Consider the following 142429-nt stretch of genomic DNA (forward strand, 5'->3'; position numbering starts at 1 on the left):
ACACAGTGAGGGCTCGGATGTTTATGAGTGGAGTGGCTGTGTTGAGGGTTATTTGGTCTCTAGTATCAGTGCCCGTTTACTGTTTTTCACTGGAACCTGTGCAGGTGGAATGCAGAGTGTTACCCTTCTTTCTCTGACCTTGTGTTTATCATGGGAATAACTTAAAATGCTCCCTCAAATGTTGGGTTTTAGTCATGAATATGTACTGAAGGGGGTTATTTTCTCATCCCTTTTGCTATTGAATTACTGTGTTTCTTCTGTTTAACCATCATCAATGACCCAGTTCATCCTCAGTACAAATGGAATCTCTGGGATGAAAGGAAAGTCTCAGGCAACTGACAAATCCTGTACTTGATACTATATGAAATCTTTGTCAATAAAGAGTTCTAAATATACAACACAGCTTAAGGATTCTTCCTGAGGAATAATACTTTTATTGCTATTCCAAAAGAAATAATACTTTATCTCTATTCACCTTTTTTTAAAACAAACACAAACACATACCCCAACTTTACTGAGATATCATATCTCACACAATTTTCTCTGTTCACTCTTGCAGGACGATGGCATCTCGTGCTAAAGTGATGGCTGATTGGGTGTCAGAGGGTGGGGTGCTGCTGATGGGGTACGAAATGTACAGACTCCTCACTCTGAAGAAATCCTTTGCCACAGGTAGACCGAAGAAAACCAAGAAACGCTCTCACCCGGTCATCATTGATCTGGATGAGGAAGATCGACAGCAGGAGTTTCGTAGAGGTGGGCAGCCTGTCCCAGAAATACTTGTGGGGGTGTTTCAAGAAAAAAGAAATAATGTCTGCTAGTCAGGTATGAAGTGTATTATTGATGTGAATTATCATGAACCAGAAATCCTGTTCCCCAGGATAGGTTAGACAACCTCCAGTGACTCTCAGAATGTGCTACTTTTCATGCAGGCCACACCTTGTGTTAGAGAGACTCCCTTGTCCATCTGTCCTTGTTTCTCTCACAGAACAGTTGAGAGAGTAATTACTCCCTTTACCACTTCCTAGAAATGTTCTGAGAAAATATTAAGAAAATTTTTATTTTCATTTTTTCATACTGGGTATCGAAACCAGGGTCTTGTGCATTAGTGTTCTACCTCCCCAACTCTTTGAGAGGCTCTTGTTACATTGATGAGGCTGGCCTCAAACTTGAGGTTCTCGTACTTCAGCCTCCCAAGTAGCTAGAATTTCAGGCATGTACCACTGCACCAGGTTTATAAAGTATTTAAATCATTGATAAAAAGATAGAAGAGTAGTACTATTATGTATGAATTTATGAAAAGGAATTTATCCTAGTTGCTTTCAGTGGAAATCCTTCCACTCGTAGTTCTATTTCTTTCTCTAAGGAACTTTTGCCCATTTGGGGAAGAAAGTTGTTTTTTCTTTTTCCTTTTTTACTGGGAATTGAACCCAAGGGTGCTTTATCACTGAGTTATATTCCCCAACCCTTTTTATTTCTCATTTTGAGATGGGGGTCTTACTAAGATGCTGAGGCTGGCCTTGAACTTGTGATTTTCCTTCCTCAGCCTCCTAGGTTGCTGAGATTACAGGTGTGTGCCACTGTACCTAGTAGGAAGAAAGTTTTTAAAGTGCTCAGAGGTCATTCATTTTATAGGTCTCTTCATCTGTGAGACTGTTTGGTCTATGTTTTCTTCTGTGGCAGAGTTGAAATGAATTTGCCTTTTAACAATGACTGGTGAATAACTAAAGGACTTTGTCCTTTAGTTAGCTCCTAACAGCCAGTCCTCAGAAGGAGCCAAGATGCCAGTAATGGTGAGAGCCCAGTGAAGGGTCTGGAATATTCCTACCAGATGTATTTTTAATCATGAGCTGGCACTCTGAGTTCCTGCTCTCTGCTGCCCAGTTGGTTGGTATAAGTCCTAGGATTGCAGATCAGTTTTACTGTTAGCCTAAAAAGAAATACAGTAAGGAAAAGAATAAGGGAGAGGGGATACCTGTTGCAAGAGTCAATGACCAGGTTAGCATCACACCAGACATGCAGGAAATTGGATGGCTGGCTCCCTTTCACCAATGGGGGCTGACTCTTGCTTTCCTGCTTCCTTCATTTCTTCTGTCTCCTCCAGGGTGCTCCCCTACTTCTCATATTACTGACTAAGAGCAGGCCCTCTCACCCTCTGACTCCGGATCCTCTTCCCTCCCTAGAGTTTGAGAAGGCCTTATGCCGCCCTGGTCCTGATGTGGTGATCTGTGATGAGGGACACCGCATCAAAAACTGCCAGGCCAGCACCTCACAGGCTCTGAAGAACATACGCTCTCGCCGCAGGGTGGTGCTGACTGGGTACCCCCTGCAGAACAACCTCATCGAGTACTGGTGCATGGTGGACTTTGTACGCCCAGACTTCCTTGGCACTCGGCAGGAGTTCAGCAACATGTTTGAACGCCCTATCCTGAATGGGCAGTGTATCGACAGCACGCCTCAGGACGTACGCCTCATGCGATACCGGAGCCATGTCCTGCACAGCCTCCTGGAGGGTTTTGTGCAGAGGTGAGCCAGGATCAGTGCCCTGTTTTCTGCATCCTCAGAGGGCAGTGAGCTTTCTAAGGCTATTATGAAGCAGAGATGTTACAATAGGAGGTCTCTTCCTAGTAATAAACTTTGCTATGTGTAAAAAACTAGTAGATGATGGATATTTACCATTTCAGTCTTATGAAAATTTGACCTAGAAGTGCTTCACTCAAAAGTTATCTTTAAAATTACTAGAGACACCTGCTTTACTTGCTGAAAGAAGCAAGAGAGAGCTAACATCTGCAAGTTGGGTGAAAGAATAGAAGTGGTGGTTCTAGGACTATGATCTTACCAGTCTCAGCATCTTAGTTGATGTAGTTCTAGCTCAGGTTCGTCTAAAGTAGTTCCTATGAAACTTTTTTAAGATAGCATATATAGAGAAAGGAGAAAGCTGTGAATTGGGGTTCCTCTGGTTTTGGTCACTCAGTCAATAATAACCTAGGACAGGCCACTCTGCCTCCTTGGTTTGGTTAATCCTTAAGACAGGTTTCTTCTTCATGGTGACAAACCACTCTGCATTATTGAAAGGTTGCATATTGAGATCCTCGAGAGAGAGGTGTGTCAGGAGCACAAGGCTATGTTTTCTTCCTGCACTGTTCCCTTCTAGCCACACTTCCTGGCCACTTCTGATTTCTGCCTCTCTAGGAGAGGCCATACTGTGCTGAAGATTCATCTCCCTGCCAAGGAAGAGAATGTGATCCTGGTGCGGCTCTCTAAGATTCAACGAGATTTGTATACACAGTTCATGGACCGTTTCCGGGACTGTGGTAGCAGTGGCTGGCTGGGGCTGAACCCTCTCAAGGCTTTCTGTGTGTGCTGCAAGGTGCGTTGGGGCCTCAGGGAAGATCGTGTTGGATACTAAGCATGAACACAGTCTGTGAGTTACTTGTGTTGGGAGTCCTTGATAAAGGAAGAAAAAAGTGAGATAGGATACCTCAGTTCACTGCACTGGAGTGCTCCTTAAGAGCTCCAAGAAGAGATGTGCTGATCGTGCACCTCAAAGTTCTTAGGGGTTCCACTTGTAGAGTATAGTGTAACTGGTGCCTCTTGTAGCTCAGTTGCACAACTTTTTATGTCAAACTTGAGAATGTGCTTTCTCACTGTCCTTTTCACTAGGAAAAGGGAGTTGGGTGATGGAGGAATATTTTGGGGTGGAGTTTTTGACTGTTAGTCAGTCTTCTAGAAGTGTATAGCGTAGACAAGTTATTTGGTTACTTTATGTCTGATTTGTTTTTTTAATCAATTGAGATCTCTTTCATCCTGTCACTGAGGGAACTATTTCTTTGATTCTGTATCCTGGGCTGTACTCTGAGCAGGCCTGTTAGGTATTATTCCTGATTGCTCGCTACTTCAGTAAGTCAGCTGAGTATGTCCGGGGACAAGTGGGGTTTAAAGTATTTCTTTTGTAGCCACAGTTCTAGACTAGAGCCAGGAAACAAAAACAAAAGTGGTCTATGATAGTGCTTCTGGATTAGTATACCTTCCTCCTTCCTGCCCCTCTCCCAGAAATTCTCATCTATTGCTAGGAATTGTCCCTGAAAGGACATATGATTGGTCATATATAAGTCAGATACATCTTCTCCATAGGGAGAAATTAGTCTTGTTTCATACAGTAGCTGACTGTAGCCACTTAGTGAAACAAAAACATTCTTATTTGAATAAGAATGCAAGGTTTGTGACACAGCCTTTTTGATTAGATACCAAACATACTGTTATGCCCCTGGTATGAACTTTCCCAGTCATGTGTCATGGTCATCAGAGTTGGTAGTAAAAGCAAATGTGTAGGCTTTTTGAAGGTTGTTAGAGGTACATTAATTTTTGATGTGACAATATGTACTATGAGAGGTGTAAGTTTCCATACTCTCTGGGACACCCTTGGAGTGTTCTCTGTCCAATGCCCCCATTTCTTTTTACCTCAGATCTGGAATCACCCTGATGTGCTTTATGAAGCCCTTCAGAAGGAGAACCTGGCCAATGAGCAGGACCTAGACGTGGAAGAGCTTGGCTCAGCAGGGACCAGTGCCCGCTGTCCACCACAGGGAGCAAAAGCCAAGGGAGAGGATAGCACCTTGGCTTCCTCAATGGGAGAGGCAACCAATAGCAAGTTCCTACAGGGGGTTGGCTTCAACCCGTTCCAGGAGCGAGGCAACAACATCGTCACATATGAATGGGTGAGTCAAGCACATCCTACAATAACCATAAAATAATGCTGAGAAGGGATGGTGCATGGCCCACTTGGTACGAGAGTTGGGTGCACAATGTAGTATACTGCCAAGTCTGTGTAGGGAACTCTGAAGATGGCCAGTGGGCTATGGTCTTGGAGAGAATTTTATTTCTAATATCTGGCCTTGGACCTGCTCCAAGCTGCCTCATTTCTCTCTTGCAGGCCAAGGACCTTCTGACTAATTATCAGACCGGAGTCTTAGAAAATTCTCCCAAGATGGTACTGCTTTTCCACCTGATTGAGGAAAGTGTGAAGCTTGGGGACAAGATCCTCGTGTTTAGGTAGGAAGAGAAATTCCCAGTTGAGATTGTCCTTTCTCTGGTAAGGATTCACACAGTTCCTGGAGAGTGAGACCAACTAGGCTCACATTAGCTCTCTTTTCTCTTGCAGTGCCTTTTCAACCAAACACTTATTGTGTGAACCTTCTTGCATTTTCTGTCTCTCTCTCAAAGTTTCTGTCTTTACCCAATGTGGTTTCTCCACAGAGAACAATTTAGAACCCTAAGCTAACATTGGAGATCATTGTCTCATCCTTCAAACTATGGTCTTGACTGGATACAGCCTGTGGCTGGTTTTTTGCTCCCACTGAACTACAGTCCCAGCCCTTTTTATTTTTTATTTTGAGACAGGGTCTTGCTAAATTGCCCAGGCTGGACTTGAACTGCAATCCTCCTGCCTCAGCCTTCTGAGTTGCTGAGATTACAGGCATGTGCGCTGCAAATACTTTGTTCAGTTTGAGAGCTAAAAATAGTTCTTAAAAATTTTAGGGAAGGGGAAAAAATAACAGAATGAATCAAACAACATTACTGTATGTGGATTTATGATTACGCAAATGGTATGCCTTTGCGCCATGTACAAACAGAGAGGCAACATGTATCCCATTTGTTTACAATAAAAAAAAAAAAAATTTAAAGAGTTGTAAAACAACAACAAAATATTCAGCAGAGTATATGTGAGCTTAAAATGTTTGTTATTTTACCCTTTACAGAAAACCTTTGCTGATCTTTCTTCTAATCTGCTTTTATCCCTCCCCTTTAAAAGTTTTGTATATAAGGCCCAGTAATTGATATAATTTGTTTCAGTCACATTGTCAGTCTAGCTGGGGCTTTGAGTCTCATCAAGACCTGACTTCCCAGGAAAACAGACATGAAGTAGATTTCTTCTCCTTCTTTGTTCTGACTAGATTATGCCCCAGGGAAAGCTACGTAGCAGGAACTTTCCTTGGGAGCCTCTGATAAGGGCTTTTACTTGTGACACACTTTGAATTTTCTTTAAAATTTTTTTTTTTATTATTTAAATTTTTCTTGTAGTTGTAGATGGACAGAATGCCTTTGTTTATTTTTCTGTGGTGCTAAGGATTGAACCCAGTGCCTCACACATGCTTGGCAAGCATTCTGCCACTGAGCTATAGCCCCAGCCTCCGTTTTTATTATTTTTGTTATTTCATTGTTGGTATAATCATATGTGCACATAACATAATTTGCTCCATTTCATTCCATGTTATTTCCCTTTTCTCCTGCCTCTTTCCTCTCCCTAGTCCCCTTTCTCTGCTATACTGATCTCCCTTCTATTTACTTATTTTAAAAATTGATACATTGTACTTATGAATAAAAGTAGGATTCATTGTGACATATTCATACATGCATATATGTGACACATTTTGAGAGGGCAGCAATGATCTAACTTGGGAGAACCTAGTGACCCTTGATTTTAAGGATCACTTCAGGGGAGACTGACCATCTACATTGTTTTGGAAAAAGCCAAGTTATTCTGTTTCCCTAGCAAGATCCTTAAGATTGCCTGTGGCCTATAATCAGATTTAATGTATATTCACATGGTATTGGTTTGTAGTGCTGAATGCTATTTGAATGTTGACCTAAACCCCAAAATTTTTCAGTGGAGGAAATAAGGATGGAGAAACTTATTTTTTTCAGTGGAGCGGTAGTAATAAAAAATGTAGATGGTTTTGCTTCCATTAGGCAGAATATCTTTGGTTGTTCTTGATGGGGTTGCTGCTTATGGGTAATAGGTTATGGGGGCTTCCATTGTCAGAAGGTGGCACATCAGTATAGGCCTATTGAAAACAAGGTTCTTGGATCTGGGAGCCATCTGAACTATATTTTCCCTTTTAGCCAGAGTCTTTCCACCTTGGCTCTCATTGAAGAATTCCTGGGAAAGCGAGAAGTACCCTGTCTGCCTGGTACTGAGGGGCAAGGAGCACCAAAGTGGGTTCGAAATGTCAGCTACTTCCGTGAGTTCATTGCTGCTGTTCTTGGAGCCTTGGAAAGATCTGTCTGCCTTCTCTCTTCTTTCTTCTTCTTCTGCTCCTCTCACCATCAAGCGCATAGAAATAATCTGTGATTAGCCTAGGAGCACCCTAAAACCATCAAGCGCATAGAAATAATCTGTGATTAGCCTAGGAGCACCCTAAGAGCAAACTGTTGTGAATGAATCACGGTATTAGGAACTGGGGAGCTTGGGAAAGATAGGAGGCATGTAGAGAAGTAGAAGGTATTGTCTTCATTTGAGATGTAATAGCTCTAGTACAAATGTCGCACTGTTTGCCCATTCTGGGCTTCTAAGGAGGACAGATAAGTCTGGTGAGACTGGCTGGAAAAGTGATTTAGAAAAGATGGGGGAGAATTCGTATATACAGAATGAAAGTGGCCTGAAAAACATTCCAAGGCAGAAGAGTAGAGGAGTACAAGTCCAATCCTGCTTTCCCTCTGGGGAAGATAATACCCCTAAGGGGATGAAAATTGTGTGTGTGTGTGTGTGTGTGTGTGTGTGTGTGTGTGTGTGTGTATGAAAAAATGCTTAACCTTTTTTTAATGTATAAGTCACAGGTATACATATAATGTATAAACAGACCTATAGTATATCTGTGTATTGAAATTTCATGGAAGACATGATATGATGGGGAAAAAATGTCTAAAAAGGATCCTTAGGGGAAAGGTAATGGAAAATAAGTTGAGCAATAGTGACCTCAGCTCTGTTGACATTTGGGCCAAACTGTGGTTATAGGGAGCTCTCCTATATATTGTGGATGTTTAGTAGCATCCCTGGTCTCTACTCACTAGAGACAATTTGACAATCAAAAATATCTCCAGATATTGCCACATATCCCCTGGGAAGTGCAAGAGTAGAGAAATCATGCTCCATAAGAACCACTGGCCTAAGGAAGGATTTAGAGGAATGGAGGTTCAGAGGGTGGCAAGGAGACCCCAGCACAGGGTGTGGTTCAGAGCTTGTATTTACTGTAGGCTTGCCCAGTAAGTTAGTGGTGAGCTGCGCTTTGAAATTGTGAGAACTCAAGTTGGAAAGATAGGCTGGGTCCTGATTGAGAACCACAATACCAAGCAATTATACTATTGCTTCCTATAGCAGTAGTAATTCAGTTCTCCATCTGGTATTTCATACCTTTGCCCTTTATCCAATGTGACAAATGTTGCTCCTTTTTTATTTATGCTGCTTCTTAACTGAAGGTGATATATTTTTTCCTTCCCTTTTTGAGCTCCTCTCTTTTCATTCATGTGTTGCAGTTAGCTGCTCCAGCTCTATTTCTTTTATGTCTTCTTAAAGCAAGTTTTTAGTCTAAGAAGCTTGTTAAAAATGCAAATATCTGGTGGAAGAACATTACCCATATCAAAACACAAAATCCTTAGTCTCCCTGAACTCACCCCAGGACTCCCTGGGCTGAGGCAGAGAGGTCACCTTGAACCATTGTTTTCTAAGCTCCTTAGGTGAGTAGTATGCACTCTTAAGTCTGAAAACCTTGGGTTTAGAATTCACCTAAGATACAAAAGGGCAGAAAAATTGTTTATGGTCCTTGTTGCATGTGAAAATCACCTGAGGGTACTTTCACTGTTGTGGAAGCCTGAACTTCATTGTAGAGTCATTGGGGGGGGGAGGGGAAGAGGGTTCTGAGCACCTTAATGCTTCTGTTCGTTTGTTTTATTTTGTTTGTAAAACACATTTCCCGGTGATTTTTGCTGAGTATCACTGCTCTCATCTATATATTTCTTGTGATTTTTCCTTTCCTTCCTAGGGCTAGATGGTAGTACCCCTGCCTTTGAGAGGGAGCGACTCATTAATCAGTTCAATGATCCCAGCAACCTCACCACCTGGCTGTTCCTTCTCTCCACAAGGTGAGTGAAACCTGAAAGAGAAAAGGTCAAAGGGGTATATTCAAGCAATTGATCACCTAAGCAAATACCTCAAAGGCTCATTCAAGTTTGCTCAGGTGTGTAACTTGTTTTTGATATCAGAGAGGGCATCCCCAAAAGAAGTCGTGGTAGAGGAGCAGTTGTCATAGTGTCATAAAGTTCTTTGACACTTTCACTAATATTCATAATTAGTTTTTGTCTGAGGATTGTTCTGAGTCTTAAACATGTGATAAATGTCAAAGTGCTTCAAAAAGTGAAAAGTAGAATGTAATCACAAAAGACTGGTGCATTCTTTATCTCATGCCAACTACCTCAAGAGCTGTGCTGCCTTCTGCCATCAGAATGTCCCATAACAGGGTTATGAGTCCATCATTCCGCTCAGTGATTAGAGTAAAAACACTGGGAACATCTGTGTGTAGAAGTCTTCCCTGACCAGGGGGCATCAATCTGGGTCCAGGATGTGGGGCCGTACTTGTTACAGAGGAGTAGAGAGCTGTAGGCACTGCCATGTTGGATTTTAGGGTATACTTTTCAGTGCTTGAGGAATGTAACTAGTTTTCAGTGGGACAGCAAAATTCTTGAGTATACTGTGCTTAGAATGAAGAGAGTGATGTTGGGGTAGGAGTCACAGAGGGTAAAGCTGATGAAAAAGCTTCTTTAAGACTAAAGACTTTTGCCTTGTGTTTTAAAGGGCTGGATGCTTGGGTGTGAATCTGATTGGTGCCAATCGAGTGGTGGTATTTGATGCTTCCTGGAACCCTTGCCATGATGCCCAAGCAGTATGTCGGGTATACCGTTATGGCCAGAAAAAGCCCTGTCATATCTATCGTTTGGTGGCTGATTATACACTTGAAAAGAAGATCTATGACCGTCAGATTTCCAAGCAGGGCATGTCAGGTGGGCCATCTTGAAAGCATTCCAGAGGCACATCTATACTGTCCTTACAGTATCACTGTCCTTACAGTATCAAAGAGGGGAGGGGAAGAACAGGATATGGGGACTAGGCGGGCTGTGAATCTTAGAAAGCCAGTAGTTCCTTCCATCTCATTCTCATTCAAATCATTAAAAGGGGATTGACCTAACTATTTTGAAGATGAGTTTAATGACAAGAGCCAAGCTAGTTATACAGTTTTCTCTTCTGATATTTCCATTTACCCCGGCCTTATACCTGGTTCTAGGAACCCCCACCCCCAACCCATATCAGGAATTTAACCCAGGGATGCTCTACCACTAAGCTATACCTCCAGCCCTTTGTAGCCCTTAGGGTCTTTCAAAGTTGCCCAGCCTCCTCCTGCCTTAGCCTCCCAACTGGTGGGAATTATAGACATTCACAGTCACCCCCAGTCTTGACCTTTGACTTTCAAATGTGGGATGACTTTTCATTAGTAGTGACAGTTATGCCATACACAACCTCCTTTCTCCCTGCCAGCCTTCATAATTGTGTTTTTAGACTTCTTTGCTATGTGCTGACTTTATTTCTTCTCCCTTCTAGATCGGGTGGTGGATGATCTAAATCCGATGCTGAACTTCACCCGGAAGGAGGTGGAAAACCTACTGCACTTTGTTGAGAAGGAGCCAGCTCCGCAAGCATCCTTGAATGTAAAAGGGATCAAGGAATCAGTTCTACAACTTGCTTGTTTGAAGTACCCTCACCTCATCACCAAGGTAAGAACCTGGTAGGCATGAAGTCATCAGGCATGGCAGACTATCCAAGGAGGCTGGTCTGGCAAGCTTGCTTCCTTCATTTGAAGTGGTATTTCATTCAGACCTCTGGGATGCAACTTTTCCTTGACCCACTTAGTCCCCCTCCTATCCCAACCACCTGCCTCCAGGTTGTTCTTGGAGCGCTGAGCTCAGTCATGTGGAATAATTTGGCCATTGTGAGTTTACGTAGCAGAAAGAGGGGGAAGGTTCTGAAAATGTACTTTGTTAATTTTCTGATACGGAATGCAGGCTTAGGTGTCTGGATCTGGTGCTAGGTTAGAGTTATGATTCAAAGACAGTAAACCTGCTTGTGTGCCTGTGAGCGGGCTCTTCACTAGTGCTGGACAGCCAGCCTCTTCTTGGTTTCAAAGTAAGGCTCATTGTCCATCAGTATGTTGGCAGGACAGTCAGTCATACTGGCACGAAGACTTATAATTAAATCAACATCCCCCTGCGTCCCTAGGAGCCTTTTGAGCATGAGTCATTGCTCCTCAACCGAAAGGATCACAAGCTGACCAAGGCTGAGAAAAAAGCAGCAAAGAAAAGTTATGAGGAAGACAAACGCACATCAGTTCCCTACACCCGCCCATCGTATGCACAGTATTACCCTGCCAGTGACCAGAGCCTGACCAGCATCCCTGCCTTCAGTCAGAGGAACTGGTGAGTTACTGAAAGGTGGGGGTGGGGGAAGTGGGGTGTGCTGCTAGGCCAGGCCCAAATATTTTTCAATTTCTTTTTTTAACGAAAGAGAAAGCCTACAAACTACTCATTTGCTGTCATGAACTCTGATAGGTTTTCCTCTAGGGTCAGGGTCAAAATAGTTCAGCAACTATGGTTTTTAAAGTGACTGTGGTTTTGACTGCTCTGGCTGGAAAACTGAGCTGCTGGTTTTCTCACTCAGAAGAGCTCTTATGAAATCCTGGGGAACGAAGCAGAGCGGAATTGAGCACAGCTTCCCAAAACACAAAGTTCAGCCCTTCCACAGTTTCATCCTATCCCGGCACCTTGTCTCTAGAAGTCACATAGCAGCGAAGTTCAAGGGTGATGGCCATGTTCTTTCTGGGTCCCAGATTACAATCTGGGAATACTGTTGTTCCTAGTGGGATTTCATTCTGTGGGTGTGCCATGATCCTGAGCAAGAAAATTTGAGTAGTTGAAAATGTGAACTGGGTGGAAGCCAGTTGCTAAGTAGAGAGGGAAACTTTTTGTTAGATATTACAGAAGAAGTATCTATGTGTCCGTTTATTCTTTTAATTTCAAGACAAAGTGCCTTACAGCCCTCACCTTCCCACTTAATAACCAGATCAACTGTCCGATTGAGTGGTTTGCATGTTTTAATTGTCTACTTTTTTTAAATGAAAGCAAATTATTTTATTTGAAGGGGAATCGGTTTATAAGAGTTATATGTAAAAAAATAACCTTGCCAGGGGCTGGGGCTGTAGCTCAGTGGCAGAGACTTTGCCTAGCATATATGAGGCACTGAGTTCAATCCTAAGCATCACATAAAAATAAACATATAAAATAAAGGCATGCTGTCCCATCTACAACTATAAATAAATAAATAAATAAATAAATAAATAAATAAAATAAACTCGCCAAATGAGGACTTGAAAAAAATAAGATTTTATGTATAAAACACTGATTAGTTTTTTTCTTCGCATGTGGATAAATTTGCCTTTTTTTTTTTTTTTTGTTTTGTTTTTCTTTTTCAGTGCTGGAAATAGAACCCATATCCTTTTGCATGATAAGCAAGTGTTCTATTATCTTGCCCAAATTTGCTATTTTTTATATAGCAAATTGAATATACTTTTAAGTAGAAAGTCACTCTCATAGCCCTCAGGCTTCTTATTTCTGTATCATTTTTCAAGATAGTGTTGTCTGGGAATGTTCTCTTCTCTTGTTCTTCACCCCTGTTTTTTCTGGACTTTTCTTTGTAACATCAGGAGTAGACTAAGTCTGAACCCAATGGGAGAAAATGTGACAAATGGTCCAGGCTAGGCTGTGAGGAGATAGCTCTATTTCTAGCCCACCTTGGCCCTGTAGAGATACCAGCTTCTTAACACATTTGTTGGGGCATACAATGATTCTGCTGATTCTTCACCTCATCTGGGTACATGTGAGGAGGGCTTCCTGTCCAAATTCCCAGACTTAGCTCCTGCAAGAGTATGAAACTTAGGCTGGTATCCCATCACCCATCTGACTTTTGATCCTGGGAGGAATCCAGTTAACATCTGCCAAACCTATCTGGGACATTTAGGTAATAGGCCCTAGAGCTCGATATCTAGCCTGTATGAGAACTTTGAAGTCTACAGTGGCCAGGGAGCTTCCCCAATGCACCTGTAGCAATCTAAGAGCAGTGTGATTGAGGAATCATGCAGATCAAGTCCAAAAGCAGAGTGGTGTTAAAAGTGTTCTCATGAGCCAGTCTTCAGTCAGATGAAGATGAACATACCAGTCCAAGGTAATCTCTATCCCAGGCCCAAAGACTGAAGACATTAGAGATAGGGACTTTAAAAAATAAAAATCTTGAATCAGGAGTAACTTTCTCAAAGTACCAACATCCATTTGAAAGGAAGGTGATCAGTGAAGAATGAGCTATTGACCATAGATTAACATTTTGATATTAAGCCAGTTCTCAGATTGGCTGTGGCACTGGGTCATTTAGAAGTCTGGCTTTTGTGCATAGTACTTTGGCTGCTGTTGCTGCTTTTGTATGGTGGTCATGACTAGAGGGGCAGTTTAGACTAGCTTAGGAGTTAGGAGGAGCTTGGTGAAAAGTAATACAGAGAAAGGTATTTGTATTATTTAGATTTGAGGTTTCAGAGAGTAAAAATGGTTTAAGTTTGGGACAGACAATTTCTCAAGATCACCTAAACACCTGCTACCACATGGATAAATGAGGAAAATTCTACTCCTTGGTCTTTAACATAATATATACCCTGTGATCTGAAGGACTTTTCCTCCCTCTGTGCATCTTTGTATCATTCTAACTTCCTTTTAGGGACCAACTCTTGATGTAGATAATCCAAATTCAGAGGAGCACATGGCTTCACACATCTCCAGAAAGGTGGTATTCCACTGACATCTAATCTGCTTTCCTTGGAGAGGTGTTATCCCTCTGCCTTTTTTTGGCTACTCTGCCTTCTCACAGTATTAGAAATTGAACTTGGGGACACTCTACCATTGAGTTATACCCTCAGCCCTATTTATTTATTTATTTAGAGACAAAAATCTCACTAAGCTGCCCAGGCTGGCCTTGAACTTGTGATCCTCCTGCCTGAGCCTCCCAGGTAGCTGAAATTACAGGCATGTGCCCCTCTACCTGGCTTTAGTCTTCTTTTGAATTGACCAGATCCTGAAGGTTCTTCTGATGCTTCTCTTTAGCAGTAACTGAGAATGTAGTATAGGACAGTCTGGAGAGGCCCCACAGCCTTTGGAGAGAGGCAGGAGCTGTTCTTCTCAACTCTCTAAGTGTGTTTGTCTTTTTCTTATAGGCAGCCAACACTGAAGGGTGATGAAAAGCCTGTGGCCAGTGTTCGTCCTGTACAGTCCACCCCCATCCCTATGATGCCGCGGCATGTCCCACTGGGAGGCACTGTAAGCTCTGCTTCCAGCACAAATCCATCCATGAACTTCCCAATCAACTACTTGCAGCGGGCAGGAGTCCTCGTGCAGAAGGTGGTCACCACAACAGGTCAGAGAACTCTTCAGTTCTGTTCAGGATTATCATCCCTTTTAAAATGACTTTGTTCATTGGAAAGTATTTGTCAAATACCTTTTGTATTCTAGACCTTACTACATTTGGTACTGTAGGTAAAAATAGAGAAGATAGCAGTCCCTAATCTTGAAGAATTTGCAATCTGGTGAAATAATCTCATAACAGAACTGGGTTTTCTTGAGTGTGGTGGATAGAATCCTCCTAGTACACAGGGATTATGAAAGTGTCATTAGATCACAGGGTAGGTCTCAGAAGCTGTCACACAGATGTGAATGTGCTGAGCCTTGCTAGCTAACATAGGGTCAGTTAGGTATAAAACACAGCTACCAACTTCCCTATGTAATTAGAAAACATGAATTGTCTCTTTCTTTGTGAGTTTGATGTAGCTGGAGCATTTTGGGCCAGTGAGCAAATTAGTCTGAAGGGGGCAGACGAGTCACCCTTCAGTTAGTCAGCAAACTACTGTGATTCAAAGTGATTAGGAAGGAAAACATTTTATGATCCTATTTTCCATCCTACTATTTAGAATGTTCATGGCATATACATTTTAACATCTTAATTGATTTTTATGAGAATAAAAACAATACATGTCCATTGTAAAAAAAAAAAAAATGTGAAATGAGTAAAAAAACAACAACAATAAATAAAGAGAGTTCTTTGCAGTCTCACTTCACTGCTGATTCTTAAAAACACTATCCTCCAGGTGTGGAGTAATGCCAACATGGAAGAGGATGAGGCCACTTTTGGAGCCTGAAGTGATGTGGAACTGATACATGCAAATAGTTTAGAGGGTGGGAAAAAATCCTATTTGAATTAAAACTTTTTTTAAACCAAAACTCTATAATAAATTTTTGATAAAAGCAAGGAAAATTGGAAAGATGAACAGATTTCTTGGTTTCATAGTATTCTTTGTTGAGATAGTTCCAAAGGATTCTGCCTGCTTCACCTTTCTTGGTTCTAAACTTCTGCTCCACAGAGAAGCTTGTGGGAAACCATTGAGAACCTGGGATAGATGTGGGTCTTTGCATTTTCTTTCCTTTCTTTAGTCAGACCCTATGCAATCTAAATTTGAGATCTATTTTTCACTAGATATTGTTATTCCTGGACTCAACAGTTCTACAGATGTTCAGGCTAGAATTAATGCTGGTGAGAGCATCCACATCATCCGTGGGACAAAAGGTGAGAGCTTGACAAGGAACCTGTCCCTTACCTTTCTTAGGCTGAGAAGCAGGATAAAAACAAATGACTTGAGCTAACGGGGCATAGAAGTCATCTCATAAAATTGTCATGATTGGGGGACATATGAGAAAATGGCATTTCTAGGAGCTTGGTGGAGTTGGGGTAAGCCCAGTGGATATTGGTAAGTGACTTAAAAGGAGGGAATCAGGGTCCCTGTTTCTGTATTTTGCCACTGTTTTTATGGAGAATCTTATTATGGGGATGTTTTGGTAACAAAGAGACCAAAATGACAGGAAAGCATTATGAAATAGATTATATGCCAACATATGTGGTAATGTGTCATTTGTACCTTTTTGTTTGGAAAGAGTGACTCAGACTGGGAAATGTATTATGTGGATGAATTAGTACATGTGGGTTGTATGAATATATATATATATATATATATATATATATATATAATATTTATTTATTTTAATACAGGGGATTGGATTCAGAGGCGCTCTATCACTGAGCTACATCCCTGTGTATCCCCAGTTATTTTTATCTTCTATTTTGAGACAGGGTCTTCTTAAGATGCCTAAGGCCTTATTAAGTTGCTGAGGCTGGCTTTAAACTTGGGATCCTCCTGCCTCAGCCTCGCAAGTTGCTGGGATCACAGGTGTGTGCCACTGTACCTGGCACATGATAAAATTTTTGAGTGTGGTAATATGAAAAGTCCATACATGTTTCTGGGTTCCTTACAGAGGGACCTGAGATTGCTGGAAAGAAAAAGCTGGCCTAAACGATGTCAAGACAAAATCTAAACCTGTTTTTCATATTAGCCTTTAACTAAACCCATCAACACAAGAGGTTGTTTTGGGGTTTTGTGTGCATTACTGAGATTTAGCCCTAGAGTTAGAGTACCTTTAAGCTCAGGAAAAGATTACCCTGAAGTACACAAATGCACAAAGACAACGCAAACCCTCTTATTATGCTCTTCCTAACCTAGAGCAGGGGTCAGCAAACTACAACCCATGGGCCAAGTCCAGTCTTCTCCCTGTTACTGTATCTGCATGTTAAGAATAGGTTTTGCATTTTCATTTGGTTAAAAAAAAGGGGGGGGGTAATGTTTGTGACATGTGAAAATTATAAGAAATTCACATTTTAAGCTGGGCGCCATGGTGCGTGCCTGTAATCCCAGTGGCTTGGGAGGCTGAGGCAGGAGGATTGTGAATTAAAAGCTAGCCTTAGAAACTTAGCAAGGCTCTAAGCAACCTAGCAAGACCCTATCTCAAAATAAAATATAAAAAAGGACTGGGGATGTCATTCAGTGATTAAGCGCACCTGGCTTCAATACCTGGCACAAAAATAAATAAATAAATAAATAAATAAATAAATAAATAAATAAATAAATAAATAAATAAAATGAACATTATAGTGTCCATAAGTATTGATTGTTATGCAACTGTGCCTAGCCATTTTCATGTTACAGCAGAAGAATTAACTAGCTACCAGCAGAGACCTTATAACTTAAAATGCCACAAATACTCTCTGGATGTTTATGAAAATGTTTGCCAACTCCTGGCCTACAAAAGCTTGGAGGTGGCCCTGACATCCCAGGATATTGATTTAATGACATACCCAAGAATGAAGATAAGGTAGATTAGTGCCTTGAGGGAATAGAATGTGCAGGTCTTGAATTCTTCTACAAAGGAAGAGAGGATATTGAGGTAATAGGATCCTTCCTCTCAGATTAAGAGGAGGACCGGAACCAGAGTACTATGGAGCATAAGATGACAGCTTGTTCTCTTTCATAGCACTTTATTTCCTCCATTGCATTGACTACTTCTTATACTTTCTGGTATAATTATCTGTCTTCTCTTCTAGAGATTAAGCTCCTTGAGACAGGGCCTTTTCTATCTTGTGTAATCATAGTACTAGAACTGTGCCTAATACTTGGTAGGCTAACTATTAATGCTTCTGGAATAGAATAATAATTATGAGTCCATAGCTGTTATCCACTCCTCATTTCAGGGTTTTTGATAGAGAGAGTGAGACTTTTGTAGCTATTTCCCAGCCCATGGTGCCTACGCCTGGCATTTCCCAGGGTTGGCTGGAATCAGTACATATCTGTTTCTAAAAGTCATCTTCATTCCTCTTATTAGGGACGTACATTCGCACCAGTGATGGACGGATCTTTGCTGTCCGGGCAACTGGCAAACCAAAGGCCCCTGAAGATGGTCGGATGGCTGCCTCAGGTATAGTAACTTCTACTTTCCATCAACCTGCACAACACTTGTTTGGTTTGTAATTGGCTTATTTTTTTAATAGATAAGGTATGCATAGTTCATAATTCAAATCATACAAAAAGGAGTTAAGTGAAAAATAAGTTTTTCTCTTTCTATTCTTCCAGCTAGTCTGAAGCCCTGGAAGCACTTCTCTTGTTTGTTTTTCAGAGATATTCTATCTGTGGTACAGGACTGTGTGAGTGTGTACACACACTGTGTGCATAAAATATGTAAATAAATTTCCTCTCTCTTTTTTTGGTACTGGGGATTGAACCCAGTGGCGCTTAACCACTGAGCCACTCCCCAGCCCTTTTTTAAATTTTATTTAGAGGCATGGTCTTGCTATGTTGTTTAGGGTCTCTCTCAATTACTGAGGGCCTTGCTGAATTGCTGAACCTGGCTTTGAACTTGTGATCCTCCTACCTTAGCCCCCAAGTTGCTGGGATTACAGGCATGTACTACCACGCCTGGCTTCTCTTTGTATTTTTAAAACAAACAATGCTAATATACTATAATACACTATTTATTCCTGTTTTCACTCACCAGTAATAACTCATTCCTTATCATTTCTTCTAGATATGCCTCATCGAAGGTTTACACAGGGTGGGATATAACATGATGCATTACCTAGTTCCTTATTGATGTACAGTCAGATTATTCTACTCTACTGCCCTGACATGTGGGTGTGTCTGTAGGATATATTCTTAGAAGTGGGGTTGCCAGAGGGTATATATCAACACATTAACAGTGGGATGCTTGCCAGGTTTTCCTCAATGGGAGTGTTTTTTATTTATCCTCCCCACCACTGAGATATGAGAGCTATACTGCTTTTGTTCTTAACTTTGTATTATGGAAATTTTCATATAGACAGAAAGGTTGGGAGAACAGTATTGTGAGTGCCCATATACCCTTGCACCTAGATCCAATATTGGATTGTTAGTTTTCATAAACCTCTGTCTCTCCCTGCCTATTATTTGAGTCATTTGTAAGTTGAAGATATCGTGTCATTTTATTAGAGATACTTCAACATGTTTCTTAAGATTCAAGACATTTTCCTAGCAACACAACACCATTATCACACTAAAAGAAAACTTAACAATAATTCCATAATATTACCTACTATCCAGGTCATATACAGATTTCCTGGTTGTCCCAGTTCTTTCATAGCTGTGGATTTTTTTTTTTTTAAACAGGATGAACTGCTTTTTAACTTCATTTCCCTCTTTTCTCCCCTGATCTCTCTCTCTTGCCCCTATAAAAAGGTCTGATTAGTTTTAAGAATGATAGGTAGGCTGGGGTTGTGGCTCAGTGGTAGAGTACCTGCCTAGCGTGTGTGAGGCACTGGGTTCCATTCTCAGCACTGCACATAAATAAATATAAATAAAGATCCACTGACACCTAAAAAAATATTTAAAAAAAAAAAAAGAATGATACGGTGTTTCATAGCCATTTTCTCATAGGATTCATGTTAGTAGAGTTTTATAGATTAAGAAATCTGGAGTGCAGAAAAGTTACATGCCTTTTTATGGCTAGACTTATTTCTGGGATCAGATGATTTCTTACTTTGACAGTGGGAAGAGTTGACTGAGTAATGTTTTTAGACATCAAATAATTAGAATTTTGGGGACCACAAGACAATATTTTTTTAAAAAAGGATTTACCCCTTTATCTTTCTTTTCTTTCTTGATATTCTAGTTCTCAGTTGTCTGTATTTTGTCCCCAGGTTCCCAGGGACCTTCTCGTGAGTCCACAAGCAACGGCAGACACAGTGCCTCATCACCCAAAGTCCCTGATCCTGAGGGGCTGGCCAGGCCTGTCTCTCCCGACAGTCCGGAGATCATCAGTGAGCTCCAGCAGTATGCAGATGTGGCTGCTGCTCGAGAATCCCGTCAGAGCTCCCCAAGCACCAATGCCGCCCTGCCTGGCCCCCCGGCCCAACTCCTGGACAGCAGTACTGTTCCTGGGACAGCTCTTGGAACTGAGCCACGGCTTGGGGGTCATTGCCTCAATAGTTCCCTCTTGGTGACTGGCCAACCTTGTGGTGGCAGGCATCCAGTGCTAGACTTAAGGGGCCACAAGCGAAAGTTGGCCACTCCACCTGCCGCCCAGGAGTCAGCCCGCCGGCGGTCCAGGAAGGGCCATCTGCCAGCCCCCGTGCAGCCGTATGAACACGGGTATCCAGTCTCTGGCGGGTTTGCCATGCCACCCGTCTCCTTAAATCATAACCTCACCCCCCCTTTCACCTCCCAGGCTGGGGACAACTCCCTGTTTATGGGCAGTACCCCCTCCTACTACCAGCTGTCCAATTTGCTGGCAGATGCCCGCCTGGTATTCCCAGTGACTACTGACCCTCTGGTGCCGGCAGGCCCCGTCAGTTCCTCTTCCACGGCTACCTCAGTCACTGCCAGCAACCCCTCCTTCATGCTCAACCCCTCTGTGCCAGGGATATTACCCAGCTATTCACTCCCATTCTCACAGCCACTCCTGTCCGAGCCAAGGATGTTTGCGCCTTTTCCTTCCCCTGTATTGCCCAGCGACCTTTCACGGGGCATGTCTGTTTACCCAGGCTACATGTCCCCACATACAGGCTACCCAGCTAGTGGCCTCCTTCGGTCCCAGGTGCCTCCATTTGATTCACATGAGATTGCTGAGGTGGGGTTCAGCTCCAATGATGATGAGGATAAGGATGATGATGTAATAGAGGTCACTGGGAAATAGCCGGGGAGGCTCTCCCCACCTCATTTGGGGCCCCCAGCAGGTTGCTCACAAAACTGAAAGGCAGTGATCTGGGCTTTTTGAGAATAGGGTACTTGGCAGGAGGGTAAAGGAAAAAGACAAAGAAGAGTGGCTAGCCATAGTTGCAGGGCTCTGTTGCTATTTAACAAAAGAGGAAAAAACAAAACAAAACAAAACAAAGACCCCAACAGAGCAGCAATAGTGGGAAATCAGGGACCCAAAACAAGGATGGAGGGGCAAGGCAGCCTGTCTCCCTTCCTTCCTGCCTTGCTTATGCTGTCTGCTTGCTTGCTTGCCCATCTGAGTGTAGATGCTCACATCCCATTTCTGTCTTTGGGAACATTCTCTCCCAAGAGAGCTGCCTTATTGGGTGACTTAGCTTGGCCTGGGGAGGGGAGGGTAGGGAGGGGAGGGTGAGTGAGAGAGAAAAGAAGGGTGGGCAGGGGGAGCAGACTGAGATCCCATGTGGAATGGGGTCTCTTTAGGGGGTGGGAAGTAAGCAGACCAGGTATATTTGTGTGTGTGAGCGTGTGTGTGTGTTTGGGTGTGTATGTACATGTATGTAACAGCAGGGGTGAAGATGGGAGGGGAGGGAGGGAGGGAGGAACTAAGGGGGAAACTAAAAAATGAATTTATCTTTTTTTAAATGGAAATCAGAGAGTGATGATTCATGGCACTATTAGTTGAACATCAGAGTGAGCGCCCAGGAGAAGAGCCATGGAAATCACAAGTTTCCTTCTAGTTGGGTGAAGAGAAGGCCCAGGTAACTCAAGTTCCTGGTTTTCAGAGCCACATTTGTATTAGAAATTTGGGGGAAAATCATGAGAGAAAATGGGCATTACCAATCTCTGTCTCTTTCCTCAGTGGTTGTCTCTGAGCATATCTCCCTTTCCAGAGTGGGAGGGAAAAACACTGCAGTGTGAGTTAGGGAGTGTGGCTGGAAAAGACATTTTTCACCAGGTTGGAACTATGCTTCAGCTGCCTATCCTGGTGGCCTTTCCTCTTCCTTCCCCACCCTGTTAGAAAGCTCCATGTTAATTTATTTCTTATGGTTATGGGCAATTATTTATTATTTAGACTTTTCATGAGTCTGGTTGTTTTTTTTTTTTTTTTGTGGCAGGGGAAGTTAAGGTTAAGGAAGGTAGGAGATAGGGACATTTTAAGATGTACTAGACCCCATAGCTGCTGGTGAAAAAAAATCCTGAGTGGATGGTGAATTAACCAGGGAAAGAGAGTTAGGTTTGACCTAAAAAATGAATTTATCTTTTTTTAAATGGAAATCAGAGAGTGGTGATTCATGGCACTATTAGTTGAACATCAGGGTGAGCCCAGGAGAAGAGCCATGGAAATCACAAGTTTCCTTCTAGTTGGGTGAAGAGAAGGCCCAAGGGTTAGATTAAACAACTATATTTTGGAGAGTTGTGGCCTCTCAGGAAGATCAGGGAATTCTGAGACTGGATAGTCAGTGGTAGTGAGACACATTCTACAGAGATTGAAACTTGGGATCATGGAGTTTACTATTGAGAAGTAAGTGACCCCCAAATTTGGAGCTATATCCTGCTGGAATGATCTTAGAAGTCAGCTGTATGCTGAATAGTGAAGCTGTGGATAGGCAGCTGCTGGGTTGAGGTAATGGACCATTGATTTCCTGTTAGGAAATGTTTCAGCTTCCCCAGCTTATCAGGTGATCATTGTAGGCCTGGTGTCTGCTGCCTCCATCTTCTTTGAAGGATCCTGGAGGAATCCTTCCTCTTTAGGAGCCTTAAGTGTGGCTTCTGTCTTAAGAGAACATGATTACATTAGTCATTCTGGCCTACCCTTCCTAGTTGCCAGTGCAGGGAAGGAGCATCTAGTCAAACATAAACACTGGCTGTCTGCTATTGTCATATCTTGTGTCCTCTTGTCCCCATCTCCTGCCTCCCCTCAAGACTTTTTCAGGCAGTTCTTTATGATGAACAAACTTTGCTTGTCTTTAGAGCTTTACCACTTGCTTGTTGCTCCCCATTGGCTGGGCAGCTGCTGCACCTGCCTCTTCCTAGCCCAGGAGGTAGCTTAACCTCCAGCAGCTCTACTGACAAGCCCATTCCATTATTGGAGGGCTTAGCAGACATTGGGATTTGTTCCCAGAGGAGAGATGGGGAGATGACTGATGGTGTGTATGTGTGTGTGTATGTGTGTGTGTGTGTGTTTGTGTGTATGCGCATGCATGCACGTGCGTGCGCCTGTGTGTGTGCGCACGTGCATGTTTGTGTGCTATCCAATAACACCAAAAGTGGAACTTGAGGCGCTTTCTTTCTGTTTTCATAAACACCCTGTCAGACATTTAACTCTTCTATTCATAGAAGCCTTAGATCTACGATTTAGCTATGCAAATTATTTTTAATATTTTTAAAATAGCAGTTCCAACCAGTGCTTTCTCTCTCTGATGCATCCCAAGAATGGATGGTAAAGGGATTCACTTGGAGTGGGCTCTCAGGTTGATGCTGGTGCAGTAAGAGTGAGCTAGTCAGAACACACTCAAAACTTGGGTTACACTAATGTCTCTCAGTCCTGGAGCACTGGGATCCTAGAGACTGTGTATGCGTGTGTGTATGTATGTATGTGTGTGTATGTATTCAGGGGAAAGAAGAATATTTCTGTGTTCCCTTACAGGAAGTCACTGCAGCTGTCTCTGAGAATCCAGAAACCATTTCAGCAGGAAACAGAAACCATTTACTAGAGGAACAGGCGTTTGAAGTTGCCAGGATGCAAATGGGTGTCTGAGAGGCAACACATGTCTGTTCCCTACCCACTGGTTCCAGGGCTGAGGTCTTGCTTCAGCTCTGCAAAGGCCATAATTCTGGGAAGCTGACCTGGCTAGGGAAGGCTCTTAATCTGATAATGTATGTTTCTATTATGTAGAGGGTGGCAGTGAGATCATGAGAAACTGAATTGCAACTAATTCCATAGATTTTGTTGCTTCTTGTTTTTAATGAACCTGAAAACTCATCTCTGATTTTTCTTGTCTCTTTATGTGGGTTGTTGGGCAAATGTTCATGCACACCAAACATGAGCATGTGTATAAGGGAAGCAGGAAATGTCTTAGAGCTAAAGAACCATATTTTACAGTTTCTTTGATCAGAAACATTTAGTGATGGCTTCCACCCACCATCTAGGCTTAAATCAGGAAGGCTGGTGATCTAGAGGGAAGGTAGAAGATCAAGCTTAGGCATCTTCCCTCACGATTGTCTTCCAAAGTTTTCAAGGGTTTCTCAAGTCTCATCCATCTTGTGTAGCCTAACTACTTTTCCTGGGGAAAACAGTACTAAATGATTCAAGACTGCCATTTGTACTGATGCTTGATTTCCTTTCTTAATATCTTTGTGGACAAAGACTGCTAGCAGGGATAGAGTAGCTATTTAAGAAAGGAAGTAAGTGAACCATGTTGGGTCAGACCTTTTTTTTTAGTTTGGATCTGTGAAGTCCTCACCCCTTTGAGTTGTGCTGCTTAGGTCTCTATATTATCATCTCCTAATTTAAGGATAATTCTGGTCCTTGGAACTTTCTTCCATAGGAATTAATGTGTAGATTCTTTATATACTTGTGGTCCACAACTAAATATGAAATTTCCCACTCCAGGAGCATGAAGCAAAGAGCCAGGGTAAGTTTTGCTGATTGGTTGAAACACAACCAACTTTCACAAGCAAGCTGTCTGAAGAGCAAGGCCTTCTGCATCAGTATGTTTAAGCCTGGCATTCCTTGCTCTGGAACTGAGTCCTCATCATTTGGGGAAGGTCTTCTATGGACTTTGCATACCTTGTTTCCAGTGTTCCTGGATATGACTGCCTACTTCCCACTTCCCTTTCTCAGATGACCAGTCTCTCCCTTTGAGCTGTGGCTTTCTGTGCACTCAGCCAAGTGGTTCTTCCTCCATGAAAAAACTCCTTTGAGAAGTCATCCTTTCTTCAAAGGACCTCCCAGAAGACTTTCTGGCCCTTTGCTGACTAGTCCCAGGAAATCAGCACCTCAAGGCCTATCTGAGAATGCTGCGCTCTCCGTTGCTCCCCTTTAGAATCAGTTCCCCTTCTTTCTGCCTTTTTCTCTTCTGCCCTTTGTATTCTGCTGTGGCCCCTCAATGTCTGTTCTATGTCACTAGCTTGGCCCTAGGCCTTTTATGAATACCCGAGTCTTACAACGATGAACTTCCTGAGCAGGCAGTGTCCACCTTCTTTACTTTTCAGGTACCTGAGTCTGTTCCTTTCCCCTCTCACGAGTCTGTTTGTTGTAGTCATCTAGGGCAGTGAGAAGAGGTAGCCAGGCAGGCTGCAGAATCTGCAATGCAGAGGGCTAGGGAAGGTTTGGGTTCTCTGCTACTACTGGGATGATATTCATATGAGAGGGGACCTCATACTGTGACCTGACCCAGGACCCTCCCTGGAAGAAAGCTTAGCCCAGCTATGTTTGAGTGAGTGAGTGTGATAGTGTGTGTGCACATGTGTGCTCATGTGCACCTGGGTGTAAAATGACTGTTATCTGGTTGTGTTACTCAGGGTGGGCTGGGGACTCACCAGAAGAATTCCCCAGGCCTGCCCAAGACAGGTTTTTTTTTCCTTGTACCCTCTTCAGAGGGATCATGGGAAAAGGGTCCAGTCCAGGTGGGTTGAGGGGGTCACAATGGATAACCACTAAGGCCACACTGCTGCCAGGGGGAAAGGGTGGGGTGGGGTGGGGTCGATGAGGTGGCCCCAGGGCCCTGGCACCTGGCTTTGGTTTTCCGTCTTCTTTCCTCAGGACGCCCCTGAGGCCTGGGACCTGCACCTGGCTTAGAGAAGCATCTGTGGCTGGGTGATCCAGCTGCTGGTGTGATCATGGGCTTCCCTCCTCTCTCAGCAGGGCAGGCGCTTCTGCCCCAGAGACTGGGCAACTGGCTGTTTCTATGACGTATTTATTTTTACTTGTGTTTCATGTCACTTTTTTAAAAAAAAAAACAAAAAACAGAACAATTGTAAGTCAGTATAACTGCCTATCAGTTTTCTTTATTTCTCTTTTTGTAAAATAAAATTTAAACTCAAGAAGGCAGTGTTGTCTGATTAAGGAATTGTCTGGACAGCTGAGTGGTGGAGAAAAAAATATAATTCAGCATAGTGACACTGGGACAGCACTTGGGGATGAGATAGGTGGGGCAGAGGGCAGACTGCTAGCAGGCTCTTTGTTGGCAGTGAGGTTCACCAAGTGTTTTCAGCCTTTGTTCACCTGAGGAGGTTTGGGTACTCTCTGTTACCCTGCATTTCCAGGCTGTTGGGGAAACAGCAAAGCTGACTTAAGAGTCGTTGAGGCTAGTTGTTCTTCAGCCATGGCAAGTCCTGCAGGGCAGCCCTGTCCAGGCTGAGTGGCTGGGGATTGAGCCAACATCAGTGGGAGGGTGGGAGATGGTGTGTCTGTGAGTGACTGGTGGCATTGTCAGAAAGCATTCTTACACTGCATGTGTGTTCTCTGTCATCTGAGTTGGGAATCTAGCCACTGCCCACAGAAAGCTAATCAGGGCTTTGGAGTGGGAGGAGGTGGGGAAAGAGGGGACAGTCTACTCTTGCTCCCCAAGTTTAGTTTCAGTATGGGAAGGAGCCCTGGGGAAACATTGTATGGAAATTAGGAAGAATAAAAGAGCCTCTGGGAATTCCTTGGACAGAAGGCAAAAGGAAACCAAAGCCAAGTCTGGGCTTATGACAGGGTAATGTGTGTTATTGGAGCCAGGACTGGGAGTGGAGAGTGTGCAGGATAAAGACTGGGTGAGCAGGTTTCAGACCTATTGAAATTGGGTGAAGAAAGTACCTTGCAAAGCAGGCTACTGACTCCTAGTGGCCAGCCTTTTAGGGATCTCGCCAAGGGTGGTGTTTACACCCTTGGAAGCAGTGGGATGTGAAGCCCTGCAGGCTGATTGATGGCTGCAGCCCTAGTAGCAGGCCAGCTCTCCTTCCACAACAGAGTGCTGAAGATCCTAAGCACACCCTGAACTCTGATTCCTCACCCCAGCTAAAGGAATTGAGCAGAGAGGACTAGGTGAGAAAAGGGCAGCTTCAGACTGGTTTCCTGGAAGAAGCTCATCAACTTCTGAGAAGAACTGATGGGCAAATCTTGTAGGCAGAAGCTGTCTGTCTCTGAGCCAGTGCCATAACTCCTCTTTGTGTCACAGGAAATGCTTCCAAATGTATACCTGGTCACCATGTGCTTGATGTTCATCAGTAGAAGAGCTGTACAACCTGCTGGCCTGGCCCTGAGTTAGGGACCAGCTACCCATTCTGCCAGTCTTCCCAGAGTGTTGGGACAGACTTGGCCATGTAGAGAAGGTTTAGACCTGCCTGCCTGTACAAGGAAGAAATGTGAAACAGACAGAGGGGAAAAAAAGCCAGGATTATGACTAACTACCTCTGTGGGTCCAGCCTGCCCTTTGCTGCTCTTGTAGTGGGATCCACAAGATGTTCTACACACATGGCTTCTGACTTTCTACAGCCACTTTCATTGCGTCCCCTTTAGAGTGATCCCTCTCCCAAACAGCAGTCCTCATTAGAAGGACCAAGATTGTCCTTGGTCCAGCCCGTCTTGTTTATAAGCAGGCTTATGAGGTTAGTTGTCTCCTTCCCCACCTGTAAATCTAGGTTTCTCAGAAGGCCAGGGCTTTATCTTTGGGCCCCTAGCATAGTGTCTCGTGGTTATAAGAGATAGAAGCTGAAAATTGAACCTGTCCTTAAGGAACTCACAGGTTAGGCTGAACCAGGTCAGAGTAACTTCCCCCAGCCACATCCAGGGTACTGAAAGAGCCAGTAAAAGAGGCATTCCCCTAGAACTAGCTCCAGGAGGGTGGGGCTATTGGTTTCACTCAATATCCCCAGCCCCTAGAACTGTCTGGTAGGGAGTGGTACTTGATAAATGTTTATGAATGAATGATTATTCCTGTGCCCATTGAAGGAGAGTTGGTGAGTAGAAGCAGGAAGCAGTTATCTGTGATGTTTAGAGGTTGGATCCACCAGTTTCTCCCAAGCCCAGAATGGGATTGAACTTCCATAGCTATAAAATAGCAAGCAGCCCTGTCTTGCTTGGTCCAAGTATGTTATGAAGCCTCAGTGAGAAAAAGTGGCGGGAGTTAAGGATGGTACCAATGCTAGAAGCTCACATTGCCCTGTCGCGCCTCCCTAACCTGTACAAACGGTCCTCTACAGTTCGGGTTTCCTGAACCCCAGCCTGACTCTTTACTATGGGCCACCGGGCTGACTTCCCCCGCGTCTGGAGCTGGGCTGTCGCTGTAGAGCTCCCGCCAGCCCAGATCCCCTGGGGTGTCTGTCATTCAGTCACCTTCCGCGGCCTGGTTGTTTGCTGGAGGTGGGAAGGTACACTGTGGGCTCTACCCCAGCCAGATCCCGGGAATTGGCGCGCGCGTGTTGCCAAGGAGACGAGGCGGGGCCGCCCCCTGGGTCCGGAGCGCACGCGCCCACGGCCACGGCCACGTCCCGCCGCGCGAGGGGGCGGAGCGAGCGTGAGCGGCGGGCGCGCGCAGGCTCCGCGACCGATCCCGGAGCCGCTAGTGTAGGGCGGCGTCCGTGGGGCGGCTGCTGAGGTGAGGGCCGAAGGGGTGTCCCCGCTGGGTGTGGGCCTGGAGCCACGGTCCTCCCAGGCGCGACCTCAGGGCTCCCCGTGTCCCTTCCGTGGCGCAGGCCGACCTTTGCATATTGTACAGTCCACAGCTGGCCCCGGCCGGGTCCGAGGGCCTGAATGCGACCTTGGGCCAGCCCTTCCCACCCCAGGTCGCCCACTGCCTCAGCCGCGGGTGCGGGGCTTGTCTAGAGGCAGTGGAGCAAGAGGAGAAACTGAGGCATGAGTCACCTTTTAGGTCCACCTAATTCATGAGGCCGCGCCTCTCCGCCGGGGCTGCAAACTTTAGCGTCCCTTAAGTGACAGAGGTGCGTGGAACTACACGAGCCGTGAGCGAAGAGAAAGGAACTGGACAAATAGACGAGGCTTCGGGCCAGCAGGGGAAGCCCAGGGCGGGAGGCGGCACCCTCTTCCGCGCTGGAGCCCCTAGGTGCTGCGGTCTTGCCTCTTCCTTCGTTCTAGCACCGAAGTTTTGCCAGCGCGGGGCTCTTTAAGGGCCGACGGTCCAAGGGCCGGCCCTCCGCCTTAGGCGCACGTGAGCGGCCTCTGGAAGCCCGCGCCGGTCGCCAGCCCCCATGCTCGCTCACAGGGGTAGTGAGGCGTCTGAATCTGGGGCCTCTGATCCGAGGGTAAACTGAGGCCGGAGAGAGGGCACAGCCTTCCCTAGATTAGCGGTAGGGCTGTTTCGGCACCAAGTGTGGTAGCTAGAACCCACCAGGAAGAGGGGTATGAGGAAAGCTCCAATGAAGATCCTAGACATTTTGAGGGTGGGTTTGACTTCTGATTTCCCCGAGGATCTGAGTGATGGTGCTTGTAGAGGTCCTGGTGGGCTTCCCTTGGGTAGGGGTTAGTCAGGGAGTGGAGCCCTGCCCAGTGGTTATTTCCTGGGCTGGTGTGACTGTTCCTTTCTGCCCCTAGCACTGGAGCACTTGGCCCCTGCTGCGCTGGATGCCATGAGTTGCTAAAAGTGAGCCTGGCTTTTCAGGTGAGCGTCCCCAACCCTTCTTCCCTTTGTCTTTTGCAGGAGGTGGTAATTTACATTTCCCCTCTTACATTTTGTGTGCATCAAAGCTCTGCTCCTACGCTCCGCAGGAACATTTACCCCCCTTTCTAAGCGGTTTGGGAGAGGCAAAAGAAAGGTGGGAACTAAACTCCTTTGAAACAGGAAGTGTGCAGCTGAGAGAGTAGCACAGAGTAGTGGCTCCCAGAGCAAGTGGTGGCCTTTATGCTGAGAGCTTCAAGTCTTGGGTTCAGAGATGTCCAACCTGGATTAAATGCTTGGGCCTTTCTGGAAGCCAGTCACCAGGGAGAAGAGAAAAATGGAAATGGAGACTGGAGTCATGCTGCTTGGGTTCCCATTGCTTACATTTTGGTTCAGGTGACTCTCTTTAATACCTGTGTGATCTTGGACAAGTATCTTAATGTTACTGGAGTCCTCGTGTGAAACCCCAGGCTCCGATAGATCAAGCAGAATAGGCTGGGCCACCTATCCCAAGATGAGGTGAAAGGCAGGAAAGAAACTTTAATCAGCGTGGCCACTCAGGGAAGGACAGATATGAGAGTGCTGTGACCAAAAATTTTCCAAATTTCAAGGTTTTGTAGAAAAGAGGAAAAGGCAAGGGTTGGGGCTTGCATCGTTGGGGGTTTTACTGCTAGTGAAGCAGGTCATCCTGGTCAGGCCATTGTTGATTATCATCTGAGGACTGGTTCTATGAAGTTCCTGGAAAGGTCATCATCGGAAGGTCATCACTTGAATGGGCAATTTGGTTCCCATTGTGGGATGACTGCTCCTACTTAGGGGGGCAACCTTGGTTTTCTCATGGAATAATTGTTCCCACTAAGGGAAGCAATTTCATCACGGGATGATGGCTTGACTTTGCTTGGAGATAGTGTCAGTTCTTTGTCATAAATATACTTATCAATTGAGCCTGTTCCTGGATCCAAGGTAATTGCAGAGGGAAGTAGCTCAGAGGGGAGGGAAAAAAAATAGTTAAAAGAGGGAAATGGAGTTGAGAGGGACAAAATGAAGCTGGTTGGCTAGGTTAGTAACTGGACCCTCATTCAGTTATTTCCAACTACTTGTTCCCTGATTTTTACTTACCTTGTTGGATCATTCTGAGGATTAATGAAGTAGCAGTGTTTCAGCCATGTGTGCTTGTGTGTGTGCACACACACATACATATATATATATATATATATATACACACAGACACAGTAAGTACCTAGTGGAAGTTGTATTATCATCATCAAAACAGGAATGAAATTAATGAAATCAACTGGAGATAGGATGAGTGGGACAGGGAATGCATGCAAAAAAAAAAAAAAAAGATAATGAATCTGATGGTCAGGAGCACTTCATTATGATCCCAGAGGGTTAGAAGTGTACTTGGCCTCTTTTAGAGGCAAATGCTCTTTGGCTTGAAATGATTTTTTAGCATATTATTTTTACACTCACAGCCTACAGGGACTAAACAGTTCCTCAGACTTAAGTTTCCATAGGGCTAAAGCATTGCCTTTCAGCTTTCAGCTCTAAAACCTTTTAAATTTTAAATATTAATTACATAATACTAATTTTAAATAATTGGAGTGGGAGTGTTCCCCCAGTAGGTCCCATGCTCCCTTTCAGTAGTTTTCTGGGTGCTGTAATCCCTCTCTTCAAGTTACTCTGGGTAACCTGCTTTATAAAGAGCATTAGGTCTCTGGCTCTAAGTTGTTGGGGGGCCTAGACAGTCTGCCTGGCCTCTGTGGATCCTGAGCCTATTCCTTTATAGCTTCTCTGACTCTTATGAGTAACTGTTACTCCCCTGTCTTTGTGTTTTCTACTTCTACCAGCCTTTTCCTCTTACTTCTTACTGTTTCCATTCTGTGGGCTGGGAAAGTGGAGTGAAGCTGTTAGTATTGGAGGTTCACATATGGAAAGTGTAGCTCAGGCTGTTTTGCTCTGACCTGTCCTCTGATTCTGGATAGGTGAGTTTGCTGGATAGCAAGGTCCCTGCAGGACAGATGTACTTAGCAAAGGAGAGTTTCCTGTGAAAAGTCTCTTCTTGTGACACATTTCCTCCCTGGAGTTGTTCCTCATGGTTTTTCTATTAATAAGTGTTTGGATCCTAATGCCTGTCTATCCTCTGTCCTCTGGCAGTAGGGCCTGAGGCTTGGAGAGTCTGGGCCAGCAGTTGAGCTCAGCTGTGGGAAGGAAGAGGCACTGTGAGGAAAGACTGGATTGTGGTGTCTGGCCTATCTTAGGAGAGGCTGGTCAGGACCAGGAGTCTATCCCTTGCTGATTCATTCTTCTGTCCCTCTATGACACAATTTTCCCAGGTGTGACCAGGGCTGTCAGCTGCCAGGCAGAACTTCTCTGAGAGCTTCAATGACTGTGATTAAGAAATAAAGAAGCTTGTGGCTTCAGTCATCCTTTGTAGCTCCCTTCTAGGTCACTCTATGTGTAAACACCTCTGGCCCCTCCCCCTTCTGGGTCAGAGCACCCAAGACAAGGCTGAGGTTGAGCCAGAACAGCTGGTGGGCAGGTGGGCACAATCAAAGCAGGCTATCAGCCTCCTTTCTCTTCTGTCTCCTTTGCAGTTGCCTTGGGGTGCAGTGTGGGAGGCCCAGAGCCATGTCGGACCTGCTACTCCTGGGCCTGATTGGGGGCCTGACTCTGCTGCTGCTGCTGACGCTGCTGGCCTTTGCTGGGTATTCAGGGTTGCTGACGGGGGTGGCAGTGAGTGCTGGCTCGCCCCTCATTCGCAACATAACTGTGGCCTACAAGTTCCACAGGGGGCCCTATGGCAACACTGGGCGGCTTTTCACGGAGAGCTGCAGTATTTCCCCTGAGCTCCGCTCCATCGCTGTCTACTATGACAACCCCAACATGGTAAGGAGTCTCTATGAGGTTCTATCCCATGGATAGACCTGGGTCTGGGCTTAGTGGGGCAGGGGAGTTTGGGTTTCTGGGGAAGGCTTGGGAAGTCTTTGAGTTGGCCTTGCAGACCACCTCCTCTCTGAGCTTGAAGCCTCTTTTTAAAACTGGACTATTGCTTCAGGCATCCATTAGCTGACTTTTTACTTGCCCAGGTCTGGTTCCCCTTGTTCATGGCTACTCATGGATTTTTTAGTGTAGTAGACTTTATTACTGTGAGTCCCAAAGCTTCTACTTCTACTTGGATCTTGGTCCTCTGCCTCCTCCTCTTGCTGTCCCTTCCTCTTCCATCTCCATTTGGGGCTAGTGCTTTAAGGCCAGACAATTCAGATTCTGCCCACTCTCTGGGGTCACATCTTATTTCTGTCCTTTTTCCTCCTTCAGTTCTCCTGCTGTAGTGAAAGGGCATCCCTATGGGGCATGGGGCTTGGAATCCTAACTCTCCAGCCATAATGGTGTTTCCTGATCTACGGATGGTGTATTTCCTTAGACCTCAAGCTCCTGGTTGAGAGACAAGTGGAGCCAGATGAGCTACTCAGATCATCCAGAATGCTGGGTCAGAGACGAATCCAGCATCACTGGCACCCTGTGGGCGTCTGGCTGTACTATAGCCTATAGTGAGTCAGGGCTTGCCAATGTAGCCTCCTGCCATGCTATGGGGTGGTATTACCCACACCTGGGTGACCTGACAGCTCTGCTAATGGCTGTTCAGCCTTCATTTCTGAGTATTTATGAATCCCTAGCTCTATTTTCCTTGTCTGGAGAGCACAGTTGAACAAACACTATAGCCTACCTACTCTTGGCTGACCAGGTGTCACTGTAGCACTGGTTGAAACAGGGTATGCTGATTCCCTCTCTCTTCCAGGTCCTTCTCTGTACCTATACTCTACAGATAAATCAGACCTGGTCCTGACTTCAGGAAATTGTGTGGTTGGCAAGTCAGCCTCATACAAATGATTCTTTAACAAAGCCCTGGGCTCAGTGTCCACAGAAGTTTGAGGTATGAGTTTAGAGAGGGCCTCACATTTGCTGGGGAGACATAAAGAAGAGGTGTATTTCAGTTGGGCTTTCCCATATGAGTAGAATTTGGCTCTGCCACAAAGGACCACATGACTAAGAAAACTGTAGGAACAAAAGCTTAGAGACATGAGATTGGAGGGGAAGTGGGGCCAGTAGGTATGTGGTAGACAGAAAGTGGTGGAAAGAATCCCTGATCCAAGTGGTGGGGAAGTACAGCAGGTTGGGAGAAAGGGTATGGCACCCATTTGTCACCTTCATTTTAGGAAGCTAATTGGAGGACAGGTGGAGGATGGAAAGAGATGAGGCAGGGAGACCATTGAAAAGATTGAACTGGACCCAGGTAAGAGGTGACATAGGCTCCTAAATCTGATGCCTTATCTTCAATTCTGCTTAGGGTCTGTTGTGTAAGTCCCTGCCGCTCCTGCCACATCTGGCCTAGGTAGAACCCCTCTGCAAGGACAGAGGAAGGAGAAGAATCCCTGTAGCTTCCTCTTTTCTCATCAGCCTATCTGTATGTTTTTAAAGTAGCACATTGCCTCTTTGGTAGGAGATGCTAATTCCGGGTTGGGAAGGGCCAAGGCATCAGATATTCTGGGGCCAGTGCTGGAGGCTGGGCCAGGGAAGAATGAGATAGAAGAACCCTGATGAGGGGGACTTTCCCTATGACCCCCTGGCCTGGCCACTGCTTCTAGATGGCATACCATGCAGCTCTCCCAGAGATGTGGACCCCATAGAGTGGGCCCTCCTTGTCCAGGATTGACTAGAAATAGTCTGACTTAGATGCTGGTCTGGGGGGCCCAGGCCTGAGAGCAGACATTGAGAGTGGCAGTTCTAGATTCTGATTTTATCCCATTGCTGTCATGCTGTGCGATCTTGGGCATATCCATAACCTTTCTAAGCTTCTGTTGCCTCATCTGCAGGATAGTGGTAAAATACCTGTTTCATAGGTAGGCTGGCACGGACTTAGTTAAGTGATACAGGTGAGGCATTCACTTCAGTGCCTGTTCTTCAATGGATGTTTAACAACAACAAAGAAAAAAGTGGGAAAAACATATCTGAGCTGGGCCTAGACCCTTGACCTGTATGGACATCTGCCTGCCTGTGGACTCATCACATAGGATAAATGAGCTAGTGAAGGTGGCCTCTCTGATTCTGCCTCTTCTTAGTCCTAGGTCACTCCAGAAGATACTTATGTTCCTATTTAGAGCTGACTTACACCCTGGCACTTAGGATGACTTAGGGACACTTGGGTTTTCACCTGCTTTAGGAACTGGGTAGTGCATTCTCTGCTTGATGAAGATTATGAAAGGTCCAGGACCCATGCCATCACAGACCTTCTGGTCTGGAGGGCTCTGAGACCTCCTGTAACACACTTTGATGCCATGGAAGGGGAGATTCAAGTGCAGATAGCACTTTCTTGTTTTCATTCAATAAATATTGAAGTACTACATCTGTGCCAGGCTCTGTGCTGGGCACTGGTATGCCATGGGGACCAGGGATCCCGTCCTTTATGACCTCTCAATGTGGGGGTGTCAGGGAACCTGGAGGGAGGCCCCATTCCCATCCTGGTAAAGGCTGAGAAACGACGTTTGCTACTTTCTAGGCTGCCTTTGCTAGCGTGGTCCAGCAGGGGGCCCTGTATATTCTTATTCTCTGAGAAAGACAAGATAAAGACTGACCGGTTGCATATCTCTCCTCTGCTTCTCCCTCCCCAGCGCAGCCCAAATGGAATCAGAATGTGGTTCTCTGTTGTGAGTGTGGGGAGGAAGCAAGGCTGTTTTACACTCTGAGGGTGGAGTAGTAACCAGGTAGAGATGCCACCTGGCTTTGGATGCCGCCCCTACAAGTTGTAGACTTAGAGCTCTGCTCCCTAGCTACAACCCTTCCTGGCCTAAGTTGGTCAGCCAGGAGATTGGTCCCTGAGAAAGGTCTGGTAAAGCCCCACTAAGGCTAAGTCCAGGAAATGACACAAGAAAGGGGACCACTAAGATAGGACAGTGGTGGTTTCTTTGGGCTCCTTAGTATCAGATGCTGCTTGAACTCTCAGCTCTGTGTCCTGGAGCCCTGTATAGAAGGAGGCTGTGAGACCTGAGAAGATGGTTTCTGTGAGGCAGAAGGACGTTATTCCCTTTCTTATCCCTGAAGGCTTTGGGTTGGCTGAAGGTTGGGGAGGGAGGAAGAAGGGAGTATGTGTTGGGAAGTGAACAGGCTCTGGCAGTGACTCACAAGTGTTGCTGTCCCATCAAGGGCCCAGCATTTATGAACTGTAGGCCATTTCCTTTTCAAGGTACCTGAGGGCTTGGGGTTGGTTTTAGAGACCGGAGTCAGGTGTAGATGGATATCAGTCACAGACCTGCCATATCCCTCATACACACTAGTCCACACTGTCCTTGCATAGTTAGGAAGTGTCCTGGTTAGAAAAATTGCTCTGTCCTTGTCTCTGCTTTCAAAGTAGGTGCTGGGAGTTTGGAAATTGACTTCAGCCTCTTCTTCTGGACCTTGTCATCTGGGAATCTTCAATGTTAGAGGGAAAGGAATTTGCTTGGAGGACCTTCTATACTTCCCTTGATCCTGTCCATCTCTGACCTGTGGACAGGCCCTAGTGTCTGGTATGCTCTCTGCATGCCTGTGGTTTGTCCTGTTGCCAACCTGTCTCTCCACCTTCTTTCCCACCCTCCACTACCCTCCTCTACTGTTGTATTTGGGGGTTAAGCAACCTGCCTGGCTGAGGCAAGAGGGTGGGACAGCCAGTTGCATTTACCTGACCCAGGCAGGCTGGATCTGCTGTTCATATCCACCACCTGCAAGGGATATTTTCCCCAGAAACAGAGTAGATGGGGGAACTGGTGACACTTTGGATTCTACCTTTAGGAAGCTAGACTGTCATTGAATCTCCCTTTTCCTTTAAACCACTGACAATCAAGACCTGGGGCCACCAAGCCTGCAAGGCCTGACACTGATGAGAATTCTGAACTCTGTATGTGTGGGAGGCAGTTAGGTCAGATGAAGTCTGAGAAGGGGATTTCCTAGGATTGACCTTCTCAACAAGGACAATGAGAATATGGGCTAGGCTCATGCTTCCTGAAGGTCCAGACTGTCCCCTATTCCAATTACCCTGTAGTTATTTTCTGCCAGGTAGAGCCCAGATCTTTGCTCTGCAGCAAGTTTACTGTGGGACTGGTCTGAAAAGGCAGATCCCTCTCTGACCACTTGAGCTGCCCATGGAATGTGGTATGGTGAGGTAAAGTGCAAGAAGAGAGGGCTTTGAATTCACCCTTCTGTGATACCAGTGTAAGACACTAGATGTGTCACTCAGCCTCTCTGAGTCTGTCTCCTTAGCTATCAAGGGAGATGAAAAAATCCCTACCTCAGGGTTTCCTTTTTTGTTGTTCATTTGTATGCTTTGGTGCTGGAGACTGAATACAAGGCCTCTTGCACGTGCTTTACTATGGAGCTATACCCCTATTCCAGGGTTTTTGTTTTTGTGGGGACTAAGTGATGAAGATAAGTCCCAATATTTGGCCCCTAATAGGTGCATAGACCCTTTGACATCTGTCCTTGCCTCTGAGAACTTTGTAGGCAGGGCCTTCATACCTTTAAGAACCCTGCCTACTTCCTGCAGGTTGCCTGAGCTGTGCGAGGAGACACAGTGCAGGGAAAGGCCATTGTGCAGCCTTTTCTTAGCTGGGTGCCTAATTCTCAGACTTCCAAGTGGGAGTGGGTTGTATGGTGCAACTCTGGGGCTGGTCTGCCTAGATTTGAATTTTGACACTAACACTTTTGCTGTATGACCTTTGGTTTCCTGGGCCTCAGGGACAAGGTTGATAATAGCATGTACCACACATGACTGGATTTAATGACTTTACATGTTGAAGGCAGCAGCTGGAGCAAGTGGTGAGGCATTGTTAGGTATTGGCTGTTGTTAGAAGTGTCTTAGAGGAACTGTTTCTTAAAGAATTCTAGGTGGGAACTCAAGAAGCCCCAGATCCCCTCTTTGAGGATTGACATCTTGCTGACTCCTCCCTTCCATTCCAAACCTGAAATATGGGGGTCCTGACGTCTGGCCTGGCTAACTGCCTTGGCCCATGTGCTGAATGGTGCCTGAGTCAGTGTGCCTGGGCATCAGCTGCTCAGAGAAGTTGGACACACAAGTCTTGATGTGTTGACTTGCAGCATCCAGGACAGTAAAAGAGGCCTACTGTCCGACATCTGTAATGGGCAGGTCCTGCTTCCCTATTATCCTGTGAGTACTAGTGCAAGTGAAGGGCACTGCCTCTACTTTTTCCCTTACCCTGGGTGGATAGCTCTGAGTTTGGTGGGCTGGCATGGGAGGGATCAGGGAAGCCCTCTGGATCTGGCACGGGCAGATGCTACAGCCATCCCTGTTGGTTGTGCAAGTTGTTGACCTAATCTGGCCATTTCTACTGAACCCAACACCTAGGTTTATTCTGGGCCGGCTAACACCATTTCTCTTTTCTAGATCCTGGAAGAAGTCAAACTTATCCTGTTCTTACACTCAGTCAGAATTCTGAGGTGACACTTTATTCACTGGCCTGACAACATGGGATTATAGGGGCCTGTGAGACCTCTAGATTGGGCAGTAGTGCCAGCCTTAGGACCAACTCAGACCTTGAAGCTTGAGGTTTCAGAAAGACTGCCCTGTTCTCACATTTTTGGGGCTAAGGAGACTGTGCAGCCCAAAGGAGATGCCCCGGGGCCTAACATACCCCTGTCTCTTTCCTGGTGTTCTTACTCTGAGGGCATATCCTAGGTTGACTTTCCTCTTCCCAAAGTGGCAGTGGGTCTGGCCACTGCGCGCTCTCCCTGGTGTGGTTCCTGACTGGTACAGTTCTGGTCCAGCTGTTCTTGGTACAGGTACCCAAGTAAATGACTGATAAGGGGAAGAAAGGGAGCAGACAGGTGAGAGGCCCAGGCCTTCATCCTAGGGTTAGTTCCAATAAGGATGTTGTCATTGAACCAAGGTGGATGAGATCTCTTGTCATCAGGAAACTTCACCTTCTAGGCCCTTGGCAACCTTAGTAGGCCATTCTCCTGGAGGTGCACCTGGGCTTTCCTGGGGGCCTGAGAAGCTTTTCTCTGTTACTGGACTATCCTTCCCACTTCCTGGATTATTTTAGGATCTGCCCTATCTCTTTCTTGCTCTTTCCCAACTCCAGCTTGTGATGGGGCTGCTTAGCAGATGGTGGGCTTGCAGAGGGATTGCCTGGGCTGCAACCAGCCACCGACTGGGGCCTGTGAGAGGGTAAGAAATGTCCTAACTTATGGAACTGAAGGATTGCTCAAGCAGAGAGGCCCTGTGCTCCACAAACCTTCAGGATCCTGGGAGCTCTGTCTCTGTTGTCTACCTCTCTTTGTAATGGCAGGAGCTCTTCATTTTCTTCAGGTAGAAGAAGAGGCTTGATTATAGTGCATGGCTTATGTGCAGCTGTGTGCATGTATGTACCATCACTGAGCATACTCAAGGACTTTCAGTGTATGTAGGATACTGGACCTTTCTGCTTTGAGACTTGGAGCGTGGTGGTGGGGAGAGATGGGGAGGCCTCATTATAGTGCAGCTCAAGACCTGCTTCCTTGGTAGGTATTTGGGATCACAGGAGGGGTAGCTTGGTGGGGAGCAACAAAAGGCTTCAGCGGGGAGGGTTGAGTCTTGCAGAATGGATGGGAGTTTCCCAGGTAGAAGGGACTCTGGAGTAGGGTGAGAAGGAATATCTTGGGCAGAGGAAGTAGCTTATATAAAGGCATGGGAGGACATGGCATGTTTGATTGCAAATAGTTCCTTGTGGATGTGTGCAGGGTTGTGGCAGGAGAGGAGGATGGCAAGGTGGGCTAGTCAGAGCCTGGATCTGTCTCTCCCTCTACATGTAGATACTCAGTGGGTGCCTGCCCTTCTAGGCTCTGGCCCTTACTGGGGTCTGGGGCAGCAGAAGGAATGTGAGATGAGTGTGTGGACAAGTCCAGGCAGTGTTGAATGGCCACTCTAAAAGACCACCTTACACGCTGGACTTGAGGGTTTGGTTTCATTTTAGAGGTAAACCAGGAGCCATTCAGAGACTCAGTCAGGGTTATCATGTACATGTGTTCTTGTGCCTTTGGGATACTGAAGAAGGTGTTGAGCTGGGCACTCTATGAAGGGTACTAAAGTGATCCCAGGAAAGACCTAAATCCAATTAAAGAGGAGCAAGTGGGCTGGGGGGATAGCTCAGTTGGTAGAGTGCTTGCCTGTCAAGCACGAGGCCCTGAGTTGGATCCCCAGCAACGCAAAAAAAAAAAAGAGGAGCAAGCAAGTGACCTTCTACTCATTTCTCCCTTTAAATTATATTGGATGTTTCTTTTGTATGGCATAGGATGCTAAAAACATGCAAGTACGCTTTGTGGCAGGCACAGTCCCTTAGCTTGTTAGCGGAGGTCTGTCAGCAGAGGCCCATAGAGGATGCCTGTAGGAACCTCCTGCCCATTGGCCATTTGCAAGTCTGGGTGTGAGTGGGGCAAGTGCACCATCTAGAGACAAGAAATGGTACTGTAGCAATCTGTGCCTCTTGCCTGGGTAGAATGAGAGAGGCTCCAGACCAAGAGAAGTGACTGTGCTGTAAATAGATTTAATATGGGTAATAAAGAGTTTACAGTAAATTATTGAGGGAATGCTATTTGGAAGAGGAAACAGTGCCACCAAGCTACCCTAAAGGGATCCCTAAAAAGGTGAGCCTTTGAACCTGAAGGGTGGGCTGGGAGGAGCTGTATATTCAGAAGTTAGGGTTGGATGAGCATTCTAGGCCAAGGCACAGTTGTTGGGATGGTGTTATAGCTGTGAATAACCAACCATTGTTATGGAGCTCTTGGTGAATGCTGGGCCTGGGCTAAGGCCTTATGAAGTATTTCCTTTAATATGACAGGTCTATATGTAGATATCAAGGAACAGGGTTTCTCAGAGATTTGGCCAAGAAACATAACTCTGGATTCACACTCTGGCCATCCTCTCACCTCTGTGGTTCTGACCACTGCACCATATTGCCTGTCACCAATGCTCTGAGCCAAGCTTGATACTATAGGATTCAAGGGATCAGCAAGGGAACTAGAGTCACATAGCTGGGTGATGTCCCAGAGGTGATATCTTGGAATAGGTGTCCAAGTCCCAGACAGAGTGTGATTCTAAGATTCTAAGACAGGGCTGGGTTGACGAGAGTAGAGGAGATAGAGAAGGGATAGAGAAGGGAGAAAACTCTAGGGGATTGCTGACAGGGCTGGGAAAGGGCTCTAATGGAAGGGTAGAGGCAGACAGGTAATGACTTTTCACTATCTCTCCTAAGATTCCACTCTGACCTGTAACCTGTATGAGTACCTGTACACACACACACACACACACACACACTTGCTTTCCTAGGGCATGGATATAAAAGCAAGCTGTGGTCCCTTTTCCTTATCCCCACTCAGTTCTGCTTCCTTGCCTGCCATAATTTCTCTGCCAATCAAACTTGCTTCTCTAGGCAGTGGGAGGGAAACAAGCTAATTGGGCTATGCTGGATCCAGACCTCAGGATCACTGGTCTGTAGTCCTACCAGAGCCCTAGGTACTAGGGGCTGATAGAGGGTCACATAAAAAGATGGGCGAGCCCTCTCAGTGTTGCTGTTGATGGGCCATGTTGGGGATGGTTCTCTGTCCTTCCCTCTCCAGGGCTCTTGGGGTACAAAAACCAAGTCTGAACCCTCACCATGACCCTTGGGTCTCCAGTATGGGGCATAGCATATTTGTTGAAGGAGGAAATGAAGGGTGGAAGAGAGTCTTGTAGGAGGATGCATAGGTGGGCTATGGTTGAATTTTGGCAGGAAAATGTTCAGCTTTGTCCTGGTACCAGGGAGTGTGTGACCTTTGGAAGCAGTTAGTTCTCCCAGGCCTGAGCTGGCATGGACTCAGGCGACAGGAGGTCTGACAGCCTCCTTCATTTGCTCAACTCTGACCCCCTGGTCTGCCTCTACAGGTGCCCCCTGAGAAGTGTCGCTGTGCAGTAGGCAGCATCCTGAGTGAAGGCGAGGCGTCTCCCTCCCCAGAGCTCATCCAGCTTTACCAGAAATTTGGCTTCAAGGTATTCTCCTTTCCAGCACCTAGCCATGTGGTGATGGCCACTTTCCCTTACACCACCTCTCTGTCCATTTGGCTGGCTACCCGCCGTGTCCATCCTGCCTTGGACGCCTACATCAAGGTGAGACACACACAGCTGGTGTGTTTGGGATGGGGGCATCAGCCAAATCCCTTGGGTGGGAATGGGGAGGACTGCCCAGGATGGGAGGAAGAGATGGTTTGGGAAGAACAACACCCTTGGCTCTGTGAGAGCAGGTGCCTATGGTGCTAGGAAGATGGGCAGAGGCTGTCGTCATCTTGTTCAGACGCCCAAGAACTTATGGGGGCCCGAACATTTCCCAGGAGATAGTTTGGCTCTGGTTTGACAAGAGGTCTCTAGTGCTCATCCTGCACTCCAGGCTCAGATGGATGGACAGGTCAACTCTATCCCTATTCCGCTGGAGACCAACTGAGCAAGGCCCTGAGATCTCCAGTGGCTGAGCAGGCCCCAGGTTCTCATGTTTTGCCCTGGCCTTTCCTCTTGATGACCTTATACACCTGCTCTTTAAGGTCAGGACTGGGGAAGCAATAGCAAACCCTGTCTCCTTCACTTCCTGATCTGGAAGGAAGTAATGGTAGTAGCCCAGCCTCTGTAGAAAAAGGAGGAAAGCCAACCACAAAGAAATCTGACAGAACTCTCTAAGTCTACAGAGGTCTTAAAAACTTGCCCTTTGTCCATTCTTGATCCTATAAATGTTCTATAACATTTACTTGGGTGCTAGTAATATGATCCCAGTTTGGGCTTAGAAAAGATTAAGCATTCATTTGACTTGTTTATTGAGTATCTGTATATTCAATGCTGTGCAGGCTACTTTATGAAAAGTTAGTATATGAACTAGGCATTTATGGTAAGGTGATTATGTTAGGTAATTAATGTTAGACAAAAACAGTATACATACTAGAACACAACAGGTTGGGAAGGTCAGGGGACCCTCTTGGATGGAGTGCTCAGGTACAGCCTCACTGTGAAGGTCATTTCAAGGCAGAGTCATAGAAGAGCCTTTGGAGAGGAGGTAAGAACATTCTGGGCAGAGCAGGGTAAGGAGCACAGGTTTGATCTAAATGTATTGAGGAGTCACTGCAGTGTTCATTTGGGGCCACATTTGTACAAGATGGGCTCTCCCATCCCTGGGCAGGTTGGGACTGGATCATGAATCAGAGGATGGGTGAACACGCTTAGAAGGCTGTCATAAATCCCAATGTGAATGATAGCTACTTGGACTGGGCCAGTGACTATAGAGATGTGGACCAACATGATGTTTCCTAATCTATTTTGTGATAGAACTGATGGACTTGGGATGGATTGGCTGTTGGGAGAAGTGTCAGTGTCACAGAGGGCACTGCTTCCCTTTGGCATAGTCAGGTGGGTGAGTGTATAGTGGTGTTTTCCATTGAGATGTGGGGACCTGGTCTTGGGGAAAATCAGCTCTGTGGGTGTGTCAATGGAGCTGTCTAAGAGACATCTTGGTGGGGGTGTGGAGATTGCTGAGTGGCAGTGATGTATGTACAGTTAGGAGTTCAGAGACGCCTGGACTAGAGAATATGGGAACATTAACCTATTGATGGTATTTGATCTGGAAGGCTACTATGTGTCTCTTCTCTTCTCTAGGGCCAGAAGGGCAGTGGATAGCCTGTGGAAACAAGGGCTGTGTAGAGGGCGTGGCCACTGTGGCTAGGATCAGGGAATAGGATAAGAGAGTCAGCAGGAGTGAGAGCTTAGCAGATTTGGGGGAACTTTGTGATTTTGTTCTCCAGAACAGCTTAAGACAGGAATAGGACATTAGTGATGGAAATGGGAGCTCAGATAGAGCCTGGGTGAGGAGGTACAAAAGTCTGGTGTCAGGACTGGGTAACAAATAAACAAGGCTGTGGTCTTGGTGGTCAAGGACAGACTGAAGAACAAGCACTGGTGGGCAGACTTGTAAACAGGTGGTCTGTTTCGGTGTCCCTGGTATCATGGTGGGATTGTGGTGGAAAGGTGGAGGCATGGAGAGGATAGAGGCAAATTTCTTTTGTGAGCTTGAGGGTGGTGGCCCAAAGGGTACTGGGAAGGATGTGATTTTGGGGGCTGAAGTTGGATTAGAAGTGCAGAAATGGGGTGATGGTGAGGGTAGGAAGGGAAATACCAATCAGTGCCTTAGGCCTGTTCACATGACACCTGAGGGTGTCTTTCTTTTTTCATTTGGGGAGAGCTGGTGCATGGTGTCTCTGGTCCTGTCTGTGCCATCCTCAACCTCAGTGCTAATCTTGATGGGCATCCCTGGGAAGAGACTTACTGGGTTCCAGATCTCAGAACAGGGAGTGTGGCATGTGGTGTGGTGGCAAGCAACTCAGTTACCAAAGCCTTTTCCCCAGCATCAGGGATTTATTTTTAGACACCTTTGTCCAAATTTCCCGGCCTCTGACAGCTTCACAAGTTGCCTGGTTTTGACGTCACCTCTTTGATGAAAGCCCTTCCTCCTTCCTCCCCCTCTTGTGGGAGCCTGTCAGCTGTGCTCCGTGCTCCATTCTCCTGTGGTGGGGGCTGGGACAAGTAAGCAGGGGTATTAGGGCGAGCAAGGGGCTTCTAGAGATGTTTGATAGGCTTGCTTATGTGGGCATGGCCAGTGAGACAGTGAGAGAGAGAGAGGGAAGGCTGCCCACTGAGGAGGCGCAGCCCAAGGTCTCATTTTGTATTGGTGCCCATGTGTTTAGTCTGACCTTGTGGCCTGGGGAACTAAGCTGGGGAGGGATGAAGAAGGAGCCGCCTCTGTTTGCTGGTCACAGCCTGTAGTCAGTGGGGGCTGGCCCTGTATCTCTTTTAGCCCAGGAGACAGCAGTAACAGTGTAATGCTGCCTCCCACCCCTGCCTTCTCCACTGCCCTGTGGTTAGAGAAAGAAGGCTACCAATGATACTCTGGGTGCTTCTGACTCTCCCAGTGTTGACAGCTGGTTGCCTCTATCTGTTTGTGCCTGCACACACACTCCTTTCTCTCTGACTCTGGGACTGCTGTGAAGGTTCTTCAGATGGAATGAAAGCAGCCATTAGCATTCTGTTTGAGGATGGGGAGGGAGGCCTGGAGCCCTGCTGCTAGGAGGAGGGGAAGGAGGGTTTGGCAAGCTCACCTGCCTCCCAGAGGTGAATGGATCTTAAAAAGCTTTGGGTCTGCGAGGTGGAGAACAGCTACAGTCCTGGCAGTTGCAGATGTGCTTGAGCCTTGGAACAAGATTGGTCTCATGAGTTAGCAAGGGACCTGAGGGTCACTGTGAGGAGCCCAAAGAGAAGCATTTGTCAGGCCCTTCTGGGGATTCTGGAAGGGATGGCTAGATCCCAGCTTTATGATCTGAGAGACAACTTTTGGCTCTGGCCATCCTTGCTCAGTTCAGCAGCTTGGCAGACTGAACTATAGGAGCTGGAACTTTGCCTTTTTCTACATAAGCTATTGGAGGCCCTCAAGCTGAGCACTCTGGAACAGTGTGTGTGAAGGGTCCATAGGTACTCTGTGACCATCACTGTATGTGGAAGATGCCCCAGCTTGGTCAGGCTGCTCCACTGGTCCAAGGGCAGGAAACCACTCCCTGAGTCCCAGGAAGATGGCATCTTCTGGAAGCTGTAGGACGGAACTAGGTTTCATCGAAAGAGCAAGCCTGCTGAAGAGCTGGGGGCCTACACGTGAGCCCAGAGCAGTGGGTAAATGCCCCCAAATTCACTGTTTTTTTAAAACAATTTTCTATAGCATTTTATTTTATTTTATTTTTCAATTTTAGAACTAGTCTTAATGATTATCCAGGGAAGGGTTTGGATACGTGGAACAGACCAGGACTGAATGATGGAACTGGGGATCCCACATGTGGGTGTGTGTGAAAGACCCCTAGTGTGGGACTTGGCTCATGGCTGTCTGTAGCAACTGGTAGGAGGACATTGAGAGTGTCCTGCTGAGTCCCCAATACCTGACTTCCCTCCCAGCAAGGTCCAGAATCTTTTCTATAAATCCCCTTCTCCAAGGTCTCTGATTTCTGAAAGTTTTCAGGGGAGAGTGCTTGTAAAATGACTTGAGAAACTTTGAAGTTTAGGGAGACAGGGCATTCATTTGATGGTTGATTAACTGGGGGCAGGCAGGCCCTGAAGTCAGACCTTGCTCTTTCTCCATAGAATTGTGGAGGTTTGCTGGAGGAGTTGCCAAAGGGATGTGATTTGCTCGTGGAGGGAACATTGGTGGCTGAGTTCTGGGCAGCTGGTTTGACTGGGGTTGTCCTACTAGGGATTTTAAGGAGGAGGGGACCCCAGACCTTAGTTCTAGGATTGTTCTGAGGTGGGAGCCTAGAGATTTTGCTGAAGTGCTCTGTGGTGAGCAAGCTAGGACCCTTCTCTGCTTCAACTGTAGTAACTCTACCTTAGGTCCTACAATCCAGATGATGCTTTAGGGTTTTGTTTGGAAGAGGGCTTCTGAGTCTCAGCTGGTTTAAAGATGTCTGTTCTGAGAGTTGTACTACCAGGCAGATGCCCTCCACCTGTGCTAGTTGCATACCTGTTCTGGATCTGGAGGATGCACAGTAGCTATAGTGTGAAGGGAACTGGGAGGCACTAGGCCCATCCTTGCACAGGTTGGGCTCCCAGAAGAAACAGTTCTTTCTCGGGGAGCCTCACTCTTTTTAAAAGCTGGAACTCAAGGGAAGCCCTGGGTAGCTACAAGTTGGGAAGCTCTGGGGTGGAGGTGACTGAACTAGTGGTGGGTGATAGCATGACAATGCCTTGAGGCAACCAGGAGCAGGTGCCCCAGCAAGGTACCTGCAGAAATGAATAAGGCAGATGAGCTATCTAAGAGGAAGTTTGCAGCAAACTGGTCAGGACCTGGGTTTTGCCCACTAGGCTCAGAACCCTGTGCTTGTTTCCTCTTAGCCTACCTCCGTGACTCTGAGGGAGTCAATGGGTAGGTCCAAGTCCGTGCCAGAACCAGACCACCAGTGTAGAACAACAGGGTGCTTGCAGTGGGAATCTAGGTGAGGGAGCCCCATGGGAAATTTGAAAGCTGTGGTCAACTCTCTGCCTACCACCTTTGCCTATTTAATGTCGAAGAGTACTATGCTTTATTTTAATAAGCGAAGCTGGGTTGAGAATATAGCTAAGCACAACTTATCAAACCCATACAAACAAGACCAGTTTATTTCTCAGCACCCCTTTGCCCCCCAAAAGAGGAATGCCCTCTTGGCACCTTAGCTCAGTCTCTTTAGTCTTCCTTTGTATGGCATTGTTCTGGGCATAGGATCCAGCAAGAGAGTCCTAATCAAATGCAGCATCCTCATTGTTTTGCAAATGGGAAGGTAGAGGGCTAGAGAGGGGAGGTTTCCCAAGGTCAAGGATGAAGTAATGGCTTAATCCAGACTGGGCCTCCTAGTCTGAGGTTGTTCTCATGGCTCCTTGCCTTTTGCTGCTCTGCCCTGTGTGTGAATATGACTCAAACCAAGAAGCTGAGAACTTATCAAGAATTTGGAATACACTTGAGATGTGCCAGGGTGGGCCTGGGATTGACAGTAACATGGCCCAGCTACCTCTTGACCCTCTGTCTCCAGCCCTGGTAGTTAGAGTTGGAGGCTGAGGCTGCTGGTCTCAGCCTGTTTGTTTAGCAGGCACTCATTAAGGGTGACCTTGTAGCTGCTTCAGGCACAGGAAGCAGCTGCTACAGGCACCTTGTTGGACCTCCTGTCCTCATCCTCAATAAGATAGAGGCTGCTCTATTCCCAGGCTTCCCTCACTGGATCTGTAGTCAGAGCCACCACCTGCTAAGTGGCCTGCTTCAGCACCATGAGGACAATGTCAGCTGCCCCAGGACCTGGGGCTTTGAAGCCTCAGAACTCCTTCATCTTCCTAGCCAGAGCTTAGCCATGCCTGAGGAGAGATGGGTAAGGGGAGGGATGGAGCTACTGGGAAAGGCAAAACAACTCTTATGGGGTGGTGGCATTTGGGCTGAATTTAGAAGGATGGGCAGCATTCTTTAGGTAGGATGGCAGATCAGGCAGAGGCACTGGCATTCATTGAGGCTGAAGTGGCAAGGAGAAGCAAGAGTCTGGGCCCAAGAGATTAGGCTGGGTCCTCCAGGTACTAGGGAGTCACTGATGGTTTCTGAACAGATAAGTGACAGTGTCTACTCAGAGCTTTTGAGCAGAACTCTTGAGACTGGTAATAGGAAGGAAGAGCTTGAGGCCATAACCAAACTTTGAATTAGGGAAATAGAACTTAGCTGAGAATAGTTGTGACTCTCACTCCAAGATATACCAAGCCAAGAGGAGACCCTCCCACCGTGCCAGGGCTTGGCTCCCCTGTATACCTTGGGAACTCCTCCTGAATGTTGGGGAATGGAAGCACCTACAAAGGGCCAGGCCTCTCCCCTCTGCTGGCTTTGGCAACTGGAACCTGCTCCCCGGCCTCTGGCTTCATGTCTCCTGCTTCCCCTCCTCCAGGACTGAAAACACAAAGCCAGCCTTTGCTGGGGTGGCGTGGGAGCCACCACTCTCAAAATATCAGCTTGGAATATTGTAGCTTGGCAGCCCTGCAGGACCCTGGGGGCTGAGGCTTGTCTAGATGGTGCTATGGGGTTGGTCCATTACCAATCCAGAGAGAGTCACCTTCCCTAGGCAGATGGGGCTCATGAAAGAAGAATTCTGTTGCTCTTCTCCAGAGAGCTTGGGATTCAGCACTGAGGAGGAGAAAGGGATTCTGAAGAGGGAACTTGGCCTGCAGAGAACTACTCTACCCTTTAGCAAAGCCTTCAGATAAGGAGAGGTGAACCGTTTCCTTATATACGTAGGAATCCTAAGGCTTCAAGACTGGAAGAACTTCCCTGAGGGAAAGATGAGTTCAGAGTACCAGTTAGAACTGGGAAATTCAGGGCCTTCTCCTTCCTTCTCTCCCTTCTGCCCTGTCTCTTCTCCATCTCACTTGTCTACTTGTCCTTCCCCTCTGGCATTTCCTGACTTCTCTGTCTCCCAGGTGCTTGACTTCATGGCTCCATCTGCACTGAGCAGCCTTCCTGCTGCTGGATAATCAGTCAGCAACATTTTTCATCAGCTTGTGAGCTGAACTGGGCTGAAGGTCCTTGACTGCACAAAGACTATAAAGAGCCACTGGATGGGTGGGCTGTGGAGCCTGAGCTGGGAGGACTTCTGCTAAGAGCCCCCTCTTTGGAAGGGAGAGCTTTGGGATCGTGGGGCCGATCCACCCAGAACTCTCACTCTCATGCTTCCAAGCCCTCTGGTCCTGTTGCATAAGGGCCCAAGAAGACCAGAGCAGGGGTGAGCTGGAGTTGTATATTGGCCACCTGGGCCCTGGGGAAAAGAAACACTAGGCATGACTGAAGACCTGGGACATCACAGTTTGGGCACTAGGATACATGAGGACTTGTGTCTCATATGTCTGCTTAGAGGGAATCATTTTTCTGCTCCTCAGTGCCCCAGCCCACCCCATGCTTGATTGCTCCAGAGGCCCCCCTCCATGAGCCTCTGGGGAAGCCAGGACCTTACAGCGCCAGGGAGATGAACAGAGGTGTAAATTGTGTGGCGAGCTGCCGGCACTGAGGTGAAAATGAAAAGTCTTCAGGCAGCAGCAGCAGCCGGCACAGCAGGCTGGGATGCCAGGCACTGCGCACTCACCTCCCACTCTGCTGTCACACCTCCCCCTCTGCATCCTTCCCCAGGTTCCAGCCTAGGCCTGGCCCTGCCTGCCTGGCTCCTTTGCCACCCATGCCACGTAAGGGGCTCCCAGACCACCCCCAAATCCCCCCTGGGCTAGACCTGGCCCCAAGAGGGACTTGCTCTCTTCACCTCTTCTTGCTTTTGTTATGTTTTGCAGTTGACTGACTGGTGCACAGGAAAATGAGCCATGTTTTAGTTACCTTTTGACTTAATGTTTATGGTAGTTCCACTGTTGTTTCTTTTTGGCTTTTCCAAATATATAACTGTCTTTAAATAATGGTGTTTTTATTAAGCTTTTCCAGTTCTTCACTTCTTTTGAGATTTTTATTCTAATCCCTTTATTTCATAGTTGGGAAAATTGAGGCCCAGAGGGAAGCTCTCTGTTGGTCAATAGCTAGGCCAAGGTTCTGGGCTTCTGCCTGGGGCTCTGTGTGCTATTTCCTGCCCTCTGTTTTCCCTCTCTGGCAGTCTGTCTTGCTCCCTGTCTCCTTTGCTTGCATTTTCAGTTTTGGGCCTTCCTGCTGTGAGGGGGAAGGAGTGGGAGAGGGTGCTCACTAGCCCTTCTGCAGGCTCTCCCTGCTGACAGTAAGTGCCCCCACAGACAGGTCTGGACCAGAGACTTAGGAGGCCTAGTGGGGATGAGGGAAATAGGGAGGGGGAAGTTGACAGAAGTTCCTGGGCAGAATAATAATAATGTGCTGCTTTCTAGCCAAAGCCTCCCTGCTGTACCTCCCCCTGAGCACTTTTCACATGCAAGGCAGACCGGCTGCCTGAGGGGCCTCCAGGGTCTGAGCCCCCACTTGCAGGGACTGCTGTGTGCAGGCGGGTTTTGTGTCTGTGTAATTAAAAATGTGTATGCATCACTTCACCCAGTGAGGAAATGCTACCACCTTGGGTGGGATGCAACAGCTGCTTTGCTGATGTATGGCCGCTTGGCTGTCCAGCCTGGTAGGGAGAAGTTGGAAGGACCTGGGCAACAAAGGGGCAAACAGAAAGCCCAGGGCCTCTCACTCCAGTGAGGCAGGAGGTAAGGGGCCATGATGAAGTAGGGATACATCGGGTAGACCTCATCCCTTTCTGGGCCTCAAGCTCATGTATATGTGTGACCTGCCCACATTGGCACCTCCTTTTGGGCATTTGCTACCTAGCTATGAGCAAAACCCGCTCCTGGGCAGCTGGGAGTAGGATCCGTCTTTAGCCTCTAACCTGACACTGACCTCTTCTGTCTTCTATCCCTTCCGTACCCACAGCTGAAGCCAGCGTGCAGGGTAATGTTCTGAAAGTAGATCACAATGAGGATAGTTCAGCTCTTCTGTCTTACCTCCTTCCTTCCTCTCTCAGAGTTCAGAAAGACCTGTCAGGGGAGGTACTGTGGGTCCTGGGATGAAGGGACCTTAGCTCATACTAGTCTAGTCCTTTTTGGGAGCCCTGAGCTGAGTATTTGTACCCCTGTCCTGGAGATGAGGTCAGGCCACTGTGAGGAGTGAGTGTGTGGTGTATTCCTAAAGTGACTGAGGCAGTGGTACCATGGCAGCCTGTGTGAGGTGATGAGCTGTTTTTTCCCTTGTCTTTCTGTACTCCTGGGTGGATAGCCAGTGTTGATACAGGGTGGGGTGGTGACAAAGGATGTGCTGATGACTGGCCATAAGACGCCCTGTATTGTGGTGGTATTCCAAGTACCAAGTACTTCTTTTGTTTCGGTTTGTGGAAGGCCCAGGTGGGAGGGAAAGACTGAAGGTGTGTCTAAGGGACTGGTACTTCCCAATTCAGTTTTTAGCCATTTCTGGTGAGACATTGGCATAATTTGCCAACTTCTTCCTATTAGGTGGAAAGGGCTGTGGATGGTGCATCTCTCCTTATTTTGGAAGAGGACCTGGTAGTCCTATGAATTTATATGTGTGAGTGAGCTCTTTTGGGTTATGAGTTTGTCAGATAGCCAGTGGGATCTCAGTGGCCAGAGTAGGTTCCCCTGTCCTGTCAGTGCCTCATATGGCTCTTACTGTCTGGGCTGTGGAAGTGGGTGTACCAGAACTGGGAGGACTCCAGGCTCTTTCAGGCCCATTCTGGCTCCTTTCCTCAGTATTACCAGACCAGTATGGCATTGAGCTGGTGTCCTTGGCAATTGGCAGTCTGCTCTCCAAGGGCTCCCTGGGGCTAGCTGAGGGAGAGGCAGCTGGCCTTGCTTTCCTCCAATAGTTTTCCAATATTTACCTGCTCATAGACATTCTGCCTGGGCCCTAGCTCCTGCTGTGCAGCAAGGACCTGAGAGCCAGCCAATGGCCATCCTTTCCTCCCCCTGAGGCTACACCTGGCTGGGAGGGAAAGGGCTTGTCCTCTCTGCCTGATTACTCAGGGACAGGGCATATGGCAAGTCCTGCCCCCTTGCTCTCTATCCCCAGCCTTCACTAGATTCATTTCTGCTTAGAGGGCAAAACACAGAGGGGAGTGGGGAGTAGGTTCTCCCAGGAAGAGGACCTCAAGGGCAATGATAAATCCCTTCCCTGCTGTGGGCTGAGGTTGGAAGTTTGACTGCCTTCTTCCTGTCCCTTTTCCTCTGCCCCTGAGTCTGAATTTTGATAGGACATGGCATGTGTTTACAATGATTTGGGATTTAGCAGTCAATGGGATTTTAATTAGCTCTGAGCTTCCCTCTAGTAAGGAGGGCCAGGGACCCCTGGGCAGCAGGGGGTAGGATCAGGTTGGGTTTGAGTTTGAGGCAGGCCGGGGCAGCTGATACTCCCCGTGTAGGAGGCTGCAAGTGGGTAGGAATGGGCAGAGAAGGAAGGGTTGTATGGCTGGGCTACAGTTTTTTCTCCATCCTCTGTCTCCCCCGTTCCTCTGTTCTTCCCAATGGCTTTGAGATGAAGGCGACGGAAAGGATGGAGGATGCGGTTTCCATGGCAACGGGGCTGTCCACAGCCAGGCAACTTCAGAGCAGGGCTCTCCGGAGGAGGCAGATGTGCAGAGCAGCCGCAGAACGAGGGGGCTGGCAGAGCAGGTAGCACAGGGTGGCTGCCTGGTACTGCCCATCCTGATGCCCAGTCTAAAAGAGTGGAAAGAGTGCTACTCCCTTTTTTCATCTCTGTTACTTCCAAGCTCCTCCAGAAGGAAAGCTAGGGAGGTAGCCTGAGTACCAGCAGGGATTGGGGTAGGGGTTGCATCTCCATTGCTCCTAGAATCTCTGAGTAGACACAAGTTTTAGTCTCTGGGAACATTCCCCAAAGCCAGCCCTCTAACTCTTGAGGTGGTTAATGGCCACTCTGCTGTTGCTCCTTGAACCCTTTGAATGCCCAGAGCTTGAGGATGGAGGTGAAGGTCATTCCTTGATTAGATTTGGAGACCCTTTTTTTCCTCTGACAACCAGGGGAGGACCCAGACCTTCTTCAGGGAGTCTTCTTGACCCTGACCTTAGCAGCTTGACCCAGTTTGTTGAGTTGGGCTCAGGTTTGGCAGGGGGCCATCCCCATGTGCTAGCATTGTAGAGGTCCCAGAGCCTGGTAGCTCCAGTTTCCTGATGTTGTGTTCTTGGCAGCTTCCTCTTGAGGACCGGGCTGCAGTGGGCTTGTGGGAGGACTTGTGGAGGCAGGGGTCTGCTCATGGCCTCATGAGGTGAACAAGGCCTGGAGAGTGACCGGGTTGGCAAAAAGATTGGATTCAAACATGAAAACTAATGACTTTCTTTTACTGACCTTGGAAGCATCGGGGCCAGGGTTTCCCTCTGAAGTTGGACACATGGAAACAGGATGAAGGGCTTAGCCTGAGTCACCTGTGGAGTTTAAAAATGAACTGCACCTGACCTGGGTCAAGCCATCCATTTCCCATGTGACCTTCTAGATACACCTTCCTTCCAGCAGGTGCTGAAGGTCCTCACTGAATATGCCTTTCAGGCTTATTCCTTCTCCCCTTTTTCTTCCATGGGCTCATTTTACCCTTATTTACTGGCTTTAATTGGAAGATTCCTCAACCCTCAGGTTGGCCAGGAAGGCGGACAAGTGGAGTCCTGGAGTGGCTTTTCCCTGCCAGGCTATAAGTCCCTCATTACCATTAAGTGGAAGGCTCATTTCAGAGCTCATGGTGAGAGCCGGCGGGTGCTATAAATAGCCGTGTTGTGAAGGTTGGCGGGTGAGCAGTGACAGGGCAGGGGCCTTGCAGTTATCTTGGTGGGTAATTGCACTCCAGCACAGGAAAGGGGAGTGGGGGCTGGCTACAGAGCGAAAGACACTTGACCCCTGATCTGATTGTTCCTGCCTGCCTCAGGGCAGCTCTGGCATTTCGTCTGCCTGCTTCCTCACATTGGGGGATAGGGAACGTCAGGATCTGTGTCTAGGCCGAGGGCAGCAGGGTGCCTGTCAGAACTTGGGACCCTGGAAGCTGATACTTCACCTCATTGGTTAATGTTCATTGCTAGACATGCCTGTCTAGTTCAGGTTCTGCCTCCTCTGCTCAGTTGAAACCCTGGGCCCAGGGGTAAGGAGGTTTCGGAACCACATTTGATAGTCTTCAGGAGTTTACATAAATCTAGCAGGGGAATGGGAGTAGAAAGCAGAGTCTGTGGGAACATGTCTGCAGGCAGGGTCCCAAGGCCCTAGGGTCAGTTAGCATTGGTCAGGGGTAGAGAGGAGGTCAGGGGCAAGGGATTCTAGGATGGAAAGTGTGATAGGTCACACCTTGACTTGAGTACCTGGGACCATAGTTCACAGGGTCTTAGTGCTGGATGGTGTAGGTGTGCTAAGCTTCATGGTCCATCCCAAGCCACTTAAGGGGCTCCCAGACCACCCCCAAAGGGGGTGGTCCAGCTTTTTGTCCCAGATATACCTAGAAATAGCAGTGCCAGACTCTTAGGTTTTTTTCCTTAGGTTACTGCATGCTAAAGTGTGAGGCCTTGCTCTTAGGGAGGTCTGCATGTGTCTCCCTCATGGAACTTAGAAGAGATTGTGGGGAGATACACAGCCAGCAATAAATAGTTCCTGGGGCCACCGAGGGACAAAGCAAGTCAGGGGCCCTCTAGTGCTCATTCCACCTTTCATAACACTGGCTAGGAACGGAAGCTGTGTGCCCACCCTCGTCTGGAGATCTACCAGCAAGACCAGATCCATTTCATGTGCCCGCTGGCACGGCAGGGAGACTTCTACGTGCCAGAAGTGAAGGAGACAGAGCGGAAATGCCGGGGGCTTGTGGAAACCAGTGATGCCCAGGTGGATGGCACAGGTATAGAAGGTAGAGGAACCAGGGTGGGGTTTTGTCTGGAGTCCCTGTTCTGGATACCAGGGGCATAGTTGAGGAGGCTGTTCCTTCTGGGTTGGCACTGTGGGTGTCAGCTATGCTTGGCAGAGGGAGGAAGAACACATACCTATCCCAGGACCCACATGCAGAGTGCTTGTTTCCGGACATGTGGATCCATGTGGATGTAGATTCACACACTTCTCACAACACAGATACAAAAACCCTGTCTGAATTCCCTTCAGATGCTACAGGAGTACCCTTGGAAACACAGATAAAAGACTGGATGCTCATGGGAGGGGGCTGAGGCTGCTTAGGAAAGGAGTCACTTGGGTGGGGCTCATCAGGAATTAAGATTGGCACTGGATTTGGAAGGTAGGGAGGTGAACAAAGTGTTCTTCTGTCCCCCATAATGGGGGGGACAGAGCCAACTGCTTTCTCCCTGCTCCTGCTGCTAGAGCCAGCCCACATGCTTTTTGGCAGCAATAGTACTCCAGGTCTAGGTCAGCAGGCTGCTTACTTGTTCCCAGTCTATCCCTCTTTCATAACCTTTTGTGATAGGTGGGAAAGGGTCCGTCTGGCTAATATCCCTGCAATTCTTGGCCATCCTGGTAGAGCCTCGTGTGACTCTGGAAATCCGTGATTTCTAGGAGTGATACAGGGCTATGGAGAGAGGGACTGTCTCTTCCCTCTCTAGGAGAGTTTGCCCATTCAGTCTTCAAATAGCCAAGGTCACCCTAGAGACACATGGTGGAGGCTAATGGGGGAGGGTACTGAGACAATCTCTACTCCCTAGGGGCTTGTGTCTAACACAGTTAACTTCATCTGCCACTTAATTACCTCCACGGGGTACTGTTCCCTTCTGCCTGGTAGTACCCAGCAGACACTCTTCGGTGTCCCTACTGTGGGCATAGGACATGGTACAAAGTCACCAGGCCCAGGCAGTCCCCAGGGCAGGGCAGGAAGGAGGAGTACCTTGACCTTCCCTGCAACCTTCCTCTGCTGCCTCCCTCCCCCCTCCTTGGCCACCCATTCAGCCTCTTTCCCTCCCAAACACTGCCTGCCAGGGGGTGTTAAAGGACTGCTTGGCACCTGCTACAGCTGGCTGCAGCCACAGCTCCCACACTCCCCAGCTCTTTGGTCTGTCCTCCTCCCCACCAACCTGCCTGCCCACTCCCTGGTGTGGGGGCTGAGGGTCTGCCCACCTCTGACGGCCTGTCCTGACACCCAGGGCGGACTCTAGGCGTTCACCCACCAGGTGCATGCCACTTAACACAGCAGTGTGTGGTGGGTGTATGGGGGGTGCCTGACCACCCAAGGCTTGGCTTGTCCCTGCCTGCTTCCCTGCCATTGCCCCAACTTGGGCTGGGAGGTGAAAGGGGGTGATTAGCTGCCTGTGCCTGTTATTACATTGATGTATTATTTAGCTCCAGAGAGTCAATGAATATTTGATCTACTTGCACTGACTGTGGGCAGAGGAAGGAGGGACTGGGGTGAAAGTGTCAGCTTCACATGCCCTGACCAACAGTCCTTGAGATTTAGGTGATGACTTGCCTGTCATTCTTTCCCCAGGGACACAGACTTAGGACACTGGGACTTCCTCCTGTGTAGGCCTTAGTGGGGCTGTAAGGATACCACTCCCCTGCTTTTTGCTTCTTTGTCTGAAGCCTCCTGTGTTCCCAGAGGCTATCTTTATCCCAGCATACTAAGCGCAGGGCAGAAGGAAGCACCCTTGGGCCTCTTCCTCTGATCACGCCTAGCCCAGGAGTGGGATGGGAGGAGTCATCTGACTAGGAATCAGGCAGGTCCTTGGACCCCTGGGTCTCAAGAGAACCATTGGGTGGATGGGCAAACAGAACTTGACAGTAATGGGGCCAGGGAGGAAATATCCATTTCCTTGTCCCTTTCAGGCCTGCAGCCCCTGGGGCACTGATCATCATTTAAGAAGTGAGTGAGGAGCTGGAGTTCTGTTTCGGGGTCAGAAGGAACCACCCATAACTCAAGGCTCAGCCTGGGCTCCCACTCCACTCTGCTCACATGCCTCCATGCTGGGAGCTGTACCAGGGGTCCCAGCAAAAGGAGAGCCCTGGGCTGGTGGTCTGGCACTTCCAAGGCTTACCACACATCTGCCAGTAGGGCCCAAGAGGGAGTCCTCCCAATCCCAGCTGAAGTTCAAGGACAGCTCCAGGCCAGTTCAGATGATGCTAATTATTCCTCATTTGTGCCCAGTTCAGGTCTTTATCTGGAGACCCAGAAACTGGGAAGCTAGCTCACCCCTTACCTTCTATGCTGTTTGACAGTATGTGAAGGGTGTCATATCAGTCTTCTTCCAAACTGGATTCCTGCACAGTATGCCTGAACTCTTTGTTCCTTCTTGCCATCTCCCAACCTCATTCAGTGCTTCTGATCTGGGGAGATGATCTGAGGGGTTGCTCTTGGACAGGGCAGATGAAGAACCACTTATTCTGAGGATGTGTTGGGTGTGTAAAGAGCAAGTTAGGAGGACCCTGAGCCATCAGCCAGCTCAGCACTGTTTTGGGGCTCCCTAGCCACCAAAAGTGCTCTCATGGTCCCTTTTTGCTACCTTGTAACACAGGAAGTACCAGTGTTTGGGGGTAAGGTCGGGTGGGTGAGGGTTCTTTTGGGTTGAGCCAGGCATAGGGGGAGAAAGTCCTTAAAATGCTTTGTCCTGGCACCCTCCTTCTTTGCAATGTGTTTCTCAAGATTCTTCCATCCATGTGACTCAGCCTTCTCAAGTGGGGATGCAACAAGGCCAGGGGTAAGGACCAGCTGATTTCCTGGATACAGCTGCTCCTTGGGGAGGCCTTCATGGGGGTGGAGCCTGGAGAGTAGACCTCTTCATCCATTCTTCCATCCTCATGCCTTATGGGTAGTGCTCTGTAGCTGACTGGACAAACTACTCTCCAGACCTGAAGTGAGAGGTGGAGGGGATACTACTTGGGTCTCTTTGTTCTATACTCAGCTTCTCACCCTAGGGCAGAGTGGCCCTTAATGGATGTAGGGGTGGAGGGTAGCAGGCTTTGTGGGAGTGCAGGGAGCTGAGGCTAATTCAGGGCAGGGAGAGGAGTGCATAGCCAGCTGCTCCCCTCTCCCACTCCCTCCCTTCCTGCTCTCCCTTAGTCCTGTCTCCAGCCCCAGTTAGGGCAGAGGGCAGCTAGAATGGGCCTCCTGGGCCAGGGTGGCTATATTATTCATGAGGGGACTGTGCACACTCAGTTGCTGAGCTGGTGCAGGTCCCTCCCTAGAGAAGGGAGTGGGGGATGATGGTGGTGGTCCTGGCTAACCTGTTCTCTCTTGTCCTGGCCCTAGGAGCTGACACAATGAGTGACACGAGTTCTGTAAGCCTGGAGGTGAGCCCTGGCAGCCGGGAGACTTCAGCCACCACGCTGTCCCCTGGGGCAAGCAGTCGTGGCTGGGATGATGGTGATAACCGCAGCGAGCACAGCTACAGCGAGTCAGGTGCCAGTGGCTCATCCTTTGAGGAGCTGGACCTGGAGGGCGAGGGGCCCTTGGGAGAGCCACGATTGGTCCCTGAGGCCAAGCCTCTGGCTCCATTTCGGGAGCCTACTACCCCTGAGAAGGATGAGGAGTAACTTGCATCCATACCCTCCTGTGGGTGCTATTGCTAAAGAACTGAGCTGATTGTCTAACCCTTTTCCCTCTTTACCTCTCCAGCCCAAACTAGGCCTGGGGATGCCTGGGGGACCTGACTTCTATCCCAGGCCTCTAGTTATGCCTTCTTCTCACTACGCTTTTGGCTCCCTGGGCCAAAGGAGCTAGGGACTGTTACCTGCACCAGTCTCTTGGGCTGCCGCCCCTGTTGTCTTTTTTCAGGCTCATATTGGAGCTTCCAGAATCCAAAATAAAGCAAATGATTTTCTTGTTTCACCTGGATTTGGGCTGTGGGCTTGTTTGTTCTATCTTGGGGAGATAGGCTAGGAGTGGGCAGGAGACTCCCAAGCCCAAGAGGAAGAAACACTGGAATTAGGGGAGGGGGGATATTGAAGGCCTCCACGCCTTGCTCTGTGGCCCCAGTGGACAGTCACCTCTGCATTTCAGCAGCCCTAGGTGCTTCCCCAGGCTGCTGGAGAGCAGAACCAGGCACAGAGTGCCCTTCAGGGCTCAGGAGTAGAGAGCTTGCATCCTGCCCTTGCTTCCAAAGTATGCCTTTGGGTCTGTGTCTTTAGTATGCCTGTGCTTATGCCGGGACCTTCCCAACAGGTGATGCTGTCCCTGCTGCCAGTGCCTTTGAACCTGGGTGTGTGCATGTACACCACAGATAGGGTGTTCCTGGGTAAGGCTATGTCCAAGTGAGCACCAGAAAGGATGTGATTGTGACTGGGTGAGGCCGTATATGTATGGATGGCTATGTAGCTGTGTGTGTGTGTGGTACTGTGTTTTCTGTGTTTACCTGTATGTGGTTACATTATAGGCATGTGTGAGACTGGCTGGCTGACTGGAACTATCTCTAGGGGGGCTTTGTCTATATACAGTTCTCTCTGCCTGGCTATGTGTGTTTAGCTCTGCGTGTGTGGTTATGTGTGTTCGTGTGTAAAGCTTTATGTTTTACTATGTATTTGTGTGTAAGCTATGGATTTGTGCAACTCTAAGTCTCTTATAAGAGACTGTGTATGTGGGCGTATCTGTGCATAGCTATTTGTAAGTGGCCATGTGTCCATACGTATGTCCTGCTAAGGCTATGTGTGCATGTGTAGCTGTGTCATTGTGTACACTGTATATATGTAACTATGTCCACATGTACTATGTGGGAGCATTGCATTTACTTTTGGGTTTTATCTACATGTACAGCTTTATATTATAGTTGCATTGACCTATATAGTTATATGTGTGGCCAGGTCCACTTGTACAGTTATATGTGTAAGGCTATGTGTATATCCTTGTCTATGTACCCAGCTGGTGGCCACAAGGCTGTGTGTTGCTGTTTCTATGCTGCAGTGGGACAGTACAGCTCACGTGCTGCAGGCCATGTGATGGACTTCTTGGGCTGCTGCTCTTTGTAGCCATATCTGTAGAAAGCCCTGTGTCTTTTGTGAGGCTTTCTTGGTGAGTGGGCTGGATGTGTGGCTGGGATTGCTGTGCAGTTTCTCTCACCTCAGCACTTGCCTGCTGTCAACCTCTCTGCTACATGAACCCAGTCCATTGCTCACTTACCCCAGGGAACAGTCTTTTGGAGCCAGCCAGAGGGTAAGAGCAGCCGGTGGCAGAGGCAGAGCTGGAAGACTGCATGTCTGTCTCCCCAGCTTCGTCTGACAGCTCTGAACCCTTATTCGCTGCTATTCACTTCATTCCCATTAGTGATCTTGTTTGGGTTTGGGTTTGGGTTTGATGTCTGTTTTCTTTCAAAGCTGTGTTCTTTCCAGAGCAATTGGGTATTGGGTTTGTGTGTGCAGGGAAATAGTTGTTCTTGTGATCCCTTCCCATATGCCGTACATACATATTGAGGGGGGGGGTGGTTTATGCCTAAGGGCCCTGGGGCTTGCCATTTTCATCAGCACATAACTGACCTTGCTTCCACTACACCTGCAGAAGGAAGGGCAGTTGCCAGGGGAGTGTGTAGGGTTGTTGTGCCCTTTAGCACTTGTTAATGTATGTGCATGCTGGGGGCAGATAACACAGGCTCTGGACCTAGGGGTGCAGCCCTCTCCCCAAATCCTTCAGCATAGCCAGGCAGTACACTATCCACCACTCCCACCCAGGGGTGCCCTTCCCCATCCTGCTGTGGGAGGGAAGAGTCAAGAGCATCTTCTCAAAGCTGTCCTCCCTCTGCTTGGGCTCCAGCTCTGGCTCCCTCCTACGCAGCAGCCAGTTCCAGAAGTCTTTCCTCAGCCCCCTCCCCTCTCAGATCCCCCTGCCAGCCCCAGCAGATTGCTCAGGGTTGACCTTAGTCCCTGGTCCTGAAGGCCCCGCCCCCGCCCCAAGTTGATATATCTTTGCCATAAATGCCTTTTGTACATGTAAGTGTAGGGGAGTGGAGGGGTAGCAGCTTTAAAGGTCATTGACAGGAAGGAAGGGGTGGCCCCATCCTCTGACCTCCCCCTCCCCACAATCTTCTTAAGTTACTCAAACCCACTCTGACATGGGGCCTGGTATGTGATCTCAGCTTTCTCTGGATAAAAAGAATGGACGTGAGGACAGGGACAGACTTGCGGCAACAGGCCAAGTGCTCCACCTACCTCACATGTGCCCCTTTACCTGTCCCCCACTGTCCGCTGGCAACCCTAGGGCCAGCTCCTCCTCCCTTACACATAGGAAAGCGTATCAGTTTGCTTATTCTCCGGCCTCAGTGACCTTTCCAATCCAGTGCCCCATGCCTTGTACCCGCCGCTTGCTGGGACGCAGTCTGTGGGGTGGAGCGGGTAGAGAGGCACCTAATCCTTCAGAGCAGGAGCGCCGGGGGATTCAGCACCATGCTGCGGACAGTTCCTGGTCCCGTGAAGAGCTGTAGTCGCTGGAGGTTTAGGGAGAGGAGTACTGGAGGGGTCTAAGGGAGGCAGAGGCCAGATTGGGAGGGGGATACCCGGAGTGGGGAGGACCGGAGGAGGGACTGGGGGCGGGCCGGGCCCGGGGGCGGGGCGGGCCGCGATTGAAAGCGGCAGGGTGAGCTGGCGGAGAGCGCAGAACCAGCGAGCAAGCCAGCGAGCGGGAGCCGGAGCCCCATGCCCTTAGCTCCACTCCAATTCTCTCCCTGCTGGAGCTGGGCGCGCCAGGTAGGGTGAGCCTGTGGTGCCGCGGCCGCTGCCGACCTTTTTAGCCCTGACCCCACATCCTGGCATCCCCGGGTCCTCGAATTCTGGGGCACCCAGGCCGGAGCGTCCAGACATCGCTCTCTGGGAGCTGCGGGAAGCGGGAAGACAGCCCCCGGCGTCCCGCCTTTCTTCCCCAGAAAACGCACGCCCTGCACCCCGCTCCTCGTTTTTTCCTGTTCCAATGTCCTCTGATTCTTCTTTCTGTCTGTGCCTCCGTCTTTGTCTCAGCCTTTTGGACTCTTTGGCCCCCTGGCTCCCCGACCCCAGGGTTCTATCCCCTTCCTGCCTCTGTGTTTCCATTTGGGCCTCCCCTGTGCTCAACCCTTATTTGCGTTCCTTCCCATCAGTGTTGGTCTTCATCCCGGCTTCTCTCCTTGCCCGGTTGAATTGATTCTTTCCAATTCGCATGGGATCCCAGTCCCCCTGGCCTGGTACCAGTGGAAGATTAGCTGTGAAGAAATGAGGCACAAGTGAGGAGCTGCAGTCTCTGTAGCCAAGACATGAGGTCCTTAAACTAATTGCTGGCTGCTTCATCCTCAGTTTCCTTTCCTGTTCTGAGAAAAGATATATGCCCCTCTTCCAGCCTTTTAAAGCCAGCATGATTTTAAGAGCCTGTGTGGGATGGGTGTTTGGGAAGGCTACTGGGGTACAGATGATATGATGAGAGTGGAAGACAGAGGAAGGGGTCTTTAAAGGCTAGCCTCAGGGTGGGCAGGCCCCTGGGTCTGAGAATGGGGAGGCCTGGAAATGGTGACTTTCTCTGCTGGGTTTGAAGTGAAGAGAAAACAGAGGCAAAAAGTCTCCAACATAGAGCTAGGGAGTCCAGAACTGATAACACTGGAGATTCTGATCAGTTGAATTGTCCCCCAACCTATGACACAAATGTACTTTCATATGTACTTGTCCTGCTCACTTAGGACCTATGGTCACTTTGATGCCTTCCCTGGGGAGTCTCTCTACCTGGCCATCTCATTTAGGGCCTATGGTCTCCATTCCTTTCTCAGTCAAGTAACTGTAGAAATGACCTTTTAAGAACCAGAGGCTAGCACCCTTGGGTGTTCATCTGGACTCCATTCTCACTAGAATTGGAGATTATCACTTACTTTTCCCTGGTGGGTCTTCAGAAGCAGTCTCTGAAAATCTGAGCCTCAGGATGGGGAATGGCTCCCTGAGTTTGTAACTTTGACATGGCCTCTACTGTAAAGGTATTGACCTTGTGTAGAGTCTTGGACACCCTTTAATTTATAGAGGACTTGGCATTGGTTGGGTTCTTCTGTCCTCTGCCTGGGCCTCCACTCCCTGTCTCTTTTCTCCTTCTGCTTGATAGGGGTACAAGGCTCATATTCAGCCCAAATCAGAGCAAGATTGAGTGAGAGACTCAGGGAGGTATCCCAGGAGCTTCTCAGCCTAATTAGTTACACCACCCTCTTCCCTGAGTCTCTGGGAATGAATGTGAGGAGGAGCAGAGTCAGAAGGGGAAAGGGGGAAAAAAGAGGGAGTCACTTTCAGGTTCTGCTTTTCCCTTTCTGTTTGTCTGTCTCTCTATTTCTCTGCAGGAGCTGGGTCCCTTCTCATCTCTCTTCCTGTCTGTCCTTTCCTGGTCCCTTTTTCCTCCTCCCTTTGCCTTTGCTGCTTCTACCCTCATCCCCTGGAGACTGGGTCTGCTGGACCTATCCATCCCCTTTGGAGCATGGGATCGCTGCTTGGGCTCCTGGCACTGCTGCTGCTGTGTGGTACTGTGGCTGAAGGCCCAGCCAAGAAGGTGCTGACCCTGGAGGGGGACCTGGTGCTGGGTGGGCTGTTCCCAGTGCACCAGAAGGGTGGCCCAGCAGAGGAGTGTGGTCCTGTCAATGAGCATCGTGGCATCCAGCGCCTGGAGGCCATGCTTTTCGCGCTGGACCGTATCAACCGCGACCCTCACCTGCTGCCTGGGGTGCGTCTGGGTGCACACATCCTCGACAGCTGTTCAAAGGACACGCATGCCCTGGAGCAGGCACTGGACTTCGTGCGTGCCTCACTCAGCCGAGGTTCTGATGGTTCACGCCATATCTGCCCTGATGGCTCTTATGCTACCCATGGTGATGCTCCCACTGCCATCACTGGTGTCATTGGCGGTTCCTACAGTGATGTTTCCATCCAGGTACGTGGAGGCCACCCAAATGGGGGCTGAGGAAGGAGGCTGGAGGTGGCGACCCAGAATTCCTGCTGAGCATAGGCTCCTGTACTGCCCTGCATGGAAAGAGGGACCAGCAGCTTTTTAAAGTAGCTTTTTATAGCAGACTAAGAGAATGCCCTGTCACATAATGGGGTTAATTTCTAGAGATTGTGTGAGAGAAACTCTCTTAAAGGAAAAAACAAATGAAAAGGGAAACACAGCACACTTCACTCACATGCAAGTGTGTGCACGCGCACACACACACACGCACAAATACACTGTGATGATGTTAAACAACCTGAGAGGCTAGGCCTCTGGAGTCAGTCTGTGGGTTTAAACTCTGGCTCCCCCACATGCTAACTGCATGACTCTAAATAGTTTTTTTTTTTTCCCCCTGTTTCTTACTTTCCTCATAAAATGGAATTCATAGCTGGATGTGGTGGAGCATGCCTATAATCCCAGCAACTTGGGAGGCTCAGGCGGGATGAGGGCAAGTTTGAGGCAGGCCTGGACAATTTAGTGAGACCCTGTTTCAAAATAAAAAAGAAGTGCTGGGGATGTTGCTCAGTGGTAGTGCCTAGCATGTATGAAACCCTGGGTTCTATTCTGAATTCCCAGTACAATACAATGGGATTCATAATACTTTCTACTTTTGGGTTTCTAGTGAAAATTTCATGAGCAAAGTGTGTATCAGAGGGCCTGGAAAGTCTCAGCTGCTATTGTTAACGAATTTTATGATGAGGAAACAGGGAGAGAGAGAGAGAGAGAGAGAGAGAGAGAGAGAGAGAGAGAGAGAGATCACAAGCCAAGGTGGTGACAAAGGGGAGATGTGAAGTTAGTGCTCTTGGCCCAGTTTTTCAAGACCCTCTCTTTCTGGATTGGAGAAAGGTGAGCAGACAGAACCCAGGAGAGGCCAGGGAAGAGAAACAAGATGGGTAACCAGGAGCAAGAAAAACAATGTGTGTGGGAATAAGGGATAGGGTACCCTAAGGTCTTAGGGGGTAAAGGATTTGTGGAAGTAATGGGAGAGAACATTCCTCACCCCTGCCCCTGCCCTGCCCTCTCACAAGGGGTCAGCACAAGGTGCATTGTTGCTGGACTTCAGCAGAGGTTGCTGGCCCAGCTAACTTCCCTTTGCTGCTCCCTGGACTATCTCCTGGGCACACTTAGTTAATTTGACCCAGTGGAATCCTCCTCTTGCCTTGGGTCCCATCTCTTGCCTTGTGTAGGCTGTTGGAAGATGAGGCCAGAACTGGGATCCTGGTTGGGGACCATAAGAGAGCCTTGGCTATGACCTCAACTTCCTTTAGGAGACCAGTAGAAGGCATTGCTATTGGACCCCTGACCTGTAACACTTATTTAGGAAATATGAAGGAAAACCAGGTAGTTCCTGTAGCATGAACCATCTAGTGGTCCTGCTAGTCCCAGCTAGTAGGGGTAGCTAGGTGGTAGTTTGGTCAAGTATGGATGTGCCAGTATCTACAGCTGCAGCCCTGACTAGGGACAGGGATGGGTGGGCATCCTCATACCTGTTGATGTCTTCATTAGGAGCCTCTGAAGTGCTTTCCCAGCCCCCTTTACACAGTTCTTGTCAGGACCCCATGCATTTATTTCCAGGAGCCAGGTTACCTCCTTCCCATCCCAGGCTGCCAACCTCCTGTAGCACACCTCAGCATTCCTGCCTCTTCTTTTGCCCATATCCCTATCAGCTTCCATATGCCAGGCACTGTGGTGTCTGTGCAGTATCACTTTTATCTGTTCAGCAGCTGTGAAAGGATGAGAAACTGAGGCTCAAGGTGCAGCTAAATGCCAATCTTTCTTGGGTCCCCTGCCTTGCATCTGGTTCAGGTGTGACTCAGGACCCTGGGGCCTTGCCCTGGGTCTTCTCCCTCAGCCCTTCGGGAAGGGACAGAAACTCCCCACTCCTAGGCTGAAGACTCATCAAATTAAGATTTGATTACAGGTACACCTGTAATCCCAACAACTTGGACTCTGGGACTGACACAGGAGAATGGCAAGCTTCAGTAACAAGTCCTGTCTCAAACAATAAAAAGGACTGGAGATGTAGTTTGATGGTAAAGCACCCTGAGTTCAATCCCCAGTATCACATACATACAAAAATTAAGATTTGGTCTTTTGAGAGAGGGAAACTTTAGGGCTATCCTGCGGGGACAGTTGATTGCTGTATGTGGTGAATGCTCTGTCTCTAGTGCTCACTTGACCTGTTCTCTTATCTGTGCCTTCTCTACCCCTCCCCTAGGTGGCCAACCTTCTGCGGCTATTTCAAATCCCACAGATCAGCTATGCCTCCACCAGTGCCAAGCTGAGTGACAAGTCCCGTTATGACTACTTTGCCCGCACAGTTCCCCCTGACTTTTTCCAAGCCAAGGCCATGGCTGAAATTCTCCGCTTCTTCAACTGGACCTATGTGTCCACTGTGGCATCTGAGGGTGACTATGGTGAGACAGGCATTGAGGCCTTTGAGCTAGAGGCTCGTGCTCGCAATATCTGTGTGGCCACCTCAGAGAAGGTAGGCCGTGCCATGAGCCGTGCAGCTTTTGAGGGTGTGGTGCGAGCACTGCTGCAGAAGCCCAGTGCCCGTGTGGCTGTCCTGTTCACCCGTTCAGAGGATGCCCGAGAGCTGCTTGCTGCCACCCAACGCCTCAATGCTAGCTTCACCTGGGTAGCCAGTGATGGCTGGGGGGCCCTGGAGAGTGTGGTGGCAGGCAGTGAGGGGGCTGCTGAGGGTGCCATCACCATCGAGCTGGCCTCCTACCCTATCAGTGACTTTGCCTCCTACTTCCAGAGCCTGGACCCCTGGAACAACAGCCGGAACCCCTGGTTCCGTGAGTTCTGGGAGCAGAGGTTCCACTGCAGCCTCCGGCAGCGAGATTGTGCAGCCCACTCTCTGCGGGCTGTGCCCTTTGAGCAGGAGTCCAAGATCATGTTTGTGGTCAATGCAGTGTATGCCATGGCCCACGCACTGCACAACATGCACCGTGCCCTCTGCCCTAATACCACCCACCTCTGTGATGCAATGCGGCCTGTCAATGGGCGCCGTCTCTACAAGGACTTCGTACTCAATGTCAAGTTCGATGGTAATATTGTTGGCTAGAGTCCATCAACTTGATGGCTCTCAGAGGAAGAGGGGAAACAGGTTTTCATGTTCCATTACTTGACTGAGAAAACAGTGTAGCACAAGTAAAGAGCTATCCCAGGGGGCTGGTGTCAGAGCCAGGACAAGGGTTACTAGGCAGAGGGGACTAGAACTGGAGCCTGGGCTGAGGTTTCACTTCTTTTCTTTGTTCTTTTTGTAGCACTGGGAATTGAACCCAGGGCCTCCTACATGCTAGGCAAGCATTCCACTGAGATACAACCCCAGCCCTCTTTATTGTTTGGTTTTAGACAGGGTCTCACTAAGTTGCCCAAGCTGGCCTTCAATTTGTGATCCTTCTAGCTCAACCTTTCAAGTAGTTGGGGTTACAGGTGTGTGCTGCCACTTCTGGCTTGCTGAGGTTCAACTTCCTGGGACCCTTCAAAACAGAAGACCTCCGGCCTGGTCCTGCTACTTTGGAAGTCTTTGGCTCCTTCTTGGGTCTTGCCCTGCCTCCTGACTCCTTTATCTTGCTTGGGGTGAAAACCAGGGGATTCCAAATTCATTCTTAGAAAGCAGTGAGAGTCTGAATCAGAGTGAATTGAGGGTGAACATCAAAATGACACTCAATTTAGGGAAAACTTCTATTCCTAATCTTGATTTGCCATCCAAAATGGTCCAAATGTCTTCAAATAAAAAGTTAAAATGCTTGTTTTAAGAACAATGAGAATCATTTAGAATCATCACCAGATTTCAGGAAGACTCATCCTGGGAGCAGTGAGAGAAGCTGCCAGAACTGACCTGGCTTGGAAGCAATGGCCAGGGTTAAGAGCAAGAGTATAGTCATCCTCAGTATCCATAGGGGACTGTTTCTAGGATCCCCATGGATACCAAAGTCTGGGATTGTTTATCCCTTATATAAAATTGTGTAGTATTTGCATATAACCTATCCCTGTCTTCGTGTATACTTTAAAATATCTTTCAATTACTTATAATATTGAATACAATGTAAATGCCATGTAAATAGTTATTATACTATATTGTTTTAGGAATAATAACAATAACAAAAAGTAAGTCTGTACATATTAGGTACATCATAGGACTGATTTAAAAAATATATTTTTTTGTTCTGGGTGGGTTGACTCCGCAACTGTGAGACCTGTGCCAACTATAATTTCAATCAGATTGACATTCAGAGTTGTGATAGAATGAGAGTAGAGGTTAGAGTTAGAATGTGGGGTCTGATTGAGTTGAGGTCAGAAGAAGGCTATATTCAGCCTGCTGGACTTGGGTAGAATTATGGTTGGGCTTGAAATGGATTTTGAGAACTTTGACATGGGCTGGAAAATGTAAGAGCTTGGGGGTCTTGGATTTGAATTCAGGCTGAACAATTCACTCATGGAGCCTTAAGAATGTCATCTGTTTTCTTGAACCCTGATTTCTCACTGGCATCAAGAAAGGTGTAGTCCTGACTCTGAGCCTGGTTGAGTGATGTAAGGTTCACAGGGGATGGAGTAGGGGTGGAGAGTGTCAGTGACCTGTGAAGGGAGCTGGTTGCAGATGACACTGAGGTTGGAATTCTGTTTGCACTGGGATCTTGTTAGGGTTGGTGGGGGATGGAGCTGAGGTTATTGGTAGGATTAGTGGGACCTGGATTGTACCTGAGGCTGGCTTAGCTTTGGGTTCTCTGAGTTAAGTTTGAGGAGGGGGCCATGTTGTGATAAAGTTGGGGTTTGGGACCTGGATTGAAAGGTGTCTGAGACAAGGTCTGAGTTTGGATTTGGCAAGTCATGGTTGGGGATTGGTATAGGCATTAGATTTGTGGAAATCACTTGGCTTTAAAGCTGGGGTTTGCCTTTGGAGTTTAGGATTGGTGAAGACTAAGGTTTAATGCTGGAATTTAGGGGTTAGAATTTGTTGTAACCTCTCAGAAAAATGGAAAATGGCTGGGGTCAAGATGGGCATTAGTGTTGGAGTGAGGATTGGAAGAGCTAGTGATAACCTTAGCTTTGGGGTTTGGGATCCATGTGAGGGTGAGGGTTGAGTTTCCACCAGGGTAACCCACTGGTCCAACCTTTTCTTCCTTCCCTTCCCCATCTCAGCCCCCTTCCGCCCAGCTGACACTCACAATGAGGTCCGCTTCGACCGATTTGGTGATGGTATTGGCCGCTACAACATCTTCACCTATCTGCTGGCAGACAATGGGCGCTATCGTTACCAGAAGGTGGGCTACTGGGCAGAAGGCCTGACTCTGGACACTAGCCTCATCCCATGGGCCTCGCCTTCCACTGGACCCCTGCCTGCCTCTCGTTGCAGTGAGCCGTGCCTTCAGAACGAGGTGAAGAGCATGCAGCCGGGTGAAGTCTGCTGCTGGCTCTGTATTCCCTGCCAGCCCTATGAGTACCGGTTGGATGAGTTCACCTGCGCCGACTGCGGTCTGGGCTATTGGCCGAATGCCAGCCTGACTGGCTGCTTTGAGCTGCCCCAGGAGTACATCCACTGGGGTGATGCTTGGGCAGTGGGACCTGTCACCATTGCCTGCCTCGGTGCCCTGGCCACCCTCTTTGTGCTGGGTGTCTTTGTGCGGCACAATGCCACTCCTGTGGTCAAGGCCTCGGGTCGGGAACTCTGCTACATCCTGTTGGGTGGTGTTTTCCTCTGCTACTGCATGACCTTCATCTTCATTGCCAAGCCATCCACAGCTGTGTGCACCTTACGGCGCCTTGGTTTGGGCACTGCCTTCTCTGTCTGCTACTCAGCCCTGCTCACCAAGACTAACCGCATTGCACGCATCTTCGGTGGGGCCCGGGAGGGGGCCCAGCGACCACGCTTTATCAGTCCTGCCTCACAGGTCGCCATCTGCCTGGCACTTATCTCAGGCCAGCTGCTCGTTGTGGCTGCCTGGCTGGTGGTGGAGGCACCAGGCACAGGCAAAGAGACAGCCCCTGAACGGAGGGAGGTGGTGACACTGCGCTGTAACCACCGTGATGCAAGCATGCTGGGCTCTCTGGCGTACAACGTGCTCCTCATAGCACTCTGCACGCTCTATGCCTTCAAGACCCGCAAGTGCCCTGAAAATTTCAATGAAGCAAAGTTCATTGGCTTCACTATGTATACCACGTGCATCATCTGGCTGGCATTCCTGCCCATCTTCTATGTCACCTCCAGTGACTATCGGGTGAGCTGTCTGCTGCAGAGGGGGGAGGGAATGGGACACTGGACTTTTGGATTCCTGGTATTTCATTTCATCTCTTGATAATTGATGTGCCACGAAGTTATATGATCACTCAGGGCCCCTCAGCTTGTGTGGACCCCAGGGAAGGTAAAGGGCTGAATAGGAACTGGGGAAATATCCAGAGAGGTGGGGAACTCATGTTAGAGATAAGAGATGTCAGCCAGGCTTGGCAGCACACACCTGTAATCCCAGTGGCTTGAGAGATTGAGGCAGGAAGATCCTGAGTTTAAAGCCAGCCTCAGCAACTTAGAGAGGTCCCGAAGCAACTCGGTGAGACCCTGTCTCTAAATTATATGTACAATATACATATATATGATCAGGGCCTTGGGTCAGACCATATATGCATATGACTGGAGGTGTGGCTCAGTGGTTAAGCACCCCTAGGTTCAATCCCTGGTACCAAAAAGAAAAAAAAAAAAAAAAAGATGTCAGCCCTAACTTGGGAGGAGATGGGTTGCAGACATATATGTTCCAGGGACTTGAGGGTTTCACTGGAGGGGAGGTCTACAGGTGAAAGGAAGGCAGGAAAGATGAAGCAAAGAGGGTAGGGGGAGATGTAGGGTGTAGAGTTGAGAAAGGTAAATCAGGTGAAAACTGTATTCCAGTTGGTGGCTTCCAGACAAATTTGGTTTCATCTGGCACTGTCTAAATGGGTGTCCTCAGCTCCAAGGGGTGATGACTACTTTAAATGGGATGATCAGAAAAGGCTTCTCTGAGGAGGTGACAGGTGAGCTGGCCTCTGAATGATAAGAAGATCATCTTGGTTAATTTTCATGACTCTGGATTAAGCTCCACGGCTCTCCCATTTTACTGACAGAGAAACAGAGACTCAGAGGGTCAATCCTGTGCCCAAGGTCACTTAACTTGAGAATGCAGTGCAGGGTCTGAACCGACACTCTTAATAATTAAAGGAGCAGGAAAACTGTGGCAAACATCCTGGCAAAGATCCTTTCCCCAGGACACGTGTGGTGGTACAGTGCTGGGCTTGGCTGCTCTGCTTGCACCTATTTGGCCACCTGCTTGGAGGTTAAGGTTGAGGAGGGAATCTGCTCTGACTCAGCCTAAATTTGCATATAATTTGCATTTTCATGCCAGTCATAGCTAAGGATTCACCCGGGGCATACATATACACAGTAGCCAACCATGCATGTGTATACACTCTTGTATACACACAAACACACATCCCTGCACATATACACACATATACATGCACACACATTTTTACACATCCTGATACACCTGGCACGCACACACATTTCCCTGCCTACATACAGTCCATATGCATACATCCTACACCCCACAAACACTTGTACACATACAGACTTGTACCCTCACTACTGCACATACATACATCCACACAGACATGCAGTGGTGTGCATGCTAGCTCCCCCTCCACACATGCATATGTCCACCAAGGTCCAGTGGATGCTTACTTTCTCTCCCACATCCTGGGAAGGTGGTCCTGGGGCCAGGGCCAGGCCTTTGGGACAGACATCCTTGACCTGTGCCTGTTTCTCCACCCAATCCCTGCAGGTACAGACTACTACCATGTGCGTGTCGGTGAGCCTCAGTGGCTCTGTGGTGCTTGGCTGCCTCTTCGCACCCAAGCTACACATCATCCTCTTCCAGCCGCAGAAAAATGTGGTTAGTCATCGGGCACCCACCAGCCGCTTTGGCAGTGCTGCCACCAGGGCCAGCTCCAGCCCTGGCCAAGGTCAGCATCTTTTTTTTTTTTTCCCCTGGTGCTGGGGATCGAACCCAGGGCCTTGTGCTTGCCTTAAGCACTCTACCGACTGAGCTATCTCCCCAGCCCCCAAGGTCAGCATCTTAAGCACCCTTTCCTACCTGGATTCCCCCTCCTGAGTGGGCTCCTCGGGTGTGGTCTACTCCCCATATTGCTGAGATTCCTTGTCTGGGTATGGGGTACCCTCAAGATGACACTTAACACAAGAGGGTGGCAGGGGTCATGCTTCCCTCCACAGCTCTACTTTGCTTGCTTGCCACTTTCTATGGAGGATTCAGGGTCATCCCCAACTTCTGGCTTTCTTTCCCTAGGGTCTGGCTCACAGTTTGTCCCTACTGTTTGCAATGGCCGTGAGGTGGTGGACTCAACAACGTCATCGCTTTGAAGACCCTACACTCCTACTCAGATATGGCTGATACCTGGAACCCAGTGCAGATCATGTCCTTGACCAGGAGGAAATTGGCTGGAGCAGCGCAATAATACCCATCCCATGTCCACCCCCAAGTAACTTATCCACCTGCTTGTCCCAACCCTTCAGATTCAGAAGTCAGGGTTCTTGACCAGGGGGCCTTTGCTATGACCACCAGCTGCCCTTGTAGCTGTGTCCTCTGCTTGCCAGGCCCAGGGCTCAGAGGGGAGAGAGCCAGGATTCATTGTGCCCTGGCATAGGGGTTGACTGAGGATTGTAGACCCCAATCCCCAATCAGCAAAGGTGCTTCCAGCCCAGCTCCTCTTCCCTCCTAGGGCCTTTTTAATTTTTTATATGTTACTCTGGGATGGGCAGGGTGGTTGTTTTGGGAGCTCTCCCTCTCTCTGAACGGTAGTTTGTCCTGTGGTTTATTTTGTATTATCTGTAAATAAAGTGTCTTTATTTAAAAAAAAAAAAAAAAAAAAAAAAAAGAAGAAGAATCACTCTTAAACCTTGACCCACAGAAGTCCCATCCCCTCTTCCCAGCTTTCTAGTCTCTTTATTCTGCTAGTTTTTGTCACTTTCCTCTGTGCCTGATGCTGGGATCTGGAAGCCACTAAGACAAACCCAGCCCTATCTTTGGGGAGATTGAAAATGAATAAACCATTCTCATTTTAAAGGACCCACCACAGACTAGCTAAGACACTACTGGTGTGAGGGCAGGATGGTGTGGAGTGACTGTGACCCCTGGGGAGCAGCAGTCATTTCCATGGCTAGCTACCTGGCACTTAGAGGAGCCACTGATCAGTTCAGAGTCAGGCTGAGTGCTTGGTACAGAGGCAACCAAGAAGCATGGGATTGAATATCACCTGTTCATTTGGCACATCCAAAGCCAAAAAGAGCTAGTGAAGAGGGGGCAGATGAAGCAGGGAGGGCGGAAGCTGAGCAGTTTGGAGAGCTGTCGACTGCTGGGTGTGGCAGGAAGTCAGGAAAGGGTCCTGGCTCCAGAGTCCGGAGGGCTTCTGGCCCCAGGATTGTAGTGGAGTCTTTAGACATCCTCTGGGTTCTCTATTTGGGGATCACCAGCAGAGGGCGCCAAGGCCCAGCCTAGGCCACATGGCTCAGGGTAGGCAATGGCTGCCTTCGTGTGACCTAGACAGCACTGAACGGAAAGAAGATGGCAGTTTCAGGAGGGTCTGTAGTAGCTCAGAAGAACAAGGTCCTGTGTTAGGGGACGGGAAGGCCAGGGACATTTTTTTGTTTGTTTGTTTCTAGTGGCCTCATTTGCAAGCTGATGAAACTGGAAATTGAAAAAATGGAAACAAAATAATTGTAGGAATGGCTTCTTCTCCTCAGTCAATATCTGAAATGTAAGAATGACAAATGTAGAACACTCAATTAACTCTGAAGACCATAAACAGCAAATTTTTTTTTGGTATTGATATGTCTTACAAAATATTTGGGACATACCTTATATGAAAAGTTTTTGTTTACCTGACATTCATATTTAACTGTGCATCCTGTATTTTCACCTGCTAATTTAGGCAATCCTATTAGGGTGGTCTTTATTCTAGCTTCCTGGCCTCTTATAACCCAGACCTGGGTGCAGTTCCCAGGATCTGGTCACCAGGGTGCTGCACCTCCTGGCACCTGTAGTTCCCTGCTTCTATGTGGCCTTTTGGGGTCTTCCTACCAACTTGGACTCAGGGAATGTTTGCCTATCATCCCCCACCCCTAGAAGCTCTGAGGTTCTGATTCCTTGCACCCCCAAAGCAACCATTCTTTGCATGGTTCAGGGGTATTTTCTCTAAAATATAAAAATAAATAAATATGAAGAAAATTAAAAAGTAGTAATGAGCACTGTTCTCAGATTTAAAAAAGATACAAAAGGTATTTATTAGAGAATCTCCTTTATCCCAGCCACCATCTGAGGGGAAGAGCCAAAAGTCTGGGGTCCAGAGAGAAGTACAGGAAGTGGATGAAAAATTTCTAAGGACCAGTTCTCACATTTTCCTGCCACACCTTTTTCCTTTGCTTGCTCCCCCTTCCCTGGCTGCACTTACAGTGTGGCCTCCACACATACCCCCAATCTTATATGACCACCCTCCCACACACTTATAGTGTTGTGATTTGAGAATCTTGGCCTTCTTAACTCTCAATCCTTACTCACATTATAAAGACCAGGCTTTGCCAGCTCCCCTCACCCCAGTTTTCCTCCCAGTCATGGGCGACCTTGGCTAAAATCTCTGGTTATCCTTCTCTCCAATGCCACAATACATGTCCCTCAAAGTCCTGGCACCTCTGCCTAGGAAAGGGAAGGGATGTTGGGGGCCTCTGCTGGGTCTGCTTATGTTAGACTTGGAGTTCTAAAGGAGAGCCCTGCTTCTTCTGGGGACTGAGGATCAGAGATGCCAAGCATTTGGAATTCTCCCTGGAGCTGCCTGTCATGGTGAATTGACCATTCATAACTATAACTATCAGATGCTCTGACTGAGCAGCCAGAGTTTACACTGAGGCATGGGTATTTCTCCGTGGCTTTGTTCAAAGTTTCTCCCAGCCCTGCTTCTATCCTTTTGTCCATCCCTTCCATTGGTTCTGTGAAAACTCCAGGGTAGACCTCAGCCTGTGTGGGCCTGGCTCTCTCTTATTCAACCATGAGTTCCAATGGCTTAGGAGGGAGTGGTTCAGGCTTCTCTGCTTTCTGGTCCCCAGTTCTGGCATGGGGGAGAAGGATAATAGTTCTGTTACAAGGGCAGCTCAGATGAGGGATGCCTTCCCACATTTCAGCCCTTTCTAGGTGCAGACCCTTGAGACAAAATATCAATATCGAAGAAGTTGGTGATATATTAGGTAAAGGTTCTGGGGGCAAAAAGTGAGGATGATAAGGAGCCAAGAATAAGATTCAAGTTCTTTGATCCCCCAGAACCCCATGGGTGAAAGTTGCCCAGAGTGGCATTTGGGCCAGTGCTCCCTCTCCATTGCCCCACTCTGCCCTAGCTGCTCTTGCCTCCTCTGCTGGTGTGAGGGATTGTGGGAGGGAAGGGGAAAGGGGGAATCCCTGAGAGCCTCAAAACCCCCTAAAAATGCTCTACCCCAATCCCAGCAGAAAAAGGAGAGGAGCCCACCCTTTTTGCTCCTGTGGGCTAGTGGGTTTTAAGCACTGGGATGGGTATTTTCAGCTTGGAGGAGGAAGGCTGGACCTGGTGAATGCAGGGGAAGGAGAAAGGTGAAGGATGACAAGGGAGGGAAGAGAGAAATGAGGAGCCTGGGAGAGAGCCGTGGGAGCAAGAGGAAGAAAGTGGAAATGAAAGCTTTAAACCCTGAGGGCTCTTGCCCAGATGTCAGGTTTTTTTTAAAAAAATAAAATTATTCTTCCTGTGAAAACAGTGTATGCTCCCTATAAATGGTTTAAGCATTGCAGAAAAGTACAAAAAGAAAATAAAAGTATTACCTCAAGCTTCATGATTCAAATATAACCATCATTAACATTTCTGGTACATCATGCTAGACATATTTCTATGCATTTTTACAGATAGAAGAGATAGAAATACTTTCATAAAAATGGGATCATACCATATGTCTATTTTCTTAGTGGAGATTTAATTTTACTTGACTTATTGAAGAAAATGAATCTGAAATAAAAACTGCACTTCCCAAACATTTCTTCACCACTAAAGATATTTCCTCCCCTGAAATAGCCCTCAAGTTTAAGAAAGAAGATGGAGTTCCATTTAGAGGCAAACATTCTTTCAGTCTCAGGGGATCTGAGGAGAGTTTGACTTGTCAACTTTCTTGTACCCTAAATGGAAGGACTCATCCACTGGGGCAAGTGGAGTGTGCTGATCCACACTGGTCATGCACAGGCCAGGTGGCCCTGGATTATGGCCTGTGCATCCTGTCTCTTTTGCACTGTGGCCATCTCAACAATGGGAGGAAGGTAAGCATTGTATTTAAGCATCCCAATGGAGGGATGGCCCGGAAGCTACCTACTTGCTGTTTTCAGATAACACTTTTCTACTCATTTTTTTCTAGGCACTTGACGGGCTTAACTTTCACATTTAGATCTTTTTAATTTTTGTGTGTGGTGTAAAAGTCAATATTAATTTTTGTGTGTGGTGTAAAAGTCAATATTAATTTTTACCTATATGGATATTCAGTGTTTCCACATTGCTTGTTGCAAAGATTCCCTTTCCTGCTTGAATTATATTGGCGCCCTTGCCTGAATAAAGGGTGCTCTACTTCTGGATTTTATTTATTTATCCTAATGAACACTGCACTGTCTTAATTATTGTAGTTTTATAATGAGTCTCAAGATTAGGGAGGGCAAGCCCTTCCACTTTATGCTTTTTAAAAAATCACAATTGTCTTGGTTTGTGCCAGGTTCTTTGTATTTTCATATAAATTTTAAAATCAACCTTTCCAGTTTCATGAAAAAATTCAATTTGTGGAGAATTGTAGTCTTAGCAATATTGCCATTCAATTCATGAATCTGGTATAAGTTTTCATTGATTTCAGTCTCTATTTCTCTCAGCATTGTTTGGTAGTTTTCATTGTAAGAGTTTTAGAGTTATTATATTAAATTTAACCTTAGGCATTTTATTTTTTGATGCTATTGGAAATGACATTGTAAGTATTTTATTTCTCAGTTGTTTGTTTCTAGTTTTTAGAAACAATTGGCATTTAAAATTGTGGTAAATTACACATAAAATTTATCATTTGAAGTACTTTTAATTACCCCACATAATTATCTTTTTGTGTGTGTGATGAGATTTCTCTTTGCAATCTCATCAATTTTCAAGTATATGATACATTATTAATATAGTCATTGTGTTGTATTGCTGTGTACTAGATCGCCGGAACTTACTTACTTTGAAACTTTATACAATTTGAACATTTCCTCATCCCTGTTCCCACTCCCAGGCCCTGGCAACTACCATTCAATTTATCTTCTATGAATTTAGACTTTTCTAGATTCTATTTAGAGGTGAGATCATGCAGTATTTGCCTAGTTTATTTCACTTAGCACGAATGTCCTCCAGTTTCATCCATATTGTATCATGTGACAGAATTTCTTTCCTTTTTTTTATAGCTGAATAATATGCCATTGCATATACACAACTAATTTTTAAAGTTCTTCCATTTGTCAATGGACACTTAGTTTGAATCCATATCTTAGTTGTTGTGAATAATGCTGCAATAAACATGGTTATGCAAATATCTTTTCAACATACTCATTTCCTTTGGGTATATACCAAGAAGTGGAATTGATGAATCATATATATGGTTGTTCTATTTTTAATTTTTGGAGGAACCTCCATACTGTTTTCCATAATGGCTGTACCAATTTACATTTCTACTAACTTTGTGTGGGTGTTCTCTAGTCTCCACATCCTCCCCAACACTTACATTTGTCTTAATGATAATAGTCATTCTAACAAGTGTGAGAAGGTGCCTCATTGTGGTTTGCATTTGCATTCCACTAATAATCATTAATCAGTGTTGTTGAACACCTTTTCATATACCTGTTAGTTGTTTGTCTTCATTTAAGAAATGTTTATTCATGTTCAGGGCTCACTTTTTCATTGGGTTCTTTGCTTTCATGCTATTTCATTTGTTCCTTATGTACTCGGAATATTAACTCCCTATCAGATGTATGGCTTACAAATATTTTTTTCCATTCAGTAGGTTGTCTGGTTGTTCTGTTGATTGTCTGCTTTGCTGTGAAGGAGCTTTTTGTTTGATGCAATTCCAATTGTTTGTTCTTGTTGACAGTGTGCTTTTGATTTCATATTTAAAAAATCATTCCCAGATCAATGTCTATCTTTTTCTTTTCTTGGGAGATGGAGTCTGACTATTTTGCTCTTGGGGCTCAAGTGATTCTCCTGTCCCTTGCTGGGAGCCAGGACTATAGGTGTGCACACAGTTGCTTTTTTTCTTATGTTTTCCTTTAATAGTTTTACAGTTCCAATCTGATGTTTAAGTCTTTAATCCATTTTGAGTTGATTTTGTATGTGATGTAAGATAAGAATCCAATTTCATTCTTATGCGTAGATATTGAGTTTTTCTGATATCTTTATCGAAGAGACTGTCGTTTTCCCATTATGTGCTCTTGGCAACTTTGTAAAAGATCAGTTTAATGTAAATGTGTGGACTTATTTCCGTATTCTCTATTCTGATCCTTTAGTTTGTGTGTTTTATTATGCCAGCACTGTGCTGTGTTGGTTATTATTGCTTTGTATTTTAAAATTAGGCATTGTGATGCCCCCAACTTTGTTCTTTTTGTCCAAAATTGCTTTGACCTCTTATAGTCTTTTTGTGGTTCCATGTGAGTTTTAGGATTTCTTTTCTATTTTTGTGAAAAACGTCATTGGAATTTCGATAGAGACAGCAGTGCAAGCGTGGATCACTTTGGGTAATATGGGCATTTCAACAATCATAATTCCTTTAATCTATGAATATGTGGGTATCTTTCAATTTATTTGTGTCTTCAATTTGTTTAATCAGTGTTTTATAGTTTTCAGTGTACTGGTCTTTTGCTGCTTCAATAAAATTTATTTCTAAATATTTTCTTATGTTATTGTAAATGGAATTGTTGATTTTTGGGATAGTTTGCTGTTAGTATATAGAAACACTATACTGATTTTCATATGTTGATTTTGGATCCTGCTACTTACTGCATTCGTGTGTAAACCAAATGATATTTTGGTGAAGATATTTTTCCTTTTTTTAAATACATGTATAAGATCTTGTCACCTACAAGCAGAGAAAATTCTTCTTTTTGTTTTGTTTTTATGGTACTGGGGATTTAACCCAGGGGAACTCTGCCAGTGAGCTAAATCTGTGGTTCTTTTTATTTTTTATTTTGAGACAGGGCTTGCTAAGCTGCTTAGGGTCTTGCTAAATTGCCAAGGCTGTCCTCAAACTTGCAATACTCCATCTCAGTCTCCTGAGTTGCTGGGCTTATAGGTGTGCACCATAGCATCTGGCACAATTTTACTTCTTTCTTTCTGATTTCAGTGCCTTTCCTTTCTCTTGACTAATTGCTCTGGTTCAGACTTCCAGTAGATGATGTCCAGTTGATATTTGGTGTTGTAGAGTTCAATTACACCCTTATTGATTTTCCATCTGCTAGTGCTGTCCATTTCTGATAAGGGGTGTTAAAGCCTTCAACTGTAATAGTGGGTTCATCTATTTCTCCTTGCTGTTCCCTCAGTTTTTGTCTTATTTATTTTTGCAGTACTGGGGATTGAACCCAGGGATTCTTTACCACTGAGCCACATCCCCAGCCCTTTTCATTTTTTATTTTTGAGACAGGGCCTCACTGAGTTGCTGAGGCTGGCCTCAAACTTGTGATCCTCCTGCCTCAGACTTCTAAGTCACTGGGATCACAAGTTTGGGCCACTATGCCTGCCTTGCCTCATGTATTTTTATGCTTCGTTGTTGTTAGGTGCATAGATATTAAGGATTGTTGTATCTGTTGTATTGAAGTATTCACCTTTATAATCATGTAATGCTTTTCTCTATCCATAATATTATCTTTGTTCTGAAATTAATATAGCTATTACATCTTTCTTATGATTAGTGTTAGTATGGTATTTTTTTTCTTCCTTTTACTTTAAATTTTTTATTATGCATTATAGTTATATAATATTGGGATTCATTTTGACATAATTATTCATCCTTTTAATTTTAATCTACATGTATTTATACTTAAAGTGGGCTTTTTGTAGACAACATAGTTGAGTCTTGTTTTGTGATCTACTCTCACAGTTTATTTGAAATGAACATCATTTTAAATTAGTTTATTAGTTCATTAATGTTTTAAAAAGTGATTGCTGATATAGATGAATTAATACCTACTGTATTTATCACTGTTTTCTATTTGTTTCCCTTCTTCTTTATTCCTGTTTTGTCTTCCCCTTTTTTTGCTTATGTGGTTTTTTTTTTTTGAGTATTTTATACAGTTACATTTTTATCACCTTCCTTAGCATGTCAGTTATACTTTTTTTTTTACATTTTTAACTGGTTGCCCTAGAATTTGCAATGTATCTTTACAACTAATCCCATTCCATTTTTAAATTAAAAAGTACTTTATGCTTTTCAGTCGGGCGCTGAGTGGTTCATCGGATCATGTCTGGTGGCTCCGCGGATTATAACAGAGAATATGGAGGCCCAGAGGGAATGGACCCCGATGGTGTCATCGAGAGCAACTGGAATGAGATTGTTGATAACTTTGATGATATGAATTTAAAGGAGTCTCTTCTTCGGGGCATCTATGCTTATGGTTTTGAGAAGCCTTCAGCTATTCAGCAGAGAGCTATCATTCCCTGTATTAAAGGGTATGATGTGATTGCTCAAGCTCAGTCAGGTACTGGCAAGACAGCCACATTTGCTATTTCCATCCTGCAACAGTTGGAGATTGAGTTCAAGGAGACCCAAGCACTAGTATTAGCCCCCACCAGAGAACTGGCTCAACAGATCCAAAAGGTGATTCTGGCACTTGGAGACTATATGGGAGCAACTTGTCATGCCTGCATTGGTGGAACAAATGTTCGAAATGAAATGCAAAAACTGCAGGCCGAAGCACCACATATTGTTGTTGGTACACCAGGGAGAGTGTTTGATATGTTAAATAGAAGATACCTTTCTCCAAAATGGATCAAAATGTTTGTTTTGGACGAAGCAGATGAAATGTTGAGCCGAGGGTTTAAGGATCAAATCTATGAGATTTTTCAAAAATTAAATACAAGTATCCAGGTTGTGTTGCTTTCTGCCACAATGCCAACTGATGTGTTGGAAGTGACCAAAAAATTTATGAGAGATCCAATTCGAATTCTGGTGAAGAAGGAAGAATTGACCCTTGAAGGAATCAAACAATTTTACATTAATGTTGAAAGAGAGGAATGGAAGTTGGACACACTTTGTGACTTGTACGAGCCACTGACCATTACACAGGCTGTTATTTTTCTCAATACAAGGCGCAAAGTGGACTGGCTCACAGAGAAAATGCATGCCAGGGACTTCACAGTTTCTGCTCTGCATGGTGACATGGACCAGAAAGAGAGAGATGTTATCATGAGAGAATTCCGATCAGGGTCAAGCCGAGTTCTGATCACTACTGACTTGTTGGCTCGTGGGATTGATGTACAACAAGTGTCTTTGGTTATAAACTATGATCTACCTACCAGTCGTGAAAACTATATTCACAGAATTGGCAGAGGGGGTCGATTGGGAGGAAAGGTGTGGCTATAAACTTTGTTACTGAAGAAGACAAGAGGATTCTTCGTGACGTTGAGACTTTCTACAATACTACAGTGGAGGAAATGCCCATGAATGTGGCTGACCTTATTTAATTCCTGGGATGAGATAGATTTGAATGCAGTGCTCGCTGTTGCTGAATAGGCGATCACAACGTGCATTGTGCTTCTTTGGGAATATTTGAATCTTGTCTCAATGCTCATAACGGATCAGAAATACAGATTTCGATAGCAAAGCGACATTAGTTGTGAGCTCTTGTGAGGAAAGTCATTGGCTTTATCCTCTTTAGAGTTAGACTGTTGGGGTGGGTATAAAAAGATGGGGTCTGTAAAATCTTTCTTTCTTAGAAATTTATTTCCTAGTTCTGTAGAAATGGTTGTATTAGATGTTCTCTATCATTTAATAATATACTTGTGGACTAAAAGATATAAGTGCTGTATAAAATCAGCCAATTATGTTAAACTAGCATATCTGCCTTTATTGTGTTTGTCATTATCCTGAATAGAAAGGCCTTTAAAATTGATTTTTTTAGAAAGCATTTGAATGCATTTTGTTTGGTATTGTATTTATTCAATAAAGTATTTAATTAGTGCTAAGTGTGAACTGGACCCTGTTGCTAAACCCCAGCAAGCAATCATATCCTAGGTAGGGTGAAACCCCCAGTAAAATTGCCATATTGCACATGTCTTAATGAAGTTTGAATGTTAAATAAATTGTATATTCACTTTAAAAAAAAAGTACTTTATAATAACAAAGTTTTAGGATTTCCTTCCTCCTTTCCCTGTATTGCTATCATTCAATGTTTCATGTCTACATAAACTATAATCATTGAATACATTGTAACTATTGTTATTTTGAACAAATAATTTTGTTAGATTAAGAATTAGTCAAAGAATTAAGGTGGTTTAGCTGCTGCAGTAATCCCAGCAGCTCAGGAGGCTAAAGCAGGAGGATTGCAAGTTCAAAGCCAGCCTCAGCAACTTAGACCCGGTCTCTAAATAAAACATAAAAAGGGCTGGGGATATGGCTCAGTGGTTAAGTGCCCCTGGTTCCAATCCCTGTTACAAAAGAAAAAAAAAAATTAAGGTGACTTCTTATCTTTTCTCCTCCTCCTCCTCTTCCCTCTCCTTCTGCCTCTTTTTTTTTTTTTTTTTTTGGAAGAGTCTTGCTAAGTCACCCAGGCTAGCCTCAAACTGGCCATCTGGCCTGGAACTCTTGGTGCTCCTGACTTAGCCTCCCAAGTAGCTGAAATTGCAGGAATGGGCCAGTACACAGCTAGATTTTTTCAAATTAATTTTTGTGTATATTCTAATTAGTTGTACATGACAGTAGAATACATTTATACATTTTGATAGATCATACATAAATGGAGTATAATTTCTCATTTTTCTGATTGTACATGTTATAGGATCACATTGGTCATGCAGTCACATATGTACATGAGGTAATACTAAAATTTTATTTTACTTTCACTTACTTATTCTTTAATGTTCCTCCTTTCTTTATGTAGGTATGAGTTTCTGATGTATATCATTTTTTCCTTCTCTCTGAATAACTTCTTTTAAATTTCTTGTAAGGCAGATCCACTAGCAAAACAACCCCTTCACTTTTTGTTTGTCTGAGAAACAAGCTTTTAAGAGATAATTTTACTTTTGCAGGATAATTTTACAAGGTACAGACTTCTGGGATGGTGATTTTTTTCTTTCATACTACCTTTCCTTCCTTCTTTTTTCTTCCATCTTTCCTCCCTCTCCCCTTCTTTCCCCACTCCTTTTTTTTTTTTTTTTTTTTTTTGCGGTGCTGGGGATTGAACCCTGGGCCTTGTGCATGAGAGGCAAGCACTCTACCAACTGAGCTACATCCCCAGCCCTCCTTTTTTCTTTTTGCAGTAGTGGGGATTAAATCCAAGGTCTTGTACATGCTATGCTCTACCACAGACCAACACCCTTAGCCCTTTGTACAGCTCTTTTCTTACTTGTATGGTTTCTTCTTTCCTTACTTCCTTTCCTTCTTCCCTCCCTCACTCCTATCTATCCTCCTTCCCTTCCTTCCTTTCTATTTTGATATAAAGGATTGAACCCAGGGGTACTTTATCACTGAGTCACATCTCCAGACCTTTTTATGTTTTAGTTTGAGACAAGGTCTCACTAAATTGCTGAGACTGGCCTTGAATTTGCAATCTTATGACTTCAGCTGCTTGAGTTGCAGGGATTACAGGTGTGCACCACTGCACCCAGCTGCTTGCATGGTTTCTGGAAGTGGGATGCAATATTTTGCACCTCTATTTATAAGGTGTTTTCTTTCCCCCTCTAAGTTCTTTCAAAATTTTCTCTTTGATTTTCTGCAGTTTTAATATGATATGCATATGTAGGATTTTTGTTTGGTTTTTTATTTGTTTTTATTTTTTGACATTTATCCTGCTTGGTGTTCTCTGAGTGCACCAAAAAACTGTATAGAAAGTGGGGTTGCTCTGTATCCCTTTTCCCCTTCCTCCACACAATTTTCTATTCTTAACATCTTGCTTTAGTGTGGTACATTTGTTACAATTGATAAACCAATATTGATAAATCATGATTAATTAAAGTCTATAGTTTACAGGGAGTCCATTCTTTGTGTTGTACATTTCTTTTCTTCCTTTATTATTATTTTTCTCTTTTGGTACCAGGGATTGAACCCAAAGTTTCCCCAGTCCTTTTTTAATTTTTAATTTTGAGACATGGTATTGCTAAGTTACCTAGGCCTCACTAAGATGTTGAGGCTGACTTTCAACTTCTGATCCTCTTGCCTCGTCCTCCCGAGTAGCTGGGATTATAGGTGTGTGCCACTGTGCCCAGCTCTTCTGTTAATTTTGATGTCGCATATTTCAAGGAACTTTTCATTTTATCCAAACTATAGAATTTGTGAACCTCAAATTGTCAAAAATATCCTTTAATTACTTTTTAAATGTCTATAGAATATGTAGTGATTTATTCCAGATATTGGTAATTGTATTTTATCTTTTCCCCTTAAATGTTTCTAGCTAGAGGTTAATCAGTTTTATCAATCTTGTAGAACTGGATCTGCTCACTTTAATTTACTATTAGTTTTTCTATTTTGTTGCTATTTATTCCTTATCTTTTATTATTTGAAAATTTTGATTAATGTGTATGAACTGTACCTTTTGCTGGTATGCAGTGTGATATTTCAACACACATAGAGCAAGCACTAATCAAATCCAGCCTCCCTTGATTCATTCTTTTCTTCCCTCACAGTCCATTTCCTAACTCTAATAATTACTATGTTACATTCAGGTTACTTTTTTAGCTTCCACATATGAAAGAGAAATTGAAGAAGACACACAAAAAAGTGTGAAGACCTTCCATATTTATTAATTAGAATTAGTATAGTTAAAATATCCACAATACTCAGAGCCATTTACAGACTCAATGAAATCTCCTCCTCGTTTTTTTTTTTTTTTTTCTTTCTTGGGCATTGGGGAATCAAACCCAGGGCCTTGTGCTTACAAGGCAAGCACTCTACCCACTGAGATATCTCCTCAACCCCTCCTTCTCATTTTTTAAGGAGGTGTAATTCCTTCCTTTTGTAGTTTCTTGAGTTGATAGCTTATTGACTTTAAACTTTTCCTACTTTCTAATATGTACATTTAAAACTACATATTTTATTTGCTGAATTCTTGACATGTTGTAATTGCATTATTATCTGATTAAAAGTATTTCCTAATTTCATTTGTAATCCCTTCTTTCATTTTGGGTTTTGGAAATGTTCAAATTTTAGCTAGTAGGAGGAAAGCTTAGGGCATAATTCAGTGCTAGAGCACTAACTTAGTGTACACAAGGCCCTGGGTTTCATCCTCAGCACCATGCAAAATAAATTAAAATAAATTTTAGATATTTGGGGGATTTTCTGGATATTTTAAAATTGTAATTCCAATGGGGTCTGAGAATGTATATTTTGTGACTTTAATATTTTGAAATTTCAAGACTTGGTTTTATGGACCAGAAGATGATATAACTCAGGGAATATTCCACTACACTTGAAAATAATTGCTGTTCTGTACATTTTAATTATATGTAGTTAGTTAATAGTATTTAAAAAAAATTTCCCACATCCCTATTTTTTTGTCAGCTTTTATTACTTATTGAGAAGTGATTTAATATTTCAAACTTTGATTCTGGATTTATCTATTTCTCCTTTTAGTTCTGTCAGCTTTAACTTTAGTCATCTCAAAGGTCTATTGTTAGGTTCATACATATTAAAAATATTTATGTCCTTCTTATGAAATGAACTTTTAATCATCCATGAGATATCAATCATTAGATTTGGTTACAATTCTTATCTTGAAATTGACATTGATATTGATATAGCTACACCAACTTTCCTTTTTTTCATCTCTTTTTTTCATTGTGCACAAATGGAATACAACTTTTCATTTCTCTGGTTGTACATGATGTAGAGTCACACGATTCGTGTAATCATACATGTACATAGAGTAATGATGTTTGTGTCATTCCACCATCTTTCCTTCCCCATGCTCCTCCCCTCCCCTCATTTTCCTCTACACAATTCAACACTCCTCCATTCTTCCCTTACCCCCTCTACCTCCTGCTATGTATCACATCCACTTATCAGAGAAAGCATTTGGCCTCTGGTTTTTTGGGATTGGTTTATTTCACTTAGCATGATATTCTCCAGTTCCATCCATTTACCTGCAAATGCCATAATTTTATTCTTCTTTATGATTGAGCAATATTCCATTGTGTATATATACCACATTTTCTTTATCCATTCATCTATTGAAGGACATCTAGGTTGGTTCCACAATCTAGTTATTGTGAATTAAGCTGCTATAAACACTCATGTGGATGCATTGCTATAGTATACTGATTTTAAGTCCTTTGGGTATATGCCAAGGAGTGGGATAACTGGGTCAAATGGTGGTTCCATTCCAAGTTTTCTGAGGAATCTCCATATTGCTTTCCCCAGTGGTTGCACCAATCTGCAGTTCCATCAACAATGTATGAGTGTACCTTTTCCCCCACATCCTCACCAGCACTTACCACCAACATTGTTGCTTGTATTCTTGATAATTGCCATTCTGACTAGAGCAAGATGAAAACTTAGAGCAGTTTTGATTTGCAGTTCTCTAATTACAAGAGACAATGAACATTTTTTCATGTTTTTAAAAAATTTTTATTTTTACAGACTGCATTTTGATTCATTGTACACGAATGTGATATAAGTTTTCATTTCTGTGGTTGTACACAATGTAGATTCACACCATTCATATAATAATACATGTAAATACGGTAATAATGTCTGTCTCAGTTCACCATCTTTCCTTTCCCCAACCCCTCTCCCCATTTCCCTCTACACAATCTTCATATGTTTGTTGATCAATTTTATTTCCTCTTCTGTGAATTGTCTGTTCAGTTCCTTAGCCCATTTATTGATAGGGTTATTTGGTTTTTTGGTGTTAAGTTTTTTGAGTTATTTAGATACTCTGGAGATTAGTGCTCTATCTGATGTGCATGTGGTAAAGATTTTCTCCCATTTCTGTAGGCTCTTTTCATTTTATTGTTTCCTTTGCTTAGAAGAAGCTTTTTAATTTGACTCCATCCTATTTGTTCATTCTTAATTTTACTTCTTGCACTTTAGGGAGTCTTTTAGGAGTCTTGTTAAGGAAGTCAGGTCCAACATGATGAAGATTTGGGCCTACTTTTTCTTCTATTAGGCACAGAGTCTCTGTTCTAGAACCTAAGTCTTTGATCCACTTTGAGTTGATTTTTGTGCATGGTGAGAGATAGAGGTTTAAATTCATTTTGTTACATATGGATTTCCAGTTTTCCCAGCATAATTTGTTGAATAGGCTATTTTTTCTCCAATGTATATTTTTGTCACCTTCATCTAGTATGAGATAACCTTATTTATGTGGCTTTGTCTCTGTGTCTTCTATTGGGTACAATGTATATTTTTGTCACCTTCATCTAGTATGAGATAACCTTATTTATGTGGCTTTGTCTCTGTGTCTTCTATTGGGTACTATTGGTCTATATGTCTATTTTGGTGCCAATACCATGCCATTTTTGTGACTATTGCTCCGTAGTATAGTTTAAGCTCTGGTATTGTGATGCCTCCTGCTTTGCTCTTCTTGCTAAGGATTGCCTTGGCTATTCTGGGTCTCTTATTTTTCCAATGAATTTCATAATTGATTTTTCTATTTCTATGAAGAATGTCATTGGAATTTTAAAAGGAATTGCATTGAATCTGCATAGTGCCTTTGGTAGTATGGCCATTTTAACAATATTAATTGTGTCTATCCAAGAGCATGGGAATTCCATCTTCTAAGGTCTTCTTCCATTCCTTTCTTTGGTGTTCTGGAGTTTTCATTGTAGAGGCCTCTCACCTCTTTTGTTAGATTGATTCCCAAGTATTTTATTTTTGTTGAGGCTATTGTGAATGGGGTAGTTTTCCTAATTTCTCTTGCAGTGGGTTTGTTGCTTGTGTATAGACATGCATTTGATTTATGGGTATTGGTTTTATATCCTGCTACTTTGCTGAATTCATTTATAGTTCTAGAAGTTTTCTGGTGGAGTCTTTTGGATCTTCATATAGAATCATGTCAACATTACAACGTTGAAGTATGTTCCTACTGTCTCTAGTTTTTCTAGTGTTTCGAACATGAAGGGGTGCTGTATTTTTTCAAATGCATTCTCTGTATCTCGAGATAATCATTTGATTCTTGTCTTTAAGTCTATTTTTTTTTAATTGTAAACAAATGGGATACATGTTGTTTCTCTGTACATGGCGTAAAGGCATACCATTTGTGTAATCATAAATTTACATAGAGCAATGTTGTTTGATTCATTCTGTTATTTTTTCCCTTCCCCCCACCCCTCCCACCCCTCTTTACCCTCTATACAGTAGTTCCTTCCTCCATACTTGCCCCCCTCCCTAACCCTAACTCTAACCCTTCCCTCCCCCCCATTATGTGTCAACCTCCACTTATTAGCGATATCATTCGTCCTTTGGCTTTTTGAGATTGGCTTATCTCACTTAGCATGATATTCTCCAATTTCATCCATTTGCCTGCAAATGTCATAATTTTATCATTCTTTATGGCTGAGTAATATTCCATAGTATATATATACCACAGTTTCTTTATCCACTCATCAATTGAAGGGCATCTAGGTTGGTTCCACAGTCTGGCTATTGTGAATTGAGCAGCTATGAACATTGATGTGGCTGTATTTCTGTAGTATGCAGATTTTAAGTCCTTTGGGTATAGGCCAAGGAGTGGGATAGCTGGGTCAAATGGTGGTTCCATTCCAAGTTTTCTAAGGAATCTCCACACTGCTTTCCATAGTGGCTGCACTAATTTGCAGCCCCACCAGCAGTGTATGAGTGTACCTTTCTCCCCACATCCTCGCCAACACCTGTTGTTGCTCGTATTCTTGATAATCGCCATTCTAATTGGGGTGAGATGGAATCTTAGGGTGGTTTTGATTTGCATTTCTCTTATTACTAGAGATGTTGAACATTTTTCCATATGTTTGTTGATTGCTTGTAGATCTTCTTCTGTGAAGTGTCTATTCATTTCCTTAGCCCATTTGTTGACTGGACTGTTTGAATTCTTGGAGTAGAGTTTTTTGAGTTCTTTATAGATTCTGGAGATTAGTGCTCTATCTGAAGTATGATTGGCAAAGATATTCTCCCACTCTGTAGGCTCTTTCTTCGCATTGCTGATAGTTTCCTTTGCTGAGAGAAAGCTTTTTAGTTTGAATCTATCCCAGTGGTTGATTCTAGCTTTTATTTCTTGTGCTATGGGAGTCCTGTTAAGGAAGTCTGATCCTAGACCAACAAGGTGAAGATTTGGACCTACTTTTTCTTCTATAATCTGCAGGGTCTCTGGTCTGATTCCGAGGTCCTTAATCCATTTTGAGTTTAGTTTCGTGCATGGTGAGAGATATGGGTTTAGTTTCATTCTGTTGCATATGGATTTCCAATTCTCCCAGCACCATTTGTTGAAGAGGCTATCTTTTCTCCATTGCATATTTTTGGCCCCTTTGTCTAGTATGAGAAAATTGTATTTATTTGGGTTTGTGTCCGTGTCCTCTATTCTGTACCATTGATCTACCTTTCTATTTTGGTACCAATACCATGCCGTTTTTGTTACTATTGCTTTGTAGTAGAGTTGAAGATCTGGTATTGCAATACCCCCTGATTCACTCTTCCTGCTAAGGATTGCTTTAGCTATTCTGGGTTTCTTATTCTTCCAGATGAATTTCATGATTGCTTGCTCTATTTCTGTAAGGTACGTCATTGGGATTTTAATTGGAATTGCATTGAATTTGTATAGCACTTTAGGTAGTATGGCCATTTTGACAATATTAATTCTTCCTATCCAAGAACATGGAAGATCTTTCCATCTTCTAAGGTGTTCTTTAATTTCTTTCTTTAGTGTTGTATAGTTCTCATTGTAGAGGTCTTTCACCTCTTTTGTGAGATTGATTCCCAAGTATTTTATTTTTTTCGAGGCTATTGTGAATGGGGTAGTTTTCCTAATTTCTCTTTCTGAAGATTCATCACTTATGTATAAAAATGCGTTGGATTTATGGGCATTGATCTTGTAACCTGCTACTTTACTGAAATCACTTATGAGTTCTAAGAGTTTTCTGGTGGAATTTCCAGGTTCCTCTAAATATATAATCATGTCATCAGCGAACAGGGATAGTTTGAGTTCTTCTTTTCCAATTCGTATCCCTTTAATTTCTTTGGTTTGTCTAATTGCTCTGGCCAGAGTCTCAAGAACGATGTTGAATAGAAGTGGTGAAAGAGGGCATCCCTGCCTTGTTCCAGTTTTTAGGGGGAATGCTTTCAGTTTTTCACCATTTAGAATGATATTAGCCATGGGCTTAGCATAAATGGCCTTTACAATATTAAGGAATGTTCCCACTATCCCTATTTTTTCTAGTGTTTTGAGCATGAAGGGGTGCTGTATTTTATCAAATGCTTTTTCTGCATCTATTGAAATAATCATGTGATTCTTGACTTTAAGTCTATTAATATGGTGAATTACGTTTATTGATTTCCTGATGTTGAACCAACCTTGCATCCCTGGGATGAAACCCACTTGATCATGGTGCACTATCTTTTTAATATGTTTTTGTATGCGATTTGCTAAAATTTTGTTGAGAATTTTTGCGTCGATGTTCATTAAGGATATTGGTCTGAAATTTTCTTTCCTTGATGAGTCTCTGTCTGGTTTAGGTATCAGTGTGATATTGGCTTCATAGAATGAGTTTGGGAGGGTTCCCTCCTCTTCTATTTTATGGAATACTTTGAGAAGTATTGGAATGAGCTCTTCCTTAAAGGTTTTGTAGAACTCGGCTGAGAACCCATCTGGTCCCGGACTTTTCTTTGTTGGTAGGCTTTTGATGACTTCTTCTATTTCAGTACTTGAAATTGGTCTATTTAAATTGTTTATGTCCTCCTCATTCAGTTTAGGCAATTCATATGTCTCTAGAAACCTGTTGATGTCTTCGAAATTTTCTATTTTGTTGGAGTATAGATTTTCAAAATAGCTTCTAATTATGTTTTGTATTTCCATCCTGTCTGTTGTGATATTTCCTTGTTCATTCCGAATTTTAGTGATTTGGGTTTTCTCTCGTCTCCTCTTTGTTAGTGTGGCTAAAGGTTTATCAATTTTGTTTATTTTTTCGAAGAACCAACTATTTATTTTGTCAATTTTTTGTATTGTTTCTTTTGTTTCAATTTCATTGATTTCAGCTCTGAGTTTAACTATTTCCTGTCTTCTACTACTTTTGGTGCTGTTCTGTTCTTCTTTTTCTAAGGCTTTGAGCTGTAGTGTTAGGTTGTTTATTTGTTGAGTTTTACTTCTTTTATTAAATGCGCTCCATGAAATAAATTTCCCTCTAAGTACTGCTTTCATAGTGTCCCAGAGATTTTGATATGATGTTTCTTTGTTCTCATTTACCTCTAAGAATTTTTTAATTTCCTTCCTAATATCTTCTGTTATCCATTCATCATATAATAGCATATTGTTTAATCTCCAGATGTTGGAATAGTTTCTGTGTTTTACTCTTTCATTTATTTCTAACTTCAATCCATTATGATCTGATAGAATACATGCTAGTGTCTCTATCTTCTTGTATTTGCTAACATTAGCTTTGTGGCATAATATATGGTCTATTTTAGAGAAGGATCCATGTGCTGCTGAGAAGAAAGTGTATTCGCTCTTGGTTGGATGGTATATTCTATAAATGTCCGTTAAGTCTAAATTATTGATTGTGTTATTGAGATCTATGGTTTCTTTGCTCAATTTTTGTCTGGAAGATCTGTCCAGTGGTGAGAGCGGCGTGTTAAAATCACCTAGTATTATTGTGTTGTGGTCTATTTGGTTTCTGAAATTGAGAAGGATTTGTTTGACATACATAGATGAGCCACTGTTTGGGGCATAGATGTTTATGATTGTTATATCTTGCTGATTTATGCTTCCCTTAAGCAGTATGAAATGACCTTCTTTATCCCTTCTGACTAACTTTGGCTTGAAGTCCACATTATCGGAAATGAGGATGGATACTCCAGCTTTTTTGCTGAGTCCATGTGCATGGTATGTTTTTCCCCATCCTTTCACCTTTAATCTATGGGTATCTTTTTCTATGAGGTGAGTCTCTTGCAGGCAACATATTGTTGGATCTTTCTTTTTAATCCAGTCTGCCAGTCTATGTCTTTTGATTGATGAATTCAGGCCATTAACGTTCAGGGTTATTATAGAGAAATGATTTGGTTTCCCGGTCATTTGGTTCATTTTTAAAATTTTGTTTATTTATTTGTTTGACACAACTTGTTTCCTCCTTTATTTGACAATTCCTTTAGGATAATTCCTCCCTTTGCTGATTTGCTTCTTTGTTTTTCATCTCTTCCTCATGGAATATTTTGTTGAGAATGTTCTGTAATGCTGGCTTTCTTTTTGTAAATTCTTTTAGCTTTTGTTTATCATGGAAGGATTTTATTTCATCGTCAAATTTGAAGGTAAGTTTTGCTGGGTATAAGATTCTTGGTTGGCATCCATTTTCTTTCAGGGCTTGAAAAATGTTGTTCCAGGACCTTCTATCTTTTAGGGTCTGGATTGAAAAATCTGCTGATATGCGTATTGGTTTCCCCCTGAATGTAATTTGGTTCTTTTCTCTCACAGCCTTTAAAATTCTGTCTTTATTTTGTATGTTAGGTATTTTCATTATAATGTGCCTTGGTGTGGGTCTGTTGTAATTTTGTGTATTTGGAGTCCTGTAAGCCTCTTGAACTTGATTTTCCATTTCATTCTTCAGATTTGGGAAATTTTCTGATATTATTTCATTGAATAGGTTGTTCATTCCTTTGGCTTGTTTCTCCAGGCCTTCCTCAATCCCAATAATTCTTAAATTTGGCCTTTTCATGATATCCCATAGTTCTTGTAGATTCTGTTCATGATTTCTTACCATCTTCTCTGTTTGTTCAGCTTTGTTTTCAAGGTTAAATATTTTGTCTTCAATGTCTGAGGTTCTGTCTTCCAGGTGTTCTATCCTATTGGATATGCTTTCTATGGAGTTCTTAATTTGGTTTATTGTTTCCTTCATGTCAAGGATTTCTGTTTGGTTTTTTTTCAATATCTCTAACTCTTTATTGAAATGATCTTTTGCTTCCTGTATTTGCTCTTTTAACTGTCGATTGGTGCGATCAATCAATGCTTGCATTTGCTCTTTCATCTCATCATTCAATGCTTGCATTTGCTCTTTCATCTCCTCGTTTGCTTCTCTGATCATTTTAATTATGTACATTCTGAACTCCTTTTCTGTCATTTCTTCTGCCATGCTGTCATTGGGTTTTATTGATGTAACATCTAGATTTGTTTGCAGCATTTTCTTTCCTTGTTTTCTCATGTTGTTCAGATATCAGTGGACCGCTGAGATATTGCAGATTTCCTCTGTTGATTTACAATGACCCTGAAGATTTCTATATATATCCCCTCTTAGCCTTCAGTAGGCTGAAGTCTTGGAGGAGGTTGATAATGCGGTGCTCCACAAGGAAGCTGCCTCTCTAGGAGTGGTGGCCTTCAGGTGGGGTATATTCCCTGCTAGTGGGCAGAGGTGCCTCCACTTGTTGACCAATGGTCATCCAAAGGAGACCTAGGCTGTGGGCTGAGGCAAGGCCTGTTTGGGCCTGTGTCTCTGGTTTTACCGTCCTTGTGGGGAAACCTCACCAGGCAGGGAAGACTCACCCAGTGGGGAGGTCTCGCTGGTCAGTTTCCTCCTAGAGGTTCCCCTCAATTTACAGCTACTGCCTGGGCTGGGCTGCCTTCCTCTGCAAAGTTTCCAGGGGCCCGGCCCTACCTCCTGGGCCTGGGAGCCTCACCCTTCGCAGATGAATCTCCTTAGGCTGCCCCTCCTCAGAGAATTTGCCCATAGGCCTGGAACCTTCGCTCCGCCCTAAGCCTATCTCTGTGCGGCTCTTCCACCCAGAAGCCTCCTAGATCCTGGGACCCTGTTCTGCACCTAATCGCCTGGCTGCGTGACCCCTCCTCTGAGCAGCCACCTGTGGCCCCGAACAATCGCTCTGAGTCCCAGAGACCCGCCACAGGCCTCTTCCTCCAGACAGCCGCTCAGTATGCCGGTGCGGTCACTAGGAGTCCAAGAAACTCACTTCGTGCCTCCTCCTCCCACCAACCACCCGTAGCTCGGGGCAATCAATCACTCCGAGTCGAAGTGACCCTCCCCGTTCCTCCTCCTTCTCCAGATAACCCCCCGGGTGTTCAGGAGCAGTCCCTCTGAGTGGCTCTGAATCCACGTGACCTGCTGCACGGGTCCTCTGGGCACCACCCGGAGCTCTGGTGTGGCCCCTCAAGACCAAGCGTCCCACCACGCTTCTCCTCCAGGCAGCCCCCCTGTGTTCAGGAGCTGTCACTTTAAGACCAAACAACTCACCACTCGCCTTCTCCTCTGAGCAGCCGCCTGGAGCGCTAATGCAGTCACTGCGAGTCCAAAGGACCCGTCGTGCTCCTTCTCCTCCTTCTCCTACTCCTCCGGGCAGGCCCCGGGGTTCAGAAGTGGTCAGAGTCCAAACAGCTCGCCACGCAGCCCCTTCTCTGGCAACCGCCTGTAGCTCCCGTGTAGTCACCCGAATCCAAGCGGCCGCTCCTCTTCCTCCTTGTCCTCAGGGCAGGCCCCGGTGTTCAGAAGCGTCGTTCTGATTCCAAACAGCTCGCCGCGCGGCTTCTCCTCTGGCAACCGCCTGCAGCTCTGGTGCAGTCTCTCCGAATCCAAGTGGCCACGCTCCTCTCCTCCTCCTCAGGGCAGGCCCCGGTGTCCTGAGTCCACACAGTTCTCCCCGCCACTCCTCCCCCGGGCAGCCGCCGGAGCCCCAGTGGCTGCTCCGAGTCCCAGCGCTGTGCCGAGCGGCCTCCTCTATGGCGCTCCAGCGGGGGGAGGGGCGTCTCGCCGGCAGTTCTACTTCACAAAGTTTCCTGCGTTCCGGGACCCCCGTCCCATCCGGGATGCCCCCCCAGGGGGTGAGAGTCACCCGGCTACTTTGAGTTGGTCCCAAGCGTCTCAATATCTCCTCTCTTGAATCCTGAGTTCTGGAGCAACACGTAATGCAGCCACCCTCTAGGCCGCCATCTTGAAAAAACCTCTTTAAGTCTATTGATGTGATGTATTATGTTTATTGATGTTTCGTATGTTGAACTAACCTTGCATTCCAGGGATGAACCCCATTTGATCGTGGGGCACTATCTTTTTAATATGTTTTTGTAGGTGATTTACAAGAATTTTATTGAGAATTTTTGCATCTCCGTTTATGAGGGATATTGGCCTAAAGTTTTCTTTCCTTGATGTGTCTTTGTCTGATTTTGGTATCAGGATGATACTAGCCTTAAACAATGAGTTGGAAGGGTTCCCTCCTTTCTATTTCATGGAATAATTTGAGAAGTATTGGTGTTAATTATTCTTTGAAGTTTCTGTAGAACTTGGCTGAGTACCCATCTGGTCCTGGGGCTTTTCTTCCTCGGTAGTTTTTTGATGGCATCTTCTATTTCATTGCTTGAAATTGATCTGTTTAAATTGTGTATGCACTCCTGCATCAGTTTGGGTAGATCATATGTCTCTAGAAATTTGTCGATGTCTTTAAGTTTTTCTATTTTGAGTGTAAATTTTCAAAATAGTTTCTAATTATCTTCTGTATTTCAGTAGTATCTGTCGTGATATTTCCTTTTTCATCACAAATTTTAGTAATTTGAGTTTTCTTTGTCTTTCTCTTTGTTAGTGTGTCTAAGGGTTTATCAATTTTATTTATTTTTTCAAAGAACCAACTTTTTGTTTTGTCAATTTTTGGAATTGTTTCCTTTGATTCAATTTCATTGATTTCAGCTCTGATTTTAATTATTTCCTGTCTTCTGCTGCTTTTGGTTTTGATTTGTTCTTCTTTTACGAGGGCTTTGAGAGTAATGTTAGGTCATTTATTTGTTGACTTTCTATTCCTTTAGTGTATAAGCTCAATGCAATGAACTTTCCTCTTAGCACTGCCTTCATAGCGTCCCAGAGCTTTTGATATGTTGTATTGGTGTTTTCATTTACCTCTAAGTATTTTTTAATTTCCTCCTTGGTTTCTTCTTTATCCACTAATCATTCACCAACTTTCTTTTGATTAGTGATTTCATAGTGTATCTTTTCCATTATTTTGTGACTATATTCAAAATGTGTCTCTTAAGCAGAATAATTGAGGGGTGTGTGTGTGCATGTGTGTGTTGCGTGTGTGCGTGTATGTGTGCATGTGTGTGTGTTCAACACCATTTGTGTCATCCAATGTCACTGGCAATGCCTTTCCTGCCAGACTTATTCTTTTTTATGGGGCCACTTCATGGTTACAGTAACTTATCACATTGAGATCATTAGCTCCTACAGGTTGGCAAGTAAAGACATTGTGTAGGGTAGACCTGTAAAGGTATAACCTAGTCTGAAGTGACTCAATTCAAGGTCTTGGACTCCTCTGCCTCTTCCTATTCCTAGAAAATGGCTTCAGTGTAAGTCTTGTATTCTGCCTATTGTCCCTGCTCTAACTTGAGGATGGCTCTATTTCACTGAGTCTTTCTTTAAATTGAGGCCTAACTCAGTTCTGACCAACCACAGAGGAAAAATTCCAGTTCCCAGACCCAGTTCACCTTTCTAACATCTATAGGTTTTTTGTATTGTCTAGTGGCCTATGAGGTACTGCTTTGCCAGCTGGGGGGTGGGTGCCAGGCAGAGGGTGCAGTGTATGGAATACTTTGGAGATAAGGGTCTTGAAGAAGTACAGTTCCAGTGCAGCCCCAGACAAGAGGCAAGAGTTTGGTCATCAGAGAAGGTGAGAATAATGGGTAGCCAAACTCACATCTTGAGGGACACTATTAGGACAATGACAATTCTACAAAAGAGCAGACATCAGCATCTGTGGACAAATAAACCTCATCTACCTTATACTGCCCCCACCCCTGACTTTTCCCTGAGCTTCTAAGTGACTGAACAAGCCCTTAGGAGAAGAGGTGGAATGTCAAAAGATTCAAGAGAAGGCAAGAGGTGCTATGTGTTGGTTAAAATAGGCTGAATTTTAATGTGGCTAAAAAACCCCCAAAACCTCAAAATCGCGGCAGCTTAGCACGACAAAGGTTTATTTCTGGGTTCATACTATATGTCTATTGCAAGTCATCTTGGGAACTATTCCATGTAATCTTCACTCTGGAATCCAAACTGATGGAGTAATTTAACCAGATTAAAATGCAACATTTTTAAGAGGAAAATAAGGCAAGTTAAAGCCCCTATAATATGTCAGCTATAATTTCTAAGATAATTTTAAAAAATTAGTAGGCACTTAAAAAAGAGGAAAATGTAACACCAAAAAAGAGAATTATGAATCAACAGGAACAGATTATCAGATGATTCTGATGTTGGAATTAGCAGGCATGAACTTTCAAACAGCTGATATTAATGTTAAGATAATTTACAGGGGAAAATGGAGACAATGATGAGCAGTTGGAGAATCTCTATAGACAAAGGGGACTCTGAAAATAACCTAATGGACATTCTAGATTGAAAAATAAAATATCTGAAATTTAAGATTAAGAAAAATCAGAAATTTAAAATTGGGTAGAATAGCAGAAAACTAGACACAAGTGAAGAAAAAAACAAAACCACAAACAAAAACACCCAATAACCTCAAAGACAAGTTATTACCAAACTGGAAGCATAGAAAAAAAAATGAATAGAAAAACTCAAACATTAAATAATCTAAGATACGTACAAAGTCCAAAAATGAAAGGAGAGAAAGGGGCAGAAGAAATATTTAACAAGACAGTAATTTTAAAATGTCCCAAATCAATGAAATCCACCAAACTACAGAAAAAAAGAACCACAGAAAAAGTAATATCAGTAAAAAAAAAAAAAAAAAAAAAGACTAGAGTTGGGAACATCATAATCAAATGATGACCACACACACAAAAAAATTTTAAAGCAGTCAGAGAGAAAACACATAGTACATTTAGGTGAACAATAAGAACAATGGCTAACTTCCAATCAGAATCAGAGGTCCTGCCACAGAGACTGAAGCTTCACTGCCTCCTCTCTTGCTGTGTCTGGTCATCAGAGATGCTCCCAATCTTTTCTCCAGGTGTCTCCAACCACCAGCTGCCGGAAGCCCTGAATGATGGATATCCTGAGGGTTGTAGGCAACAGTACACCTTCGTGGTACTGTGCCTTCACAGATGCTCTTCCTCCCTCTGCTATTTTCTTAGCACAGGGCCTCTCTGGAAGGGGCCTACATTCTTCCTCCTAACATTCAGTCCTTCCTCAGGAGTTATCAGGACATTTACTTAATAACCAGGATACCTCAGGTAGTGACCCCTTTCTCACTATGGGCACATCCCCTTGTTCTGTGAGTTTTAACTTCTCATTCTTTCTGCCTTTGGGTGCTGGATCTGGAGGACATTACATGAATACAAGGAATTTCTTTAGGTCAACCTTCATAATTGCAGGTCATATCTCATTCCTCTTGACTCTGTCCATGGCAATGACCCATTTATTTGCTCTGCTTGTTTATGGCTAATTCACTGGTCTCAGCTCAAGGCTTGTAGATTCCCACAAGTTGGCACGCATTTACCCAGAAGGCTTTGGGGCTCTTAAAATCCTTTCTATAATTTCTCTTTTTCCCTTTTTTACTCTCATTTCTTCACCACATGTCTATTCCAGGGGAATCTGTTTTATTAGAGTCTAAACTGCTGGGGTTATATGAGAGTTAAAGTGCCTGGGGGAAGAGAAATACCCAACACCAGCTCCTTCTGGTCACTCTGTCCCGCCTAAGGTAGGGGAGGGGATTGCTGAAAAGCATGGGTTTACAGAAACACTGAGACCCAATTACAAGTCTACAGGCTACATTATTAAAAAGCATTCACTACATTATTCACTACATTATTAAAAATCTGTTTATCATAATGCCTTTTGCATAGTCCATCATATTCACTTCCCTCTCTCCCCTGCCCCTCTGTCTCTCTGTTACTAGGGACTGAACACAGGAGCATTCAACCTTGAACCACATCTCCAGCCCCTTTATATTTTTAAATTTTGAGACAGGGTCTCACTAAGTTACCTAGGGCCTTACTAAGTTGCTGAGGCTGGCTTTGAACTTGCAATCCTCCTGCCTCAGCCTCCTGAGTCACTGGGGTTACAGGCGTGTGCCACTACACCCAGTTATTTTTGTTCTGAATTAATATGTCATATGAAATAATTAATTCATTCGTATGACATATTAATACGTTTCATGGATAAATCCCAGTTAGCCATGGTTATAATCCTTTTATATATTGCTGAATTTGGTTTGCTAATATTTTTAAGGGCTTTGGTGTCCATGTTCGTGAAATATATTGTCTGTGGTTTTCTTTAATTGTGATATCTTTGTCTAGCTTTTGTATTATTTCTTCTTTAAATATTTTGTAGAATTCACCAGTGAAGCCATCTAAGTCTGACTTTTCTCTTTTAAAAACAGTTTAAATTTATTTTAAAAACTGGTACATAAAATCATAAAATTATGCATATTTGTTGGATATCATGTGAGGTTTTGATACATGTTTATATTGTGTAGTGTTTAAATTAGGTTAAACATGCTTTTCTTCTCAAATATTTATCTTTTTATAGTGAAACAATTCAAAATCTTTCTTCTCACTTTTTGAAATATATATTAAAATCATTTAGTTACCCTACTACGCAGTAGCACATCAAAATGTCTTACTTCTAATTATAACTTCTTTATCGGAAAATTTCCAATTCATAATTAAATGTCTTGTCACTTCAGGTGTTTTCTTTCTTCATGCATCACTTTTGGTAATTTGTGTCTTTCTATGAATTTTCCCATCTAATCTAAATTGTCCCATTTGTTGGCATAGGGTAGGACCATCTTTTATCCCTAATTTAGGTAATTTGAGGTTTTTCTCTTCTTTTTTTTCTTGATAATTGAAGCTATTGATTTGCCAGTTTTGTGATCTCTTCAAAGAATCAACTTTTGTTTTCATTGTTTTTTCTGTTACTAGTTCTACACTGCTGCTGCCACCATTTGCCGACTGAGCATGGGGAAGGGTAGGAGTTCTTGCTTTCTTTTCTGGTCTCTACCCAGGAAGGAAACACTGGCACCACTGCTGTCTGATTCCCCATATCATCTGGAGATTGTTTTCACCACCCTCAGTGATTATTGGGGGAAGGGAGCTAGAGAATGGCCCTCCCTTGGGGCACGGGTGAAGCTAAGTTCATTAGTTTCCCTCCTATTTTCTTTCCATCTAGTATTTGTAGTGTAAATTTAGGCCCTATTACCTTGAGACCTGAAATTTTTAAAACCCCTAATCCTGTGATTGTTGTCTCAAAAAGCGTCGCTCTTGACCATCAAAAGCCTTGACTTTTAACGTGTTCCAGTCATGAGTTTCTTGAGTCTGTTTTGGAAGTCAGAAGCCAATATCTGATTTTCTTTGAATCTCTAATGTAAAGCTTTTTCCTTTACATTTTGGGAGTAAAATTTTTTAAAATGGGGATGGGCATTTTATTTTATCATATGATTTTTCTTTTTTATAGTAACTGTGGTGGCAGATTTTTCAGTGTGCTACCATCATTCTTTCCTGGAGAAAAGCCTATTAGGGGTGTGTGTGTGTGTGTGTGTTTGTGTGTGTGTGTGTGTGTGTGTGTGTGTGTGTGTGTGTGTGCTCATGTGCTTGTATTTTAAAATATTACTGGTTACAATTTGCTCATATATATATTTATTTATTTTGTTACTGTAGTAGGTGTAACTTTTGGAAACAACAAAAAGCTGCTTTAAAAACCCAGTTTGATTATCTGCATTTTGACAAGAGAAAGTACTTTTTTTCTTATAACTTTTAAAGTACAATTTAGAATCCAGAGTATACGGTAATTTGCTTATATTTTGTTTAGGGGTATTTATTGTTGATGATCATTTTAATTTTCCCTTCTCATTGCACACTTGTCTGGTTTTGACATCAACACCATGCATCATATAGAGTTGAGTAGTTTTTTGTTTCTTGTTATACTCTGGAATAATTTATAGCTCTTGGAATAATCTGCTGTTCTACGTTTTGTAGGACTTTTCCTGGTAGCAAAGTCTGCCCATTGCCTTTAATACCCATTTTATCCTTTACTCATATATGTGTATGTTTTATCATTTGCGTGTGTATGTACACTTGTGCGTTCCTTTTGAAAGCGCCATTGTGTCAGGGCTTTCTTACAGCCAGAATCACAATTCCTCTTGAAGAAACAGTGGACAGTGGTCAAGAGCCAGGGCCTGAAGTCAGAGGTTTGCAGTTGAACCTAGGTCCTCTCCTCCTGTGCCCCTCTCAGCATTTTGTTCTTCAACTTTCTCCTCCTTGCCTCATCCAGCAGCTCTCTCCTCTTGCTTTTCCTTTTCCAGAACTGTGGTCTTCCCTTGTTCACCAATGGCCCTCTACCTTCATGATTGTGAGCTCTTCTGGGTGAAATTAATTGCTTTATTTTCATTTTACTTCTGTCTCAGGAGAGATGATTAAATGTGTTTTTAAACAAAAGTTTCTCTCCTGCTTTACCTTTTTCTGTTTTTTTTTTTTTTAATTTATTATTTTTTTTTATTTTAGGCTTCAGCTTCCTTTCATTTCAGGTGTGTCCATTGTAAGCAACATATGGCTGAATTTAAAAAAATTTAGCAAAAGAGTCTGTTAATAGATGGATTTTACATATTTCCATTTAACACAGACTAACTCTCATCTTTGAACTTTCCTTCTATTATGATTCTCCTTATGTTTTCTTCACTTCGTACTTACGTTGAAGGGATTAGGTTTTCTTCTTCCTGTTTTTCTCCAATGCTTTGGGAGTGAGCAAAGGCTGCTGGTGGTCTCCAGGTGTCCACGTCACTTTAGCCTCATGTATGGAAGGAACCCTGATGTGAGCATCACTGGTCTGTTCATCAACTTTCCTGTTCTCCTTTCAGCCACCTGGGAAGATTGCAATAATTTTCTCCCTGAGGTTAGGCACAGCTAGGTGACTAGTGAGCCAATAAAGCAGAAATAGGAGCTGGAGTGTAGGTGGCAGATCCTGGCTTAGCACGTGTGAGGCCCTGGATTCCATTCCCAGGGATGAGGGTGGCAGAAGTGAAATGTGACATTTCCAAATGAAAGGGTAGACTTGGTGGTCTTCCTGCCACCCCATCTTTCCCCTCCTACAATGAGCACAATCCCAGGGACTCATACCCACATATCTGGTGGAGCAGCCTGGACTATGGAATCTGACTGAACCCCAGCAGTCTTCCCAGGAGTGAGAAATGTCACTTCAGTTAAGCTGTGGAGATCTGGAAGTTTGTTTCACAGCACAGTCTACCCTATTTAAATATACCTGAATTTAGTCATGGTGGCAATATGGGTCCTTATAGCTGAGAGGGTCAGGTAACAGTTGTAGCCAATGAATTATAAGTGGAGACGGCAAGACAAGTGAGCCTTGTAGAAAAGGCCTTTATTATTATTATTATTATTATTATTATTATTATTATTAATTATTAAATGGTACGAGGGGGTTAAACTCAGGGGTGCTTTAACACTGAATTACATCTTCAGTCTTTTTTATTTTGAGACAGGGTCTTGCTAAGTTGCCCAGGCTGGCCTTGAACTTGCAATCTTCCTGCCTCAGCCTCCCATGCTGGGATTACAGATGTGTGCCACGGCATCCAGCCCTAGGGAAGGTCTATAAAGGAGATGAATTTGGCGGACACAGACAGTCTCTCTTCTTGTGAAGCTTTCCTCTTCTTCCTGTCTGACATGTAGACATGACAACTAGAAGTGTGGGAGTCATCTTGAGAGCTGAAGGACTAGGGTCCCACCTGGGTTGCAGTGTGGACAGAGAGGAGGAGATGGGACCCTGATATGCCGTGCAGCTGCCGTGTAGTTTTCTCATTGCTGGGCTTCATGATGGGAGAGGAAAGCAAACTTCTGTCTCACTTAAGCCACGTTTCTTCACATTTCTGTTCCTAGCAACCCAATACAATTCTTCACTGTGATGGAAGTTGTTGAAATAATCTTTATTCTTCAAGTGTTTCCACAAAGATCACCTTTTCATATATGTTTTAAATGGAAACTGTAAGCATTTACAGAGGGACTGTGAGAAGTCATCACTGGCTTCAACAACGATCCCTTCACAGCCAACTGGTGTTTCACTGATACTCCACTTTCCTCTACTGGGCTGATTCTTGCACTTGGTTCTGCTGCTCTCATGGGTGTCATGTTGTCCTCAGCACAATCCCCAAAGTTGCATCTCCTTGTGGCCTCCCAGACCCAAAGCCACCATCTATGCTACCCATGGTCTCTGCCTTGGCCTCAGGAGGTGAGGTCCCCATAGCCTGCAGCTTCTTGTCTCCCACCCAGGCCTCTTTGGGAACACTAGTCCTTTTGGTACTTATCACTTCCCCTGTCTTTGGGGTCCAGGGATCTTGGCTACCTAGCCCCATAGGGGGGTGTTCAGGGTTCATGGAGGCAGCCCCTAGACCCACTGCTTGGGCACCTATCTTGGTGTCAGCTGCTTTTCAACTTCTGAGCCATGCAGAATCCCAGGCTATAGTCTCAGATTTCCCTGTGCCTCTCAGGATGACCCAAGGACAGGGGCAGAGGACAGGAGCAGGCAGTAGCTGCAGTAGCACTTTAGCCTCCTCACACTACCTCTCAGGGCCATGGCTAGGATTTTGTCTCTTCCTGTGTGGCTAAAACTTTTTCTTTCCACCCTCCTTGCCTTGCCCTGCCTCCTGCCATCCTCTGCAAGCCAAGGCTTACTCTAGGATGATACTATCTTCCAGTTTTCCTGGGATAGTTCTGGTTTGTATTTGGTGTTCCCAACATTTATATTAATAAGTGCTTCTTTCACTCTCACAATTTATGGTCACCCCCTTTTTGGGGGGGTACTGAGATTGAACTCAGGGGCACTTGACCATTGAGACACATCCCCAGCCCCATTTTGTATTTTATTTAGAGACAGGTTCTCACTGAGTTGCTTAGCAGCTCGCTTTTGCTGAGGCTGGCTTTGAACTCGTGATCCTCCTGTCTCAGCCTCACAAGCCGCTGGGATTATGGGTGTGTGCCACTGGATTTAGCCTGGTCACCCCTTTTTAAGGTCAAACTCTGTGCTAAGTTATTTGTTGATGTGATATGAAAAACCAAGATTTGGCAGTGCCCAGGAAATTATTTTTCTTTCAACTCACTCTAGCTCTTCTACATGATAAGCACTTGCTTCTAGACTACTAATTAAGGTGGACTTGAACAAACAAACTTTTTAGAAGCAAAACTGATCAAAGACTTCACTATCTCAAGTGTTTCCACCCTGGTGGGGTGTGTACAGGGGTACGTGTGTACACGTGTTTTTAGCAGGATGCTGGTCAGTCCACTCAAGCTGCCTGGCGTGGTGTAGCAGTGGCTGTGGTCATGCCATCCAGGTTTGGCATGTGGGACAGAGAGAAGCAGAAGACAGGCAGGATGGAGAGAGACCCTGGAGCTGTGTGATCAGAGCTGAGACTGGTGATGTACCAAGTGAGGGACTTGAGAGCATGGGTTGGGACCCTGGGGAACAGGAGACTAGATTCCATTTGGGGAGATACTTCCTGGGTTCAAAGGTAACTATAGGGGATGGGACCCTGCTTACTAAACTACCTTTTTAGGGACCTGTAGCCTGGGCCAATCTGAGGGTCAGTATGTTTCTTTATAGGTAGGAGGGCCTGGGGGCACATATGTCTTGGGGATGCCATGTCAAGAGGTAAAAGTGGGCCAGGCATGGTGGCACACACCTGTAATTCCAGCGGCTTGGGAGGCTAAGGCAGGAGGATTGTGAGTTCAAAGCCAGCCTCAGCAACAGTGAGGTGCTAAGCAACTCAGTGAGACTCTGTCTCTAAATAAAATACAAAACAGGGTTGGAGATGTGGCTCAATGGTCGAGTGACCGAGTTCAATCCCCAGTACCCCCCCCCCACTCAAAATTTAAAAAATGGGGCTATCTGGTTCCCCTAGAGTGCCCCGAGGCTCACTCCTGTCCCAAAGCTGCAAGAACGCCCTCCCTCCCTCTTCAGTGTATGTGCTCTCAGGAAGAATTACTTATGTAACTTAATTCTCAATGACGGTAGGGAGGAGCAGCAAGGATCTGTGGGGTCTGCCTCTGAGGGTTCCATCTGCGTTCTCATCCCTGCTGAGGAAAGGGGAGCTCCCCTGACCAGCCAACGTTGGCCACAGGCCTCACTGTGAAAGAGGAGCCCCTTTCCTGACTCCCCTGTGGACTCATTCACTTCCTTTGTCTTAGGGACTCTCCAATGTCCCCACCCACAGGTCCAGACTATCTCTGACTTCTCAAGACCCCAACCACTGGAGGGATACTCAAGGTGGTTGTTAAGGCCTTAGGTGAAATCTGGCCTTCTAGGTCTGGTCCCTGACTGAGTCTCCTTTGCTCACGTCTGTGTGGTGCCATCAGACAAGAGGTCCTGCCTACTTTTCCCCAAAATCTCCTCCCATCCACCTCCCAACTACCAGGAGGAGCTGTACCTTTGTGCTTCCAAAGGGTTTTCCCCCACAGTGGTGCTCTTTCTAGATCCTGGTTTCACTTTGTATTCTTAGCTCATCAGAGAATAAGAAATCCATGACATTGAGCCTTCTGTGCCCAGCTTGGAATTTTGTATGACCACCTTAAAGTGGGACTACATAGGTCAGGTGGGAAGGGCTTAATTCAACAGTCTCCAAACTCTGGTCACACACTGGAATCCTGATGCCTAGGCCTCATACCAGTCCAGTCAAAGCAGAATTTCTGGGTGAATGTTTTTGTTTTTATTTTTTCCTTTCTTCAAGCAACTAGGAGCTGCCGACATTCTATGCAGATAGAGAATCAGAGTTATCAACCCTTGCCAGCACAAGTTTTAAACTCCTTTCTCTTCTGGGGTAGTACCTATAAGGCTAGTCATACAGAATTCATATCATGTTCAACCAGAGACCTAACTGATACCACACCGCTCACTGTGTGAGCAGAGGGAGAAGAGAGCTGTGTCTTAAGTCCCAGAAGGGTATCCCTTGGAAGAAAGGCATTCAATCAGAAAGTCCAGGTACCCATCTGTATCATTGCCACCTGCAGCTACTTAACCCTGAATCCTCATATCTACTACAGTTGTTCTGGAGACCTGCAACCAAACACACACACACACACACACACACACACAAACATACACATGTGCACACATATGCACACACACACCCACGCGCAGAAGACAGGGAAGGGGACTTGGGTTTGGGGAAAACCTCACCAGTTGCAAGACCCACAAAGACCCCTGGCCCCTTGCATACCTCCTGACTTGTTCTCCCACCCTTCATTCAAAAGACCCTGGGGAGGATCATAGACCTCTGACTTCCAGGATGGAGGTTCAAAGACAAACATCTGAGGGACCCAGGGTGTGAGTAAGAGATCTCAGCTCAGGATGACAAATCAGAGACTGTGAAAGACCAGCTAAGAGGTGATTGACCCACAGATGCCAAGAGACAGAGGAATTACCCAGAAAAGCAGAGGTTCATCATCACCCACTGATACAGGCCCAGCAGAAGGGGTAGCAGTCTGGAGAGGAGATGGGGAGCAGATTGGGGGGGGGGGGGTAGGGCACAGCACAGCTGCTTCTGAGATGGTGGGTGAGCTAGTGGCAGAGGTTGCCCTTCTTCTGCCCACTCCAGTCCTGCTCTGTTTACTTACCTACCCTCATTGACTCCCCCTCCCCCATCCCAAGCCTGCTTCTCCCAGGAAATGGCCAGCAGCAGGAGGGAAGCCTTGTTCAACCCCAGGGGAGTGAGGCGGCAGGCACAGCTGCTGCCCCTCAATTCCTGCTTTGGCCTTCTCCAGGGGCTAGCTCTGGCTGGCTGCCTCCCCTAAACCCCCAAGAGACCCAGTGCCTGTTCAGCCGTTGCTCAGCTGAGGTGCCCTGTCTTCCAGGCTCCCAGTCAAGCACTGCGCTGGCCCTCAGGGCCATGCAGTACAGGCCAGTGGAATCCCTGTCTTCCAGCTGGCTCTGGCTGCAGCCAGATTTCCTGGTGTCCGACTCTGAATGGAAATGTCTAGGCAGACACTGCAGAAAAATAAACCCAAGTCTTCCTTCCACTGTGGAGGGGAACAAAGTCTAACTGACTGAGGTATCAGGACTTGACCTGGGTCCTGAGATCTCTTTTGGTGAAACATTGGCCAGGTATGACATTAGGAGTAGGGACTTAGGTGGGTTCCTGGTGACAGGGGATCTAGACCCCATCAGGGAATCTTTCTGAGTGGAAGGCAGGAAACTGAGGGGCTAAACCCTCTTCCATGGGTCTAACCTCCCCAGGGCAAGTCTGTGGTCAGTAAGTCTTTTTATTGGGAGAGAGATCCAGTCTCCTTGGCTCTGCCAGCGCCCTAGGTCATGAGGATTTCGATGTCAAGCTCCAGCCGGCTGGCTCTGACTTCATAGCGGCCCCGGATCAGGCCTCGGGTTTGGCTGGCATGCCAGCGCCAGTGAGACTGGATGATGCAGGCTGCTTGGCGTGCCTGGAGGAAGCGTCTGCGGGCCTGCCACATTCGAACCTGTGCCTGCACCTTCACCACTGCCCACTCCTGGCAGGTGTAGAGTTTTAGTGCCAGGCGCCTTCTTTGCTCCAACATCTTGGCCTGCATCGACCTCCACCAGCACTGGATGACCCAGGCCCTGAGTGCTGCATGCAGTAGTGTCCGGCGCACCATGTTGCCACGCCACCATGACTGAATCTTTATGGCTGCCTTCTTAGTGGGAAGGAAGAACATGGACATGCTCAGTGGGGCACTCAGCTGTTCCTATCCCCACTTCTGGTGCTTGGGAGGAAAGGGGACCTGGCCCAGGTGGCCCTGCCCTCTCGTTTCTAGGCCCCATCCATCATATTTCCAACCCCCACTCACCTTTCGACACTGCTCATTATCTAACAGGCAGATCTCTTCTGGAAGGGCCGCACTCACAGTTTGTGTGTCCATGGCCCTGGTCTTTAGAGTTCACTCATCTATCATTTAGGCCACCCTAGTCATTAGCCCCGCCCTCAACTGTTAGTCACACCCCCATCATTGGACTCCGCCCATCTACACAAAAGCCTGCCCCTTTCTCAGGCCCTGTCTGCATTTTAACCCATTATATCCCAGGTTTTCAATTCTGAGACTGTTTCACTGGGTGCATAAAAATAGATTGGAAACCATAATCTAGAGCTTATATATTCTTTATATATATTTTCATACATATATATGCATATATGTATACAACTTTCAAATGCTCTAATGATTCACCTCTTTTCTCAAAAGACTAGAACTCTAAAAACATCACATTTATTTCAAAGTGCCCATAAATGGTATACTTGTTGCTCGGTTTAACTTTTTATAGGTGTTCTGCATACATGGGTCATAATAGGTTAACTACAACTCTCCTCTTCCCTTGCTGTGTCTCCTTATGGATTGACCAGTCATTTTATTTATTGATTCCCACCATTCTGGGGGCCTGTGGCTATCTCTTGCCTTCAGTTTATTTCTCAAACCCAACAGGCATCCCAAGTCTTGCTCTTTCCCCACCTTCCAGTCTGTTCCTCCTAGTGGCAATGAAGAATCACAGCTTTCCTGCAAGTAAGGGGGTCTTACTTTGAGAATACTCATAACCAGTGTGGACTTCCTGGAGATTAAGAGTCAGGAATCCTGGGAGGGGCCCAAGCAACATATTCCAGAAGCATATGTTTTTGTGTGTAAAATTTCTAAAAGCAAGATATTTTAGCTGCAACTGGAGAGGGCCTCTCTCTTTTCCTTCTGACTAGTCCATCACTCTTCTCCTCCTGTTAGGTGGTGAGGAATGACAGCTTCCTTCAGGATGTGACAAAGGGCAAGCTGAGTTGGGATATATTTGGACTGGTGTTAGTAGTGCAGACTTATGTGATTCAGTCATCTTTCAGGATAGATAAATTCTTGCTAGTGATTCTTAAGTTGATGTGTTCATTCATCTTGTGTCATGTCATGGAGATGAAGGGACAGAAGTGTTGCTATTGTGATATGAGCATGTTCTACAGTATCCAGCACCAGAAGTACACAGGCAGGAGGGGAAAAGTAAGATTTCTGGAGTTTGAAGCAAGAAGCTAGTTGGTAGAAAATTCTTCCTGTTACCAGACACATAAAACTGTAAGTGGAATATTATATTCTCATGGATGCCTGATTAAAATGGAAATTCTGTCTTGTCAGGAATATACTTGACAATGCAACTTTTTTCTTTTTTGGATGGGAATTTTGTGAAATAGAATTTATCAGAATCCCCATGATCATAAGGCAAAAACCAGTAGAACATCTACAAACAGCATGTAAGTCAGTGTGAGAAATACCATGTTTTATGTATCCCAAGTGTCAATAATAAACATGTTTTCATAGAAAATGATGTTGTAAAATCATCACATAAAGAGGCACTCAAAGGATATGCAACTAAAAATGTTAGACAAATATAGAGGTGGGATAGTTAATATAAATATCATGCTGTGTTTGAGGTACTTGCCAACTTTAAATAATTTGAGATTTATTAAGACTTCTTTTCATGTCCTAGATAAACTTATAATTTTGTATGTGCAATTTTGTATGATTTTTCTTAAAGCAGGTCTTCCCAATAATAGAAGCTTCAGACCTCACAACACCTGTATGTGCTCTATCATGCTGTAAAAAAAGCTCTTGTTAGCCAGATCTCTTAGGACCTCACAAAGAGCTGTATATCTAGGATTCAGAGTTAGGATTGGATCTGTAGATACAGGTGGTGCAGAGATGCTGCCAGTCCTTCAAGACTTGGAAGACCATTTTGGCTTTGGTTTTAGCATGCATTTTATCATTCCTTTTTCTGCAGGAGGGTTTGCTGGGTGCCCGTGGCATGTACGGCCATGCATTCACTGTCCATGGCTCTTGTTTATATTTATTTGAGGCTTTACTGCCTTGTACCATCCATCTGGTACTCTCCATCTGGATGTCTTACGGGTTCTTTGGTCCCACCATCCACCAAATGATCTTTTTGCACTGTGTTCAAAGTCCTCAAAAAAAGAGCATCTTTTTGCTTCCTTTAATGATCTTCAGTTTGGTTGAGTAGAACACAGCTACCAGCCATCCCAAAGGTGACTATCCTTCTATGATACTGTTAGTCTTAGTGTCAGATGCTCACTGCTGCAGAAGGGATCACTCAGGAGACATGGTTGACATGGCCAGTTTTCTGAGACATGGTAGACATGGCCAGTTTTCTGAGATTCAGCCCAACCAGACCAGGTTGCCACGGTCAAAATGCCACATTCCACCCTTCCTCTGGTATCTCTTCCCTCCTCCACTCTGGTCTGGTTAACAGTTGCTACAATATTCTGGGGCTGGGATTGTAGCTCAGTGGTAGAGCGCTTGCCTAGCATGTGTGAGGCACTGAGTTCAATTCTCAGCACCACACATAAATAAATAATAAAAAAATAAAATAAGAATAAAGGTCCATTGACAACTAAAAAAATATTCAAAAAAATTTATCCTGTATTTGTCTTCTTGAATGTCCCTGAAAAAGCTACCTGTCTCCTTTATGTTCACAGTTTGGCAATTATTCACAAAGCAATAGCAGATGTGCTGGAGCACTGTGCTTTGGGGTATGGTTTGAGTGTGTCCCCCAAGGACACATATGTTGGAAGCTTGGTCCGTGGGGAAGTGGTGTTGGGAGAGGGAGGATTTAAGAGGCAGGCCCTAGTGAGATGTCTGTAGGTCATTGGGGATGTTGCCCTCAGAAGGAATTCAGGTCGTTTTTGTGGGATCTGTGAGCTCTCCAAAGAGAGAGTTATAATTATAAGAATGAGCCCTACCTATGCATTGCTCTCTGGCTTCCTGTTTGTGATGCGATCTCTTTATCCCCCACCCCCACTCCCACCATTGTAATGCCATCCACCATGAGATCTTTGCCACAGCTGAACCATGCCAGTGTCAGGCCCTTGAATCTCCAGAACTGTGGGTTAAATAAATCTCTTTTATTTATAAACTTACCCAACCTTAGGTATTTCATTATAGTAACAAGAAATGAACTAAAATGGGGTAAGACGAATTCCCTGATTGTTAACTAAGTTTTCACAGACCATGGTCCTTGATCTCTGTTTCCTCCCAGTTTTCTTTTATCTTGTTCCTGTTTGCTTTTTTTCCAATTATAAATATAGTACGTATCTATTGCTGAAATTTCCAAGTGCAGCAACATATAAAGTGGAAAGTGAATTTCCTATTAAATTTGTTCACAGATCTATTCCTCCAAACTTAATACCTTGTACGTATTCACTTACATTTTCTATTAAAATAATTTACTTCAAATTAAATCCTTAAAACATTAATATATTATTACATAAATTCATACATTTCAAATCAAATTTTCCTTTAGTGATCCATGTTTCCTCTTCTGTGTTATTACTGCTCCCATCTTGGAGGGTATCCTGGACAATTAGCTACGTATTTATATAAAGTACATCTATGAACCTAAAGAAATATATATTTTTGTGTTTCTGTGTATTTTTTATTAATTGAAGTATTAGCATAACACAAATTGACCACTTTAACAATTTTAAACTGTCTTATTCATGGCTTTTAGTACATTTACAATGTTCTAAAGTCATTACCACTATCTAATTCCAGTTTCTAATTTCAAAAAGAAACCCTGTACCCATTAAGCAGTCACTCCTCATTAATTTTCTCCCATCTCTGCCTGTAGCAATCATTAATCTGCTTTTAGTCTTCATGGATTTGCCTAGTCTTGACATTTTATGTAAATGGAATCTTAATATATGTGACCTTTTGTTAGGCAGTATCATCACTGTGCAAATATCACAGTTGGAGGGTGGATTATTATGTCATTCCTTTTTATGGTTGGATAATATCCCATTGTATGGATATACCACATTTTGTTTCTGTGTTCATCTGTCGGTGGACATTGGAATTGCTTCCACTCTTTGGTGATTGTGAATAGTGCAGCTATGAACATTCATGTACAAGTATTTGTTTGAATGCCTGTTTTCAATTCTTTTGGGCATCTACCTAGGGCTGGGTCATATGGTAATTCTGGACTGAACATTTTGAGAAACTGCAAAACTGTTTTTCACATAGCCAAATTGTATTATAGTTCCACCAACCTCTGCATCCTCATCAACTCTTGTTATTTTCCTTTTTGAAAAAGAAATTATAGCCATCCTAGTGGGTGTGAAGTGGTATCTTACTGTGATTATGATTTTCATTTCCCAAAGACTAGTGATGTTAAGCATCTTTGCACATGCTTGTTGACCATTCGTATATCCTCTTTAGAGCAATGTCTATTCAGGTCGTTGCCCACTGTGTAACTGGTGTACAGTCTGTCTTGCTTAACAATGAGGATATGTTCTGAGATTGTGTCATTAGGCAATTTCATTATTGTGCAAATGTTGCAGAATGTACTTACACAAACCAAGCTCCAACATCACTGGGCAATATGCTTTTATGGGACACCATAGGTTTTTCAGTGTATAATTGACTGAAATATTCTTATGTGGTGCATGACCATATTTGTTTTTTTATGTTTGTTCTTTTCATGATTGAATTGTAAGATTTCTTCATATATTCCAGGCACCAGATCCTTATGAGATATATGATTTGAAAATATTTTTCCCATTCTATAAGTTATCCTTTTCACTTTCTTCATAATGCTATTTGATGCACAAAAGATTTTAATTTTGATCAAGTTCAGTTTATCTGTTTTTCCTTTGTTGTTTGTGCTTTGCTGTGATAGCTAAGGATCCATTGCCAAACCCAAGGTAATTAAGATTCACTTGCATGTTTTCTACTAAGAGTTTTACAGTTTGATCTTTTATATTTAAATCTTCAACTGATTTTGAGTTACTTTTTGTAAATGTTGTAAGGTAAGAATCCAACTATACCTTTGCATGAGGTTATCCATTTGTCCCAACACCTTTGTTAAAGAGAATATTCTTTCTGCTAGTCTTCCTTCCCTTTTTTGAAAAATCAATTGAACATAGATGTATGGTTTTATTTCTAGCCTCTAAATTCTATTCCATTGACCTATATATCCATCTTTATGATGGTACCACACTATCTTGATCACTATATCTTTGTACTAAGTTTTAAAGTGGAAAGTGTGAGTCCTCCAACTTTGTTTTTCTTTTTCAATATCGTTTTTGGCTCTTCTGGGTCCCTTGTAATTCCATATGAACTTTAAGATTAGCTTGTTGATTTCTAAAGAAAAAAAAAAAACAATGGGAATTTTGATAAGGATTACGTAGACTCTGTAGACCAAATTGGGGAGTATTAAGTTTTTCAACCTGTGAACATAAAATATCTTCCAATCTATTTAGATCTTCTTTAATTTCTTTCAACAATATTTTGTAGTTTTCTGTGGACAAGTTTGCACCTGCTTGGTTAAATTTACCCTGAAGAATTTATTTTTTGATGCTACTATAAATAGAATTGTTTTCTTAATTCCATTTTTGAATTTTTCATTGCTAATGTATAGAAATACAAATGATTTTTATATGTTGATATTGTATCTTGCAACTTTGCTGAATTTGTTTGTTAGCTCTTAATACATTTTTTGGTGTGAATTCTTTTGGATTCTTTATAGTAAGTTCATGTCATCTAAAAATAGAGATAATTTAAGTTCTTTTTGAATTTGAATACATTTTAGCTCTCTTCCTTGATTAGTTCTCTACCTAGAACTTTCAGTATAATGTTCAGTAGCACCAACGAAAGCAGATATTAATAGTTGAATGTTTTTATCATGAAAGGATGTTGGATTTTGTCCAATTCTTTTTTGTTTGCATTGGTTGAGATAATGATTTTTCTGTTTATTCTATTAATATAGTGTGTTAACATTGATTTTCACGTGTTGAAATCTCCTTTGCATTCCTGAGAGAAATCCCACTGGGTAATGTATATAATGATTTTAATATGCTATTGGATTTGATTTGCTACTATTTTATTGAGGATTTTTGCATCTATATTCAAAAAGGGTTTTGGTGTTCAGTTTTCTTTCCTTGTAGTGTCTTTGGCTTTTGTTACAGGATAATACTGGCCTCAAAAAATGAGTCAGAAAATGTTCCCTCTTCCTCTATTTTTGGGAAGAATTTTAGTGAAACATTGATAAAATATACCAGAAAAATCAACTGTTCCTGGGCTTTACTTTGTTGAAAGCTTTTTGATTACTGATTTAATCTCCTTGCTTGTTATAGACTTATTCATTTTTCTAATACTTCTTCATTCAGTTTTGTGTTTCTAGGAATTTGACTGTTTCATCTAGGTTATCTGATTTGTTGGCATCTAGTTGTTCATGGTATTCTCGTATAATCCTTTTCATGAAGAGATCCAGGATGGCACACTAGAAGGAGGCTGCATCCTTGTCACTCCATAACTCAGGATTCAAGCAGAGGAAATACTGCTTCTCTGTGAGGCAATCATGGCAGAGGCAGTCTCCTGCTGTTTACCCCTTTCTTCTATCGCGATCAGATTGCTCACTGACCGTTGCCTATCATTCATCATTTGCCCATTTGTTGCCTCTTCCTGCCCATCACCTGCCTTTCACCTACCCATCGCCCACCACCTGATGTCCATTGGTTGATTGTCCACTGTTAACCTGCAGACTGTCAGCAGATCGCCTGCTGCCCACTGTTGCCTGGAAGTCCATTGTCATAGTACTCGAAAGTTGGGTTACATGTGACTGCCATCTTGGGACAATACCCAGGGTCTGCATGTTTGCCACCACAGCTGCCACCATCTTGGGGCCACTTTGGTCTGGGGACTTGGGCCAGGGCCTGGAGATTCACTGGAGTACTTGTAGGTCTGGTTGCACCTGAGGTCTTTCTGCTCAGTGTGGTAGTGGCTGCCATCTGGCTGCCTCTTTGCAGGGTCACTCCTTTGTGTGAGTGTATCCCTGGTGGTCTCTCTGCAAGTTGAAAGAGCATTGAGGTCTTGGGGCTGCAGCAAGACAGGGCCTGGGGAAGCTAAAGACCAGGACCATCAGATTACAGTTTGGTTTGCGTGGGCCAGCCTGGATCTGGCAAGCCTATGGAAAGCTGGAGACTAGGGGCCATTCCCTGGGGAGCAGAGATTGAAGAAACTGGAGAAAACTGGGCTGTCTCCAGCTCAGTGAGTCCTGAAGTATGCAGGGATGGAAGGGGCCAGCTACAACAGGTTGGAAGCCTGTAAGAGGGTGTGAGGGCATCTTGCTATTGGCTCACCCACCCAACCAGTCCAGCACCCACTGGACAGGAGCTAACATCAAACTTCAAACAACCACACCTATCAGCAGAGAAGGGAAGCTGAGAAAAATTTTGAAAGTCAGTGGAAGCAGTCATTCAATTTTCCATTGAGACTTTCCTCCTTTTCTTTTTCTTCTTTTTTCAACCTCTCTCTCATACCCCTACCATCTTTGAATCCAAATATTTTTCATTCGTCAATTTATTGAGGAATGGAATGTCTGCATAGTATATTACAGTTTTGTTGTGTATTCTTATATTTTTACTTTTTTAGAAAAAAATCAGTATATATTTTTTCTCTCACTTATCTATCTCCCTGGATTCTCTTTCTCACTTCTCTCATACTAACAGTCAACCTCTATTAATTCCTTCCTCCCTCTTACTGTAAGTTTTTACCTCTATCATCTCTCCTTCTCTCTCATAAACATCACATCTTACATTACTCTGTTACCTCATCGTCCATCATTTGAAATGGTAAACTCTCTTAGCATGCTTACTGTTTTTATTGTAGACAATAATTGAATACTTCATTTCTGTCTATTGTGATAAAACTGTAAATGCCTTAATAGGAGCCAGTTGGTTTAAGGTGGTATATCATTTACATTGAGTGTTGTTAAAATTGATCTCTCCCTTAAAGGTGAGGTACTGAAAGCCTTCAGGGACAATATAAAACTACAGGGTAAAATCTGTACTGCTTCAGTCAGATGCCACTAGCTGAGAAGACATACAAACAACATGAAAAAACAAGGGAGAAAAAGTGCCTCCAACAAACCAAGATGTTCCAACAATAGAATCTATAGACAACACAGAAGAAATGTCACAGGAGTTTAGAAAATACATAGTTAGACTGATCTTTGAAATAAAGAATGGTATTGGAGAGAAAATACAGGAGGTGAAATATCACTTCAATGAAGAAGCAGAGACTATAAAAAGGAATCAAGCAGAAATTCTCAAAAAGAAGGAAACAATAAACTAAATTAAAAATTCAATGGAAAGTATCACAACAGACTAGACTACTTGGAAGACAGAACCTCAGATAATGAAGACAAAATATATACTCTTAAAAATAAGGTTGACTGCACAGAGAAGATGGTAAGAAACCATGAACAGAACTTCCAAAAAATATACGATAACATGAAAAGACCAAATTTAAGATTTATTGGAATAGATGTGGAGATACAAACCAAAGGAATACACAATCTTTTCAATGACATAGTATCAGAAAACTTCCTAAATCTAAAGAATGAAATGGAAAAACAACTACAAGAGGCTTACAGGACTCCAAATGTACAAAATTACAGCAGCCCCACACCAAGGCATGTTATAAGGAGAATGACTAATATACAGAATAAAGATAGAATTTTAAAGGCTGTGAGAGAAAAAAATCAATTACATATGGGGGAAACCAATTCAGATCTCAGCTAATTTTTCAACCTAGACCTTCAATGCCAGGAGGTCCTGGAATAACATATATCAAGCTCTGAAAGAAAATGGAGGCCACCCGAGGATTTTATATCCAGCAAAAATAAGATTCAGATTTGAAGATGAAATAAAAACCTCCCATGATAAACAAAAGTTAAAAGAATTCACAACTAGAAATCCTGCACTACAGACTATTTTCAGCAAAATATTCAATGAGGAGAAAATGAAAAAAAAAATAATGAAAACCATAAAAGGGAGGAACTATACTAAAGGAAAGATCAATCAAAGGAGAAACTAAGTCAAGTTAAAAACCAAAAATAAACCAAAATAACCAAGAATACAAATCATAACTCAATAATAACACTGAATGTTAATGGCCTAAACTCATCAATCAAAAGCCATAGACTGGCAGATTGGATTTAAAAAAAGACCCAACAAAATGCTGTCTTCAAGAGACTCACCTCCTTGGAAAAGACATCCATGGACTAAAGATGAAAGGTTGGGAAAAAAACATATCACAAATGAATAGCAGGGGTTTCCATCCTCATATCAGATAAAGTGGACTTCAAACCAAAGTTAAAAGGGATAAAGAAGGACATTTCATACTGCTTAAAGGAATCATACACCAATAAGACATAACGATCATAAATATATATGCCCCAAATAATGGAGCATCTACATATATCAAACAAACCCTTCTCAATTTCAAGAATCAATACTGGGTGACTTTAACACACATCTCTCACCACTGGATAGATATTTCAAACAAAAAATAAACAAAGAAACTATCAAATTAAATAATATAATCAATGATTTAGTGTGGAAAGCAGTGACTGAGATTGGGGGTCTCTGAAGATCTCATGACTGAAGCATTCCTGGTGCCTGGGAATGTTTCTGTGCAAGGGCACAGGATGCTTAACTGCCATGGCAATGCCCTGTAGGAGGAGGCTCTGTGCAAGAGTCTTATCATATCTGACCTTGATTTCAGGCACATAGCTCCTGGAAATAGAGGAATTCTTATGCTAGACAACCACAATGTTTCACCAGCTCCACTTGTCCTGTTCTGCCCACTTTACAGTAACTTTTAACAATGGACTTTCTTGAGAGCTACACAAAATTTCTAACATTGCACTTTGCAACTGTGGATTGCAACTGCAGAAAAACTGCATATATGCCTTAGTTTCTGTAACTTTCCTGAATACAATGAATCATGGTTGCATAGTCTTTAACCTGATAAGGAGACATATATAAGTAGAGATTGCTGGTGTAACTCTTTAGATCTGCTTCTCTATCAGTAAGCAAAGCTCCACGTGATCCCAGCTTAATCTTCAAAATCTGTGTTTGTGAATCTTTATTTTCCAATCCTCCTTCACCCCTCGCTGTCTCAGCAATTTACACTTAATGAACATATATAGAATATTTCATCCATCATTGAGTGAATACACTTTATTCGCAGCAGCACATGGATCCTTCTCTAAGATAGAACATATGTTATGCCACAAAACAACTCTCAGCAAATACAAAAAAGTAGAAATACTATTCTTCATTCTATCAGATTATAATGGAGTTAAACTAGAAATCAACAATAAAATAAAAAATAGAAGCTACTCCAACACCTGGAGACTAAATAGCATGCTATTGAATGATGAATGGATAAAAGAAGAAATCGAGGAGGAAATAAAAAAATTCTTACAGATAAATGAAAACACCAATACAACATGTCAAAATCTCTGAGATGCTATGAAGGCAGTGCTAAGAGGAAAGTTCATTGCATTGAGCTTATACATTAAAGGAATAGAAAGTCAACAAATAAATGACCTCACATTACTCTCAAAGCCCTCGTAAAAGAAGAACAAATCAAAACCAAAAGCAGCAGAAGACAGGAAATAATTAAAATCAGAGCTGAAATCAATGAAATTGAATCAAAGGAAACAATTCCAAAAATTGACAAAACAAAAAGTTGGTTCTTTGAAAAAATAAATAAAATTGATAAACCCTTAGACACACTAACAAAGAGAAAGACAGAGAAAACTCAAATTACTAAGATTCGTGATGAAAAAGGAAATATTATGACAGATACTACTGAAATACATAATACAATTAGAAACTATTTTGAAAACTTACACTCAAATAAAATAGAAAAACTTGAAGACATTGACACATTTCTAGAGACATATGATCTACCCAAACTGATGCAGGAGGGCATACACAATTTACGGATCAATTTCAAGCAAAGAAAGAAATGGAAGATACCATCAAAAATCTATTAAGGAAGAAAAGCCTCAGGACCAGACAGATGGGTTCTCAGCCAAGTTCTATAGAATCTTCAAAGAAAAATTAACACCAATACTTCTCAAATTATTCCATGAAATAGAAAAGGTTGGAACCCTTCCAAACTCATTGTTTAAGGCTAGTATCATCCTGATACCAAAAGCAGAAAATAAACACATCAAGAAGAGAAAACTTCAGGGGCTGGGCCTGTAGCTCAGTGGTAGAGTGCTTGTCTCACATGTGTGAGGCCCTGAGTTTGAGTCTCAGCACCACATAAAATTAAAAAAAAGATATTGTGTCCACATACAACTAAAAAATTAAAAAAAAAAAAGAAAATTTCAGGCCAATATCCCTAATGAACAGAGATGCAAAAATTCTCAATAAAATTCTGACAAATCACATACAAAAACATATTAAAAAGATAGTGCACCATGATCAAGTGGGGTTCATCCCTGGAATGCAAGGTTGGTTCAATATATGGAAATCAATAAACGTAATACATCATATCAATAGATTTAAAGACAGGAATCATATGATTATCTCAAGAGATGCAGAAAAAGCATTTGAAAAAATACAGCACCGCTTCATGTTCAAAACACTAGAAAAACTAGAGATAGTAGGAACATACCTGAGCATTGTAAAAGCTATCTATGCTAAGCCCATTACCAACATCATTCTAAATGGAGAAAAATTGAAAGCTTTCCTTCTAAAACTGGAACCAGACAGGGATGCCCTCTTTCACCACTTCTATTCAACATAGTCCCTTGAAACTAGTCAGAGCAATCAGACAGACAAAAAAAAATTAAAGGGATATGAATAGGAAAACAGACCTCGAACTATCACTGTTTGCTGATGACATGATTCTATATTTAGAAAATCCAAAAAAAACTCCACCAGAAAACTTCTAGAACTATAAATGAATTCAGCAAAGTAGCAGGATATAAAACCAATACCCATGAATCAAATGCATTTCTATACACAAGCAACAAACCCACTGCAAGAGAAATTAGGAAAACTACCCCATTCACAATAGCCTCAACAAAAATAAAATACTTGGGAATCAATCTAACAAAAGAGGTGAAAGGCCTCTACAATGAAAACTCCAGAACACCAAAGAAAGGAATGGAAGAAGACCTTAGAAGATGGAATTCCCATGCTCTTGGATAGACACAATTAATATTGTTAAAATGGCCATACTACCAAAGGCACTATACAGATTCAATGCAATGCAATTCCTTTTAAAATCCCAATGACATTCTTCATAGAAATAGAAAAATCAATCATGAAATTCATTGGAAAAATAAGAGACCCAGAATAGCCAAGGCAATCCTTAGCAAGAAGAGCAAAGCAGGAGGCATCACAATACCAGAGCTTAAACTATACTACGGAGCAATAGTCACAAAAATGGCATGGTATTGGCACCAAAATAGACATATAGTCCAATGGTACCCAATAGAAGACCCAGAGACAAAGTCACATAAATAAGTTTATCTCATACTAGATGAAGGTGACAAAAATATACATTGGAGAAAAGATAGCCTATTCAACAAATTGTGCTGGGAAAACCGGAAATCCATATGTAACAAAATGAATTTAAACCTCTATCTTTCACCATGCACAAAAATCAACTCAAAGTGGATCAAAGACTTAGGTTCTAGAACAGAGACCCTGTGCCTAATAGAAGAAGAAGTAGGCCCAAATCTTCATCATGTTGGCCTAGGACTTGACTTCCTTAACAAGAATTCTAAAGTGCAAAAAGTAAAAGTAATAATCAATAAATGGGGGGGCTGAGGTTGTGACTCAGTGGTAGAGCATTTGCCTTGTATGTGTGTGGCACAGGGTTTGATTCGCAACACCACATATAAATAAATGAATAAAATAAAGGTCCATTAACAACTAAAAAATATTTTAAAAAAGAATAAAAGGGATGGATTCAAACTAAAAGGCTTCTTCTCACGAAGGAAACAATCAATAACATGAAAAGAGAGCCTACAGAATGGGAAAAAATCTTCACCACATGCACCTCAGAGCACTAATCTCTAGGGTATATAAAGAACTCAAAAAGTTTAACACCAAAAACCAAATATCTCAATCAATAAATGGGCTAAGGAACTGAACAGACACTTCATAGAAGAAGAAATACAATTGATCAACAAACATGAAAAAATGTTCAACATCTCTAGCAATTAGAGAAATGCAAATCAAAACTACTCTAAGATTTCATCTCACTCCAATCAGAATGGCAATTATCAAGAATACAAACAATAGTAAGCATTGGCGAGGATGTGGGGAAAGAGGATGTGGTCTGGGGCTGTGGCTCAGTGGTGGAGCCTAGCATGTATGAGGCACTGGGTTTGATTCTCAGCACTGCATACAAATAAAGGTCCACTGACAACTAAAAAATATGTATTAAAAAAAGTTACACTCATACATTGTTGATGGGACTGCAGATTGGTGCAACCACTTCGGAAAGCAGTGTGGAGATTCCTCAGAAAACTTGGAATGGAACCACCATTTGACCCAGTTATTCACTCCTTGGCATACACCCAAAGGACTTAAAATCAGCATACTACAGTGATGCAGTCACATCACAATAGTAGCTCAATTCACAATAGCTAGATTGTGGAACCAACCTAGATGCCCTTCAACAGATGAATGGGTAAAGAAACTGTGGTTCATATACTCAATGGAATATTACTCAACCTTAAAGAAGAATGAAATTATGGCATTTGCAGGTAAATGGATGGAACTGGAGAATATAATGCTAAGTGAAATAAGTCAGTCCCCCAAAAATAAAGGCTGAACTTTTTTCTCTGATAAGTGGATGCTGATCCATGGCAGGGAGTGGGTAGGGAAGAATGAAGGAACTTTGAATTATGCAGAGGGGAGTGAGGAGTGGGGAGGGGCAGTAGGGATAGGAAGGACAGTAGAATGAGATAGACATTATCGCCCTATATCTACGTATGAAAAATAAATAAATAAAATAAAGAAAATTTTTTTATTTAAAAAATCCTTTTCATTTCTAATAGTGTGGTAGTAATGACCCTACTTTCATTCCTGATGTTAATACTTCAAGTCTTATCTTTATTTGTTTAGATTAGCTAACCATTTGTCAATTTTGTTGATCTTTTTAATGAATCAACTTTGGTTTTGCTGATATATTGTTATTTTTAGTTTTATCTTTATTTGAATTTTTATTATATTTCTTCAGTTTGCAATTTATTTGCTTTTGTTTTCTAGTTTCTTGAGGTTAAAAAGTTATGTGTTAATTTGAGATCTTCTTTTTTAATTTAGGCATTTATAACTATGTGTTTATGAGCACTGATTTTTCTACATTCCACAAGTTTTGATGTGTTGTGTTTTTATTTTCACTCATATGGAAGGGTTTTCTTAATTTCCTTTGTGAATTTTTCTTTGACTCATTAGTTCAAAAGTATGTTGCTGATTTCTACAAATTGGTGGATTTTTCAGATTTCCTTGTTATTGGTTTCTAGTATCATTCTGTTGTAGACATAGAAGACACTTCATGTGATTTCTATCTTTTTCAATTTATTGAGCCATGTTTGTGGTCTCACATGTGGTCTATCCTGGAGAACATTTTGTGTGTGCTTGAGGAGAATTCTGATGTTGAGTGGAATATTACATTATTTCTGTTAGATCTAGTGCTGTAAAATGAAGGCCAAATATTCTATTTCCTTTATGTTTATGTTTTTTCAATCTAGTCAATCTATTCATTATTGAAAGTAGAATGTTAAGGTATCCAACTATTAGTTTTGATCTATTTGTCCTTCATTTCCCCCCCACTTTTTTTTTGTGTGTGGTTCTTGGGATGAAACCAAGGGCCTCATATTTGCTAGACAAGTAATTTACCACTGAGTTACATCCCCAGCCCCTCTCCCTTCATTTATGCCAGTTTCTCTTTCATATATTTTGGGTGTTCTTGTTAGGTGTACATATGTTTACAATTACTATATCTTTGTGTGAGTGCGTGTGTGTGTGTGCGTGTGTGTTGCTGGGAATGGAATCCAGGGCCTCATACATGTTAGGCAAGCCCTCTACATCTACCTCTACCCCCAATCATTATATCTTTCTTTATGTATAATTTTTATTTGTTCTTTTTAGTTATACATGACAGTAGAGTGTATTTTGCCATATTATACATACATGGAGTATAACTTCCCATTCTTGTGGTTGTACATGATGTGGGTTACACTGTTTGTGTATTCATATAAGAACATAGGAAAGTTATATCAGATTCATTCTGTTTTTTCCATTCCCATCCCCTCCCTTCCCCCCAACCCCCCTGTCCAATCCAGTGAACCTCAAACACCACCCCAACTATGAGTCAACATCTGCATATCAGAGAGAACATTTAGTTTTTGGTATTTTGGGATTGGTTTATTTCACTTAGCATGATAGCCTCTAGTTCAATCCATTTACCAGCAAATGCCATAATTTAATTATTTACGGCTGAATAATATTCCATTGTGTATATGTACATTTTCTTTATCCATTCATCTGTTGAAGGGCACCTAGGTTGGTTGCATAGCTTAGCTACTGTGAATTGAGCTGCTGTAAACATTGATGTGACCTCATCACTATAATAGGCTGATTTTAAGTCCTTTGGGAGTGTGCCAGGGGTTGGGATACCTGGGTCAAATGGTGGTTCCATGCCAAGTTTTCTGAGGAATCTCCACACTGCTTTTCAGAGTGACTGCACCAATTTGCAGTCGCACCAGCAATGTATGAGTGTACATTTTCCCTGACATCCTCACCAACATTTGTTACTTGTATTCTTCCAATCAAGAATCTTGATGGATTGACTCTTTTTATCATTACATAATGTCTTTCTTTGATTTCTTACATAATTCCACTTTTTTATTATTTAAACAAATGGGATACATGTTGTTTCTCTATTTGTACATGAAGTCAAGGCATACCATTTGTGTAATCATAAATTTACATAGGGCAATGTTGTTTGATTCATTCTGTTATTTTTTCCCTCCCTCCCACCCCTCCCACCCTCTTTTCCCTCTATACAGTCCTTCCTTCTTCCATTCTTACCACCCTCCTTATCCCTAACCCTAAAACTAACCCTAACCCTAACGCTAACCCCTCCTACCCCCCATTATATGACCTCATCCGCTTATCAGCGAGATCACTCGTCCTTTAGTTTTTTGAGATTGGCTTATCTCACTTAGCATGATATTCTCCAATTTCATCCATTTGCCTGCAAATGCCATAATTTTATCATTCTTCATGGCGGAGTAATATTCCATTGTATATATATGCCACAGTTTCTTTACCCGTTCATCAACTGAAGGGCAACTAGGTTGGTTCCACAAACTGGCTATGATGAATTGAGCAGCTATGAACATTGATGTGGCTGTATCTCTGTAGTATGCTGATTTTAAGTCCTTTGGGTATAGGCCAAGGAGTGGGATAGCTGGGTCAAATGGTGGTTCCATTCCAAGTTTTCTGAGGCATCTCCACACTGCTTTCCAGAGTGGCTGCATTAATTTGCAGCTCCACCAGCAATGTATGAGTGTACCTTTTTCCCCACATCCTTGCCAACACCTGTTGTTGCTTGTGTTCTTGATAATCGCCATTCTAATTGGGGTGAGATGAAATCTTAGGGTAGTTTTGATTTGCATTTCTCTTATTACTAGAGATGTTGAACATTTTTTCATACATCTGTTGATTGCTTGTACATCTTCTTCTGTGAAGTGTCTGTTCATTTCTTTAGCCCATTTGTTGATTGGATTATTTGTATTCTTGGTGTAGAGTTTTTTGAGTTCTTTGTAGATTCTGGAAATTAGCGCTCTATCTGAAGTATGAGTGGCAAAGATATTCTCCCACTCTGTAGGCTCTCTCTTCACATTACTGATAGTTTCCTTTGCTGAGAGAAAGCTTTTTAGTTTGAATCTATCCCAGTTGTTGATTCTTGCTTTTATTTCTTGTGCTATGGGAGTCCTGTTAAGGAAGTCTGATCCTAAGCCAACAAGTTGAAGGTTTGGACCTACTTTTTCTTCTATAAGATGCAGGGTCTCTGGTCTGATTCTGAGATCCTTGATCCATTTTGAGTTGAGTTTTGTGCAGGGTGAGAGATAGGGGTTTAGTTTCATTCTGTTGCCAGTTTTCCCAGCACCATTTGTTGAAGAGGCTATCTTTTCTCCACTGCATATTTTTGGCCCCTTTTTCTAGTATGAGAAAATTGTATTTATTTGGGTTTGTGTCCGTGTCCTCTATTCTGTACCATTGATCTACCTGTCTATTTTGGTACCAATACCATGCCGTTTTTGTTACTATTGCTTTGTAGTATAGTTGAAGATCTGGTATTGCGATACCCTCTGCTTCACTCTTTCTACTGAGGATTGCTTTAGCTAATCTGGGTTTCTTATTCTTCCACATGAATTTCATAATTGCTTGCTCTATTTCTGTAAGGTACATCATTGGGATTTTAATTGGAATTGCATTGAATCTGTATAGCACTTTAGGTAGTATGGCCATTTTGACAATATTAATTCTGCCTATCCAAGAACGTGGGAGATCTTTCCATCTTCTAAGGTTTTCCTTAATTTCTTTCTTTAGTGTTTTGTAGTTCTCATTGTAGAGGTCTTTCACCTCTTTAGTGAGATTGATTCCCAAGTATTTTATTTTTTTCGATGCTATTGTGAATGGGGTAGTTTTCCTAATTTCTCTTTCTGAAGATTCATCACTTATGTATAAAAATGCATTGGATTTATGAGCATTGATCTTGTAACCTGCTACTTTACTGAATTCACTTATGAGTTCTAAGAATTTTCTGGTGGAATTTCCAGGTTCCTCTAAATATATAATCATGTCATCAGCAAACAGGGATAGTTTGAGTTCTTCTTTTCCTATTTGTATCCCTTTAATTTCTTTGGTTTGTCTAATTGCTCTGGCTAGAGTTTCAAGGACGATGTTGAATAGAAGTGGTGAAAGAGGGCATCCCTGCCTTGTTCCAGTTCTTAGGGGGAATGCTTTCAGTTTTTCACCATTTAGAATGATATTGGCCATGGGCTTAACGTAGATGGCCTTTACAATGTTAAGGAATGTTCCCACTTCCCCAATTTTTTCTAGTGTTTTGAGCATGAAGGGATGCTGTATTTTATCAAATGCTTTTTCTGCATCTATTGAAATAATCATGTGATTCTTAACTTTAAGTCTGTTGATATGATGAATGGCATTTATTGATTTCTGGATGTTGAACCAACCTTGCATCCCTGGGATAAACCCCACTTGATCGTGGTGCACTATCTTTTTAATATATTTTTGTATGTGATTTGCTAAAATTTTGTTGAGAATTTTTGTGTCGATGTTCATTAAGGATATTGGTCTGAAATTTTCTTTCCTCGATGTGTCTCTGTCTGGTTTAGGTATCAGGGTGATATTGGCTTCATAGAATGAGTTTGGAGGGTTCCCTCCTCTTCTATTTTATGGAATACTTTGAGGAGTATTGGAATGAGCTCTTCTTTATAGGTTTTGTAGAACTCGGCTGAGAACCCATCTTGTCCCGGACTTTTCTTTGTCGGTAGGCTTTTTGATGACCTCTTCTATTTCATTGCTTGAAATTGATTTATTTAAGTTGTGTATGTCCTCCTCGTTCAGTTGAGGTAATTCATGTGTCTCTAGAAACTTGTTGATGTCTTTGAGGTTTTCTATTTTGTTGGAGTATAGATTTTCAAAATAGCTTCTAATTATGTTTTGTATTTCACTCGTGACTGTTGTGATATTTCCTTGTTCATTCCGAATTTTAGTAATTTGAGTTTTCTCCCTCTTTCTCTTTGTTAGTGTGGCTAAGGGTTTATCAATTTTGTTTATTTTTTCAAAGAACCAACTATTTATTTTGTTAATTTTTCCGATTGTTTCTTTGTTTCAATTTCTACTTCTTTTGTTGAATGCGCCCCATGAAATAAATCTTCCTCTAAGTACTGATTTCATAGTGTCCCAGAGATTTTGATATGATGTGTCTTTGTTCTCGTTTACTTCTAAAAATTTTTTTATTTCCCTCCTGATGTCTTCTGTTATCCATTCATCATATAATAGTGTATTATTTAATCTCCAGGTATTGGAGAAGTTTCTGTTTTTTATTCTGTCATTTATTTCTAATTTCAGTCCATTATGATCTGATAGAGTACAAGGTAGTATCTCTATCTTCTTGTATTTGCTACCAGTAGCTTTGTGGCATAAAACATGGTCTATTTTAGAGAAGGATCCATGTGCTGCTGAGAAGAAAGTGTATTTGTTCTTTGTTGGATGGTATATTGTATATATGTAGGTTAAGTCTAAATTGTTGATTGTGTTATTGAGATCTATGGTTTCTTTATTCAATTTTTATTTGGACTATCTATCCAGCGGTGAGAGCGGTGTGTTAAAATCGCCTAGTATTATTGTGTTGTGGTCTATTTGATTTCTGGAATTGAGAAGGATTTGTTTGACGTGCATGGATGAGCCAATGTTTGGGGCATAGATATTTATGATTGTTATGTCTTGCTGATTTATGCTTCCCTTAGGCAGTATGAAATGTCCTTCTTTATCCCTTCTGACTAGTTTTGGCTTGAAGTCCACATTATCTGAAATAAGGATGGACACTCCAGTTTTTTTGCTGTGTCCGTGTGCATGGTATATTTTTTCCCATCCTTTCACCTTTAGTCTATGGGTATCTCTTTCTATGAGATGAGTCTCTTGCAGGCAGCATATTGTTGGATTTTTATTTTTAATCCAATCTGCCAGTCTATGTCTTTTGATTGATGAGTTCAGGCCATTAACATTCAGGGTTAGTATTGTGATATGATTTGAATTCCTAGTCATTGGACCCATTTTTGTTTTTTGACATGATTTGGTTTCTCCTTTATTGGGCTATTCCTTTAGGCTAGTTCCTCCCGTTGCTGATTTGCATTGTTGTTTTTCATCTCTTCCTCATGGAATATTTTGCTGAGAATGTTCTGTAATGCCGGTTTTCTTATTGTGAATTCCTTTAGCTTTTGTTTATCATGGAAGGATCTTATTTTGTTGTTAAATCTGAAAGTAAGTTTTGCTGGGTATAAGATTCTTGGTTGGCATCCATTTTCTTTCAGGGCTTGGTAAATGTTGTTCCAGGCCCTTCTAGCTTTTAGGGTCTGGATTGAAAAATCTGCTGATATTCTTATTGGTTTCCCCCTTAATGTAATTTGATTCTTTTCTCTTGCGGCCTTTAAAATTCTCTTTCTTTTGTATGTTCGGTATTTTCATAATAATGTGCCTTGGTGTGTGTCTGTTGTGATTTTGTATATTTGGAGTCCTATAAGCCTCTTGTATCTGGTTTTCCATTTCATTCTTCAGATTTGGGAAATTTTCTGATATTATTTCATTGAATAGATTGTTCATTCCTTTGGTTTGTTTCTCTAAGCCTCCCTCAATCCCAATAATTCTTAAATTTGGCCTTTTCATGATATCCCATAATTCTTGTAGATTCTGTTCATGATTTCTTACCATCTTCTCTGCTTGGTCAACTTTGTTTTCAAGATTAAATATTTTGTCTTCCATGTCTGAGGTTCTGTCTTCCAGGTATTCCATCCTATTAGTTATGCTTTCTATGGAGTTTTTAACTTGGTTTATTGTTTCCTTCATTTCAAGGATTTCTTTTTTTTTTTTTAGTATCTCTAACTCTTTATTGAAATGATCTCTTGCTTCCCATATTTGCTCTTTTAACTGTTGATTGGTGCGATCATTTAATGCCTGCTTTTGCTCTTTCATCTCCTCCTTCAATGCCTGCATTTGCTCTTTCATCTCCTCGTTTGCTTCCCTGATTATTTTAATTATGTACATTCTGAACTCCCTTTCTGACATTTCTTCTGCTGTGCTGTCATTGGGTTTTATTGATATAGTATCTAGGTTTGTTTGGGACATTTTCTTCCCTTGTTTTCTCATATTGGTCAGAGGTCAGTGGGACTCTGAGATATTACAGATTTCCTCTATTGTTTTATAGTGTCCCTGAAGATTTCCAGTGTATCACCTCCCAGCCTTCAATAGCCTGAAGTCTTGGAGTAACTTGATAATGCAGTGCTTCTGAAGAAAGCTGTCCCTAGCCCGCTACTGGTTCCAGGGCTTGGAGCTGGCTCTGTGTGGAAAGGTTCTCACTGGGGGGCCTCTCTGAGAAGCTGGCCGTGTGGTAGGAGCCCACCACCGGAGTTCGCAGGGTTGTCTGTGGAAGACTCTAGCTGCCCTACCCTACTCTGATAAGCCGCCACTATCCGGGTCTGCCACCCAGGCCGAGTTTCACCAGGTGGGGGAGACTCACCCCGTGGCTCTATTTTAGTCTGAGTCTCTCAATGCCTCCCCTTATTGAATCCTGGGTTCTGGAGCGACTGGAAATGCAGTCACCCTCTAGTCCGTCATCTTGGATCCCCCCGTGGAAAGAGCCTGCGGCCGGAGGGGGCACGGCCACCTGGAGAACTCTCTGTCTGCCCTGCACTGGTCCCAGAGGCTGCTTGCAGGTCGGAGCTCTCCGCTGGCTCGGGGACTTGTGGCTGACTCCCATGGCTCTATTTTAGTCTGAGTCTCTCAATGCCTCCCCTTCTTGAAATCTGGGTTCTGGAGTACTGGAGATGCAGTCACCCTCTAGTCCACCATCTTGGATCACCCGTTTCCTGGCTGTCAGGGTGTTCAATGTTCTTACTATGGATTTTCCAGCACCTTCCTAATAGAACAACCTGGAAAACTATTTCAGAGGTCTCAGTCCATAGAAGGCCACCTCCATTTCTTGGGGATTGGGGCTGAGGGAAGGCAGAAGAACATCATGGCAGAAGAGTGTGGCAGAAGGAAGCAGCTCACATAGTGATCAGGAAGCCCCACTTCTTCTTTTTATTTTTGGTACTGGGGATTGAACCCAGGGACACTTAACCACTGAGCCACATCCCTAGACTTTTCTATTTTTTATTTTGAGACAGAGTCTTGCTAAGTTACTAAGGGCCTAAGTTGTTGATGCTGGCTTTGCACTTGCGATCCTCCTGCCTCAGCTCCTGTGCTGCTGGAATTACAGGTTTGTGTCACTGTCATCCCTCCACTTTCAATCTATGTGTGTCTTTAGATCCAAAGACAGCCTCTGGTATAAAGGAGATAGTCAGGTCGTTTTCTTTTCATCCATTCTGCCATTCTCTTCCTTTTGACTAGGGAGTTAAATCTGTTTAAATTTAATATAATTGCTGATAAAAGGGGCTTACTGCAGCCATTTTGCTATTTATTTTCTGAATGTTAAATTCTATTGTTTTTAGTTTCTCCATTACTGCATCCTTTGTGTTAGATCGATGTTTTCTTTTTTAAAATATTTTTTTAGTTGTAGATGGACACAATAGCTTTATTTGATTGATTGATTTTTATGAGATGCTGAGGATCAGATCCAGTGCCTCACATGTACTAGGCAAGCACTCTACCACTGAGCTACACCCCAGATCCTATTAGATATTTTCTAGTATACCATTTTTATTCCCTTTTTGTTTCTTTTACAATACATAGATATATGTTTAATTATATTCTTAGTGTTGCTCTTGGATTATAATTAATACCTTAAATTACAACAATCTAGTTCAAATTAATACAACTGAATCTCAATAGTATATAAAAACTTTTGTTTAGTTCTACTCTGCTTATGTTGCTGTTGCCATGAATGACATTTTTTACATTGGGTGCCCATCAACAAAGATATATAATTATTGGATTGGATGTTATCCCATCCAATTAATCACTGTTACCCCAGTGATTCAGGAGGCTGAGGCGGGAGGACCATAAGTTGGAGGCCAGTCTTGGCAACTTAGCAAGACCCCAAGCAACTTAATAAGACTCTGTCTCAATATTTTAAAAAATTTAAAAAAGAACTGGAGATATAGCTTTAGTACTTGTCTTCTAGATAATAGGGGCAGGGGAAGGAGTTTTAAATAAAAATACTAATATTGGCTTTTATATTTATTAATGTAATTATTTTTATTTCTTTGTGTGGATTTGAGTTACTGCCTAGTGTCCTTTCATTTTGTTTTTCAAGGATCCCCTTTACCTGTTCACATTAGGGCAGGTGGCCTGCGAGTAATGTAGTCTCTCAGTTTTTTCTTTTTTTTAAATCTGGGAATGCCATAATTTCTTCATTTTTTTCTTTCTGCCTTAAACTGAGTAATCTCAATTAACTTACTTCCAACTTACTGTTTCTTTCTTCTGCCTTCTCAAATATGCTACTGACCACTAAGAAAATTTTCATTTCAGTTATCATGCTTTTCAACTCCAGTGTCTACAGTTAGTTCCTTTCCTTATAATTTCCATCTCTTTTTTGGTACTCATTATTTGGTGAGATATAGTTGTCATGTTTTCTTTTTTTTTATTGTAAACAAATGGGATACTTGTTGTTTCTCTATTTGTACATGAAGTCAAGGCATACCATTTGTGTAATCATAAATTTACATAGGGTAATGTTGTTTGATTCATTCTGTTATTTTTTTCCCTTCTCCCCCACCCCTCCCACCCTCTTTTCCCTCTATACAGTCCTTCCTTCCTCCATTCTTACCACCCTCCTTACCCCTAACCCTAAAACTAACCCTAACCCTAACGCTAACCCCTCCTATCCCCCATTATATGTCCTCATCTGCTTATCAGCGAGATCATTCGTCCTTTAGTTTTTTGAGATTGACTTATCCCACTTAGCATGATATTCTCCAATTTCATCCATTTGCCTGCAAATGCCATAATTTTATCATTCTTCATGGCGGAGTAATATTCTATTGTATATATATGCCACAGTTTCTTTATCCATTCATCAACTGAAGGGCAACTAGGTTGGTTCCACAATCTGGCTATGATGAATTGAGCAGCTATGAACATTGATGTGGCTGTATCTCTGTAGTATGCTGATTTTAAGTCCTTTGGGTATAGGCCAAGGAGTGGGATAGCTGGGTCAAATGGTGGTTCCATTCCAAGTTTTCTGAGGAATCTCCACACTGCTTTCCAGAGTGGCTGCACTAATTTGCAGCTCCACCAGCAATGTATGAGTGTACCTTTTTCCCCACATCCTTGCCAACACCTATTGTTGCTTGTGTTCTTGATAATCGCCATTCTAATTGGGGTGAGATGAAATCTTAGGGTAGTTTTGATTTGCATTTCTCTTATTACTAGAGATGTTGAACATTTTTTCATACATCTGTTGATTGCTTGTACATCTTCTTCTGTGAAGTGTCTGTTCATTTCCTTAGCCCATTTGTTGATTGGATTATTTGTATTCTTGGTGTAGAGTTTTTTGAGTTCTTTGTAGATTCTGGAAATTAGCGCTCTATCTGAAGTATGAGTGGCAAAGATATTCTCCCACTCTGTAGGCTCTCTCTTCACATTACTGATAGTTTCCTTTGCTGAGAGAAAGCTTTTTAGTTTGAATCTATCCCAGTTGTTGATTCTTGCTTTTATTTCTTGTGCTATGGGAGTCCTGTTAAGGAAGTCTGATCCTAAGCCAACAAGTTGAAGGTTTGGACCTACTTTTTCTTCTATAAGATGCAGGGTCTCTGGTCTGATTCTGAGATCCTTGATCCATTTTGAGTTGAGTTTTGTGCAGGGTGAGAGATAGGAGTTTAGTTTCATTCTGTTGCATATGGATTTCCAGTTTTCCCAGTACCATTTGTTGAAGAGGCTATCTTTTCTCCACTGCATATTTTTGGCCCCTTTTTCTAGTATGAGAAAATTGTATTTATTTGGGTTTGTGTCCATGTCCTCTATTCTGTACCATTGATCTACCTGTCTATCACATCATATCAAAATCTCTGGGACACTATGAAAACAGTACTTAGAGGAAGATTTATTTCATGGGGCGCATTCAACAAAAGAAGTAGAAATCAACAAATAAACAACTTAACACTACAGCTCAAAGCCCTAGAAAAAGAAGAGCAGACCAACACCAAAAGTAGTAGAAGACAGGAAATAGTTAAAATCAGAGCCGAAATCTTCTAGTTCTTTGTTCATGTTCCCCTAGCTCTTTGGGAATATTTCAAAGGGTTGCTTTAAAGTCTTTGTGTAGCAAGTTCAAGTCCTGTACTTCCTTTTGGGTAGTTTCTATTAGCTTCTTTTTTCCCGTGTATAAGTCAAGCTTTCCTGTTTCTTTGCATAATTCATAATTTCTTTTGTGTTGAAAACTGGATGTTTTGAATATTATAAGTGTGACAGAAATCAGACTACCTGTTCCCTGGATGTGTTATACAGCTTGCTTGCTGTATTGTTGCTGTTTGTTTGTCTAGTAACTTTTCTGAAATAATTTCGTGAAGTCTGCATTCTTAGTTGTATGTAGCTTATTGCTGTCTTCATTCTGTTGGTTTAGTGTCCAGTTTGTGACCCTGCAGATATTTCAAGTTCCTAGAACCAAAGCAAATGAAAATGAGAAGAAAAAACCTCCTCAAACTCCCAGTATTTTTCAAAGGACTGTGCATGCATTTAGCTCTCTGCCAGTTTACAACTGCGAACAACAGTTTACAACAACACAGTTTATAATTCTGTGTTAACTTTCACTTTTTGCTTGTGCAGAGCCTGAAGGGCAACCAGAAGTGAGAGATTGGGGACGATCCATATGCTTAGGCATTAGATTTTGTGCTTTGTGCTGGGTACTGTGTGAATAGTAAAAACATTAAAAACTACAGGAAAAATATGAGTCAGGTGTCTAGTAAGGAATTTGATGAAAATAATTAAACAAATAATATGAAGGCACTTGTTATGACCTGAAATTCTGTGCACAGTCATTCAACCCATTCTATAGGGTTGAGGCAAGTGAACAGGCTAAATCTTTTACCCAGAACCAGAGTGGAGTAAGATTATTGTACTTGTTGAGCCATGGCTTTTAGATTGCTTGTACTTAGCCAGAGTTATTTATGCACATGCTGCAGGTTTTTTTTTTTTTTTTTAATGATACTAGGGATGGAACACAGGGGTTCTTTGCCATTGAGCTGTATTTCTAGTCCTTTTTATTTTTATTTTGAGACAGGGTCTCTTTAAGCTGGCCAAGCTGGCCTTACACTTGCCATCTTCCTGCCTTAGCTTCCTGAACTGCTGGGATTATAGGTGTGCACCAAGAGTGGGTTGTTCTTAATATGGCACAGACTCCTTACCCTATTAATCTAGGGCACACACGCACAGACACTCACAGACCCACACAGATATACACATGTGTGCATGTGCATACATACATGCACACACACAACCAGGATAAGGTAATTATCTGATACCATCTGGTCTAGAGAGTCATGTGATTGCCACATCAGGGCAAAGCTGTGCTGTAACAGATTAATGTGTTTGACTGGTGAAGCTGACAAATTTATATTGGCCTGATGCTTTGTTGTTGCATGGATAGAGCAGCAGTGCTCATTCCAGTTCCTGCTAGTAAAAGTAACAATCTTGTTCCAAGAGTATGGGAATAAAAACAGCCTGTCTTTTTGGGGATGGATGTGGCCTGGAGGGGAACCAAGACTGGGGATTTTGGCCCATTGAATGTAAGAGAAATCCCAAAGACAGTAGGACACATTTAAAGTTACAGACTTGGATCTGGGTCCATGTTGCCTTTGTATTGAAGGAGGTGGGAATGGATTTGTGGGAATGAGAAGTGGTGTAATGTGTCCTAAGCTCTATAGAACCCCAGTATACCCCTGTGAATGAATCAGCAAACCCCCAAATGAGCTGTTACCCCTAGGCCCCAAGAGACATTTGGGATTAATCCCAAATGTCTCTTGGGAGCTCAATCCCAAATGTCTCCAAATCATGTTAAGTTTGGGATGGACCAATCATATTAAATTCAGAGTAGATTTGTAAAGACACAGACCCTACTTGGGGATCTGGAGAGGCAATAGCAATGTGCAAACTTTGGATATGGAGCAGTTGGACTTTAATTTAAAATCTTGTGTTAGCAGGAGAGAGTTCCATGTTCCCAAGTCAGGAGCTTGGCTCTGATATCAGCCCATCACATAAAAATATTGGGATCACCGGCCCTGAGGGAGAAGTAGTCATAGAGGAGGTGGGGTGGTCTTTATATCTGATAGTGTAACTGACCCTACTCTTGGGGAGAACTTCATATCTAAAATGGAGGTGGCAGTGATGAAGTGGTAGGTGGCATGGTAGGTAGGGCAGTGTTGGCATAAAAATATTCCAACAGAAGTCAAGATGGCTCCACCCTGTATGGACATAGAACACAGTTCAGCTAAATGGAGGAGGTGCAGTCAAAGAGGGGATGGTTAGCTTTTTGGGGTTCCAGTGATGATGTGGGAAAGCACATATACCTCAGCCTGCAAAGTTGGTAACAGAAGTGACGAATGGTCTGGCAGGTATCATGGCCTGACTGGTGGACTGACATGCAGTAATGTAAGTCAGGGATCCCCGGGCAGGCAAAGTGTTGTTCATTAAAATGCCATTCTAAGGGGTCCTCACTGAGGAACTTAGAGGAGCAACTTTTGAGTTTCATAGCTAAATTCTGGGAGGATTTGTTAGTCACCAATTGTCTCACCTTTCTGGACACTTTTGCAATCAAGTATGAGTCTTGTAGGGATGTTGTTATCCCACATTGTCTCGGGCTGGTGCTCTATCTTCTCCCATGTGATAAGGTCCCTTATTGTCTTGAATTGGGGGTACTGTCATCAGAGATGTTTTCATTTCACATGGTGACCTCTTGGGCCTGGGTGATTTCCTCTGAGACATGGTCATCTCTGGTGGGGTGACTGGATAGCTTTTCCAGGTAGCAACCAACAGGGGAAAGTGGAAGCTTGGTAGTCTAACATGGCCTGATATATTTGGGAAGACTTGAGCAAGATTAATTTGTATAGTTGGGATCAACTGTTGGAATGAAAGATTACGAGCAATTGCTCAGAGTCCTCGGGGGTGCATTACGAGAAGGCTCAAGCAATGTTTTTCCTGAAGAGTTCATTCACAGATAGTATAAACTGAAGAAGGCTCATAAACAGTCTTAGTTTAAAGAGAGCTTAGTGACTTGTTCTCAGCAGTTGAATGGCAATTGATGGGTAGTGATGGATGTAACAAAGTTGCACAGAGTGACCTGCCAGTTGTGGTTAACATTTGGGCAGTTAGATGGCCATCATCTAGAGGTCAGTTTCTCTGGTATTGTTTGAAGATTTCAGTTCAGTTTTAGACACTGGTGCCACTGGTTCCATTTAACGTGCAGTGTTGTAATTACCCTGTCTGTATACATATCTGGTAGTACTTGAGACATGGTCCCTTTAGTTCCTCTGTGTTCCAACAAGGGCTCTTTCTGATTCAGTGGTACAATTGTGCACCAGAGCTGTTTGGTTCCAACAGCTCTCCAATGTGGGATGCCTGAAGTTTATGAGGAGCTCCAAGACCCAGGTGACAAAATAAGTACACAGGAATGCCAACGATGAATTTGCCTATGGGCTGCCCCATGAGAATATTATCATAGAGCCATTGAAAGCCTTTCTTTCATTGGTGGTCTGCTCAAGATTGAGAAGTGGAAACGCCCAGTAGATCAGGTCCTGGTCCTGGGATTTCGGAGGCTGTGACCAGGTTGTCATCTCCTGATGTTGCTGATATCTCCCAATTCTAGTGCCTCCTCCCATCTTGTGAAACTCCACACCATTCCTTCTGTGAACTGTGGTGTAATTATGTTTACTTCCTGTGCAGAATTATGATTAGAATGAGTCACCCACTGAAGACAATATGCAGGGGAATTTCTTTTTTCCCTCTTTCTATTGTTGCATATAATTGTATATAATGTTATACTTGGTTGTTACATATTTATACATGCTCATTATACATGGGGATTTCACTGAGTATTTGTATCTCAAGTGGATATTATGATTTAATAGCAGCAATTGTGGGTTTGCTTTCAGAAAAGGATCCTGGGCCCTCTATTGCCATAGGATCATAGTTTACCACCTGTCCTGAGTTGGGTCACCAAGGGACATTAGAAGATAAATCATTTGCTATTTCAAATGTATATGGGGGGTAGTTGTTGTTGGAGTAATTTCTGATTCTCTTAAAATTACAAAAATGGGCTGTGTGGCTGGGTGTACCCAATTATAGTGAGGGTGTTGGCAACAATAAGGTCTAGAATTTAGTATGATTAATGACCAAGGTAAAAGGAGAATCCACTTGGGTGTCCATTTGCCTTGCTGTAGTTTGAACATAAGGATTTTAACAGACCATTATGGTGCTCAATGAGTTTGGAAGTCTGTGGTTGGGAGGGCAAATGGGAGTTCCATTGTATACTCTGGTTAAGGGTCCAGCATCAGGTAGCATAGGTTGCGAAATGGGACCCAGATTCACCACCAAAAGAGGCCCAAACAGAGGAGGTACTTTTGGAAAAAGTGATTTCCTGTTCTATTGGTTTCCTGGTCTATGGCAGTTACAGTGTAATGGAAATGTCCACTAAGGGAGGAGGTGGGCCAATGAAATCAACCTGCCATGATGAGGCAATTTCCAATATTTGGTCTAGGAATACAACTCGCGATTGAGGATAACTTGCCCAGCTGGGGCTATGGTAAGGTGAAGGCTGTGGTTGAAGGTCCATATCATTGTGACCCACTCAGCCATGGACAGGAATGCATGAAAGTGGTGACCGAGGAAGGTTGGAATAGAGCTAGCTATTCAGAACTGAGTTATGAGGGTGGAGTTGTGGGGAGGGTTTAGATCGCTGTACTGAGGAGCCTGGAGGAGCCATGGATGTGGTTAGACCAGAGCAGGTGGTATCTTGTACACCTGTGAGAGAGTCAGCCTTACAGTTAAACATTGCTTCAAGAGTGGCAGCACTGGTATGAATGGAGTCATGTGGCCTTAATGATCTGCACCTTGGCTGTATCTTTCCAGATGGAGGCACCCCACAGGGATGACCCTGATTAAGAAACTTGAATCTTTGCCATGGGCCTAACCAAACAACTTACTTATTTGTGGGCCAACCAGCCAGCCTGGACCATAGCCTTTTGTACTGCCGAGTGAACTGTGATCAATTTGTAAGCTGGTCATGGCAGGGGAGTCTGTTTTGCAGTGCTAGCAATTTGGGGTTAGAAGACAGGGCAACACTTGGCAACAGCAATATACAGTTGCACAAAGGAAAGCTGCAGACCATCAGCAAGGGCTGGTGCCTTCTCAGAGGAATGGCCATTTGGGAGAGGTAGTTAGTAAATAATTTATAGTTAATAGGCATTGTGGAGGTGTGTAAATTGTGTCAGCCATTCCTATCCTTGTCACCAATTGACTTAAGAGACCCCAGTCAAATTGGGATTCCAGAACCAAAACAGCCAGCACCCTGCCCAAATGGGAAAGGAAGGAGAACTGAGCATGAATGTTTACAGTATGTCTTTCATAGGACACTTCTTTCACCTGAGGGATAGTCCTAATGCTGAGTGGTCTGTCCATGGCCAGGAGTCCTGCACAGGAAGCTCACTTATACTGGCAGGCAGCCTTGTAGCTCTTGTCTGACCTGTGTCTGACTTATGTCTGCCTGATCATGGCTGTGTTCTGAAAGCCTGTCCTTGTGTTCTCCTGAAGTCCTTGGAGAATCCTTGCCTGGAGCAGTCTCAGGTTCTTCAGATGGAAGGCATAAATTAAATACATACTGCCATATATGAAATAAGTCTAAAAGCTTATTAGTTATGGATTCTGGGCAGAGATGGCACAATGAATTGGGAGGAGAATCTTTGCTCCCTGGGTCAACTGAGGCAGGAATGAAGAGTGGGCAGTGGGAGTGTTAACTAGTAGTCAATATATATAGGGGAATAGGAAGTGGGTCACATTAAACTCAAGGACAAATGCCTTAATGGTGCACTTAAATGAAGGATGAGAAATCTGGAATCCCACTCTGCAAGGCAGCAAAGATGCCTCTAAGTTCTTAGCTCTGGTTACCAGCTGGAGCCATTTGGGTGGGTGTTCTACTTCTGATGCCTGGGTAGCAACCTTGCTGTGCCATTCTGGTTACAAGTGCCTCCTCAGGTTCTTCCTGAGCACACGCTTTCTAGATTCATAGAATTCTAGATTCTAGATTCATATGGAAACTTTTCAAAGCCTGTATTCCCTTGTCTCATTCCCTAGGCTCTTCTCAATCTCTCCAGTTGGTCCTGTTTGCTCCAGCAGTTATTCCCTGTATCAGGTGGCAGTGGCTAATATACTTGCCATTAAATATTTCCCACAAACACCCCTGGGTAGCTGTCTCAGTCTTGGATAGTTCTTAGGCAAAATAAAGGCAAGACTTTGAACTGATCCTACAGGGAGCCACCAGACAGGTCAAGCCAAACATCACAGTTCTTTGAGAGCAAGACTCCTTTTGCTCTCTCTCTGGCATTAGGAACCTATATTGGGAAGACAGGCTGTTGTCTTGAAGGCTTCTGTGGAGCTGGAGAGTGAATGAGAGATGAGGCCAGGGTAAGTTAAACATGCCACACAACTCTAAATAAGATTCAGCATATTCTTTATTTTGTATTTCTCTATTAAGCATTTGCCCAGATGCTGTAAACTTTATATTAGTTTCCAGATTCTGTTAAAATCAAATCTAATGTTTTTGGACAGTGTTTATTGCTTTAATAGAGAGGCAGTTTTCTGGAGTTCTCCATTCTGCCTTTTTTGATGCTATCACTCCATGCGTGTATGTTTTTCTTAAATGTTATTAGTTATTTTTAGTTATACATGATAGTAGAGTCCATTTTGAAAAGAATTATACAAGCATGGAATATATCTTATTCTAATTAGGATCTCAGTCTTGTGGATATACATGATGGTGAGATTCACTGTGGTGTATTCATGTATGTACATAGGAAAGTTGTGTCAGATTCATTCCACTGTCTTTCCTTTTCCTGTCCCCCCTCTCTTCCCTTCATTCCCCTTTGTCTAATCCACTGAACTTCATTCTTCCCCTCCTCCCCTTATTGTAGGTTAGTTTCCACACATCAATGAAAACATTTGACCTTTGGTTTTTTGGGATTGGCTTCTTTCACTTAGCTTGATGTTCTCCCGATCCATTCATACCAGCAAAGGTCATAAAGTCATTCTCATTTATGACTGAGTTTTCATTATCCATTCATCTATTGAAGGGTACCTAGGTTTGTTCTGTAGCTTGGTTATTGTGAATTGTGCTGCTCTAAACATTGATGTGAGCCAGACGGGGTGATGCACACCTGTAAACCCAGTGGCTCCGGAGACTGAGGCAGGAGGATGATGAGTTCAAAGCCAGCTTCTGGAAAGGTGAGATGCTAAGCAACTCAGTGAGACCCTGTCTCTAAATAAAATACAAAATAGGGCTGGGGATGTGACTCATTGGTTGAGTACCCTGAGTTCAATCTCTGGTACCCTCCCCCAAATTGATTTGGCTGTGCCACTGTAGTATTTAGAGAAATGAAAATTAAAACTACACTGAGATTTCATCTCACTCCAGTCAGAATGGCAATTACCAAGTATACAAGCAACAATAAATGTTGGCGAGAATGTGGGGAAAAGTGTATACTCATACATTGTTGGTGGGACTGCAAATCGGTGTAACCACTCTGGAAAGCAGTATGGAGGTTCCTCAAAAAACTAGGAATGGAACCACCATTTGACCCAGTTATCCCACTCCTTGTATATATCCAAAGGATTTTAAATCAGCATGCTACAGTGTGTATGTTTTAAAGTGAACATTATTGTCAACCTGCTTTTTAATTTTCCTTTTTTTTTTCAGAGTATGCACAGCATAGAACTTATACTTTTTTTTTTTTTTTTACTATTTTCTATGATTTTAAAATGGGAATGCTATAAAAGGATGTGTGTGTGTGTGTGTGTATGTGTGTGTGTGTGTGTGTGTGTGAGACATTTGTTACCTCCCAGTTTCTGTGGGCCAGGAATCCAGGAATGTTTTACCTAGGTGGATCTGTCTTGAGGTTGCAATTAGCACATTGTCATCTGAAGGCTTGAACTTGCACATTTAAGTTGACATACATGGCTGAAGGCATCAGGCCTTAGTTTTTGCTGGCTTGTTTTTTGTGTCTTGTGCTTGGTTTTCATTGAACTTCTGTCAGGTTATAGTTTTCATCAAATTTGGAAAAAATTCAGGCATATTTTTGCAAATAATTTTTCTAATTCCTCTTGCAATGGTTTGGCTAAGGGTCCCCCCAAAATCTCTGTAGTAAAAGTTTGGTCTCAATCTTGGCACTATCGGGAGATGGTGGAAACTTTCAGAGGCAGGGCCTACTGAGCAGTCTTTGGGTCACTGGGAACTTGCCCTCAAATGGGGATTGTGGTATCCTGGTCTCTCTTTCTCTTTTTGCTTCCTGGCTAGGAGGTGAACATTTTTGCTCCCCTGCACACTCTGGTTATGAAGCCCCACCCCAGGACTATAGGAAATAAGACCAACCAATCATGGACTGAAACTTCTGAAACTGCCAGTCAAAACAAATCTTTTCTCTGTAAGTTGATTATCTCAGGTGTTTGTTATAGTGTCAAAAAACTGACTAACCCACTTCCCCCTCCCTCCTCTGGGACTTCAATAACATGTTTATTAAGAGATTTGAAATGACCCACAGCTCACTGATGGTCTTTTCTCCCTCCCTTTCTTCCTCCCCCCTCTCTCTCTTGTTTCCTGTCTAATCTTTTAGTCCTGCTAGTTGTATTTTTCATCTCAAACATTGTCATTTTCATCTCTAGAGGTTCATATGTGTCCTTTTTATATCTTCCATGCCTCTATATTTAACTTTTTGACCATATGGAGTGCAGTTACAGTAACTGCTTTAATGTCTTTATTTTCTAAGTCTGATATTTGGGTCAGTTTTTATTGACTGATCCTGCCCCACACCACCTCATTATGTACTGTCTGTTTCTTTATATGCTTGGTAATTTTTGATTGGCTACTAGACACTGAGAATTTTACTTTGTTGGATGCTATGTATTTTTGTTTTTTATAAATGTTCCTGCATTCCTGCCTCCCACCAGGAACACAGTTAAGCTACTTGGAAACAGTTTGATCCTTTTGGATCTACTTCTGAACTTTTTTAGGTGAGGTAAGATCTATGTTTAGTCTTGGGTTAATTATTCCCCACTACTGAGGGAAGGCCCTTCTGGGTACCCTATCCAAAATACACCTATTCTGGCTGGTGGGGACAGCACCGTTCCCAACTGTGGGTGGGCACTGGATATACTGTTCTAATTGTGGCTCTTTGCTTGGTGTAAGGTAGTTTCCTCCAGGCATGTCGATTGATACTTTATTGAAAGTTCAATGCAGATTTGATGATCAAATTTCTTTCTCTCTGCAGCTTTCTCCTTTCCCATGGTCTCCTTGGTTTCCCAAGGTCCTCAGATTCTTCACCTCAATTTGGGGAATCCACCATGCTCTGCCTCCCTGTGCCTTGGCCCAGGGTTCACTGAATTTGCATCCTGTCTTTCAGGGATCATGTTCTTTGTTGCCTAATGTCCAGTATCTTAAAATGCACTGTTTCATATATACATAGGATTCATTATTGCTGTTTTGGTTGTCGAGGTAAATCAGATTCTCCTAATTCCTTGACCAGAGGTGTGTTTAGTCAGCTTTTTTGCTGCTGCGACTGAAAGAATCCCTCGCCCCCGCCAAAAAAAAAAAAAAAAAAAAAAAAGGAACAATAGTAGAGGAGGAAAATTTTTTTTCCATTTTTAAATTTTAATTTATGAGCACTCATTATATATCAATTTGAATATAATGTACATGATTTTTGGATGTACATATATGGACAGACAACACGACATACACATAACACAAAAGCAAAGACCTTGTAAATTTTTATAAGTGAATCTCTGTTGCAGTGTAACAGATGTTCAAAACTCTAGTTGAATAAAAAATAGGACTGATCAATAAAAAGTCATGAGCTCAAAAAATATAGACTTGGAAAAAATTTTTTGAAGGCTCATACTTTCAGAGATCTCAGTCCATAGACAACTTACTTCATTCTTTGGGGCTCTGATGGCAGACCATCACAGAGGAAAAGTGTGGTAGACAGAAGCAGTTTACATGATGATCAGAAAGGAGAGAGAGAGACAGAGGGGGGGGAGATCCCCATTTGCCAAAGATATGTACCCAAAGCTACTCTCCCAGTGTCCCACCTTCTCCTGCCACACTTTACCTGCCT

At 43.8% G+C, this 142429-nt stretch overlaps 5 protein-coding genes across 17 annotated transcripts in view; 4 read left to right on the forward strand and 1 right to left on the reverse strand.

The window, feature by feature from the left end:
- The window catches only part of RAD54L2 (RAD54 like 2), a 152499-nt gene extending 126900 nt beyond the window's left edge, over positions 1 to 25599 (forward strand). For 2 of the 3 annotated variants that reach the window (XM_079101043.1, XM_079101044.1), the window contains exons 9-22: positions 560 to 756; positions 2184 to 2526; positions 3193 to 3370; positions 4467 to 4718; positions 4934 to 5052; positions 6904 to 7022; positions 8820 to 8919; positions 9629 to 9834; positions 10430 to 10602; positions 11105 to 11301; positions 14136 to 14335; positions 15449 to 15538; positions 17683 to 17775; positions 19529 to 20717. In XM_079101043.1, coding sequence (XP_078957169.1) covers positions 560 to 756; positions 2184 to 2526; positions 3193 to 3370; positions 4467 to 4718; positions 4934 to 5052; positions 6904 to 7022; positions 8820 to 8919; positions 9629 to 9834; positions 10430 to 10602; positions 11105 to 11301; positions 14136 to 14335; positions 15449 to 15538; positions 17683 to 17775; positions 19529 to 20523 — 3262 coding nt within the window. In that variant the 3' untranslated portion in view covers positions 20524 to 20717. Of the gene's footprint in view, positions 1 to 559; positions 757 to 2183; positions 2527 to 3192; positions 3371 to 4466; positions 4719 to 4933; positions 5053 to 6903; positions 7023 to 8819; positions 8920 to 9628; positions 9835 to 10429; positions 10603 to 11104; positions 11302 to 14135; positions 14336 to 15448; positions 15539 to 17682; positions 17776 to 19528; positions 20718 to 21198 lie in introns of those variants that run through there. The other variant, XM_079101045.1, reaches the window with a different exon arrangement.
- Positions 25600 to 28023: 2424 nt separating this feature from the next.
- TEX264 (testis expressed 264, ER-phagy receptor) lies at positions 28024 to 58036 on the forward strand. 8 transcript variants are annotated; one of them, XM_079101051.1, is made up of 6 exons: positions 28024 to 28129; positions 29083 to 29149; positions 31744 to 32035; positions 41094 to 41315; positions 53941 to 54118; positions 57452 to 58036. In XM_079101051.1, exons 3-6 carry the CDS (start codon positions 31778 to 31780, stop codon positions 57733 to 57735), a joined length of 942 nt encoding a protein of 313 aa, XP_078957177.1. In that variant the 5' UTR covers positions 28024 to 28129; positions 29083 to 29149; positions 31744 to 31777; the 3' UTR covers positions 57736 to 58036. The 8 variants fall into 8 exon arrangements, with proteins under 8 accessions (XP_078957177.1, XP_078957183.1, XP_078957179.1 ...); XM_079101057.1 differs by having other exon boundaries at positions 28026 to 28129; positions 53941 to 54109; XM_079101053.1 differs by lacking the exon at positions 28024 to 28129 and adding an exon at positions 28153 to 28472.
- Positions 58037 to 60776: 2740 nt separating this feature from the next.
- GRM2 (glutamate metabotropic receptor 2) lies at positions 60777 to 72036 on the forward strand. 4 transcript variants are annotated; one of them, XM_079101049.1, is made up of 6 exons: positions 60777 to 60870; positions 62903 to 63049; positions 65325 to 66162; positions 68261 to 69336; positions 70927 to 71107; positions 71449 to 72034. In XM_079101049.1, the coding sequence occupies exons 1-6, from the start codon at positions 60820 to 60822 to the stop codon at positions 71520 to 71522; spliced, it is 2367 nt and encodes a 788-aa protein (XP_078957175.1). In that variant the 5' UTR covers positions 60777 to 60819; the 3' UTR covers positions 71523 to 72034. The 4 variants fall into 4 exon arrangements, with proteins under 4 accessions (XP_078957175.1, XP_078957173.1, XP_078957174.1 ...); XM_079101050.1 differs by lacking the exon at positions 60777 to 60870 and having other exon boundaries at positions 62911 to 63049; positions 65325 to 65523; positions 65871 to 66162; XM_079101047.1 differs by lacking the exon at positions 60777 to 60870 and having other exon boundaries at positions 62342 to 63049; positions 71449 to 72036.
- Positions 72037 to 79648: 7612 nt separating this feature from the next.
- On the forward strand, positions 79649 to 81523 carry LOC306637825 (eukaryotic initiation factor 4A-II-like). The gene is given in 2 exon segments (XM_079100656.1): positions 79649 to 80772; positions 80775 to 81523. Coding segments are annotated over 2 exon segments (1221 nt in total). The 5' UTR covers positions 79649 to 79676; the 3' UTR covers positions 80900 to 81523.
- A 25262-nt stretch (positions 81524 to 106785) lies between these two features.
- Positions 106786 to 107136, reverse strand: IQCF6 (IQ motif containing F6; the record flags this gene model as incomplete). Its single annotated transcript, XM_079154921.1, has 1 exon — positions 106786 to 107136. Exon 1 carries the CDS (start codon positions 107107 to 107109, stop codon positions 106786 to 106788), a length of 324 nt encoding a protein of 107 aa, XP_079011047.1. The 5' UTR covers positions 107110 to 107136.
- Positions 107137 to 142429: the final 35293 nt, after the last annotated feature.

The sequence above is a fragment of the Sciurus vulgaris genome (assembly GCF_902686455.1).
Source record: "Sciurus vulgaris genome assembly, chromosome: 10".
Lineage (NCBI taxonomy): Eukaryota > Metazoa > Chordata > Mammalia > Rodentia > Sciuridae > Sciurus > Sciurus vulgaris.

Excerpts from the sequence above, each read along its gene's own strand:
- TEX264 (XM_079101051.1), top strand. The coding sequence starts at position 31,778 with ATGTCGGACCTGCTACTCCTGGGCCTGATTGGGGGCCTGACTCTGCTG. Across the intron at positions 32,036-41,093 it reads ACTATGACAACCCCAACATG|GTGCCCCCTGAGAAGTGTCG; the intron begins GTAAGGAGTCTC and ends CTGCCTCTACAG. Across the intron at positions 41,316-53,940 it reads CCTTGGACGCCTACATCAAG|GAACGGAAGCTGTGTGCCCA; the intron begins GTGAGACACACA and ends AACACTGGCTAG.
- GRM2 (XM_079101047.1), top strand. The coding sequence starts at position 62,600 with ATGGGATCGCTGCTTGGGCTCCTGGCACTGCTGCTGCTGTGTGGTACT. Across the intron at positions 63,050-65,324 it reads ACAGTGATGTTTCCATCCAG|GTGGCCAACCTTCTGCGGCT; the intron begins GTACGTGGAGGC and ends CCCCTCCCCTAG. Across the intron at positions 69,337-70,926 it reads TCACCTCCAGTGACTATCGG|GTACAGACTACTACCATGTG; the intron begins GTGAGCTGTCTG and ends CAATCCCTGCAG.